At 34.9% G+C, this 144,179-nt stretch overlaps 8 protein-coding genes and 1 long non-coding RNA gene across 34 annotated transcripts in view; 5 read left to right on the top strand and 4 right to left on the bottom strand.

Moving 5' to 3' along the window:
- The window catches only part of LOC141668332 (DNA polymerase zeta catalytic subunit-like), a 20,955-nt gene extending 7,375 nt beyond the window's left edge, over window positions 1–13,580 (top strand). For all 3 annotated transcript variants that reach the window (XM_074475173.1, XM_074475174.1, XM_074475175.1), the window contains 12 exons: window positions 1–36; window positions 175–402; window positions 595–944; window positions 1,044–1,186; window positions 4,287–4,878; window positions 6,822–6,968; window positions 8,190–8,465; window positions 9,002–9,109; window positions 10,110–10,315; window positions 11,491–11,794; window positions 12,383–12,997; window positions 13,186–13,580. The exon at window positions 1–36 is cut by the window's left edge and continues 1,213 nt beyond it. In XM_074475173.1, coding sequence (XP_074331274.1) covers window positions 1–36; window positions 175–402; window positions 595–944; window positions 1,044–1,186; window positions 4,287–4,878; window positions 6,822–6,968; window positions 8,190–8,465; window positions 9,002–9,109; window positions 10,110–10,315; window positions 11,491–11,794; window positions 12,383–12,997; window positions 13,186–13,359 — 3,179 coding nt within the window. In that variant the 3' untranslated portion in view covers window positions 13,360–13,580. The remainder of the gene's footprint in view (window positions 37–174; window positions 403–594; window positions 945–1,043; window positions 1,187–4,286; window positions 4,879–6,821; window positions 6,969–8,189; window positions 8,466–9,001; window positions 9,110–10,109; window positions 10,316–11,490; window positions 11,795–12,382; window positions 12,998–13,185) is intronic.
- A 13,627-nt stretch (window positions 13,581–27,207) lies between these two features.
- LOC141668638 (uncharacterized) lies at window positions 27,208–31,057 on the top strand. Of its 6 annotated transcripts, none has more exons than XR_012553142.1 (3): window positions 27,208–28,833; window positions 30,330–30,468; window positions 30,817–31,057. XR_012553142.1 is itself a non-coding variant. In XM_074475597.1 (3 exons), the coding sequence occupies exons 1-2, from the start codon at window positions 27,302–27,304 to the stop codon at window positions 28,830–28,832; spliced, it is 930 nt and encodes a 309-aa protein (XP_074331698.1). In that variant the 5' UTR covers window positions 27,209–27,301; the 3' UTR covers window position 28,833; window positions 30,330–30,611. The 6 variants fall into 6 exon arrangements, 5 of the variants coding, with proteins under 5 accessions (XP_074331695.1, XP_074331696.1, XP_074331698.1 ...); XM_074475597.1 differs by lacking the exon at window positions 30,817–31,057 and having other exon boundaries at window positions 27,209–27,344; window positions 27,946–28,833; window positions 30,330–30,611; XM_074475599.1 differs by lacking the exon at window positions 30,817–31,057 and having other exon boundaries at window positions 27,215–27,344; window positions 28,051–28,833; window positions 30,330–30,611.
- Window positions 31,058–34,223: 3,166 nt separating this feature from the next.
- Window positions 34,224–37,577, top strand: LOC141668461 (uncharacterized). 4 transcript variants are annotated; one of them, XM_074475358.1, is made up of 4 exons: window positions 34,240–36,092; window positions 36,778–36,824; window positions 36,985–37,028; window positions 37,118–37,577. In XM_074475358.1, exons 1-2 carry the CDS (start codon window positions 34,424–34,426, stop codon window positions 36,798–36,800), a joined length of 1,692 nt encoding a protein of 563 aa, XP_074331459.1. In that variant the 5' UTR covers window positions 34,240–34,423; the 3' UTR covers window positions 36,801–36,824; window positions 36,985–37,028; window positions 37,118–37,577. The 4 variants fall into 4 exon arrangements, with proteins under 4 accessions (XP_074331461.1, XP_074331460.1, XP_074331459.1 ...); XM_074475361.1 differs by having other exon boundaries at window positions 34,252–34,484; window positions 34,928–36,092; window positions 36,778–37,028; XM_074475360.1 differs by having other exon boundaries at window positions 34,224–36,092; window positions 36,726–37,028.
- Window positions 37,578–37,580: 3 nt separating this feature from the next.
- LOC141668463 (WAT1-related protein At1g25270-like) lies at window positions 37,581–41,966 on the bottom strand. Its single transcript, XM_074475362.1, is given in 8 exon segments — window positions 37,581–38,245; window positions 38,353–38,504; window positions 38,847–38,858; window positions 38,860–39,006; window positions 39,274–39,526; window positions 39,652–39,768; window positions 41,028–41,090; window positions 41,543–41,966. Coding segments are annotated over 8 exon segments (1,254 nt in total). The 5' UTR covers window positions 41,749–41,966; the 3' UTR covers window positions 37,581–37,941.
- A 13,811-nt stretch (window positions 41,967–55,777) lies between these two features.
- LOC141666230 (uncharacterized) lies at window positions 55,778–56,161 on the top strand. Its single transcript, XM_074472224.1, has one exon. The coding sequence runs from the start codon at window positions 55,778–55,780 to the stop codon at window positions 56,159–56,161; it is 384 nt and encodes a 127-aa protein (XP_074328325.1).
- Window positions 56,162–57,023: 862 nt separating this feature from the next.
- Window positions 57,024–76,194, bottom strand: LOC141668327 (uncharacterized). Of its 7 annotated transcripts, XM_074475146.1 has the most exons (5): window positions 74,397–76,194; window positions 73,610–73,771; window positions 71,316–72,727; window positions 65,548–66,021; window positions 57,024–57,602 (listed from the first exon to the last, which is right to left on the bottom strand). In XM_074475146.1, exon 1 carries the CDS (start codon window positions 75,774–75,776, stop codon window positions 74,646–74,648), a length of 1,131 nt encoding a protein of 376 aa, XP_074331247.1. In that variant the 5' UTR covers window positions 75,777–76,194; the 3' UTR covers window positions 57,024–57,602; window positions 65,548–66,021; window positions 71,316–72,727; window positions 73,610–73,771; window positions 74,397–74,645. The 7 variants fall into 7 exon arrangements, with proteins under 7 accessions (XP_074331247.1, XP_074331252.1, XP_074331254.1 ...); XM_074475151.1 differs by lacking the exons at window positions 57,024–57,602; window positions 65,548–66,021 and having other exon boundaries at window positions 70,757–72,727; window positions 74,397–75,850; window positions 76,006–76,194; XM_074475153.1 differs by lacking the exons at window positions 57,024–57,602; window positions 65,548–66,021 and having other exon boundaries at window positions 70,757–72,727; window positions 74,397–75,557; window positions 76,006–76,194.
- A 1,849-nt stretch (window positions 76,195–78,043) lies between these two features.
- On the bottom strand, window positions 78,044–81,685 carry LOC141668321 (actin-7-like). Its single transcript, XM_074475138.1, has 5 exons — window positions 81,601–81,685; window positions 80,106–80,175; window positions 79,534–79,927; window positions 78,721–79,334; window positions 78,044–78,499 (listed from the first exon to the last, which is right to left on the bottom strand). The coding sequence occupies exons 2-5, from the start codon at window positions 80,163–80,165 to the stop codon at window positions 78,434–78,436; spliced, it is 1,134 nt and encodes a 377-aa protein (XP_074331239.1). The 5' UTR covers window positions 80,166–80,175; window positions 81,601–81,685; the 3' UTR covers window positions 78,044–78,433.
- Window positions 81,686–92,326: 10,641 nt separating this feature from the next.
- Window positions 92,327–96,390, top strand: LOC141667306 (vacuolar iron transporter homolog 1-like). Its single transcript, XM_074473734.1, has 3 exons — window positions 92,327–92,348; window positions 93,039–93,128; window positions 95,549–96,390. Exons 2-3 carry the CDS (start codon window positions 93,125–93,127, stop codon window positions 96,193–96,195), a joined length of 651 nt encoding a protein of 216 aa, XP_074329835.1. The 5' UTR covers window positions 92,327–92,348; window positions 93,039–93,124; the 3' UTR covers window positions 96,196–96,390.
- Window positions 96,391–97,710: 1,320 nt separating this feature from the next.
- LOC141668697 (uncharacterized) lies at window positions 97,711–117,296 on the bottom strand. Of its 10 annotated transcripts, none has more exons than XR_012553151.1 (9): window positions 117,203–117,296; window positions 116,775–116,916; window positions 115,704–115,927; window positions 115,452–115,579; window positions 115,257–115,386; window positions 104,475–104,600; window positions 104,288–104,406; window positions 99,437–99,523; window positions 97,711–98,615 (listed from the first exon to the last, which is right to left on the bottom strand). It is a non-coding gene; the product is annotated as an uncharacterized LOC141668697 (long non-coding RNA). The 10 variants fall into 10 exon arrangements; XR_012553155.1 differs by having other exon boundaries at window positions 99,437–99,514; XR_012553153.1 differs by lacking the exon at window positions 99,437–99,523.
- Window positions 117,297–144,179: the final 26,883 nt, after the last annotated feature.

Genomic DNA, 144,179 nt, shown 5'->3' with positions numbered 1-144,179 from the left:
ATATACATACGCGTTGTTCCAGCAGTGGGCAAAACGGTAGGAATACTTGTGTGATGTGTCTAGTCTGATATTTCGAACATGGCATTAACTGCTGACTCTTTCTGTCTTTTTGTCATGTTCAACATTCTCCCTCTGTGTATGTGTTTTATATATGTTTTCCTTCTTCATTTGCAGTCCCAGACAACGTTATAGACGCCGGCCCTTCATTCCTTATTCATGATTTCCCAGAAATAAAAGATCAGAACGCTAAATCTATAAAAGAAGATTTTAATCATCACCAAAAAGGAGACTTGGGCAATCCTGCTCACTTTCACAGTGATAGTTCTTCATACATTTTGACCCCTACAATTTTTCCTCCATCTGCAGATAGTGTTGATAGATGGCTGTCACAAGAGGACACAGGTTTTTCCTAGCATGATTAAATATGTAGCTTCTTGATCTTCATTTTTTTATTTCAGGTCAAACACTACAAATAGTCAAATACTAAAGATAAAACTTATATCTTACATTAGTAGAGCCTGAAAACATATATTGTAAATTTGTAGTGATTTCAAATAGAAATTTAAGTCTTGAAATTAGTTGGGTTGATTGCAGGTTCACTTGGCATTTCGATTGATTCACATGGTTCTCTAGCTGCTGCCCGTAGAGACCGTATGCTGGATTCTGGCTTGCTACCTCAAGATGATACCATCATAGCTCAAGTGAAACAGCAATTTGAAGGAAGCCATAATGCTGGACTGCGACCTTTACATTCTGACTCTTTGAAGATGTCAAAGAATGAGGTTACTACATTATTTATTAAGAAAGACACCTGTTTCTTAGAAGATACTTCTCAGATATCTGCACCTGATGGAAAATCAAAGTTAACTCCTTCAAGTCAAATTGGATTTCGGGATCCTGCAAGTGTCGGTGGCGGGCAGCAACTAACAGTGTTTAGTATTGAGGTACTAATCTCTCAGTGTTTACTGACCTTTTTGGTTTTTGAGTTCTAGATATTTCTCTCTCTCTATGGACCTCTGACTTCCTGCAATTATTATTGATAGGTGCAAGCACAATCCAAGGGAGACTCACAACCCGATCCTCGACTAGATGCCATTAATTTCATAGTACTAGTTATCTTTGAAGACGATGAGTTGATGACTGAGACTCATGTTCTTTTGCGCAGTGATACTGCACCTGCTCAAAGGTATGGCTTATTTATCTGTGTCTGTTGATCTTTGTGTACAAAATCTTTAATAGGTGCAGACTGATAAGAAAGTTGTATTATTTTTGTGCATTATTATACATAATTGTTCGTGAGTTAATGTCTTCTTGGTATCAACTTGAAACATGGGTTCTAGCTGTTCAAATGAATCTGTTCTTTTATGCTAAACTGGAGACCGCTGTCTGTTGTATGAAAAGTTGTTACCCAGGAGTATTATTTCAAGTCACAAATTAAATATTTTAGTTCAGACATCCTGATCCCGTAGTTCTAAGTCCACTTGCTACATACTTCATGACTATCTCTTTTTTCATGTCTCAATTTCTCCTGCGGATCTGAGTAATTACTTGGACTTGTTTATTATTCTGGCAATATTAAGGAGAAATTGTTAGGTTTAATCGGGGCAGATTCTGAAGCAGAATGCTTTCTTGGTAACTTTAGTACAACATCCTGATTATAGTTTAAGGTTGTAAATAGATCTATAGCACCCACAACTTTTTATAGTACGTACAAACATTTAATCAATGAGATTATATTCTGTTATTTGCAAAGTGGATATTATTTGCATTGATGAAAAAGTACATGCGAGTAAAAATACAAGCATAAATGTCTCTGCTTATATATGCTACCATGTACTTGATGATTATAGTATGATATGTTGTCATGTTACAATTATAAAGATACAAGACAGTTGTAATATTTATGGGAAGATGTAGCTTTTGTATAAGCATGTGTAGTGGTTGTGGTTGTATATACTACAACAGTATGAACCGAAGTATTTGTTTTTTTGTCTATATCATGAACTTATATTAGCAGCGCTGTGGCTGGAAACCCATTACCTTCTGTTGTAGAGAGAAATTTTATTTTGATATCTTTTCTGGTTGGCTGCAAGTAAACAATACTCTGATAATTAATTCTGTCCTTCTGTCTTCAGATATCTTTAATTAAAAATGTAAGAATTCTGAATGTGTGGATAAGATGAACGGATGTGAATTTTTAAATCAGCAATTTTATGAGTGCATACCGTAGCAAATACAGTCATCTGTGTTGGAAATATTTTGCCTAGAGAAATTATATGTTATGAAGTACGGATATGCCATACTGATGCAAATTAAAATTTTGGAGTTAATATGGATATCGTCTCTTACTTTTTTTGTAAAGCTTAAAATCTGCCTTTAGTATGCTACAGTTACATTAATGATTCTTATTTCCCTAGAGTATCTGAACCCTACACTACCTAGAACAATTTTACTGCAGCAATCTTTATAGGGATATTCCTAAAGATACCATTGTGATTATAACTTTTTCAGTTGCTACCATTTTTCCATAGTGTTGGCTTCTCCTGGTACCACTTGGAAAAGCTTATAATTGCAGATTAACATTAGAAAAAAATAGGGAAAAGAGACGGTTAGAGAATAGATAGTGAAAATTAGAAGATTGAAGATGAATATACTAGATTGTTGTTGCTCAAGGAGAGGAAGAATATCGAGCTAAATTTATCTTGATCTTTTTTAAAAAATATTTAATGACAATTAAGGAGTTTTTTACAGTGAGAGTCTAAGACTAACTAGTCCAAAATTCAGGTGCACCATAAATAAGTCAAAAATATGAGATGGTACCACCGGCAAAAGTCAATACCACAATGGTACTGTTGAGGGTATCCCATCTCTATAACAAGTTTAATTGTTTGAATTTGCCTTTTTGGAACTGTAACTTCTTTATGAAATGGATTTTTATAAAAATTAATTTAGCACAATTAAAAAACGTCTGATAACAATAATTTTAGATATCCACGAGTCAGGATACCAAGAGCAAGTACGGAAGTTAGGATTGCTAAGAAAAAGTGATTCCTGAATCCTGATGTCTGTTAATGTAAGTAGTTATAAAAATATGCATGGTTAGGGCTTAATGCTTAAAATTAGAGTTTTATAATAATATTAAAAATCCTTTTTCATAAGATATATCAAAATATCGTTTACATAATATTAAGTTTATATATTACCTAAATATAGGCAAACTTAGTATTGAAATTCTAGAAGTAAGGATGCAAAAATGTGTTATAAATATAATATGTACATGGAACATCATATTTAAAGTTTATGAAATATAAATGAGTTCTGATTAAATCAGTTTTTGAAAAGCATGTCGACAAACGATATTAGCTTCCTAAATAGGCAATTGGCAAGCCTGACTGCTTGAAAGTAAACTCTACCCTTTGGATTATATTTGTAAATAGAGTTATATCCTTACAAAATATATCCATCTGAAAATACTATTTTGAAGCCAAGTTTTTCAAACCTTCGTCTCCTTTGACTGTGTTATTGCAGTTCTGAAATATTTTTAAAAGGAAAATCAGTCTTTGATATGTCCGGACTAAGATTACCGGATCTATAGTTATGGTTTGTTCAGTTATAGTTTTACCTAGTGTTTACTCCTAATTAAGGAGGTTAAGTTTGAATGTGAAGCATGTAGGTGATAAAAGAAAGAACTAATATTGCATTGATGATGAAATAAATATTAAACGTACTCGACGACTGTTAATTTATTTGTCAGAGCTTTTTATATTTTCCCAGTAAATGAAGGTATTTATGAATTTTTTTTACTCACTGTTGGGACGTTTCTAACAAATTGGGGAACAAACCTTTATTGGATAACGAAGGAGCATAACTCAGTGCTCCAAATTAGAGCCAGTTTTCCTATTATATCCTCCTGCAGTCACATCTATGAAGTTGTACCATCTGTGTTCTTTCTAGTTTTTAATCCTTGGCCTGGAAGATATGACAAACAAAACTTATCCAATAATTTGTATAATACAAATACATTAACCACGTTTTATTTTATATAAAAGTGAGAGGAAAAGAAGAGGTGAATAATATTGTTTGTTGTGTTTTACTTGTGTTTTGAGAACTTTTAGATGTTATAGCGTACTTTGGGTTTCTAAATGTTTCGAAAAGTTTTCTTACTTCATGGTGCGGTCTGCTGTGCAATTACATCTTGGATACCTCTGTGCATTCAGTTCAGATGTTATACCTGTTTCCGAATAACTGAATTTTCTGTCCTTATCATGGTTTGCTTTCATCTGCAGAAATCTTGATGGAATATCTTCTTGCAAGATCTTGGTTTTCTCAGAAGAAAAGGAATTGGTTAATCATTTTATAAAGGTCATACATTCTTATGATCCGGATATAATAATGGGATGGGATATTCAGGGTGGTTCTCTTGGATATCTTGCTGAAAGGGCTGCACAGATTGGTATTGGTTTACTTAATAAAATTTCACGCACAGTTTCTCAAACCACCGAACTCGGTCAGGATTTAGATGTTCATGTGAAAAGTGTAATAACTGACGCACTTCTAGAGCCAAGTGTTGCTCATCCTTCGGTTCTTGATGATGCAATCATCGATGATGAGTGGGGTCGAACTCATGCAAGTGGTATCCATGTTAGCGGCAGAATTATCCTCAATTGTTGGCGGTTGGTCCGCAGTGAAGTTAAACTTAATATGTACACGGCTGAAGCTGTAGCTGAAGAAGTTTTGAGGCAAAAGATTCCATTTATCCCGTGCAAAGAATTGACAAAATGGTTTGCAAGTGGTCCTGGACGAGCAAGATACCGTTGTATCGAATATATCATAGATAAAGCAAAGCTAAATATTCAGATAACGACTCAACTCGATATGGTAAATCATTTAGATGGCTTGACCATTCTGTCTACTAATTTCTCCTTCAACCTCTATTTATAATTGTTTCTTATGATTCTTTTTTTGGTTTATTGAAAATCTTCCAACATCCAGATCTATCATTGGGCAAAGAATATATGTACAGAGTAGTTTATAATTGTAGAGTACAAGGTCATCAAAATTAAACGCAGACCAAAAAAAGTTAATGGTTCTAAAAGCATACTAAATGAAAATAGGAGATGTCCTGGAGTGTTAAGAGAAAGGCCCATGTATTGTCTTCTCTCACAATCGATGATACACAAATTATCATATTGTTATAGCACCTTGCCACCTTATTTTACGCGAGCCATTGTAATCCCTCTCCCCTTCCCCTCTCTCTCCCTCTCCCTTCCCCGTCTCTCTCCCTCCCGCCTTCTCTCTCTTCCTCCAGCCCTTTTCTTTTAGGCTCTTTGGTTGACTGAATTAGGTAAAGGTTTCATGTGTACCCCATCAGATCATTAAAAAAAATTTGTAGGGCTGTAACCGAACCGAACCAAGCTTTCTTATCGAACAAAAATTGTGTTCGAGCTCGTTAATGAACCGAGTCGCACTCGAGCTTTTATCAACCAAAAATGAGTCGAGCCGAACTCGAGCCCTTAATTAATAGTTTGTGAACACATTTATTTATTTTTTTTAAAAAATGGTTGAACCCACTTGCACTAACATATTCTCAGTTTCAACACAACTGAAACTCAAATTTTAATCTATAATCCTTAAATTATTCATGAATTAAATATTTGGGTGTAATTTTATACTTAAAATGTTAGGAATATTACTAAAAATCATAATATATTTATGTTTTTTTCAAGTTTTAATGAGCTAAGTTCGAGCTGAATCAATTGGAGCCGAGCTCGAGCCGCACATGCTAAAGCTCGATTCGAACTCGTTAAACTTAACGCACACATTTTCGAGTTCGAACTTCAGCCTGAGATTTTAACGAACCGAGCCGAACGGAGCCCTTATGAGCCGAGATCGAGCTTGCTCACGAACAGCTCAGTTCGTTTACAGCTCTAGATTTTTATCATTCTATGCCTATTTATCTTATTTTTTAGATAATTTCTTTAAAAATAAATTTAATACTTTTGCACACCAAGTTGTGTTTTGCAATATGCGTTCGCAAACATTAAAGTATCCTATTCTCCCTTCTGTTCTTGCTATTAGGTTTTGTAGAAATAGTTTAGAGAAATAAGGGCCACTTAAAAATATATGCCTATATATATGAGCTCTTTTGCTTCATTTTTCTTAGAAATTTATTTATCATATAGAGTAGCATGTCATATTCACACTTAGCTATGTTCTGTTATGTAGTGAAGTAAGTGATGTAGGGAAGGTTGTGTTCGTCTATTTGGACAACAGGACAAAATTCAGTGAAAACGGGGAAATTGCAGCAATCCTTGCTTAAGGAGTATGGCCCTCGCTTGGGTTATGTGATCGGAATTTTCTGTCTCCCACCCTCGCTTGGGGCATCTTATACGCACTCAAAGGGGGTTTGCTCAAAGATTTTAACCTCCAAATCAGCCCTTGCATTTAGCAAAAAGAAAAAAAGTCAATCCTTGCGTGGGGTCAAAACCTTGAGCCAAACATTCCTTGAGAGAGTGTAAGAGGTCCCGAGCGAGGTGGGGAAGCCAGAAATTTCTGTTCATATAACCCTGAGCGAGGGCATTGCTGCAATTTCTCCTTTTTCAGTCGCACTTATCTTGTTGTCCAAATTATCGAACAAAACCTGCTCTCCATCAGTAAGGATGTCCTAAAGATTCAGTTGTGAATTCAGGATACTGATCGGAGTTTGCCTTTGGTTATTTAAGATAACATATTTGTTCTTTACAACACTCAGCTTAGAAGTTACCATCAACAGATATGTGTTTTAAACTTATGCGGTGCCTTGATTTGTTTCCGCTTCACAGATTAATCGAACATCAGAACTTGCTCGTGTGTTTGGCATTGATTTCTTTTCAGTTCTCTCGCGAGGGTCACAATATCGTGTTGAATCTATGCTTTTGAGGTTGGCACATACACAGAATTATCTTGCAATTGCGCCTGGGAGCCAACAGGTTTCTGTTTTGTTTCTCTTCTGTGTAGTAGCTAGTACTGAATCACGTCATTTTACTTGCATTTTCATCATGTTATTGGCCTAACTGTTTTCTTTAGGCAACTTAATCCTTTGTTAGAGCATCTCCAATGGTGCAAAACCCTTAGCTAAATTATCTATGTGGAAACTACGTGGCATCTAGGTGGCAATATTTAGAGATTATGTAAAATTTGAAGCACTCCAACCATTTCCCGTAGCAAAAAATGTAGATAATCAAATGTGGTTGGTTATATTTGTCGAATCACTAAATCCCTTAGATATAATTTTGCTATCATGATTATACATAATACCATTGGAGTGTTTACCCTTCTCCTTAGGTAAAATTTTACATAATTATTACTTTATCATATTGTAGCTAACAGTTCTTGTAATTACCGTTGGAGATGCTCTTAGGTTCAATATTTCTGCTTTTGTATTATTGTAGTATGTTTCTGGGGATGTGCATGCTGTGGGATTTGATTTTTTCTAGTTGTATAATTTATCAATTTACTTTTCTCATTGAGGACGACAACCATATTATGGAAAGTGGTACCACCAACGACTTCTAATTTCAAGCAAGTGACTTGCATTTTGTTTTTTTCAACTTTTCATAATCAGAGTTCTCACATATCAGCTACTTAGCTGAAGTTGCAAAGACTCGGAGCTGATAATTATAAGTTGTATGAGCAATTTGAAATGACTTAACATGTAGTACTCTATTGATCTATCCTGGTTGGTCTCGCAGTAGTATCCATTAAAATATGTCGTCTTTTCAAAATTTTCCTTCCCTTATTTAAATGTTTCCTTGAGATTTTTTTTCTTTTGTAGTTTCAGTGGAAAGGACTTTCTGACAGTTATGTGGATCCTTCTAGAAAAGTTTTAATGAATTGCAGATATGCATGGCAAGCTTAGAATTTAGTATCGTATAATTCTTCCCTAAGTTTGTCGTGGATTTTGTTAAATAACCATTAGTAACGGGTCTGTAAGTAAGTTATCTTCTTTTTTTAATCATATACGGGGGTTTACATAGATTCACCTTTTCGGGTTATGTTTCTATGATTCCTTTGCCATAGATGTCAAATATTTTAGTCTCTATTTTACTGGTTATCTTTATCCGTACTTCACTATATTCTGCATTGCATTGAATTCCTAACCCCTCCTTGATGGTTCTTTTTCTGTTACTAACATAATGTTTACCAAGTAGGTAGCTTCTCAACCTGCAATGGAATGTCTTCCTCTTGTGATGGAGCCAGAATCAGGATTTTATGCAGACCCAGTCGTCGTGTTAGATTTTCAATCACTCTATCCATCAATGATAATAGCATACAACCTGTGCTTCTGCACATGCCTCGGAAAAGTTACACCTGCAAAGTCAAACACCCTTGGTGTGAGTTCATATTCACCAGATCCAAATGTTTTGCTGGATTTGAAAGATGAGATCTTACTTACCCCTAATGGTGTAATGTATGTTCCTTCGAAGGTGATAATTGTTTGTTAAAAGTAAATTTTGAATTATGCTTGTACAATAATTGAGGTTACCTGTATTTCTTGGCTTGTAGTAATACTCTAAATTCTTTTAATTGCATCTAGTTCATCGCACTTTTCTCATAGCTTTTTATCATACTATTTAATTAACTTAAGTTTAAGTGGGTATCTTATTGTTTAGGTTCTATCGATAGTTAAAATCTACTCGAGGATGTTTCAAATTTGTTGATTGCTTTTCATGTTTAGATTAGTTTTTTTCTTTTTTGGAATATTTTTTACATCAATTTCTATTATTCAGATGACATTTTTCTGTTTTTATGAGTAAACAACTAAACGAGAGTAAGAACTAAGAAGGCTTTATGACTTTAAGACATCTCCTTCGATGTCATGCATGTCGGGTTTTGTATACTTGCAACTTCTTATTTTTTGCTAGATCTAATTTTGATGTGCCCTTTTTTTTAATAGTTGTGTTTTAAATCCTTTTGGACATTTTGTTTGTCTGTATTATTAAGAGAGCATGCATTGGTGCAGGTCCGTAAAGGTGTACTGCCCCGTTTATTAGAAGAAATATTATCCACTAGAATTATGGTAAAACAGGCAATGAAAAAGTTGGCTCCTTCAGAGAGGGTTCGTAAGAGGGTAAGTCCTGGCTTCAGTTTAAAAATGATTCTCTTAACCAAGTACTGTGGTAAATTCTTCTATTCATCAAAATTGGTAATTGAAATTTACTGTTTCCCTACAGGTCTGTTGACTCACGGGAATCTAGTTTAAGCATAGAGTGTGAAGTATGTTATATTCTTAGGTTAAAAAATATCAACTTTCTATGAACCTATCTTGATTGAACACTGCAAGGTAGGATAATTTGTTGATAATTATTACCTCTAATCTTGAAGGCGCATCCCTTAGGTTTCAGTGTGAAATATTTTTAACTAAATAAGAGGAAAGAACGTTGGAAAAACTATGAAAAACAACTCTCTGTAGGCCTCGAAGATGAAACCAAGTTATACCTTGTGTGATTTATCTTAGTCATAAATCTTTGATGCTTGTTATATGGTTTTTATATGGCTTTTATATGGCTGTACCAACCTACTTGAAATTCGGTCAATGTAGAGCAGCCGTTAGTATCAATCCTCATTTTAGGAGAAATGAGTGTCTTGGAAACTTCTTGAAGCAAACCACTATACTTATATCCTTCAATACATGTATCGGTAAAACCTTGTTTTGGTGAAACAAGGGTTAAAGTGTCTTCTATTCTCATGAACTATGTGGATGTTGACCGGTTATCTTTATGTTTTTGCATGACTTGTCGCCGGTCTATGAAGATTATAACTTTAATGTCATGAATTATTAATACAGTGATAGGATTAGGCGTAAGAGAAGTGGTTTAACTTCTACATGGAGTTTCTTAAATATTATTAAGTTGATAGTAGAGGGCTTTCCCTCTTTGTCCAGTATGTGATATCAGTGAAATAGTACACAAGTAAATAAATTAATTAACGCAAAGCAATGAAATGAACTGACAACTGTGATGGTATTATAATAATAATATTGTTAAGTATGTTAAATTAACATGTACAAACCTGTAGTTATTGAGAAAGTCTGAGTCATTTAGGTGATGATTAATTTTCTTTTCCTTCAGATATTCAATGCTAGACAACTTGCCCTGAAGCTAATAGCAAATGTAACATATGGCTATACAGCGGCTGGGTTTAGTGGTCGCATGCCATGCGCAGAGCTTGCTGATAGTATTGTTCAATGCGGACGTAGAACTTTGGAAACTGCTATTTCATTTGTTAATGCACATGAGAAATGGAAAGCCAAGGTGCTATATGGTGATACAGATAGGTATGTGAAATATCATTATGTTTTGGCTTAATTATAATATAGCCCTTAAAGTAAAACATGGTGTACACATGTACCCTTAAACAAAAAAATTGTATATTTTTAACACTTAACTATAAGCTTTGTACACTTCAACCCTTTTGTTGAAATTTTTCCCAATATTACCCTTATGGTTTTATATTGTTTCCCCTTAAGTACGAGTTTTATGCACTTCAACCCTTTTATCATTTTTATATACTTGTTTTGATTCTTTCAATAAATGATTTAAATTTACTTAATAAATAAAAGTTACATAATATTATTTATCATATCAGTTACTTTATACAATGAAATTAGTTTAAATTATTTGACAAATAAAAATGACAATAAAAATAATTGACGAACAATGTTGCCCTTGAAGTATATGATTGCAGACAGAATGACTCTTAAGGGCCATATTGGAATAAAATTTTACAAAAGAGTTAAAATGAACAAATCTAATAGTTGAAGGGTTAAAATATACGATATTTTTGTTTAGGGGTTAATGTGTACGTCGTCTAATACTTTAAGGGTCAAGTTAATATTAAGCCTTATGTTTTATTAGTTACTGATATATTTTTTTACATCTGAGAATAGTTTCCCTAATGATTAGGGATCCCAACCAGTTATAATAACCTCTTTGGAGTGGTTACTAGATATTGCACATGTTAGGCAAAATAAAAAGAGAGAATAAGTTCCTCCGGTCATACTATTCTAGTATATGTCTTTTTTATTAGGATCCACTTATTTAATTTAAATCGATACCAATTTTTCCTTGAACTCGGTAGATATGTAATCTTATGTATGGTAAGGTTACTTTACCTAGTAAAGCACCTTCCCTGCTTTTTTTAGTGATAATCATTCTGTAGATGAGGATTACACGGTCTTTTTTTTTTCAAATTGTATTGACTATTGAATATCCTTTTCTATCTATTTCATTTTAAAAAATATAGACTAGATATTCAGCCTAGTTATTTTTCCAAGCATCTCCTAGTTACTAATAGTTAGTCTCCGTAATTACAGTGAAGCATCTGTCAGTTACAGTCAATAAGCATAGTTAATTAAGTGATACATAATGTAATCAACTAATCCAGTAACGGCCTTCACTTCTCTCAGTGCTTGTTATGGAGTATTCCTAGGCTAATATTGATTCCCTGCAGCTTGTTTGTGCTCCTTAAAGGACGCTCTGTGAAAGAAGCCCTTGAAATTGGGCAAGATATTGCATCTACAGTGACTGCAATGAATCCAAATCCAGTTACATTAAAATTGGAGAAAGTTTACCATCCTTGCTTCCTTCTTACTAAGAAGCGTTATGTGGGATACAGTTATGAGAGCTTTGACCAAGTCAAGCCAATATTTGATGCCAAAGGTATTGAGACAGTGCGCAGAGATACATGTGGCGCTGTTTCTAAGACAATGGAGCAGTCATTAAGATTGTTTTTTGAACATCAGGATCTTTTTAAGGTAAATCGTACCCTTTATTGTTCTATATATTAAATGGTTGAAAGTGCATAGTATCGGATTCGTGAGGAAAGATTTGAATCTTGTTACTTTTTAGGTCTGTATGGTATAGCTGCAGAAGTATGCTGAGGTTGCTTTGTGCACTGTGCCATGATTGTCTACTCTTAACCTTTCAGCCTAATCTAGAAGCAAGGGCTTACACCATTATTGTAAAACAAATCACTAAACTTGTACCCTGCACCTGTACATAAGAGAGTACATTTTAGATATCAGGAATCCTAAACTAAAATAATATTTCATTAATTATCTTCAGGAAGGTTAGCAAATTGAGCTACTGTACAGTTAACAGTATGTAGAACAGGCAGTTTGAAATGTTATTCTCAGTATGCTCTGTTCATGCATGCAAATGTTTCATGTACTGGATTAGTTTGAAGAGTTGAAAGGGTGATTAAATACTTGATATTTAAAAGTTAAATCTTCCATAAAAAATTAGTATAAATTAACCTGTAACTAAGTAACAAGGTTGCAATTTTTGATGTATGTAGGTAGTGACATCTACTTTTGTTCATTTTTTCCTTCTGCTAAACTCAGGTTAAAAAATACCTGCTGCGTCAGTGGAAACGGATTCTATCTGGAAGAGTCTCCCTTCAGGATTTTGTTTTCGCGAAGGAGGTACGATTGGGCACATATAGTTCTCGTACTTCCTCGCTCCCTCCGGCTGCAATTGTGGCCACTAAAGCAATGAAAAATGATCCTAGGGCAGAGCCGCGTTATGCAGAAAGAATACCTTATGTTGTGGTCCATGGTGAACCTGGGGCTCGTTTAGTTGATATGGTAGTAGACCCATTGGAACTCCTGGCAATTAATTCGCCTTTTAAATTGAATGATTTGTATTACATCAAAAAGCAAATAATCCCAGCTTTACAACGAGTATTTACACTAGTTGGAGTCGATTTGAACCAGTGGTTTCAAGAAATGCCCCGTCCAGAGCAGAAGGTGTTTGGTAAACATCAACTTAATGCTTTGAATCCCAACCGAACTAGAATTGACTCCTACTATCTCTCGAAGCATTGCATCCTTTGTGGTGAGTTGGTCCAGGCATCAACTTATATATGTGGTAAATGTTCTAAACACGAAGCTACTGTTGCAACAGTCATGGTAGGAAGAACCTCAAAACTTGAAAGAGAGATTCAACACCTTGCTGATGTAAGTTTTTGATGGATTTAAAATTTATGTTTCACTATCTCCATTCAATTTAAAAACTTCCCTGTCTTGTCAGTTTGGTTCTTGTTAACGAATGCTTTGAACACACAACTTTGTGATTTGGTAATTCTACTCTTTTTTGTACGGTTTAAACATCTAGTTATAAGTTGATAGTAATCCATCTGATGTAGATTTGCCGACATTGTGGAGGTGGAGATTGGATTATAGAAAGTGGCGTGAAATGTACCTCTCTTGCATGTTCCGTCTTTTTTGAGAGGAGAAAAGTCCAAAAAGAGTTGCAATCCCTTTCTGCTATTGCTACAGAAGCCAACTTCTATCCCAGGTGCATTGTGGAGTGGTTCTAACTATCAAGTATCTAAGATATTTGTCTGATCATTTTCCTAGTGTATAGCAGGCCTTACTATGTAGTATGTAAATGCAGTGCCTATAGAAGTAGCGAAGTTACTAGTTGTATGTAAATACTAAATGTATATCACAGGATTTTGTATAGTGTACATGGTAATGGAAAGATAAATTAATACTGTACTTTAAATAATATTTATTTAACATAAAGTAAATTCTATTGTGTTATGTCTTTCAATTGCCTAGTCCGTTGGTTAGTTTTTGTTTCAAATTTTTGAATATTGTTTTCTTTTGACAAATAACTTTTCTAAGAAATGAGTATCTCTTCTAAGAAATTCTCGGTACGAGCGAGGGTCCAACTCATGGGACAGAAGATAATTTTTAATCACTTCAGCTACTGCTCAAGTACTTGTGTCAAAAAAAAAATTATGTCAACGGATCAGCTATATTATCTTGAGTTCCAATGAACTCTATAGCAATAATCCTATCAGACACAGGACCTCTTATAGACTTCGGTCTAAGACCTCTTATAGACTTCGGTCTAAGACCTCTTATAGACTTCGGTCTAACTTGGATGTGTCTCTTTGTTTTAGTATTATACTTAACACTTTTGATCTTGTTGATAGTTATATGGCTATCACAATGAACAAAAATGACGGGAAGCGGCTTGCTTACTATAGATAACATTCTCATGAGTCCATGTAACCATTCAGCCTCCGTCCCTGTGGCATTAAATGCACACAATTCAGCCTTAAAAGTTGACCGAATAATCAAAGTATGTCTAGAAGACTTCTAGGACACTGTTCCACCCGTAAGGGTAAACACATATAAAGTCACTTCATTGGAACCAGATTTCTTAGCTATCCAACTTGCATCACGGTACCCCTCGAGTACCCCCGGAAATCTCCGGTAATGCAAGCTAAGGGAAATAGTTCCCTTGAGATATCTAAGAACTTTATCCAGTGCCTCCCAATGAGTCTTGTTTGGACACCTTGTATATCTAGCTCAATTAGACACATAATAAAAAATATCGGGTCTTGTAACATTAGCAAGATATTGCAAACTCCCAATAATCTGGGAATACCTTAACTGAGACACAGGAATTCCTGAACTATTCTTGACTATGGAAACTTTTGAATCATATGGCTTACTAGCGATTCTATAATTTGAATAACCATACTTCTCAAGTATAGATTTCTCTATATAATGAGACTGTGACAATGTTATTCCATCAGTTGACTGAGTCAACTTGATCCCAAGAATCACAATAACTTCACCCATATCCTTCATTTCAAAGTGCCTCTTCAAGAAACTCTTTGTCTCGTTAATAATCTCAATATTGGTTCCAAACAACAGAATATCATCTACATACAAGCACACAATCACACAGTAATTACCTCTAACCTTATAGTAGACACACTTGTCACTTTCATTAACTAAAAACTCAAAGTCTAACACATTTTCATCAAACTTTTTATGCCAGTCTATTAGTGCTTGTTTAAGACCATAGATGGACTTGACTAGTCTACATACTTTCCTCTCATGACCAGAAATAACAAATCCCTCAGGCTGATCCATATAAATCCCTTCTTCATGGTCACCATGAAGAAAAACTGTCTTTACATCCATTTGATGGATGATAAGACCATGTACGAAAGCCAATGCAATAAGTATTCTGATTGTTGTCATTCGGGCAACAGGAGAGTATGTATCAAAATAGTCAATGCCTTCCCTTTGCCTAAAGCCCTTAGCAACTAGCCTAGCTTTATACTTATTTATCGAGCCATCAGGGTTTAGCTTTCTCTTGAAGATCCATTTACGTCCAATAGTGGAACACCCAGGAGGGAGATCAACTAACTCTCATGTTCCGTTAGAAACAATTGAGTCAATTTCACTCTTCACAGCGCCTTTCCAATGGCTTGACTCCGAAGAATCCATGGCTTGACGGAAAGTTAAAGGCTCATCCTCGACATTTTAAGTGATAAAATCACTTCCAAAGTCCTTGACTACCTTTGCACGCTTACTCCTTCTAGGTTCCTCTAATTTATTAGGAGTAGAGCTACTACCAGGATCTGCCCCCACATTTGTCATTTTTCCCACATGATCAGGAATAGAACTCGATGTGTGAGTAGGATCATCTCAGAATTACCCAAAGGTATACCAGTTTTCATAGGGAACACTTCCTCAAAGAAAGTTGCATCACGAAACTCAACTATCGTATTCGCCACAATACCATCTATGTCAGATTTTAATACTAAAAATCTCATAGAAATAGTGGTTTCAAGATATCCCAGAAAGATACAATCAACAGTTTTCGGACCTAGTTTCTTTCTCTCGTGTTCAGGGACAAGCACCTCAGCAAGGCACCCCCACACACGAAGATAACTCAAACTTGTCTAAGCGTTCTCCATAATTCATAAGGTGTCTTGTCCATATATTTCAGAGGGACTCTATTCAGAATATGGCAAGCCGTATTCAGAGCCTCTCCCCACATGTACTTAGGCAACCCGAAATTAATTAGCATACTATTAATCATATATTTAAAAGTTTTGTTCTTTCGCTCTGCCACCCCATTAGACTCAGGTGTGTATGGTGGAGTAATCTCATGAACTATATCATTGCTTGCGCAAAATTCATTAAACAAAGTACTCGTATACTCACCACCTCTAACATACCTCAAACGTTTAAGTACTTTGCCAATTTATGTTTCAGCTTCATTTTTATACATAATGAATTTATCTGGTGCTTCATTTTATGTTTAAGCAAATAAACATAACAATATCTACTACAATCATCTATAAAAGTAATGAAATATCTACAGTGATCCTTAGTCAACATACCACCAAATTCACATATGTCTGAGTGAACTAAATCTAATAAGTCTGAATCCCAAACAACATTATGAAAAGGTTTCCTTGTTTGTTTTGCAGTTACACACACTTGACAGTTAGATTTCTTAACAATGACATGCTTTTGAATCAACTCTAAATTCATCATATTCTTTAGAGCACCAAAATTTAAATGACCAAGTCGTAAGTGCCATAAGTCAGATGATTCTACACAATTAACAAAAGATGCAACACTGTCATTAATAAAATCAGCCAAAACGGGTTCAACATTTATTAAAAATAAACCATCAGACAAGTAACCCTTGCCAAAAAATGTACCAGTATGCGTAGTAACTACTTTATTACATTTCAAAGAAAGTTCAAAGTCGTTCTTAACTAAACAACTTCCACTTATTATGCTTCTACGAATAGAGGGAACATGATGCACTCTAGTGAGAGAGAAACCGCCCAGAAGCAAACTTCAGGTCCACGTTTCCTATTCCAAGCACTTGTGCAGCACTAGCATTCCCCATCGTCACTGTCACTCCATGACTCTGTTGATAAGATATAAACAAACTAATATCAGCACAAATATGCACATTAGCTCCAGTATCAATCAACCACTCATGTGACAGATAAGTGAAAAGTAGTACGGGGTTGTAAGTAACATACCTGTCATCGGTTCCAGAGGAAACAACCTCACCAATGACCATGTTAGCTACAGGCCCACTCGTGGTTCCAAGTCCAAACACAGTATTTGCTTAAGCTACCACTCCAGCTTTCTTAGCTTTCTTACTTGGAAAGTCATTGCTCCAATGACCAACTTGTGTACAAAACCAACATGGTTTGTTTGCCTTTGGTTTTTTAGCCTTGTTCTTGTCAGGTTTAGTGTTAGCCTTCTTAGTGACTACCTTTCTTTTCTGTCCTACAGTCACTACATTCACCTTCGAGCTCCCTGATAAGTGGATTTTATATCTACTTGAAATGTTTCATTACAGGCTTAAGTTGGTATTTTGGACTCAAGTTATTGGTATGTTTGATGTGTTTTTGTGTTTTTGCATTACAGACATTAGTTAGATGAAGAAAGGAGCTTCTCAATGAAATATGCTGAAAAAAGGTCAGATTTTGAAGTCAAGACCATTCTCAAGTTGAAGAGCATCTTGATAGCTTCGTGTGGACTGTTGAATCATCGAATTCTGACGAACAGAACTCAACTCACAGCAAAAAATAAGAAAATGAAGTCAAGGATCAGAAGTGTGGCGCGCCCACGCAGGAAGCGGGGCGGCTGCGCTTGTGAGGCAGATCTACCGCGCGGGATGATGGAGCGCCCGCGCAGCTTCTCTGGGCCAGAATCCCGATTTGTGTTGAATTTTGAGAGTTTGCGAGCCTAGGTCGTCTAGAAGCCTATATATATCAATAATAATTCATTTTTATAACAAGGAGCCAAGGGAGAACATTGAGAAGACCTAGAGAGCACAAGACGGCTATGAAGAAGAAGACTTTTATATTCTTTAATATAGTTGATACTTTGATACTTGTTTTCGATTCGTCTTAAACCCTAGTACTCTTATATTGTTTATTATCATGTTTTCATTGGAACTCATGGTGACGATGAGTTCGATTATGAACTAATCGTTGTCATGGGGTTCTAGCGGAGTTATCTATGGATTTCAATAGTTAATTTTTTTATAATCTTTAGTGTGTGGTGATTTATGATTTCCCAGTTTGGTTGTGTTTATTCATCTTTGATGCGTAGCTAACATCTAAGATTGTTTGTTAATCTTTATTGAAGCGACAATGAATATAGAGGTTTAGAACTTTCCATGCTAGCATAGGTTTATGTATGAATTGACATGCATAATTCGTGGGTAATTTTAACCATCTTATTCACCCTATGTAATCAAGATAGATAACTTGCTCTTCAACCATTATATTTTCAAATCTTATAGACATATAGGGTCTAAGCATATTTGGTGTCTGCTATCTTCTATCTTAATTGTGGATGCTTAGTAGTAGGGTATATGTAATACCCCAGTCCCACATCGAGAAGATTTGAGACTTCTGTTTCAGTTAATAAGATAAAGTATTACTACTATGTGCACCAACAAATCATGATCTTTTGGGTATCTGTGGTGGGCTTGTTATTTACCCAAGTTGGCTGCATTTGGTGTGGCGCCCTCCAAACCCGGGTCAGAAGTTTGGGGTCCACACACACACACACCTTATTATAACCTTCTTATAACAATAATAAAGATAGTAATAATATGCAGTGACCTCACTTACCAACTACCACGGACCGCAACAGGTTAAAGTATGTCCACAAGCCACATACACACACTTATATTACAAACGTCCAAATCCCGACTATTCAAACTTAGAACTTAACATTAAACATTATTACAAACTTTTAAAAACTTAAACTATCTCAAAAGCTACCAGCTAGCTTAACTTGATCAACCTGGACCCCTAGCTCTCGCACTGGATTGGGGATCCTCGCTACCAATTGGATCCTTCTTAACTAGAAAAGAACATAAACAACTATCGCACAAATGAGCCAACTAGCTCAGCAAGTCACAATGACAAGACTGAGAATAATGATCATCAAGTGAAAAGGATTAAGTATCAAGTGAACAATGATTAATGACTTAGAATTGGATATTATATTTTTATTTTTTAAACCAAGGTTAGGATGCTGATCAGTCATGCACTAACCCCGAGCAAGGCACACAGCTCTGCTCTAATTACTGGATCCAAGGAACACATTGGCCTAACTTGACCACTAATCTGGTCTGACCACGAATCTGGTCCATAATTTTATAAAACAATCCAATTCTAACATAATAACATAATAAACAATGTAAAGCAATAAACAAAATCATAAGCAACATTGGATATTCAATAATGAAATAGTTGCAATCTTCACAAAGGATCAATATGTCAATTTCAAAGAATGGCTGTTAGGTAATGAAAGAATTGGATAACAAAGGAATCAAAGTTTCAAGGTTGCAAGGATTGGTCTTTCAAAGCATAAGGTACAATGATTTGAGTATGTAAGCAATTTGAGTCAGTGTTTGGCATTTAGTTTGTATGTATTTGTGGAGTAGTATCGTATATCTGTGATTCGTACTCAGGTATACAACAAGCAATGGTTCAGAAAGAATAAGGTTTACGGCTCAAAGATCAACTAACTGGAATCAAGGTTTAGGGTTCAGTGCTTCAAAGCACTTGCAATATGAAACAAGACTATTAATCAACTACAATATATCTCGAGAAAGTTCAGAACACTTTCCTGGCACTAGCTTGCTAAACTGCACTAATTTCCCATCACAACCGTCTTACTCCTCGACTATCTGCTTCTCTTTCCTAATCCTTGCCTCTTCTGCTCACATATTATAAGCATCTATCAACAATCAACTCGTACGATTCTATTCGGTATACATTTCTATTTACCCTTCGTTTTACCCAAATCCGATTAACGGACTGAAAGTTACGCTATAAATAAGTAAACACCGAACATATAGACCGACAGTTAAACAACAAGTCACATATAACACGTAACACGTCAAACAATCAATGATATATCATTTATAAAGGAGTCTTGGGTCATAAACAGGCTTTCAGGTATTTAATATGATTTTTAATACATTTTTCGGAATTAAAACGGGTCGTTGAATTAAAAATAATTTTTGGAATTAAAATAATAATTTTTGGGAATTTTCAGAAATTAAAAACGAATTTTTATAATTAAAATAAATAGAAAATATGATTTTTAAACAATTTTAAAACAGGGATCCTATTTCTGCAATTTCCAAAAACTTCAGGGACTAAACTTCACCATCTTCAGAAGTACAGGGACTAAACTGCAATTTTGTAGTTCAGTCGCTGGAAAATTACGGGGATGGCCGGAGAACACGTTCCCGGCATCCTCACCCCACCATCTACTGCAGATATGATCTACACAATACCAGGAACATAACCATGCCATCAAATCGTCCTAACAATCCCTGAGTTGGCCGGAATTTGGCCGAGAAGTTCGCCGTTTTCCGGCGAGCTCGACGTAACTTTAAAAACACAACTCCCTTCAAACCATGAATCGTCTGTTAACCAGCTATATACCAATCGATTGCAAATTTCATAAGGAAAACACAACCCACTATATTTCAACAGCTAATAACCCCTAGAACAAAAAGCCCTAATTTTCAATTAAGAACATTCATACGGGTTATAAACCCTAATTTTAAAATTCGAAGATTAAACTCAATTATGAACATGTTACTGAACTCCAAATCAGTCATATGACATATGAAAATCATCAGGAAAATAAGCTCTACAACATGCAATCATCAAATCATTCAAACAATCATCCGAACAAAAATTCATATTTTTAATCAAAATAATTCGAAAATAAATAAATATATAGAAAATAAACCTTTGATTCTGCAGTTCTGGAACTTGTATAATCTGATAGTACTCTTCAAACCCTTCGTTTTGGTTACTCAAGCTTTCCAAACGGATTTCAATAACACCTCTGAATTGCTGTTTGATTCTTGAAAATTTATATGAATATATAGATTTCCTCCGTAAAATTATATAATTAATGTTTGCAAATGATTTTCGGTATGAAATAAAATATGGTAAAGGCTATTTATAATTACAGAAAATTAGTATCCCGTTGGATCATTCCGGATACAAAATGGTACGTTTATTTATAAAAACAGATCCAAACGGTACCGGTTTTCGAAATAATTATCCAAATCAGTACAATTTGTACTACGGTCTAGGTCTCAGTGCCTGGTTACACGTATTACGAGGTGATAATTGTAATAGTTTAATAAAAACATCATGTTTATCAAAAATAAGAGTTTTATTGATTTACCGAAACGAATAATGTATCGAAAATATTGCGTCGGGACCCGCACAGGACAAACCGTACGCCGGATCGAAAAAGTCGAAACATGGAAAATGCTCAGAATATTGCAATTAGGTTGGGAAGGAGTTCTCAGAAGAGTTTCGGGTTATCAAAACGTAAAAACGGGTGACGTCGGTTGGTTCTCGATTATATAAAATAGTTTATAAATACTCGAAAAAAGATTTTATAAAATTCATAAATTTTCTATAAAATCATAAATCAACATAAAAATAAATAGGAAGATATGACAATTATCTATATTTTATTTTGGACATATAAAAATTAAAATACTCAATTAATATTATTTTTAAACATCCAAACACATATATCACTTAACAAATAATTTACAGAATAAATAGTGGACATGCATAATATTTATTTATTAGCAAAAATAATTACACGATATATCCCAGATATTACATTTGGGACAGTATGCTTTGGCTTATTTCGAACTCGGAATCGGGACTTGACCCGATTTTCGAAAAAGACTCGGAATTTGACCTGGGTTGTCACATATGGTATCCAGAGCAGGTTGTCCTTTGGAATGTGTTATGTATGGGACTAGTACATTCCCTAAGATTCGATCTTGTGGACCATAATTTGACCTTTGGTAGATCAAATTCTTTTTAAGGAGGGTAGTATGTAATATCCCGTAATTTTTTGAATTAGATTAATAATTGAATAATAGAATAAAAAGGATTAAAATTGGATAAGGACTAGGATTTAAAATTGAATTAGAGTTTTGGGCCTAAAATTTGGATCAGATTCTAGTATGGATAACTTGGTGGTTAAGAAATATGGTTTTGTATCGTTATAAATACACCAAATTCGTCTTCCTCGTTTTTAATATAAAAATTCGTAGGTCTTTTCTCAGTAAAAATCAGCAGTCTTGTAAATTTCATAGAAAATTCATAATAAGTCGGAATTAAGTGATTCTGGACTTTTCAGAAAGCTCTTTTCGTTTTCTACAACTTTTGTGGTTCGTGTTTTCCAAGAAAATATCGTTTAGATGGTCAAAAAGGCTATATTCAGATCTGGTCAGTTTTTGAGGTAAGTTTTCGATCGATCTTACTAGTATTTTCAAAATTGTGTATTATGCGTGTATATTTGATTATCAAAATATGGGCTAAGTGATGATATATTTGAAAGTGTTGTGTGTTATAGTATACGTATCGTTGTATATGTGTTGTGTCGAGACGATAATTTTGGATCTCTGATTTGTGTCCATGGTTTGTGAAAATATCGAATAAGAACTTAGGACCTGCAGTCACCGGATTGTAGTGACAGGTTTTTTGAAAATTTAAGACCAGTTATCACCGGGTTGTAGTGGTCAGTGGCATGAATTATGGATTTTGAATTATTGTTATTTATGTGCTATGTGTATTATATGTATCGAATAAGAATAAGAATAAGAATATGTATCGAAAGTGTTTATTTCAGTATATCGTATCGTATCGAATATCGTATTTTGTTATATGTGTTTATGTTACTTGGTCTGCTAGTTTGATCGATTGTTTTATTGTTGGGCTGTATAGCTCATTCTTACTATTTCAGGTTTCGTCGATTTCGAGTTGGATAACATTGGATTCGAGAACCATAGGTTTGGCGTAGATTGACTTTTGGACTTCTGTTAGCTGCGCTTTTGTAGTAGTCACCTCTGTAATAGAATTTTAGATTAATAATTATATTTTGTTTTAGTTTTCGATTTAGAATTAATAGTCCGGGATGTCACATATGGTATCAGAGCCGACTCTCAAAAACTTGATGCGTCAAGCTGCCGGAGGTGGGGATATAAAGGGTGGTAATATTATCCCACAATGGCAAGAGGTCCCAGTTATTTTACACACAAATCTGCAATCAAAATTTTAATATCTCGGCTATTAGGGTCGGATCCCATTTATTCCACAATCCTAAGCCTACATTGCACCTAACAACGAATTAGGTAAATTTTAATTTTATTTTAACACGGATCAATAATATATAAAGTTACCTTGATGATTCCAAAACCTAAAACTTGAGAGTATATAAACTTCGAACCTCTTAAATTATAAATCTTTCAATCAGATTATTCGGGTGGGTACGGATATTGTATCAACATTAGAACTCTTGTTAGCTTTCTACATGTTGGTTTCAAACTCTTTATCGAATAACTAAATAAAAATTAGTTAAATAAAACTAATTAAGTAAAATAAATTTATGGGTAATTTATGGCATACACCATAAATAGATTACTCTTTATAATAGATTGAATTTATGGCATACACCATCTCTAATAGATTGCCCTTTTCGTACAGCTTAACAAAGTCTTTAAATAAAATAATAATTATAAAAAATAAAAAATTAAGTAATTAAAAAAAGTAATTTATTAGTTGTTAGTGGTTATAATATTATTATATTATTTTATTAAATAAGCTTGTCTGTAATATTTGGAGAAGTTATTTTAATTGAGAGAAATAAAAATGGTAACTTGTTATATTTGAAAATGATTTTTATTTCTTTTTCTATTGTAATTCGATTACCAAGGCAAATAAAACTTTTAAGTAAAAGAAGGGTAATTCAATAAATTCAGCGTGAACCAAAAAATATATATCGTACCAAAACTTTCAATATTTCTGTCTTTTATATAATAGTAATAGATATTTGGAGAAGTTGTTTTAATTGAGAGAAATAAAAAAAGTGACGTGTTATAGTTGAAAACGATTTTATTTATTTTTCTATTATAATCCGATTACTAAGGCTAATAAAACATTTAAGTAAAAGAAGGGTAATTCAGTAAATTCAGCGTGTACCAAAAAACAGGTTCCGTACCAAAACTTTCAATGTTTCGTCTGTTATATAATAGTAATAGAAGTTGTATTAATTGAGAGAAATAAAAAGGTAACGTGTTATAGTTGAAAACGATTTTTATTATTTTTCTATTATAGTTCGATTACTAAGGCTAATAAAACTTTTAAGTAAAATAAGGGTAATTCAGTAAATTCAGCTTGTACCAAAAAACATGTACTGTACCAAAACTTTCAATATTTAGTCTTTTATATAATAGTAATAGATGGATGAGAGAAATAGAGATATGTAGCAGCAAGGGTTTTACGATTCTGTGTTTACGGTATTCGTCTTTTTATTCCATACTTTTGGTTTAGTATATATATGAATATATAACCCAAAACGTATCTGAATATATTACATTAATTAAAATAAATATTCAGACTTAAATTACATTGAATGAATATTTATTAATTGAGAGAAATAAAAAGGTAACGTGTTATAGTTGAAAACGATTTTTATTATTTTTCTATTATAGTTCGATTACTAAGGCTAATAAAACTTTTAAGTAAAATAAGGGTAATTCAGTAAATTCAGCTTGTACCAAAAAACAGGTACTGTACCAAAACTTTCAATGTTTCGTCTTTTATATAATAGTAATAGATAGATGAGTGAAATAAAGATATGTAGCAGCAAGGGTTTTACGATTCTGTGTTTACGGTATTCGTCTTTTTATTCCATACTTTTGGTTTAGTATATATATGAATATATAACCCAAAACGTATTTGAATATATTACATTAATTAAAATAAATATTTAGACTTAAATTGCATTGAATGAATATTTCCAGAAACGTAACAACCATCCCATCAGGATTTGCACTCAGCATTAACGGATAATGCACTCAGCAAATCCTGATCCAGTGGTGTCAGGACCAGTCTCGGCATCAACGGATAAACAATCCAGTGCATCAACGGATAATGTACATTGTCCATCCTAGGTTGCCTCGCGTACGCGAGATGCCGAGACATTCGCTCAAATCGCCCTTCGACCCGAGTCATAGCGTGGCGAGGCGGCGGCGCGCGTGTGTGCGCGTGAGACACACAATAATACCATGCACACCCACATGTCTTAGTAGTTGGTATACTACTCTTGCACATGGTACTATATAAAGTACTACACCCTTTATTACTTAATCAATGTGGGACAAATCCACACAACCCTTTTCAAACTACTAACTTCAACTCAATTTATTTATGGATTACAGTAAGAAAATAACTTTGATCCAAACATGAAAGTTTAAGTTCTCATTACACGGAACAACCTCTAACAATTAGTTTTAGGAAATTACACCAAGAACATGTCTAAAACATGCATCAAATTTTCCATTTTCTAACAATATAGTGCATGCTACCATCACCATACATTTTCAGTACATTAATTGCTTATATAGAACCCAATACACCAACCCCATATTATTCTCCAGAATATGGAATAACATCCATGTGAAAACCTTTTGCAGCCGCGCTAAATTTTGGTTCATTGCATTTTCTGGATCAAGAGTACAAAGCAGTGTAGATTTAAAAATCTTATCATGTAGAGTCTTACAATGATTTGCTATGAATTTCAGAAAGTATAAAATCTAAATAAAGATATAGACTTGATAGCCTGTGATTTACATATACACACAATAAGAGCAATATTTAAAATAAAGGTTATCTTTCCATTTGGGCTAAATGTTGCAGGAATAATTGACCTTGGAGCAAGCACTGAAGAGCAATATTTGGCTGATAAATGTTTTTTTTTTGACAAATATGGCTTATAACCTTACAAATGAGTTTCTGTTCACATAAATTCTCGGGGTGAGCGAGGATCGAACCCAGTATCTGGGACGACAGAGGATAAACTCTTAACCAATTGAGCTATCCAACCGTGCTAAAAAATGTAGCTGATAAATGTTGTAATACTCTGTTCTACCTTAAACTATGTAAATAAGAGCAATATTTACTTGTGCAATAGCATCCTTTTTAATCTTCAATTTAAGACTTTTGAGAGCCAAGGCTGCCACAAATTTACTTCCATCCAGTTTTCCGATATGTGTATTAAAACCAAATTTTCTTTATGTTATTTTGATCCTTTTCTTAATTTATTTTGGAGATTTGTTCCATTAATATTTTGGAAAGGATCATTCCTTGTACATTCTTTTCCCTATTTAATTTAATATACGAGACTTGACCTCATTTACCAAAAAAAAAACCTGGGGATGCTGCCCATGAACAAAATACAAACCAACCTTAAGTTTTCAAACAAAATCAAAATAATATTACTTGTAAATTAAGCTTAAAATGAATCAAAAGAATTATGAAAATCTTTGTTTGTGTCCGAATTAGTGTAAACTTCTGAAATCAACGTAAAAAGATATTTGTAAACAAAAATCATTCATTGTCGGTTTAGAGAAACACGAACCACAAACCTTTATCTGCCAAATGATATGATGGATGAATTATGTTTGTGCTTCTTACCCGATAAATGTGAATTCTCTTTCTCTAAATGATGAGTATTATTACTACCTCCGTCCCTCCCAAATGTTTACATTTGGGTGAGGCGCGGAGTTTAAGAAAAATGATAAAATAGTGGAGAAAAGTTAAAAAAGTGAGTAAAGTAGTGGGACCGATTAATATTATATGTATAAAGTGTGTATAGTGGAAAGAAGTAGTGGATGTAGTTATTTTAAAAATTATAAAAACCTTACTATTTTTACAAAGTTTTGAAATGTAAACAATTGGAAGGGACATCCAAAAAAGGAAAGTGTAAACAAATGGGAGGGACAGAGGGAGTACAATTCATGACTCTACAACAATAGTGTTCGAAGAACAAATGATCAAATCGCGAAAAGTCGGTAACCTATAAAAATTATAAAAACAAACATAAATTATAATGAATAATTCAATAACAAGAAGATGAGAGCATAATCGTGATTAGGGTTCATGAAGAAGAGGAAGACGTAATAGGAATTTGAATGATATAAGGATCTATAATTGATTGATATGATATATGAGATGTTTAATTTAGGTGAGTTTGAATTGGAAAAAATGTTAGTTAGCGTGAAAAGTGGATCTCTGATTTATATTTTTAATTTGTTTATATTTTTAAAATGTATAACATGCCTTAAATTTATTAAAACTGATTTTTTAATTACTTTAAAATAGCTAAACGCGTGACTCGTGACCAAATCTAAATTTGTATGACTGTTTTTTTTACGTACATTAAAAATATATAGAATTTTTTTTTGCCCAATAAAAATATATAGATTAGGTATGCCGAAATTTACAAATGCTCCATATTATCGAAGTCAAAGTCAAGGTTTTTATCAGTCCACTCTAACACTGACCGCAGAGAGAGAGAGAGAGAGAGATTGAGAGAGAGATTTGGAAGCGTAGAACAATGTTGTTGCTCAGTGTTTCCACAAGAGTACCACGAGTATTAGGTACCATCTGTTCTTGTTTTCAATTATTCTCTCATTCTTTTTTATCAATTAATCCTAGTGTTGTTCATTTTAGTGCTCTTAGTTATTCAAACCCTAATTACATTCCTCATTCCACTCGTATTCCCGAATCACATCTAGAATTACAGCAATTACTCTCTCTGAATAAATCTGGTTACAATAATGTCGATGATGCTCTGTTGTTGTTCCGTAAAATGCTCAAAATGAGACCTCTCCCTTGTGATTTTCACTTTAATCAGCTGCTCACTGCTCTCGTTAAAATGAAACAATGCGAAGTAGGTTTCTCTATCTTTAGGGATATGTGTACTCTAGGAATTCCAGTCGATAATTATTACCTTTAGTATTGCAATCAACTGTTGTTGTCACTCCAATCGACTCGACTATGCCTTTTCATTGCTTGCTGCCATCTTCAAGCGTGGTTTAATGCCTACTGTAATTACGTACAACACTCTAATTAGGGGGCTTCTTGCCCAACATAAGTCTGCCGAGGCTAGGCTTTTGTTCGAAAACCTTATCAAGTTTAGAGAAGTTCAACCTAATGTAGTAACTTTTACCACCATGATTGATGGCCTTTGTAAAACAGGTCATACTGATATGGCCCTCTGGTTGTTTAGATTCATGGAGAAGTGCAACTGCAAACCTAATATCGTGACTTCTAACACAGTCATTGATTCTTTTTGCGAGCAAGGTCTTGCGGATGATGCTTTGGACCTCCATTCTGAAATGATTGAGAATGGCATTTTACCAGATGTTTGGTCTTACAACACAATCATTCGGGTTCTATGCAGGCTTGATAGATGGGAAGATGTTAGTATGTTGCTTAAACAGATGATGGAGGACATAAACATTTCTCCAGATGTCCATACTTTTACTATACTGATCGATGCTTATTCAAAGTCTGGGAAGTTGGATGATGCAAAGCACATAATTGAGATAATGAGTGAAAGGGGTGTTTATCCTGATATAGTTACCTACAATACCCTCATGCAGGGATATTGTACACAAGGACAAACGGCCATAGCATTTGATCTTTACAGAAAGATATTATCCGAAGGTTTGAGTCCCACAATTGTAACACACAATATATTGGTACATGGGTTGTGTCAGATGGGTAAATCTATGGAAGCACTGACCATTTTGTATAAGATGCAAGATCAAGGCCATAGGCCGGATATTGTCACATATGAAACCTTGTTAGGTGGTCTCTGCAAGAACCGCTATGTTGATAAAGCATTGTCTCTCTTTCAAGCAATGGAATGCAATGGGTTACTTCCTGACAGTAAAACTTACAATATCGTTATTTGTGGATGTCTTTGTAATAGGAGGTATAATGAAGCATGTAAACTAGTAGACAAAATGGTTAATTGCGGCTTCTCAGCAAATGGATTCACACAATCTTTATTACATCTACTCTTATCAGAAGCACAGGATCCAACTGTCCTTGCAATACATCAGAAGTGCTTGCATTGAGGTATGTGACTTTTTACTGGTTCATTATATTTCTTGTCAACATACACTAAATGTCTAAATGTCATAATAAGATTGTTTATGCATCGAAACCATGTTCGACGAGATGACTACTCTGTCTTTGATTCATATAATGAATTTACATTTTTTAGCATTCACAATTATCAAGTCCTGGAAGATGTGATTGTTAAAACATTAGTAAAAGAACAATTGTATGTGGGGTTTCACATAAAAGAAATTTGTATACAGAATGCTTTAGCTAATCACTTTGGAATGCCTACTCTCCAATTGATTATTTAGATTTGATATTGAGACTATTCATTCTCTTAAAAAATGCTTTTTTCTTTTATGCGGATCTTGTTTGTTCTCGTGATACAGACTGTAGCTTTGAAGGCTTCTTGTTGTTTATGGATTGTTTTTTGTCTCTGTCCCCTCTTGTCTCACTTTCTTACAATACTAGATTAGTCCCCGGCCCGATGCCCGGTCAATCTCTAATTTATTTGAAATGAATGTGTTAGTTTAGTAAAAAATAAATTAATTAAATATTAAAGAAAATGTTATATATTAATATTTTTATAATATGGAAAAAAATTTCTTGTGTATGTTGAATAAAAGGTTATATAAAGAGTTTTTTACAAACTTTACTTCAAATTTTACAATATTGTGAATTAGTCAAAAGAATAAAAAAATGAGTGAGTAATTAGAATTAGAGAGGATGAAAAATGGGGAGGAGAGAGAATAAGTGGAGATTAATGAGTGAGAAATGGAGGGTGAGAATTAATGAAGAGAGAGAAGTAGAGTATATGAAAGAGAAGATTTTAAAACAATATAAAAAATGAGATTAAATGAGAAATTGACACATAAGCAAACATTACATCATCATTGAATAATAACATGACATGTCAGCAAGGATGACATCAGCTGTATTCTGTTTTAGTATAGCGTAGATTTACACCTAAACTTTGATTAAGCCTATCCTTTAGTGTTTGCTTTTAATATACCCTTTTTTGTAAGAATTTCTATTTTGGGGGAACTTTATTGTTGTTTCTTGTTCATAATTTTGCTAATTCTTATTTTTGGTTTAATACTCTCTTATGTTTCGAGTTAACGACACGAGTATGATAACATATGCACTTTTGTCCTGTCGAAGGTGCAGTGCAGTAGTTAACCTGCGTGTTTTCCCTTATCTTTTTAAATATAAACTGTTTCCTTCACTCAATACTATTTTTATGGTTGTCCTGAGCTAATCACGAGGAAAGTTATCCACAGTGCTAGTGCTTGTTCTGCTTGTGCAGCTCAGAACTTTGATGACTCCAGTTTCTGGAATAAGTACATATCTGTGTTAGTACACTAACTTATTTAGAGAAATCAAGTTTGAAAAAAATCTGTGCGCATGTGAAATTCTAGTTTCTGTATTCAGCACATCCTAGATATTTAAAATATTTTGTTTGAGCCTGTTGTCTATGTAGTACAATAAATTCTCTTCAGTTATTTTTTCAGGTTTCACAGCCCTGTATGAAAGTTTTTTAGCCAGAAGAGGATACTCTCTTGAAAGTTGAGGGGGCCATGCCAGAAATACTAAAAACCTTCCAGATATTGATGAACAACATTAATGCCAGCAATTCTGATCAAGAACGAGGTATTTGAAAACCACCAAATCAAAATGTATCTTGAATTATAAAAACACGATTATTGTGTTGTCAACATTTCAAACTTTAAAGTTTTATAATGTTTAGTATTAAATGATCATTAAAAATTTTGTCATTTAAATAACATGGTCTCATACTCCACGTGCCACAAGCCTCACAACACATAACAGAATATAACGCTGTGTTTTTGAGTTTTTTAAAATGAGAAAATTAAAATTAACATGGTAGAAATTGATCTGGATTTAGAGCATGTTTGGCTCAACTTAAAAATATTACTTACCAATTAAATACATCTTATTCCTTTAAGTAAAATGTTCAATTGTAACTCTTTTTTCCAGGGTCTTGTTGAGGATGCTCTGAATCTCCTTTCATTCATTTTTGCATAACTGAAACCCCATGTATACATGGGCGGACCCAATATAAAATTAAGGGTGGCCTTGGTCAGTGTAATGTATATAAATGGTATGTCTTATATTAAATGGCCCTTTCATTTGACTAGACTTTAGTTAAAAACAAGCTTTGCAACAAAATGTATTATGAATATCTCATTGATTGTCTAACTTTGTGTCGAAAATGAAATTGCTCATACTATCACTGTAGATTTGATTATAGATGATTTTTGAGATTTGAAAGAGGAAAGACCTTTATTTTTGATGTAGTACTTATGATAATATAATTATATACACTTTTGATAAAAAAAAATTTGCCTCCCCCTCATGTATTGAGTGCGTCCGCCCCTGCATATATACAAGTATTTTGAATTGTAAACAAGTTGATATTGTGTTCATATGATTTATATTAAATGTATTTTAATAATTGTTTTTTAAGTTATGATGATGTTTAATTTTAGTGATCTTTCCGCTTCATCATGTCATTTTCATAATGCGGCGGAAATAACACTTAGGGGCTGTTTGATAAATCTGAATTAGAAACACTGAATCATTAAATTATCTGAATATACTGAATGAATAAATTATCTGAATGAAAAGATTACTGAAAGAAAATTACTGTTTGATAACAATCATGTAAAAATAACTGAGTGATGATATATTTACTGTTTTACCCTCAAACTTGTTTATTCAATACTGATTGATGTGATCGGCGATTGAACTGAAAAAAATATAAATTCTAAATCTCTAGTTCAAATGTAGTATTACAAAAAATGTCATAAAATATCCAAAATGAATTTAATACAACGTGACACAGGTACTTAGGAAAAAAACTAGTAATGAAATCTACATTCTTTCTAATTGATTTGCGATTTGATCACGATGATTATTCATATATTGCACTCTTTGAGTCCCCCACTGTTGTCTACAGTGTTGTTCTCAATTCAACTAACCTTCATTTCTATTTTCCTCTCCTTCATCGTCTGAACTTGCTGCATTGTCATATTCAGCGAATAAAGTATCATCAATTTTCTCCATCCTAATAAAATTATGAACCGCAAAACAAGTTATAACTATATCTCTTTGTACGGAAAAAAGATAGGGAGTCATTTGTTTTAGAATCGGAAATCTTGATTTTAACACTCTATATGCCCGTTCAATAACATTTCTGAGTCGTGCATGATTAAACTTTTCTTGTCTTGTTAAAGGACAACGACCATTAAAATCTGCTGCCCAGTACCTTGTATTTCGAAATGGCGTCATAAGCCCTCTTGTGTTTGTATATGCAGCATCACATAAATAATGTTTATTTGTAATTGTAAGCAATAAGTTTAAATAATAATAATAATAATAATAATAATAATAATAATAATAATAATAATAATAATCCTTCTATTTTATAAGATTCCATCATCACAAACATTTATGTTGCATTATTGCTTCATGGTAAATGCTCGTTGATAAGAATTTCTGTATTACTTTTAAGAGCTGTCTTTTTATAAGGATAAAGCTAAGGGAATTAGCGATTCATGTTCCTCTTCTGGATATCTAATTCAATATAGCGTATAAATGCATCGAAAAGTCTGGTCCCATGATTTTTCAACTAAGCAAAGTTACCTTGATCTCTAGCCTCTTTAGTGGCAGAATCGATTTTTAAAGCATTTTATATAATATACGCCCTCCCTCTCCCTCTCGCTCTCATATAATATATAATAGTTAATATATAATAGTTGTACTTGAGTTCTGTTGTTTATGTGTTAATCAAAGTGTTGGTGTAAAAGCTCGTTCTAGTTTCCTACACATCTCATCAAATTAATTGATTTTCGGTACTGGGTATGGACATCTATCCTAAAACATACAAAAGCACCAAAATATTCTAATTCTTGAACAATCAAAGTGTTAATTAGCTAAACATACACGTACACAAACCCATATGTTAAACTTAACCAATTAATCTTTGCAGAGAATAGTATATGTACCTGAACAGAGGAGTGCAGCAGCCGCATAAACAAGAGAACAGGGAAGAATGAAAATACTGTTTACGGGTGTTTAAGGGTATATAATGGAAAAAACTCTATTCAGAGTCTCACTTACCGAATAAGTGAGGGGTTAGCTTGCTTAGCCAAAAAACATGTTTTGTTTTCAGCACGTTTGATAATCAATTAAAAAATAGAAACCGACCGAATAAGTAAAATAACCATTAATAGGCTATTAAGTGTTACTCCCTCCGTCCCATTGAGAAGTATACATTTGATTTGGACACGGAGGTTAAGAAAAAATGGAATGTTGAGAGAAAAAGTAAGAAAAGTGGGTAAAGTTGTGGGGTCAATCAATATTTAATGTATAAAGTTAGTGTAGTGGAAGAAAATAGTGAATATGAGTGGGTGTAGTTAATTTTTATATTATAAAATTTTTACTATTTTTGGTAAATTTTGAAATGTATAGAATTGAATGGGACACCCCAAAAAGGAAAGTGTAGAGAAATGAATGGGACAGAGCGAGTATTAAACAACCCATTAGTATCACAATTTGGTGAGAAAAATCTCACAAGTATGGAAAAATAACCCTTTATTTTTCAAAATCGCAGTTATACTTTACGTTTGTTTAAATAATTTTTTTTTAAAAAAAATAAATTAAAAACGCATGTTAAACTTGCATTAGTACCGGAAACACATTTCAAAAATGCGTGTATAAAGGATAAAGCATTATAAATATGTTGTAACTAAAAAGATTAACAAGCTTATTTGTAAGTCCCAAAAAGAAAAGGCACAGATTTTATAAATAAGCGATAAGGCATGTTTTATTGGATTTTTTTTTATAACGAGGGTTATTTTTCTGAATTGTAATTTTTTTGGATTATTTGCTTCGCATCTTGGAAATGCATGTAGAAAGGATAAACGCATTTTAATAAATATGCGTGGCTCAAAAACTTAGCAAGCCTATTTGTGAGGGCTAAAAATATAGCGTGAATTTTATAAAAAAAATGATAAATCATGTTTTTATTGCATTTTCCCTTTATAATTAGGACCGATTTTACCGAATTGTGATTTTTTTAAAGCATTTGCTCCAAAATTATGAGATTAAAAGTCATGACTCACCTAGAAATATTTTATCATCTAAATAACGAGATTAATATTTCACATCTCACGAGCCACAACACATCACACTAATAATGTGATATAGATTCATTCGTATAATAATAAATTACAGGTCGGTGCATCTTCAACAAACTCTTTAAATAAGCTCTTAATTGCAAAAATAAAAATTACTAACAATCGTTGAAACTCCAAGAAACTCTTAGAGATTCTTTAAAAAAATCTTAAGAGTGTCCTCTCTCTCCTCCCTCTTTTAAAAGCCAACCACTTACTTTTAAGTTATATTTTAGGTAACAGTTCAAATGCATAAATTTGTCTTTTCTATAGCAGAATTTCACAATTATATTTGGAAAACATTTTTTAGCATATACACAATGATGCAAGAAACATTTTATAGCGCAACCCAATAATTCTATCAGACCAAGAGGAGAGAGAGAGAGAGAGATTTGGGAGAGAGAAGAATGTCTCTGCTCAGTGTTTCCTCGAAATTACTCTCATCATTACCACGACCACGAGTATTAGGTACCATTTGTTCTTGTTTTCGATTATTATCTCATTCTTATTCATCCTCAATTGTTACTAGTACTAGTGTTCATTTCCATGCTTATAGTAGTATTAGCTCAAGCCCTAATTACATTCCTCATTCCACTCATGTTCCCGAATCACATTTAAAATTACAGCAATTACTAACTCAGAACAAATCTGGTTTCGATAATGTCGATGATGCTCTTTTATTGTTTCGTAAAATGCTCAAAATGCGACCTCTCCCTTGCGATTTTCACTTTAATCAGCTGCTTACTGCTCTCGTTAAAATGAAACAATGCGAAGTAGCTTTCTCTTTCTTTAGAGATATGTGTACTCTAAGCATTCCTATCAATATCTTTACCTTTAATATTGTCATTAACTGTTGTTGTCACTCCGATCGACTTGACTGTGCCTTCTCATTGCTTGCTGCCATCTTCAAGCGTGGTTTTGTGCCGGATGTTGTAACCTACAGCACTTTAATTAGGGGGCTCCTTTCCCAACATAAGTCTGTGGAGGCTAGGCTTTTGTTCGAAAACCTTATCAAGTTTCGAGAAGTTCAACCTAATGTGGTTACTTTTAGCATCATGATTGATGGCCTTTGTAAAACAGGTCATACTGATATGGCCCTCTGGTTGTTCAGATTCATGGAAAAATCTTACTGCAAACCTAATACCGTGACTTATAACACAGTCATTGATTCTTATTGCAAGCGTGGTCTTGTGGATCATGCTTTGACCCTCCATTCTGAAATGATGGACAAACGCATTTTCCCAGATGTTTGGACTTACAATAGTATCATTCAAGTCCTTTGTAACTTAAATAGATGGGAAGAGGTTAGTATGTTGCTTAAACAGATGATGGAGGACATGAAAATTACTCCAAGTGTTCATACTTTCAATATATTGGTCAATGCTTATTCCAAATCTGGGAAGTTGGATGATGCAGAGCACATAATTCAGATAATGAGTGAAAAGGGTGTATATCCTGATATTATCACCTACAATACTCTCATTCAGGCATATTGCAAACAAGGTGAAATGGATGCAGCGTTGGCTGTGCTCAGTACCATAAAAAGTAAGAAGATGATGCCCGACTGTTACACATATAACATTCTGTTGGATGCATGTTGCAGGGAGCTGAAACTAGAAAAAGCTTTGGATCTTTACAGAAAGATGGCATCCGAAGGTTTGAGTCCCCATGTTGTAACATACAACATATTGTTACACGGGCTATGTCAACGGGGAAGACCTGTGGAAGCACTGACCTTTTTCTTTAAGACACAAGATCAAGGCCTTATGCCAGATATTGTCACGTACCAAACCTTGTTAGGCGGTCTTTGCAAAAACCACTGTGTTGATAAAGCATTGTCTCTCTTTCAAGCAATGGAATGCAATGGATTAAATCCAGAGAACGACACTTACAATATCATTATTCGTGGATGCCTTCGGAGTAAGAAGTATAAGGAAGCTTGTAAACTCGTCGATAAAATGTTTGATTGTGGCTTCATAGCAGATGTGATTACAACCTCTTTACTGCAACATCTACTTTTATCAAAAGTACAGGATCCAACCATCCTTGCAATGCAACAGAAGTGCTTGCATTCAGGTATGTGACTTTTGTTAATAATTATTTTTCATTTGATGCTGGTAACTCCAGAAGAGATAATTGGTTCATGTTCTTTTTATTGTACCTAAAGTACGAACTGTGAAATGATTCTTGTCTCATCTGTTCTCGAGATACACACTGCAGTTTTAAAGGCTCCTATTCCGTAGTAATTGTCAATGTTAGATTGTTTTTCCTCTTAGTGTTATCCCACCAAAGTCACAATTATTGTATGCGTTGATCAATTTTAAACTATTAATACTATATTTTTATGTATTGTGCTCTGGTGTTTGAGTTATAATTGTTTAACCGACTGAACAGAAGTTATGAGAAAGTGAAATGTAATTTAATTAAATTAACCGCGGTGATCGGAGTTTAGTTGGTAGCTATAGTTATGAAATGTGCTATAATCGTACTGTTTCATAGTCAGGGTATCATTATACGTGTACTGTATGTAATTGAAGTATGTATTTATATACAGAGTGTGCATAATACACCCAGGTTGACGAAGTACTTTGTTTTAGCTATGACTTGTGGTCTTGTGTTTTAACTTTTGAGTTAGGATGTGTTGTTCCCTAATTGACTAAGCAGGACTTCGGATAAAGTAATTGCCAACTTTATTTGAATGAATTTCAGCGAATTGATATGACTTTGGAGTGCTGATCAGTATTACTGTTTTTGTATGCAGGAAATCGATTTACAAAAACATAGACGGGGACACTACTTCGTTTGTGGGTAAGAATGTGTATCTATGTTTTGCTGCGTCGCTAAGTATTAATGCCTTGTAACTGAATTTCATTGCCGCTATCAAAGTTGGTTGAAGGCTAGATGATGTGAGTATCTAATTATATAATCATAGACGCTTCCACTTTGTTACAATGTTTCTTTCTTTCAGTTTTTCTTTTTGGATAATGGAGGCCTATTGGTATATGCTCTTAGGTACGCTATCGATTGTTATTTCAAATGTTCTGTTGATTTTTTGTTCTCAGCTGGACCTTATTTTTTAATTTGTATGTTCAAATGTTCAGTTGATATGCAGCACAGCACTTGGGTCATTGGGTGACTACTCTACAGACCATAGTGATCCATGACATTCAATACAGATGTTGAAAACCTAGTGACATTCAATGCAGACATGGAAACTTAGTACCTTTTGCCTGATTGAGATTGATACACGAAACTTAGTTCCGCGAAACATCCCTTGGAGGATGGAATATCTATTTTAAGGCTCGTCTTCACTTTGGTTTTCTATTGAAATTGTAAGCTTCTGTGAGTGAAATACTACATCATGTTCAGAAGTGTTTCTAAAGCGCTTGTTGTCTATGTTAGTGCGATAAATTATTGTCAGTTCTTTCTTCGGGTATACCAGTAATGGAGTTTTAGGGCAGAAGAGGATCACCTCTGTGAAAGTTGAGGCCATACCAGTAGCTCAAAGCGCCTCTTTCTGATACTGAAATTATTAGATATATATTATAGTAATTTTATGAACGATTCGGAGAAAGAAGATTGTTCTGAACAATAACATCCTATAGTGCCACTTGCCATCACTACCAAAACTGCCCAAATGTCTTTGAGCAAATGGATCATGGCACAAATTAACTATCCTACTATTACTGTCAATCCTTTCTTCTTCTCGGATAGAGATTTTAGTTCTTCGGTTGCTGATTTGGCCGGTTTGATGGCTCTATACATTCCCCCTGCCTCCAACAGAAATCGAATAGCTTCTCTCCAAACGAACATATGAAGTGGATTGATCATACTAGCTCTACACCAGGGTGCTCCAAATCTTGAAATAAACAGAAAGTGCTTTTTAAAATACTTGAACAATGGCTTCGAAATCATTGTCTTTCAGTTAATTAGTATCTTCTTCCTTCGCTATCCCAATTTCATCTGATTCCTTGGGAGTAACCTCATTCATGTCATTGTTGTTTGTTGGAGAATGGATCGTAGAAGCCTCACTCGTGTTATTGTTGTCACGAACAGCATTCTTCTGGTTTTCTGATGCTCCTGATGACGAAATTATAACAATATCTATAGGCTTGGATGTATCTCCAGAGCTTACTTCAGGCATTAACTGCGCAATCCTCTTCATTTCCTTCCCTTTTCCCCAAAGCACAGCGTATAATCCACAAACTATTGTTATTGCTCCAAGCACACTGCAACAATGACATTGAAAGAAAATCAACATGTTTTCATCAAGAAAACCAATCAATTCTACCAACTGAAGTTCCTAATGAATGTATTTTCACAAGATTGCAGGTACCTTCCCAGATGTAAATGCTCATTGAGTACCAATGATCCAGCTATAGCCACAAGTACAAGCATCAGAGGGTTAAAAACAGATACAAATAGAGGGCCTCTCATGCGTATACACCATGCAACAAATGTAAACATCATCCCGGAAGCCAACATTCCCTGCACATACGCCAAAGAGTTACTTAGCAAATACATACTCGTGATTCTAGTATTACAGATCAGAAGTAACATGTATTAACAGAATGCTGGTTTACAAATTACAGCAATCAAGGTGTTGTAATAACTCGTCTGCTACTCGTACCATACTGGTCCTGAATTTGCTAAATTAGTAGAAACTACTTGTACTGGATTTTGCACAACTACTAGCAGATTAGCAGTTTCTTGATTGGTGTAAGTCATGATTTGTATTGGTTGATTTGCATAACCACATATTAGAGATTGAAATTCCTGCAAAATGTACTCTATTGATCACAGATCACAGTACTTATAAACATAAGTTACCGCATAAGCAACAAGTGAGGAGTCTGATGTTCCATCCTAACTTCCACAGACTCCAGTCCCTCTCCATGCATAGGGCAAATATCGTGCCTTGAATTGCTCCCATTGTAGCCATCAGGGCTGTGCTGGAGTACGGACAAGGGTAATGTTCCACCATCTTTGCCTGCCCCATGAGTGTAATCAAAGAGATGATTCAGTAGAGAAAATAACATAAAGAGAGTAATTCTAAATACATTTTCATGTCGAGAAAAGGTAATGCTACATGTCCCAAATTGGATCACCAACCCAAATTCATTAATAATGACCCCCCATTGAAACAGCAGCATATAACTGAAAGGCAGATTACACATCCAACCATAAATATGTTACCCCCTATAATTTAAGCTCTATCCTGCATTTCTATGTACAATCAAAGAAGAGTCAATTGTACCTGGATAATCAACCAAAGGGCATAGCATATACAACTTCCTAGAGCAAAACAAGCACCCAGAATCCTATTCGGGTGTGTTCCTGGAACGTGTCCGCCATGTTCATGTCCATGATCGAGAAGGTTAACATGTGTATTCCAGAAATTGACATCGGGGCCTTTGTAGAACGTGAGAACCATTGCCCCAGTGATACCCAGTAATGTTCCCATCACCTTTGCTTTTCCTGATGCTTTATCCCAATTTAACTTCTCCAGCCTATGTACACCATGCATAACATCACAACCAACTCTATTATAAACCAATTATAAAATATCATTCTCATTACATTAGGAGAGCCAACAAACTGTATCGAGAAATTAATATGACACTTTGCAAAGTACCTGAAGCAGATAGCTAGGACAAAGGTAATGGCAGGAATCAGATTTGTAGTTGCAGAAGCAAACGTCGCTGATGTTAAGACCAAGCACTGCACGTACAAGTTTTGAGCCAGTGATCCTCTGCAATTTACATACAGATTTAGGGTGAATTTGACTGTAATTAGTCGCTTTAAAGCAATAAATATAAGCAATCAAATTCAAAAAAAAAGTGAAATTTTTGATGATCTACTTGTTATGGAAACTGAAAAATTCCTTATGACACTAGCTGCAGATATTAAATTACAGTCTAATTGTGTTGGCAAGTCTTTATTTCTTTCAGATGATAATACATAACAAAATTCAATCTACATCTATGTGTGTAGTAGTATGTAATAAGTCTCACACTCGCATCAGCAGAACGTCGTTTTCCAAATTATCCCTTACAATGTCACACTCTATTTTGAGAAATTAGAGAAGGAGAGTTAGCCAATAGAACAAAACCAAAAAAACCACAAAAACCATTGGTTTCTCTGCCCTTTGCACTTTCCATTCCACAGGGACGGGGGCAGACTTGCAGAGGACGGGTCCAAGGCGCCCTCCAGCAACGACTGTAAACAATATTGATTTCAGAGTTCAGACTTTGGTCTGTGGACTCTACGTTGTTCTGTAGTTGGGAGAAATGTGTCTAGTTCATCTTTGTGTATTCATGGATATGTGTTATGTTGTTCTGTAGTTGTGAGAAATTTGCCTAGTTCATCTTTGTGTATCCACGGATATGTGTTATAACTTCCAGGAACTCAAATCCAAACTCGCATAATTACAGGTACATGGACATAACACAAGGAACTAGAGAAATTCAAAAGCAGGGACTAAAGACACTAACAGGGACTTCACATAATAACAAGCACAGACCAAATTCACCAATGGAGTATTAGTCCTTTTAAACCGAAAATATAAAAGTGTTTAAGTCTAAATTTTCTTTTTGTAATCAATTTGTATATTAGTTTATGTACACAATCATGAAGAGATATATATAGAATGAGCTGTAAATGTTAGCTTGGAAGGTAAAAAATAGATATATATACTATTAGCATCACGTAAAGCGAAATTTTGGAAAATTCTGATACAGTACACGGCTATTATATGAAAAATCCTCTTTTTCACACTTTTAAAAATACAGTTAGCTAGGTAGCTCTCAATTCTCATAATTATCTCTTTAAAAGTACAGCTGGGGCTCTAACTAATTTTCATTTTCCGTGCTTCCTTCAGCTTCCACACTTAACCAAATCTTTTTTTGCTAAGTAAACTCACACACATGGGGATTGAACCCTTGACCTTCTTCAAAAGAGGCAAGAACTCAACCACCGGATCAACCCTTTGTTAAAGTAAGAAAAACGTACCCTAAAAGCCCGCAAAAGAATCCTTGTAGAATCACCATCCATGTCAATTTTGGTCTCTTGTTCCTGTCACAGAAATGTAAATTTGGTTACAAAACTGTGTGTGGGTTGTGGCAGAATTAGAAGGGCTAAAAAATCAATTACACTGGGTAAGGAAAATTATTTGTTTTTGTAGGTATGAGTGACTTCCAAAAATTAACTGAAGATATTTATAACCTAGTCTTGAAAAGAGAGAGAGGGAGAGAGAGAGAGAGAGATGAGAGAGAGAGAGAGACCATGGTGCAGAACAGAGGGAGTGGGAGGGGGAGGGAGGGCGAGAGAGAGAGGGAGAGAGAGAGGGAAGGAGGGAGAGAGAGAGAGGGAAGGAGGGAGAGAGAGAGGGAGAGAAATGAAACCTTTCAACAAAGAGTGCAGAGAGGGAGGGGGAGGGGGAGATAGAGAGAGAGGGAGAGATGAAACCTTTCAACAAAGAGTGCAGAGAGGGAGGGAGAGAGAGGGGAGAGAGAGAGAGATGAAACCTTTCAACAAAGAGTGCAATAGGAACAATGAAAGTAGCAGCAAAAATGAAACGATAAGCAACCAATATCCTCAAGTTCATTCCATCATTTGAAGCCAATTTATACAACACATTCACTCCAGCAAAAGCAGTTTGAACAATCACCATTAATATCGTTGGCTTGAACCCATGTATTACATTGCATACTTTCTCCATTTTCACTTCCATCTTACCTTTCAAAATCTCTCTCTCTCTCTCTCTATGTTTTCTTTGCCTTAACACAATAAAACAAATGTATAATTCTCTGAAAAAGGATTAAACAAGCAAGAAGAACAAGAAATCGACTTCTCACTTGTGTGTATATTAGCAGGTGAATGAAAAAGAAAGAGAAAGAAATAAATGTATATATAGGAAGAGAAGGCAGGGAGAGAGAACGAGTCAGTTGGAAAATGTTCCTCAAAATTAGAGAAAAAAAGTTATGCATGGTTGTTTAAATGTCTAGGACTTCGCTTCATTTAACTGCACCACCTACATAATTTCATCTGTCATCGAATATTATTCATTTTTCAATTTCTTTTAATAAAGTACTTCTAAAACCTTGGCAAAAAAGTACTTTTAAAACATTAAGGGGTTGTTTGGTTCGTCACGTTCTGTAATCAGATTTGGGTTCCAGAAATTTCAACCGCGTTTGGTTCATAAAAATAAAATTTTCATACCCAGTTCATAAACCCCCATGGTATGGTTTTTCATACCGATTCCGTAAACCCCTGGTCTTTTGGTTCAATATGTGGTATCATGTTGCAATCAGCAATCAGGTTAGAGGAGTACGGGGATCAGGTATCATATCCAATATCATGTGTTTGGTCGAGTGTTGTAATAAATATTTCTAATTTCAAATATGTTAAGTCAATCATTTTAATTAAATTAAATATATTAATTTTAATATTATTTTAATATTTTTTAGGTTCATAGATTTCGTTAGTACTAAACATCTATATTTAATTGCTTAAATAAAAATTGATACACATACCACTCTCTCATACATCACGTGGCGAACCAAACGATGCCTAATAGTTAGACCTGGCAATTCGTTCGTGTCGTATACTTTCGTGTCGTGTATTTTCGTGTTTCGTGTACTCGAAGGCCAAACACAAAACCGACATGTTTAGTGTTCGTGTACATTCGTGTTCGTGTACTTTCGTTTCGTGTCGTTTCGTGTCGTGTATGTCGTGTTAATTGAATATTAATATATATTAAATTTAATATTAATATAAATTAAAATATAACATTTTTAGGTAAAAAAATTATAAAATATATGAAAATTATATATTTAGATCTCATATCTATACAATATAATGAAATCAAATAATATTTTAAAAATAAATATGCATACATTTATTATAATTCTACATATATTCATAAAAAATATTAAAATTTAATTATAACATTTATTTATATCGTATACTTCGTGTCGTGTCGTGTACTTGAAGGTTAAACACAAAACCGACACTAAATCTCGATCGTGTACTTTCGCGTTCGTGTATTTTCGTGTCGTGTACTAAAAATGCAAATACAAACACTAAATTTTCGTGTCGTTTCGTGTCGTGTAAGTCGTGTCGTGTCCAAAATTGCCGGGTCTGCTAATAGTGATCATCATAATTAAAAAAGATATAAGTGTATGAAATAAGTTAGAACAAACGTAGTGCAATGACCCCTCTGAATAACAAATTTTTTATTATTTTTTATCGTAAGTAAACCGCAGCCGCTACTTTAAATGTTTATTCATGTTTATAAAACTAAAGTCAAACTACTCTTACAATTACAATTTTTATAAATAATTTTTTTCGGCAAAACAATATTGTTTCTAACGCGTCTGTTACAAAAATCTCTAACAGTATTAATAAAAATAGTTGGCTACAATAATATAAATATAATTATGTAAAATTTGCTAAATATATAGTTACTATAATTCTAAATTTGTGTGTACAATTTTGCAGTTATGTAAATATTTGATCAATTTAACAAATATCAACAGTTTAATTATAATTTTGCTTACTGATGTATGATTGAAACTTGATCTTCCTAAATTATCTATATTATACTATTATAAGTAAAATATTGAATAATTTGGTTGGTTGGTTCACACCTTCCTAAAAAGTTTGTTAACACCTTCCAAAATAAAGTTTAAACAATTATAATTTAGTTAAAAAAATAAACCATGTATCTAATATAACTACATACTCTTATAAATTATTATCCAACTTAATTTCTAATCACACTCAACTTCTATCTTACCTCTTTTATAGGGAACCAAACACTTTCAAGATTAATTTTAGTAATTTAAATTATAATATAACAAAATAATTAATAAATCAAGAAAAAATTACCACTTTCATATAGGCACTGCATCCGCACAGTAAAACGGAGGCCGTAGAACAAGGACTTATTAAGATTTTAACTATTTAAATTATAAGCAAACTACGAGATAATTTGGTTAGTTGGTTCACACCTTCCGTAAAAAGTCAGTTAATACCTTCCAAAACAAAGTTTAAACAATTATAATTTAATTAAAAAAATAAACCATGTATCTAATATAACTATATACTCTTATTAATTATTATCCAACTTAATTTCTAATCACACGCGACTTCTATTTTACCTCTTTTATAGGAACCAAACACTTTAAGATTAATTTTAGTAATTAAAATAATAATATAACAAAATAATTAATAAAAAAATCAATATTATTAAAAACAATACAAAATCATTCAAATACACCACTCTATTCAAGACTAGAAAGACTTATTAAGATTTTAACTATTTAAATTTTGAATTCTTTAATAATATATAATACATATAAAATAATATGTAAATATTTTAACTTCATTAATCTCAATAATACATACTTATTATTTTTCTTAAATTATTTTGATATAAAATAATAAACTTACAAATATTATAATTAGTAGTGCAGTCGCACGAGTTATAGGTTAGTATAAATTATGTGTAATATGCCATCTAAATTTTTTTGCCAAGAGTTCTGTCATTGTAGATGCTACTCCAAGGGCATAATGTGTATATCCCTTCATTTTCAAAAATTAGTGCATATTAATAACTTTAATATTGACAAAAATTTATTTGTATTAACATTCATCGTGTTAATTTAATATATAATATGTCGGAAAGAATTGATCTTGGAATATGAGAGGGAGAGGTATGCGAGGCTGAGAGGTATTGATCTTCTATCAACTATGTATCATTATCTTTATTTTTTGATAAACGATTTGATGCGGACATTTAAATTATTATTTTTTTTGTCAAAAAATAAAACAGATTTTCTTAATAATTTGAAGGAGAATTTAATCGGCACAAACCCGCATCATCCAATTAGGTTAAAAAAACAAATAAAGCTTAATAATTAATTATTTTATTTCCGGATTACTTAACAAGAATACAAATATTATGAAAATTAAAAATGAAGGTAATAGTTTTTCGGGCAATCCAACATGCCTCCCCCGAAAACAGTAGTTTCACAACTGAACCTCACATTAATTCCATTGATAGTGCAATGTTCAGAGGTGAGCATATGCGATTTTTACTACCGTTCAGAGCGCAACTCAGCTATCTACATATTGTACACCAACTATATACTTCTTGCCGAAAGTGTTGTTAATGCGAGATATACAGATCTCCCGGTGCACCACAACCACCACATCGCACAAATCGAGACTTATCGCATAATGCGAAACAATCAAACGCACAAATAATAACTTAACTAAACAAAACGAAAAAGACCCAAAATTCAAAAATCTCATAATAACACCAAACTTTAAAATGTTGTTTAGACCAGATATTTTGAATCTAAAAACTGAATTCTAATATAAAATCTGAACTCTTACCTTGGTAGATATGAAAAACTAAAGTAAAGAATTCTAAAGAACTTTTCGAATTTTGTGAAATAAATCTCGATTTTATCGAGGATAAAGTAAACAAAAAGAGTATGGGATGGAAATGAATACAAAGCGTGGAAAAGAAGAGAGGTCGGTTACGGTCGTGGGTGGCTGACTCTCATGCGAGAGACGATTAGGTTAAAAGAATTGAGTTAAAATGAGTTGAATTGTAAAGTTTTTTTTTAATTGTAATTTTTGTATTAAAGACACACTTGAGGAAATATTTTTAATTTTCGAAAATTGAATTATTATTTTTTATATTATATATGGACAAAACGCCTTAAATGTGGATGTAAAATGGTGAAATAGCTTATATTTAAAAGAGTAAATTACATTTGTACTTTATACCAATTTTCAAAATTATGATCGAATTTTCAAATTCTTAAAAAAGTGGCCAACTTTTCTTTCCGTCTTTCAAAAAAATGGCTGTCGTCAACAACTGATAAGTCTTAGACGTTAACTAATATATTTAAAACGTAAATTACATAATCATGACCGCATTTTACACTCATTTTTAAAATAGTGGCTAAATTTTTAAAATTTTAAAATAATGACATATTGTTATTGTGGGAAAAGTTTCAAAGAGTTCTTTTATATTGATCCTAATACTAGTCATCGATTAACAAATTACTATTATTTTATGGTTATAAGTTTTTTCAATATGTGGATGCTTTTTTCTATATTTTGGCTAAATTTTTTATTCGTGTTCTTGTATGAGGAGGTTGAAAAAATATAAAAGTCGGGCACTTTATTAAATTAGAAGAAGTGACAAAAATGATGGTTATTTGAGTTGTGTTTGTACCTATTTGTTTAGCGATATCATATGTTTTTAATGACAATAAGGGTGTAAATACGAGTAGCAATTTGTCGAAATCATTATTTTAAAAGACGAAAAAAATTCAACAATTTATAAATGTTTAACCACTATTCTGAAAATAAGTGTGAAGAACGGTTATATATCATTCTGTAATTTACGCTTTAAATATATTATTTAATGGTGAATACTTAAAGATAGTTAACGTCAACCATTTTTTTTAAGGCGAAAAGAAAAGTTGACCACTATTTTGATAATTGAAAAATTTGGCTACTATTTTGAAAATCGGTATATAATGCGTCCACCCCTCTATAATTTACTCTTTAATAATTTCAAAAAAATCTGAGAATTTTAATTTACGTATAAAATAGTAGCAGTAAGTAAAAATGAATACTTTTATTGTTATTAAAATGCGTGCAATAGAAGTCAGGGAGAGCAGTAAATGAGATTGAAAATTGTACTAGGGTATTAATTACTCCCTCCGTCCCAAAATGATGTTCCTATATTGACTTTCCGTACTGTTCAGTAAGCGATTGACTACTAATTTACGTCTAATCTATAATATCAAATATAGTCATGAGTGATCTCGTTGGATTCGTATTTATCAGTACTTTATAATATAGTGAAATTTTTATATTTAATACTAATACGAATTTAAAGATATTAACGATCAAAAGTGTGTATAGGCAAATGTGTCCAACACAAAGAGTAAACGTTTTTAGAGACGGAGAGAGTAATTTACTGATTTAGGCTTTTGAAATGTGTTTTGTTGTCCCGAGTATTAGGCCAGACCTGGTTATGGGATGCAGCTATGGGTACACACGTGGAAGCTTTAAGGTTTGATATTTAGATACGTGTAATTCTCAGAGAATTTAGCTACATCACTGCACTAAATTTTTTGAATTTTTGGTCAACTGCTAATCAAGTCGTTTCATGAATAGGTGGCGGAAATATGTATATATAGTAAAACCTCGATAAATTAATACACCTGTGATCATGAAAAATTATTAATTTATTAATATATTAATAATTTATTAATTTATTGAGATATATTATTTAAAATTTTATAACATATACAATTCTTAGAATAATAATTTATTTTCATCTATTAAATACTTAAAATAACATTAGGAAATATTTATGAATTTATGTAAATTGTTGGATGATGAACAAATGATTAATAGTGTTGGCAAATAAGAAGAAGATAAAGTTGGTGAATATGATAGTACACAGGTTGGAGTCAGTCTCAAAGATGTTTTAAAGCAACAATTATATTACATAATTTTCTCTTGCAATATGAACATAATATGTCAGAACTCCGTAATACATTAAGAAAGATTCAAGATAAAGTAAAAGTCGACATCAAATTTTAAAAAGAAGCAGGTTACAATTGAGTTTTACTATAAAAGTGCATCCTATAATTTTGATGTAATATCCAATTATTCATTTATATATTATATGGGACTTATATGTATTAAAAAAAATATTATCTTATAAATTTAGCGAATTATTAATTTAGTATGAAGGGTCCGGCTCAATGTTATAAGAAATTATTAATTTAACGAGTATTAATTTATCGAGGTTTTACTGTAAATGTGTACTATTGTTATTTTTGAAATAAGTATTTTTTTTAAAAGCAATTAACCTTTAACTTTTAATTTTTTATAATCAAATTCTTATATTTTATAAATAAATAAATAAATAAATATATTAGAACTTTTTTGAAAAATAAAGTTATTTATTACTCATTAAAGACTTGTCAAACCGCCCCGAAATCTTAGCAATGATTTGTAATAGTTTAGTTCAAATCGAGTCGAGTTTGTGTTTATCAACTGAGTCCGAGTTTTTTTTATCGAGGCGATCCCAATAATTATGGTGTCCAAAATTTATATTCGAACTTGAATCGTTATTGTATAAGTTGAGTTTGAGATTTTATGAGGTTTTGAATTTATCGAGTTTTTTAACAATTTTTTCGAGTTTTATAATGTTCTTAAATTTTCGAAGTCTTATCTAGTTTTCGAGCTAATCAGGTTCTTATTTAGTTTTCAAGCTTATTAGTTTCTTATAGAATTTTCAATTTTTACTTCAATTATTTTCATAGAAAATATTTGATTTTATTATTCACATTTCTAGCTTAGCACAAAATTACCTTCTTTTTATTCAAATGACAATTAACTTTTGGAATAATGTACAAATTAATAATAATACTCAACTTTTACGATCAGTTTAATGATCTTGAAAATAAACTTTTAATCATATATTCATATATATTTTAAACATTGAATATTTTCTTATTCATAAATTATCTATCTTAATTAATGTACGATGACAATAACAATAATAAAATATGAACATTTTTTTACCATAAACAAATATTATTTTTATTTTTACAAAATAGGCACAAATACACCAAGAGTTATTAATAATTTTTTAAAATTCTATTTGTAATTTAATATCAAAAATACAATATTACCTTTCTATCATTATATATATAATTGTACAAAGTACATGGATGTAAAATTATAAATCGAACAATTATTTAATTGATGAATAATCGATCAATATTTAATTGAAATAGTACTCGAGATATTACTTATATTTTAATATAAGAAAAATGTCATACTTTCTTTTTTCAAAAAAAAAACTCGGTTACACTCTATTGAGTCTAAAAATACGTTCAAACTCGAGCTCATCTGCAGGTAAGTGCAATTACAAATAATTAACATAATTATTGATAGGGTATAAGAGACCCGACTAGGATTCAGCCTGGACCCAAACGATACCAGGCACGATCGATGGACCGATACCCCCTCTCCCAAAACAATCAAATGGAGAGGCCAGGCTCGGGCCCATCCCATGACCCGGATCCGGATTCAACCCGGGACCCGGACCACCTGCCTTCCCGGATCAGGGTCTAGGCTAAAACCTACCATGAGGGGGGTCCAAGCAAACACATGCACATCCCGCAACCCGCCAAGGAAGGGTACGTGGGCACGTGACTGTGACAAATATCAACAACCAACACATCAGACAAGCACGGCGCGTGTCAGAAGGCCGTTAGGACACTCTGGAGGTGGTCCTCCCCTGGACACGTGTAAGCAATCCACCCAAGACAGGCGTCCTCTGCTCCCAAGATCCAACGGCCCTGATTTAGAGGTAACAACCCCTAAACCCTACCTTTGGGCTATATATATCCCCAAGGCTGAAGGGTTTAGGGGTTAGAAAAATATTCACACTCTTGCACACTCACTCTCTCTCTCATATCCATACACACACAACAACCTTTCCATTACATATATACATCTTCATCTTCTCCAAAACCATGTTCTTATTCTTACACCGGAGGCGTCGTGGGAGCCAAACCCCCCTTCTGGTGTTGTTTTGCAGGCGCCCAACCGGTAGCTACACCTCATTTATACCCAGAAGGTCCAGGAACGGCGTCGGACGGAGCCGCCCGCTCACCGGAGTTATCATTTGGCGCTAGAAGGAGGGGCCTCCATCCTTGGGTCTCGGTGCCCCTGTAGTCATCTTCATCAGCAAACTCTTAAGAGAGTCCACTTTTAAGCCTGTAAGAACACAAACAACCATACCCTTTCTTGAATATGAATGTTCATTTTAGCCACGTTTGTGTGAGCTCATTGCATTAGGCCACGTTTGTGTGAGCCCGCTCTTGTTTGTTAAATTTTGGTTGTTTAGGGTTTGATAATCTTGATAGTCTTGAAGCCTGGGGTTTAATAGTCTTGATAATTTTAAAACCCAGAACTGTTTTTGCTTGCATATTTTCTTTTGTGTTCTAGAGTCTGCTGTTCTTGTTTAGTATTATTGTTAGCAAAGCCCATAAAGTTTGTTTGCTGTTATTCTGGAATTTTTTTTTGTAATCTTCAAAAAAGCAACCTCAGATCCACATTTGTAGCCTCAAATCTTGGTCAGTTGTTTGTACAATTGTGGTAATGGCAAGAGCAGGAAAAAGTACGGCTGGTAGGCCCTCCGCCAGTACCCAGGTCCAGGATCAGGACCACTCTCAAGCTCATGAACCTGGGGGAGATCGAGAGACCCTCTGGGAGCAATAACTTGACACAACACACCCCGGTCTTGGAAAGGCTTAGTGACACCCCGGGATGCCAGAAATGTCATAGAGCTCAATCAGTACAAGTACACCAATGTTCCAGATGCAGAGGAGCACATGGCTAACTTAACAAGCCATGAACTTGCTGAAGCAATCAGGCTCCACAGAGATGAACAAGCCCGACTCCAGATAGAATATGAGCAAGATGAAGAGCAAGAAGAGTCCTGGGGATTCTCAGCAATCCGGAGAGATCTGTCTTCGACCGAATTGGGGCTAAGGCAAAAAAAGTCAGAAAGAACCTAGTAAGAAGTAGACAGAAGCAACCAGAAAGAAAAAGTTAAAAGAAATCAGAGAACAGATAAGAAAGGAAGAAGAGGCAAAGCTGGAGCAAAAAATTCAGAAAAGGATGCAGCTGGAGGAGGAGAGGCTCCTAGCTAAAACAAAAGGCAAAAGAACTCGGAGGGACCCTACCCCCGAGCTCATTTTTGACGACGAAGAGGGGGGCCATAAGGATCTTAAAGACATGATTTATGAGCTCCAGAGAAAACTGGAGAAAGATTCCGGGTTGGAAGTTGGGGAGACCCTAACGCCCTTCAGCCACTCCCTAGAAGCCATCCCTCGACAGAAAAATCTCAAGCATTACAACTTCGACTCTTTCGATGGATTGGGGGATCCGGAAGAGCACCTCAACTACTTCGAACAGATATCTCAGATATATTATTACAACGACTTAACCAAATCCAGATTCTTCACCTCGACCCTCAAAGGGGGGGCTCAAAGATGGTTCAGCAGGATCCCATCAAGAAGCATTCACTCCTGGAAAGAATTCAGAGGAGCCTTCCTTAGAAGATTTAGAGCCAATAAGACATATGAAATGCACATGTGTCACCTGGAAACAATCCGCCAGTATGATAATGAAGCACTCTCAACTTATATGCGGAGATTCCAGGAAGCCATCAACAAAGTCTCGAATCTTGATGAAAGGGAGGCTCTAAGCATATTTTGAAGGAACCTGGATCCAGAACACAATGAGAGGTACATTGTAGAGTTGATAAACAAAGAGCCACAAAGTCTGGCCGCTGCCTACTCTATTGCAGCCCGGTTCATAAAAGAAACAGACGTTCTCCAGGCGATGAGAATGACCCGGAATGGAGGATCCAGGAACAAATCTTATGATGACCGACCGAAAGGGGGTTACCATCAGGAGAAAAAGTTCAAACAAAGCAACCAAACCCAGCAGACAAATGTTGTACAAAACACTCCAATATTTCAAAGATTGGGTCCTAAGACAGAATCCAAAAGCGATCCCGGTCCACCTAGGCAAGCAAGAGAGCCTAGGCAAGAGCCAGAATGGACACCACTAAACAGGACCCGGGAAGAAATACTGAAGGAGATCAAGGGAAAGCCATTCTATTATCCTCCAAAGCCAATACAGACTCCTTCGGAGAGCAGGCCTTACAACAGACAGTGCGACTATCATGAAACCCATGGACACAAAACTGAAAACTGTCTCTCTCTCAAATACTTCATTGAAGATCAATTTAAGAAAGGCAACCTGAATCAGTACATCTCCCGGGAGACAAATCAGAGAGAAGAAAGGCAAAGAAAAGGTAAGAATGTAGTAAATGTGGTCCTAGGAGGGTCGCACTCTCCCCCTACGAGCCCGGGCCCAGGAGATGAAGTGTTCTCCGTCCAATCCTACCCGGAGATGATGATCTAATTCAGCAGTAAGGATTATGAAGGGGTCAACCCGAATCACAATGAAGCCTTGGTGGTAACACTTAATATTTTTAACAACGAAGTAAGAAGGATGCTGATAGATAATGGATCTTCAGTAAACATACTCTTCAAGCATACTGTGGACAGGATGAAGCTTGGGAGCGTACGCTCCAATGAATGCCAAGAGGACCCTCTGTATGGGTTCGGGAACAACTTGGTCCCGATCCAAGGAACCTTATACTTGCCAGTGATATTTGGATCGGCCCCAAATCAAGTTACCCATGTGATAAAGTTCTACGTGATCAATACTCCATCTTCCTACAACGGCATAATCGGGCGCTCGGTCCTGACCAGGATCCAAGCAATAACCTCCATATCATACTTGAAAATCAAATTCCCAACTCCAACCGGGGTAGGAGAAATCAAGGGAGACTATGAGGTAGCTGAAAGATGTTATAGCCAGGCTCTGGTAATGGCTGAAACTCATCAAGACAACAAGAGAAAGGACGTGGTACTCCGGAAATAGCAAAGTATTAAGAAATATCGCCCCCACTCAAGGGATGATGCGAGAAAAGAAGTTCAGATCATAGAGTCCCTCTCAGATCCAAAAGCAAACAAACCAAGCTCAGAAGAGCAAAAAAGCAACCAATTCACAGAAGAGATTGAATTGAGCCTAGGCCTTGACCAAACCAACCCTACTGTGCAAGCAACCAACCCTGAAACAATTGAAGTAGGGGAAAGCAACCAAAAAGAGGTGACAACCCAGGGTCAAATCTATATGAAGATGAATACAGAGGCCCGGATCCAGCAGTTGGTATCAAATATGGATCAATCCAAGATAGAGGCCGCCGTAGAAACGGAAACAATTCTGATCAATGCAAGCGATCCTTCTAAGAAGATAAAGATAGGGTCCGGGCTCGAGACTAATTTCAGAAAAGACCCTGGTATCACTACTCCTAGGGTACTCTGATATATTTTATTGGACCCCAAGAGACATGCCCGGGTTGGATGAATCCATAGCAATGCACAGATTGGACGCCAACCCTAGAGAGGAAGCTAGTCAAGCAAAAGAGAAGAATTTTTGCCCCAGAAAGGCAGAAAGCAATAAATGAGGAAATTGAGAAACTACTCAAAGCAGGGATAATATGCGAAGTCAAGTACCCAGAATGGTTGGCAAATATTGTGATGGTGAAAAAAGTAAACGGGAAATGGAGAATGTGTATCGACTAAACAGACTTGAACAGTGCATGCCCCAAAGACCCCTACCCACTGCCTGAATATCGATTAGTTGATCGACGCAACATCCGGGCACGTAATGCTAAGTTTTATGGACGCCTACTCAGGGTATAACCAGATAAAGATGAATCCCAAGGATATCCTAAAGACGGCCTTCATCACCCACAGGGCGGTCTATGTCTATGTGATGCTGCCTTTCGGATTGACTAATGCGGGAACAATATATCAAAGAGCAATGAATAAAATCTTCAAAGACCAAATTGGAAGGAACCTAGAATCATATGTCGACAACATGATTGCAAAGTCTACAAGCATCCCCGGGCACATAGCAGACCTGAGAGAATGCTTCGATAACTTGAGAAATACTCACTCAGGCTCAATCCAGAAAAGTGCACATTCGGAGTAGGGGCAGGGAAATTCCTTGGATTCATGATAAGCAACCGAGGAATTGAAGCCAACCCAGAAAAGATAAAGGCAATCCAGGAAATGAAACCTCCCAGAACACAAAGAGATGTGCAGAAGCTAGCAGGGTCATTGGCCGCACTCAGAAGATTCATCTCAAAGTTAGCCGAGAGATGCCTACCCTTCTTTGACTTGTTAAAGGGAGCAGCCAACAAGAGAGAAGTTAATTGGAGCCCAGAATGCCAATGCGCATTTGAAGAAATCAAAAGGTACCTTTATCAACCCCCTGTGTTAACAAAAGCCCAACCTGGGGAGCCCCTATCCCTTTACCTATCAGCAGGGGCCCTGGCAGTTGGAGCAGCCTTGATCAGGGAAGAGAATGGCAAACAGCAACCAGTTTATTATGTGAGCCAAATGCTAAAAGATGCGGAGACCCGATACCCGAGGCTAGAAAAGTTTGCTTTCGCCTTGGTCACAGCATCCAGAAATCTCAGACACTACTTCCAGGGAAAGGAGATACGGGTTGTAACTAACCAACCCTTAAGGAAAATAATACACAAGCCAGACATCTCAGGAAGATTGGTAAATTGGGCAGTTGAGCTGAGTCAGTTCAACTTGAGTTTCATTCCAAGAACCGCAATCAAAGCCCAGGACTCTAGCTGATTTCATCATAGAATGTAATTTCCCGGAAGAAGAGCCTGTGCCCATGAGCATTGACCCTGAAAGAGACACTGATAAAGACATAGGAGCCTGGGCTCTCAAAGTTGATGGTTCTTCAACAAATGAAAGATCAGGAGTCGGCCTCATCCTAAAGAGCCCAGAAGGATTCACAATCCAAACAGCAATCTCCTTCGGCTTCTCAGCAACAAACAACTAGGCAGAGTACGAGGCCTTGATTGCAGGGTTGAAGCTAGCAAAAATACTCAGGATCCAGGATCTCAAAATCTACAGCGACTCCCAGATCGTGGTAAAGCAAACAAACGGTGAGTACATAGCCAAGGATCAAGTCCTAGCCAAGTACCAGGCTCTGGTCCAAAGCTACCTCGCCTTGATACCAAAAACCCAAGTCATCCAAATCTGCAGAGAGGAGAATTCAGAAGTTGATACACTATCTAAACTTGTTCAAAATTAATCAGACCTGGAGTGCTCCGTCTACTTCGAAAAATTGAAGAAACCAAGCATAGAAGCTGAAGAGGTCATGGAAATAGACAACAGTCTGAATTAGATGACTCCATTTATTAACTATCTGGAGAAGGGAGAGCTCCCGGAAGATAAAGGGAAGGCTCAAAGGTTAAAAGCCAAAGCTTCAAAATTCTTCATCGAAGAGGGTATACTCTATCGCCGGACCTTCTCCTCCCCAATCCTGAAGTGCATAGGCCCAGGAGAGGCACAGTACTGTCTTATGAAAGTTCATGAAGGAATATGCGGGGATCATATGTCTGCAAAAGTCCTAGCTCACAAAATCATAAGACAAGGGTACTACTGGCCTATTATCCACCAGGATGCAATAGACTTTGTGAAAAAGTGCAAGGAATGTCAGTTATTCAGCAATAGTCACCCGGATGAGCCCAAGTCCTACCCTCCTCAGTCTTGTCACCAATCCCATTTGCCGTATGGGGAATTGATATCATGGGACCCTTCCCCAGGGCCAGAGGAGACCTCAGGTACTTACTAGTCTCAATTGCTTACATGACAAAATGGGTAGAAGGCAAAGGTCATGAGAACAATAAACCAACAAGATTGCATCAAATTCATGGACAATATCATGATGAGGTTCGGATCCCGAGAGTACAGGTCTCAGACAATGGGCCACAGTTCGTTGGTTCAGAATTCGAATCCTACCTTCAAGAACGGGGCATCCGGCATAAGAAATCATCTGTAGCCTACCCTCAAGGGAATGGCCAAGTTGAAGTAACCAATCGAATACTTCTAAGGGGGATAGAGAAGAGGCTCAGGGAAAGCAAAACCAAATGGCCAGAAGAATTGCCTAATGTACTCTGGGCATACAGAACAAGCCCCCGAACAAGCACAGGAGAAACCTCCTTCAAACTGGCCTATGGAGCTGAAGCTATGCTACCAATTGAAGTAGGATCCCCCTCCCATCGAGCAATCAATTTTGATGAGATAGCGAATGAGGAGGGGCTCGGAACAAATATTGAGCTAATTGACGAAGTTCGAGACCAGGCGGTGGCAAGAATGGAAAAGTATAAGGAGAAAACAAAAGAGTACTTCAGCAAGAAGTCCCGGGTCAAAAACTTTCAAGTTGGAGACTTGGTCCTTCGAGACACGGAAGCTTCAGATCCCGCCAAGACTGGGAAGCTAATGCCAAGATGGGAAGGCCCATACAAAGTCAAGGAAGTTCTAAGGCCAGGAACATACAAGCTCATGAACATGGATGAGTCTGAGATACCAAATACATGGCATGGACTCAGGCTCAGAAAATTTTACCAGTAGTAAGAAGCAACCAAAAGCAACCAGAACTTGTAGCCTATGGCAAGCAACCAACCTATGATCCCATATTTTGTATGAAGAAAATTTCAAGTCAATGAAAAGAATTTTCCTTCCTTAGAAAGTTATTACTTTTAAATTACTAGTAAACAAAGCAAAAAACAATCCGGATATAGTCTCATAACCGGATTCAAAGCAAAAAATAAAAGCAGCCACTATTCGCTTAGAAAATTTAAGTAATAGAGCAATCATCAACCCGGGTGGGTATCACGCCCGGATTGAAAGCAAATTCAAAAGCAAAAATCAACCCGGATAAGCATTTGAATCCAGGTTAAAAATAACCATTATGTACTCATATTTTCTAAGTACATAAAGCAATTAAGCAAACATCAAACCGGGTTGGTATCATACTCGGACTAAAAGCGAATTTGAAAGCAAAAACCAACCCGGATAAGCATTCGAATCCGGATTGGAAACAACCATTATGTACTCAGTTTATAAGTACATAAGGCAAACAAGAATACATCAACCCGCGTGGGTATCACACCCGGATAGAAAGTAATTTCAAAATCAAATATAAAAAATGATAAGCATTCGAACCCGGATTGATATACTACAGCAAAAACAAAGTCAACCCGGATAAGGCTTCATACCCGGAACAACCCGGATATAAACCCAATCCGGGTTGGGGGCCTCAGCCACAGCCCGGATCAATAGCATTTGTGCAAGGATCCGGACATCTCGTAAAAATAAAAACTGCAGATGGAAATAAAAGCAAATATTTTTTGATTGAAGAAAAGGTCAAAGCAACGACAGTAAAATTAAAAGCAGAATCCGGATTGCCATCAATCCGGAACAAGTTCAAACATTATAAACAACCCAAGTTGAATTACGAAAATCACAATTCCTAGTAAAGTAAAATTACAGGGCTGGGCCCGAGAAGCCTATCAATGCTGGTCCGAGTCTAAAGGAAGCTGGGGGTGGGACCGTCATAGGGTTCCGGTTCCCCCTGACCCTGCTCAACTGCAGCCTTCGCAGCAAGGAACTCCTGGATGAAGCTCTCCCAGGATGCCAAGGGGTCAGTCTTGATGTGACGTTCAGCAACGACCCAGGATCGGCGGACCTCGGGCACCCCGGCCTGGGCAACCTCGAAGTCATAAACATCACTGGCCTTGAATTCGACAATTATAGCCTCCTAGTTCAAGTTATCCTTGGCAGCGAGTTCGGCTTTGAGCCTCTCTACTTTTTTGGCAAGCTCCTCAGCCCGGTCTTCAAACTCCTTCAGTTTCTCGTTTAATCCGGATTCCACCACCCGGAATCCCTCCCGGGCTTCCTCCAGCTCTCCCTGCAGAGTATCCGCTCGTATCTTCTCAATATTGGTCCGGTTATTGGCCTCCCGGACCTCCGTAAATGCAACATCTGAGCAGATAGATATGGCACTCCCGACCTGAAAAAAGACAAAAATAAACTAAGTACAGAACTAAATGGGGGGCACTGAAAGGAATATGTCCTAAGTCCAATCATGTATGAGGATTTAGGAATAACTTTTATGTAATCTGTTTTGATTTCATTGATATTAATAAAAGACTTGTTTTGTTTTTATTACGGTCTTTATCTATTTAAGTGTTTAAATAAGATATACCATAATTTAGAGTAAAGCTTTTTATGGATTATGATGAGATCATAATAGTGAGACCTAAAAAGATGATAACTCTAAACTTAAATAGTTCCTGGTCATAGGATTACTAACTGGTAATTAATAATCCGCAAAGATCGGTACATACTATGCTTGCTTCATTATGAAGGATGTCTGTTCTCATAGACATTTGTGTGGTGACACTATAGCTAGTATGTAGGTGCTTATTATAGAATAAGTTCACTGAACATGACTCGCACAGCTGAACAACTGATGGAGTTCAATCACGTGTCAGCAGTTGTTCACATAGTGATAGTTGTACAAGTATCCTTAGACATGAGGTCATCATAGTCATCTTGTGTACACTGAACTATGCTTTGGTTTAGTTCTTAGTCTCCAGGGATAATTATTAGGGCTCTTCTGGGTATAGGAATTTGTACACGAAGATAGTGTATGATCAATAAAGGATCTACCCCTTCCAGTGAAGGAAGCGAATGTTCAAGGCTGATCCACTTATGCTAGTTCAGGAATCTCTGGCCAGAGTGAATGAAATTAGAAAGGAGTTTCTAATTTGCATAGAACTACGCATAGTAAATGGTAAGCAAAGTGATTGAATTAGATAGGCTTGACACGAGATTCATGCCTTGTATTTAATCGGGACATTGTAGGGTAGAAGGAGTTTATTATACGGTAATTATTCACTGACAGGTTCTTGGTATTCTAAGCAGTGAATTCATATTATCCGGATAGTCGCGATATATTGAGAAGCATCACTCACGATGTAGAATAAATATGATTAATTAATTAATCATATTTAATAAATTAGAGAATTTATATAAATAATGATAAAATAGTTTTATTATTATTTATTTCTACTACCGGCTTAATATTGAACCTACAGGGTCACACCATAAAAAGAGAATGATTTATTGGTGGAGGAATTAATTAATAATGGCTAATAATTATTTATTTGTGAAATAAATAATTATTTGACAAATTTAATAATTGATTAAATGAGATTTAATTGATTATAAATTAATTAAGAAAAGTTCTTAATATTATTAATTAAGGATTTAATTTTTGGAAATTAAATCAAGAGAGAGAATTATTTCTAAAGTGTTTAGAAAAAGGATTAATGATTAAAAGGTGTTTTAATTATTAATGAGAATAATAAATGGGATAATAATAATAATATTTATGGGAAAATTTCAGCTGAAAATTTTGCCTATAAATACACTATTATAGACCCTAGTTTTATTCCAACCTCGAAACCCGAAAACCCAAAAAGTTTGGAAAACCCAATTCTCTCCACCTCCTTCCTCCTCCTTAACATCGTTTTCTTGGTGGATACCGGTGGAGTGCTTCACACTTGAGGAGCAACTGCTAAGGATCTCTGATCGTTGTCTCCGAATTATTTTTAAAGGTTAGATTCGATCCCTCGAATTTTTATTCACGATTTATATGCTTTTATTTGGATTTTGTATGTGTAAAAGTATTTTGCCATGACCCCGCTGCGTTAAAAATCCAACAATGGTATCAGAGTATAGGTTGTATGCATATAGATCTGTGGTAAAAATTTCAGAATTTTATGTGCTTGTATGAATTAATTATGATTTTTACAAGTTATATTATGGATTAATTTTGTCTGATGAGAAATCGTTTCTCATAATAATTTTGAATATTGATCTGGGTTCTACAAGTGTTGTAGATCGTCTGGGTATTTTTTTCATAATTTTATGATGTATAGATTTTTTATTATGAAGTTTTGAAGTTCTTATAATTAAATTCGTAATTAAATAATTCATATATTCATATATATATAAATTGTAAATATATATATGTTTGAATTGCTTGTCTGTATATATCTGTCATCTGCATGTTTAGTAATCTGCTGTTGAAACTATGATGCACGGACAGAGGTACAGAGAATAGTCAGGCACGCTGATCGAGTAAGAAAGCAACGGCGGTTGAAAAAAAATATATGGGTGTAACGCATTCTGTGAATGCGTTACACACCTGTGGCGCATTCAAGGAATGCGTTACACCCTTTAATGGCTTAAAAGGGGTGTAACGCATCACCGGAATGCGTTACAGGGCTTGTAACGCGTTCTTGTAATGCGTTACAGTCCGTCTGTTGATTTTAAAATTGATTTTCTGGGAGTTTCGTAACTCCGTTTTAGGCGTGCAATATACCGTTGGATTCGTTTTTTCGAGACGGATCTAATGGAGTGATCAATTTTAGTTTATATAAAAGTTTTAAACTGTTTATATTTCCATGAAGTGTTTTAAAGCTGTTTTTTGACTGTTTTAATTGCTTTTAAATGCTTCATGTGATACATAGAGATGTATAATGCTTAGACTAATGTGCTAGATGATGTAACATGCCTACCTTGATGTTTATTCATGTTTATATATGTGATATATGCTTAGTTTATCATGCGATGATAGATTTAGGTGAACTTAAATGAACATAAGGCGTTTGTTAGACAACCTAGTATAGTGAAATTGTTTCATAACCTTAAGAACAATATTATAAATACAATCATGAGATTCTTGTGTTTGTGAAACACGTAATTGAATATGAATTTTCGATATGAGAGAAAGGATGATTCTGTCAACAACAGATTTCTATCTGTAAGAAAGGGTTATTAAGTGACGCCTCTTGACAATGCTCCACCCGATCTGGGAATCATCTGATTATTGATTATTGATTTAAAATATTTAATTTAAAAGGAAGAATCTCTTTATAATATGATTATGATTGTAACGTAATATAATCCCTCTAAAATTAAATAATATCAAGTAGTAATTGGCCAATAACACAACGGGCTTGTGTCGGTCATAGCCTCTCAACATGATAGAAAAGTAGTTCTTATTTTTGAATCATTGTCGGTTCGTGCTACAGCCGAGGGCTTTGATTTCGAAATAAGAAATACTTGTCTATTACATAGAGATGTGTACATTGAATAAGAATTTAAAGGTCGGTATGTGCTATACCGTGGGCCTTTGGGGACTGATTCAACTGTACGGAATGTTGGGTTAGACTTGACTTAGAATATTGAGTTTGTCGTGCTACAGCCGAGACTCAATTATTCAAGAGGCTAAAGTTTGATTAGGGAATAACATGAGATGTAATTGACAAGAGTTGTCTGCCTATTGAACATTACATGGCGGTTCGTGCTACAGCCGGGGTCGTGTAATGGAATGTAGGATCCCTATTCCCACTAGCATTATGAATGCTTAATTTTTCACGTAGGGGGTTGAATAAATTAGGAAAACTAGTGGGAGCCACATATGAATAAAGACCCGATTCATATAGTGTTTTAAAATGAAATTGAATATTTGCTAAGTGTTGTTATGTGTTTATCATTTACAGATTTACTTTGTACGTTATGTCTTCTGCACTATCACTCAGGAGCATACTAGATTCTCACAAATTGACTGGTCCTAATTATGCTGACTGGCTTCGAAACTTGAGAATTATTCTCAGGATTGAAAAGCTGGAATACATGATTGACTCACCTAAGCCTACTGAACCTGCTAGTGATATACATAATGATGAACATGTTGTGTATCATAAGTGGATAAATGATGCAAATGTTGCTCAATGCATCATGCTAGCTTCCATGAACATTGAGCTACAGAAGCAACATGAGCATATGGATGCTCACACTATCCTCATGCATCTATAAGAGTTGTATGATGTGGCAGGGAGGACAGCTCGATATGAGATATCGAAGGAGCTGTTCGGTTGTAGGATGTCTGAGGGATCATCTGTGAATGACCATGTACTTAAGATGATCAATTTGATTGAACGTCTTGGACAACTTGGTTTTGCCATGGATGGGGAGCTGAGCCAAGACTTGGTCTTGCAATCGCTTCCGAGTTCGTTCTCGCAGTTTGTTGTGAACTTTCACATGAATAAGTTGGATGTCAGCCTGCCTGAACTCCATAACATGTTGAAGACTGCGGAATCGAATTTTCCCCCTAAGAAGAGTTCTGTTCTTCTAATTGGTGAAGGTTTCAATCCTAAGAAAAGGAAGAGGAACTCTTCCAAGAAGAAGAAAGTAGGTGAGAAAATACCGGTTCCACCAAAAGCTGAAGACCCCAAGAGCAAAGTTGTTTGCTTTCACTGTAACAAGGTGGGGCACTGGAAGAGGAACTGCAAGGTTTACCTTGCAGAATTGAAGAAGAAGAAGGGTAGTGAGACTACCGCTTCTGATTCAGGTATGTTCATGATAGAAGTGAATATATCATTTCTACTTGGGTATTAGATACCGCCTGTGGTTCTCATATCTGCAATTTGTTGCAGGGACCAAGGAGAAGTAGGACTCTTGAGGAAGAGGAGGTGATTCTACTGATGGAAATGGAGCAAGAGTTGCTGCTGTAGATGTAGAATCGTTTCATTTGATAGGCCTACGGGCAAGACTATTGTTTGAAATAATTGTTATTTTGTTCCCTCGATTGTGAGGAATATTATTCCCATGTTAGACTTGGGTGGATTTTTCATTTATTATTGAGAATAATGAATGTTCTATTCTTAGAGATAATATTCTTTATAGATGTGGTACTTTAAATAATAGTCTGTATGTATGTGACATAATTTATTTCAGATTGAACAAACTAATAAAAGAAAAGGGATGATGAAAATCTCACTTTATAGTGGCACTGCAGTCTCCATTTAGTGGACATGGAGAGAGGGCTGCAGATTTGCTAGGAATGGTACACACAGTTGTATGTGGACCAATGTCTACGCAAGCCATGGGTGGATTTTCATACTTCATTACTTTCATAGATGATAGATCTAGATTCGGATATGTGTTTGATGAACCACAAGTCTGAAGCCTTTGAAAAGTTTAAAGAGTATAAGTATGAAGTGGAGAAACAACCAAACATAGTATTATAACTCTTCGATCAGATCGAGGTGGTGAATACTTTAATGGAGTGTTTCTAGATTATCTCAAAGTAAATGGTATAGTCTCCCAGTGGACTCCTCCAGATTAGTATCTGAAAGGAGAAATCGAACTTTGTTAGACATAGTTCGGTCCATGATGAGCTATGCAAATCTTCCAGTATTCCTATGGGGTTATGCATTGGAAACCTCAGCATATTTACTGAATAAGGTGCTTTCCAAATCTGTTCCTCAAACTCCGTATGAGATATGGAAAGAAAGGAAACCGAGTCTTAAACACGTTAAGATTTGGGGATGTCCAGCTTATTTCAAGAAAGTTGACCCAGATAAGCTGGAATATCGATCCGTAAAATGTAGTTTTGTGGGATATCCTAAAGAGACTATAGGGTATTACTTTTACACCGATCATCGGGTGTTTGTCTCCAGACATGCTACCTTCTTGGAAAAGGAGTTTATCCTTGAAGGAAACAGTGGGAGCAAAATTGGACTTGATGAAGTTCAAGAAGCACAAAGTACTACGGATCAAGTGGAAACACCTGTTCTGACTGAACAACCTTTTGTGGAACAGCCCATTCATAGATCAGGGAGAGTGTCTCGCTAACCTGAGAGGTATTATGGCCTTGTCATTGAGAATGACAATGAGTTGTCGATCATTGATGATGACGACCCTATGACCTATAATGAGGCTATGAGTAGTGTTGACTCAGAGAAATGGCATAGTGCCATGAAATCCGGAATGGAATCTATGTATACGGTATACAAAAGATAGATTATAGCAGATGGCCAGGTGGAGACCTTTAAGGCCAGGCTTTTGGCAAAAGGATTCAAACAAAGGCAATGGATTGACTTTGATGAAACCTTTTACCTGTAGCCCTGTTAAAATCGGTTCAGATTTTGCTTGCGATTGCTGCTTACTACGACTATGAGATCTGGCATATAGCCAGATGGTTTTCTTTCCAAGAGAAATGAAAACCTAGTGTGTAAGCTACTGCGAACCATATGTGGTTTAAAGCAGGCTTCTCGAAAGATGGAACATTCGTTTTGATGAGACAATCAAAGAGTTTGATTTTATCAAAAACGTAGATGAACCATGCGTCTACAAAAGGGTTAGTGGGAGCGCGGTAACATTTCTTGTATTGTATTGAATTAGAGTTGACACACATAACAACATAGCAGACCCACTCACAAAGCTACTTTATGAAAGTCACTTTGATCATCATAATGACAGGATGGGTATTAGATACCAGAGTGATTGGCTTTAGTACAAGTGGGAGATTGAAAGGAATATGTCCTAAGTCCAATCATGTATGAGGATTTAGGAATAACTTTTATGTAATTTGTTTTGATTTCATTGATATTAATAAAAGACTTGTTTTGTTTTTATTACGGGTTTTATCTATTTAAGTGTTTAAATAAGATATACCATAGTTTAGAGTAAAGCTTTTTATGGATTATGATGAGATCATAATAGTGAGACCTAAAAAGATGATAACTCTAAACTTAAATAGTTCCTGGTCATAGGATTACTAACTGGTAATTAATAATCCGCAAAGATCGGTACATACTATGCTTGCTTCATTATGAAGGATGTCTGTTCTCATAGACATTTGTGTGGTGACACTATAGCTAGTATGTAGGTGCTTATTATAGAATAAGTTCACTGAACATGACTCGCACAGCTGAACAACTGATGGAGTTCACTCACGTGTCAGCAGTTATTCACATAGTGATAGTTGTACAAGTATCCTTAGACTTGAGGTCATCATAGTCATCTTGTGTACACTGAACTATGCTTTGGTTTAGTTCTTAGTCTCCAGGGACAATTATTAGGGATCTTCTGGGTATAGGAATTTGTACACGAATATAGTGTATGATCAATAAAGGATCTACCCCTTCCAGTGAAGGAAGCGAATGTTCAAGGCTGATCCACTTATGCTAGTTCAGGAATCTCTGGTCAGAGTAAATGAAATTAGAAAGGAGTTTATAATTTGCATAGAACTACGCATAGTAAATGGTAAGCAAAGTGATTGAATTAGATAGGCTTGACACGAGATCCATGCCTTGTATTTAATCGGGACATTGTAGGGTAGAAGGAGTTTATTGTACGGTAACTATTCACTGACAGGTTCTTGTATTATTATTTATTTCTACTACCGGCTTAATATTGAACCTACAGGGTCACACCATAAAAAGAGAATGATTTATTGGTGGAGGAATTAATTAATAATGGCTAATAATTATTTATTTGTGAAATAAATAATTATTTGGCAAATTTAATAATTGATTAAATGAGATTTAATTGATTATAAATTAATTAAGAAAAGTTCTTAATATTATTAATTAAGGATTTAATTTTTGGAAATTAAATCAAGAGAGAGAATTATTTCTAAAGTGTTTAGAAAAAGGATTAATGATTAAAAGGTGTTTTAATTATTAATGAGAATAATAAATGGGATAATAATAATAATATTTATGGGAAAATTTCAGCTGAAAATTTTGCCTATAAATACACTATTATAGACCCTAATTTTATTCCAACCTCGAAACCCGAAAACCCAAAAAGTTTGGAAAACCCAATTCTCTCCACCTCCTTCCTCCTCCTTAACATCGTTTTCTTGGTGGATACCGGTGGAGTGCTTCACACTTGACGAGCAACTGCTAAGGATCTCTGATCGTTGTCTTCGAATTATTTTTAAAGGTTAGATTCGATCCCTCGAATTTTTATTCACGATTTATATGCTTTTATTTGGATTTTGTATGTGTAAAAGTGTTTTGCCATGACCCCGCTGCGTTAAAAATCCAACAGGCACAACCCGGAACCAAAAGCATGGAAATTTTAAATACCTGCCCTCATTGCCCGGTGACCCTCTTCAAGGCAACCGCCATGCTGTATCCCTCAACCTCCTCATAGTCATCTTGGGAAGGGATACTAGACATGAACCCGACTAGGTCAACCAGGGTCTTTGTCCCTATTTTGATAGGACCCCCATCCGGGCCCTTCCCATCCGAGTCGCAAACGACCCGGTCAGCGACAACAGCTTTCCCGCGGGGAGGCCTCCCCGGGGCGGACTTCCTTTTCTTTGAAGGAGGGTCCTCAGAAATCTCCTGGACATCCGGGTCCTCGTTCAAGGCCGCGTCGCCCGGACTGGGCACGTTCCGGGGGGGGAAGACTCGGCACCACCCTCGGCATCCGCAGATCCGGATCCGGTCCCAGGGGCCCCTTTTGTTATCTTATAGGCCAAGCCTAGAGAGTTAAAAGTTGCTGCATAAGTTGAAGAAGACATTATCGCTTGAATGAAGGATTGTAATGCGGCAAACCTGCAAAAGGGGGGAAGAGAACTATCAGGACAGGATAAATATACTGGACAAAGCAACCAAAACCGGAAAGAAAATACTACAGCAAAACCCGGGTCAAGGGACAACAAAGAAAGATGTACTATGATCCGGATCATGGGAAAACATTTTATTCAAACAGGTTACAAGTAAAAAAGCAAACTAAACGATGATCCGGATCATCGGGCAAAACAAGGGACCCGGGTCAAAGGCCAACATTCTATCCAAGCTAGTTACAAAAAAAAAAAAAAAAAGGAACCGTAATCCGGATCGTTAAGCAGGGTGAAGGATCCGGATCACGTGCAGCATAGATTAAAGAAAAACTTACACCCAAGTTGGAAAAGCAATTTATGATTCATAAAAGTATCCCGGGTTGGCTAGAACCCGAGACTACCAAAGAACTTCCTCATTTGATCTACCGCCTCCCCTTCTAAGATCTACGGATTGAATTTTGTGTTAACTTCCCCAGTTATAAAATAAGGGAGAAAATTCTAAGTCAAAGCCTTTTAGCATAAGGATCTCCCCGTTCCAGTGCTTCAAAGAGGTCTGGTGCATGACTGGTTTAGACCTACCCGGACCAAAGCCACATTCTGCTGCCCGGAACCTAAGCTCATAAAATGGTATCTGGCTTGATCGGGAAAGATAGAAAATCTGATGGAACAATTTGAAAGTGGGTAGGAAACCGGCCTTGTTGTAGCAAGCTATGAACCAGGTCATAGACTTAATGCCGTTTGGGGTTATTTGCATTGGGGATATTTTAAAGACGTACTTGCACAAATGTTTGATAAAAATATGGCAGCGATGGCTCCACCCGGATCTTAAGTGCTCCAGCCAAACCGGAACGAAGCCATATGAGGTCGGTGGAAAATCCTCTCATGAGGTTCCGGCCACCTCCACGCAATATCAGGAGTTAACTGAAATGCGGCCCGGATTGCTTTGTCCAATGTCTACCGGGTCAGCCTCCGCATAAAAATCCTTCAGTTGGTAATGCTCTCGGCTAATCCCGAATGAAGCAAAAACATCTTCTAGGGCACCCTGATTATACACTCCCGGGTGGCCATCCTCATGCCTCTCATACCTGACCCAGGGCATAGTAAATGCTATTATCGAACTCGTCAGGTTTCCTCACAAAGTAGTATTTAATGTTCGACCAATGGCCTTCTGGTGTAAAGATAACCGAGTTCTCCGGAAGCCTCTTGAACCGGAAGCTCGTAATTGTTCCCACAGATCCGGACCCTTTCCTCACCATCTCGCCCCGGATCTGTTCTCTACCAGATGAATTCAGATCACTCTCTTCGTCAGAAAAGTTGGGGTAGCAGTTATAGACTTTCCTAGCCCGCTCCTTGGTCCGGACCATATACCTATTAAAATGAAGGTCAGTTAGCCTGGGCCTTACAGATTTTATTCAGTTTTACTAAGCGGTCCGGATCAGGTACTTTATGTTAGTTTTACCATAACCTAATGATCCGAACCACCAATGCAAGTCCAACCCGGAAAAACATCAACGATCCGGATCATGTTAACTACAATCCAAAAAACCAAACCACCATGGACCCGGATCTTGATGGAAAATGCCCAGATCCGGATCCATAGCAACCAAAAACTTAAAACCACACCCATGTACCCGGATCCTCATGGCAAACACCCAGACCCGGATCCAGAGCAACCAAACACAAATTACAAATCCTAAGGCATGCAATTCTACCCAAATATACTAAACCGGATCCGGATCTGATACCCCCTACCCGGGTCCAAAGCAAAAACCCTAACCCACAAACAGTTATTTTGAGAATCAAAGAGCAAAACACACACACTTTTCATATACATACATACATTTTCTTCCAAGAACACGAAGAACAGCCCCAAAAAACCCAAAAAAATCAAACAAAAAACCAATACAAATCAACAAAAATCGAGCCTAAAATACAGAAAAACATACAGATCTGCAAACACATAAACGAAAACATACAAACTCTCTACAAAAATGAACCAAAAACACATAAATCTACCGACTACTTCGAAGCATGCGAAAAATCGAAAAGAAAAGGCAAGAATAGAAAAGCTTACAGATTGGGCGGAGATGAAGACAACAAAAGACAAAACGGCGATGAAGAATTGAGCAGCACCCCAAACCTTCGAAGGTAAAAACCGAAAAATTTGAGAGAGAAAAGAAGAAGAGCAAGAGACTGTTCAGATTCTATGAGAATAGAAAAGAAATAAAAAAGGGGGGTTTCAGCTTTTATAGAGGCGGGGAGGAGAACTACCCCTGCCACATGGCAGGGTCCTATTGGGTCCAGAAGCAGTTACAAAAAAAATATATATATGTGTAATTACACACATATAAATGCAAATTAAACCCCATCATCATTAGGGTCCGATTTTCAAGGAAATAACTGTCGAAATTCAAAAATATTGGGGGGGAACTGAAAAACGTTACAAATTCCTCCTGGCCACCCGAATCAAGGGGTCCTACCCGGATCATTGCAAACAACATACAGTTTTCGGATCAGAAATTACTCGAAGTCATTCCGGATCTCTCTCAACTTTAACAGATCCGGATCAGGAAACAGGAAAAAGGCAGCGCTTTTCCCAACCACATTCTTCCACCTTAATCCGGATTGGTATCTACAACACCAGATCCGGATTGGGGTCAACCAGGAGCAGAAATTTTTCTGAGGCAACTATTCTACCTTAATCCGGATTGGTATCTACAATACCAGATCCGGATTGGGGGGCAACCAGGAGCAGAAATTTTTCTAAAGCAGCAACTACTCTACCTTAATCTGGATTGGCAGCTACTACACCAGATCCGGATTGGGGGGCAACCAGGAGCAGAATTTTTCTCCTAAGACAACTATGTAATTCTACTCTACTCCCTCATACAGAAAATCTGCATAAGGGAGTGGGGGCAAATGATAGGGTATAAGAGACCCGACTAGGATTCAGCCCGGACCCAAAGGATACTAGGCTCGATCGATGGGCCGAGACCCCCCTCTCCCAAAATAATCAAATGGAGAGGTCAGGCCCGGGCCCATCCCATGACCCGGATCCGGATCCAACCCGGGACCCGGACCACCTGCCTTCCCGGATCCGGGTCTAGGCTAAGACCACCATGAGGGGGGTCCCAACAAACACATGCACATCCCGCAACCCGCCAAGGAAGGGTATGTGGGCACGTGACTGTGACAGCTATCAACAACCAACACACCAGACAAGCACGACGCGTGTCAGAAGGCCATTAGGACACTATGGAGGTGGTCCTCCCTTGGACACGTGTAAGCAATCCACCCAAACCAGACATCCTCTGCTCCCAAGATCCAACGGCCCTGATTTAGAGGTAACAACCCATAAACCCTACCTTTGGGCTATATATACCCCCAAGGCTGAAGGGTTTAGGGGTTTGAAAAATATTCACACTCTTGCACACTCACTCTCTCTCTCATATCCATACACACACAGCAACCTTTCTATTACATATATACATCTTCATCTTCTCAAAAACTCTATTCTTATTCTTACACCGGAGGCGCCGTAGGAGTCAAACCCCCCTTTCGGTGTTGTTTTGCAGGCGCTCAACCGGCAGCTACACCTCATTTATACCCAGAAGGAACTCACCGGAGTTATCAATTATTGATCAGTATTGTCAATTAAAATAATTGACACTAATGCATTACAAATCTCACTCAAATCGAATCTTAAAATTAAAGTGCAAGTTCTGTTGAATAGATAGCAGAAAAATGTGCTTGTACGTGTGATAGCAGAGGTCATACAAGATAGAGGAGTTTTAACTGGAGTTTTACCTTTTGCTGTTTAATCTCGATGAGAGCTCGGGGCTATTGAATGCTTACTTGCCGGAGATCTTGGTCAGCGATAGCACGTCTACGACAGTGAGTGGGGTGATCATGCACATGTTGTACCTCCTTTTATAAGTGCGAGAACAGGAAAAAAATGTGGCATCGAGTTATGTATTTTGTTCAGAGATCGTTCATGTTTCTTGTTTTTGGTCGAAAAGTTGCTGTATGAAAACTAAACAATACTGCTACTTAATCACTTTACAACTAATCAGGTTTTGCTTGTATAGTATTGCTAATGGAAAAAAAAGGAGATTCCGAATTTAGGTTTGTTGAAACCTTGTCTTCCACAGCTTTAGGTTTTTTTTTATTATCGTAGATAACCCGCAGGCGCACTGGATAAAACCTACGGGTTCACTGCAATAGCTTGCAAACCACGTGAATTCAAGGTAAACCGCATTTTTTACTTGTGTTGTTGATGAGGAACAGTGAGAGACTTGCAATAACATTTGGCATCACTGGCACCCCTAATACGACAGGCTTCTGTTGTCATTCGCTAGCATTGTTTGGAGTAAAAGTGGGGAAACATGCGGTGAAAGGAGGAGGAATTGCACCGACTGGTAGTGGTGAAAGGATGAATTAATGTTGTACTGTTAGAATAATATAAGATCCTGGAAAGGGTCATTATTCTCTAACACCGTGATGTTTTAGAGTAACTAGTTCCTTGACATGGTATCAGGAGCTCTCTTCGACCCACAAATGGGCTTTCGAGTGAGGGGGAGTGTTAGAATAATATAAAATCCTGGAAAGGGTCATTGTCTAACATCTTGAGATTTTAGAGTAACCGGTTTCTTGACATGTAGTACAGTCTTGAATGACAATGGGATTACCGGACCGAATTTAAACTCGAGAGTCTTGAATGAAAGTGGACATGCTTTTGATATAACTAGAAGCAGGGAGATGAAGATGATGCCATTTGGAATAGTAGTTCAAATAGAATGCTTGCTGATGATATCTCATATATCTGTATGGTTCACTGTCCCTACTTACAAATATTTCTCCTATTTGAGACCTTGTGCTGTTATTACAAGACAGTGATACAAATAAACATCAACAATAAAAACACGCGCAATTTTATTCTTTCCAACGGAATGGTGATCTGAATCTCCAACAGGGTGCATCAAGAAACAAAGATTCTTTGAAATCAACTGTATTAAGAGGCTTTAAAATAGTGACAAAAAGGGAAAGCAAGCGTTAAAACGGATATTTCATTCTCGAAGGAATGAAATGCAGAAGGCTTGCATCTCATTGTAATTGTTTTATGGACCTTCCACAATCAAACATTTTGTCAGCTTTATGATCATGTGCTATTATGCTAAGCGCATTCATAGGTTACCAGGCTTCGAATTCTGTCGAGAAGAAGCAGCTACTAGCTACTACTTAGAGGTATGCAACTAAAACTCAGACACAGATTAGTATACCACTTACAAGTCTCTCCTTTGAACCATAGGCAAGTGGTGAAGCCTGCACACTGTCATTCCATAACAGATCCCTTAGAGAAGAGAGTAAATGTTGATCCTACCTGGAAAAAAACAAGAGCAACTACTTCTGGGTGCGAATTTCATCTCCTTCAGAGCAACATCACAGTTTATTCGCAACCACCATGTGTAATATGCTGTCAACTAAAAGAAAAAGAATATTACTAAAGATTGCAGGAACATAGTATAAAACACGATAATTTATAAACACTAGACTGCCTGTTCTGCTAAATAAAACACAAAACACTAAAGCTTCAGACCCCTTCTGGCATTTTTTTATGTATAGAGAACAACAAAATTAAGAAGCCAGATGATAAGATGATGATTATACTGGGAACTAAGTTACTTAAAACATTACTGCAATTCTCAATGCTAAATATTTGATACAACAAAAAGTATAAACATGAGATCCATGTAACAAGCTTAGACGCCCTAAATACACCAATTACACCACGTAAAGAAACACTACAACATTGCCGAGCAAAAACCAGGCACAATCAAGGTGGTAAACATGTACAATTTACGCAATACCTTACAACCAAATTGCAGCTTGAATCAAAGTTGTAGAGATAATTTTCTGCCAAAATGCAGTTACCCAGATCAAGTGCAGGAGCATAGCTGTACTGGAACTAATATTTCAAATGCATAAACAGATATTTCAAAACTTGAATTCAGTCTAATGGGTTATTGTACTAACATTTTATTTTTTATTTTTTTTGACAAATATGGCTTATAGCCTTACAAATGAGTATATGTTCTACAAAATTCTAGGGATGAACAAGGATCGAACCCGGTACCTGGGACGAGTGAGGATAAACATTTATATTTGTTAATATTCTAACATTAATCTGAACAAGGTCTGATGGTTTTCAGTAAAGTTCTAAAGCTCAGGCTGTCAATATCATTCAAGAAACATACAAATCTAAAGATTTGGATTCATCAAAGTTCTGATCTGGACAAGCACCGTGGATAACTTTACTCGTGATTAGCTAAGAACAACCATTAAAATAGTACAAAGTGCAGAAAACAGTATATATATCTCTGAGCAAATTAACAAAAAGAATGTCTCATTTGTAAAAAAAAAATTGTCAGGATTCTTTTTAATTAATTGTTGATCTTCTGCACTGCATCCTTTTTAAACTGTATCGCGTCTGACATACCTCGTTCTTGATCAGGCATTGCTGGAATTAATATTATCAATATCCGGAAGGTTTTTCAGTGTCAGAATACCCTTTTTGATGGTGCTTCATCACCGACAAAGCCATCCTCTTGGCTCATTCAAAGCATGACACCTGTGAGTTGAGGTCCGCCTACAATATTAAAGAACACGGCCCTTGGAGCATCATCACCGGCAAGTCAGGCCTAAATTTATCCCACAAGAGCAAGGGTAAACTTTGATTTTCTAGGAAAATGATGTCTTTCATAAGGACGGTATATATGCAAATATAATGCACTTAGTAGCTTCAAAATTATAACATTTGGTCGCAAAATCTAAGTAGCAAAGATAAAGTAATCACCACCGTAATGATAAACAATGCTGTGTTCAATAGGGATTCACCCTTTAATTGTGCTCATCGCCAACAAAGGCAATAACTATTTCCTACAACTAAACATTTATAAATTAATAATTTCGATATTTGTAAAAGTGAAATTAATTAGTTCATCAAGGTTAAAAAATACATTGTCTATATTATAGACTGGGATTGTAAAAAGCATATTAAAAATATTAATCTGTCGAGATTCTACTCTAGTAATATATTTTACCATCTTAGCTTGTGATATAATACTTCTTAAAATTCACTTGAATCTTTCTTTTTATATTTTCTTGAGTAACACCAAATTAAAACTTGTCTAGGACTATTGAACTATTTCATTTAAACTTCTCACATATTTGTTTTGGTTAACTAATTCTCCAGGATAACATGTTCAAAAGTCTAAAAAACCTAATAGAAATGTTTCTGCTACCTGAATCCGATATGCGAGACTATTCTACTGAGCAGGATTAAGTTTCTGCTATCTATCAAAATCAAGCATATGGTACTAGATTTTCCATGTCTGAATTCAGATCGATAGATTTTCAACATCTGTATTGAATGTCAAGTGAAATGATAGCACTCCACAAAAGAAACAATCGAGATGACAAGATATCAAGTTCATAAGATTTTGCATTTCCAATTCAAAGCTTCAAACACTAAGCATGTTTTTGGTGATGATGGCGTACATTAAATAAATATTTGTGCATACATAGTTTTAGTTGGTGATCTTTTGCATCCTTGTCATACTGTTTTGCCACCAGCATTAATGTCATTATCAATATCAGGAGGAGTCACTTTAAGCATTGCTCAACTTTCAGAGTGGTTATTTATCCTCTTTTGGCTAAAAATGTTCCATACAGGGCTGTGAAACCTGAAGAAAGAATTGACGAAAATTTATTGTACTAACATGGACAACAGGCTTGAGCAACAATTTTCAAAAAAATACAGGAACTGCTGAATACAGTAACTAGTTTTTCAAATGCATGCACAGATACTCTAAAACTTCATAAGTACAAGAAATCAATTCTCATCTATTTAATATGTAGAACTAGAAGGGCAGACACGCTTATCATGCTTGTGTCGCTAACGTGAAACAAAGGGGAGTATAAAACCAAAATAAAATGATATAGCAAAATTATGACCAGTACGTACAGCAATCGAGACTAAAGCATTCCAACAATATAAACCAAAGCATTCTGTATACAAATTGTTTTAATGTGAAACCCCACATGCAAATGTTCTTTTACTAAGTTGTGTCTCTAAACTAATGTTAACAACATCTTCCAGGAATGTCTTTATACATTCTGTATAATTGTGACTGTTAAAAATGTGAGTTAATTATATAAGAATCCAAGACAGGGTCGTGGAACTGAGATTCGATGCAGAAACAATCTTTTTACGACATATACTGTACATTGATAAGAAAGATAATGAACCAGTATCATGTTTGGAGTTGCAAGTGCTGAAAAAGAGATATATACTAACAATCCACATACCTCAATGCAAGCACTTCTGATGCATTGCAAGTAGAGTCGGATCCTTTCCTTTTGATAAGAGCAGATGTTGCAATAAAGATTTTGTGAATCCATCTGCTGAGAAGCCGCAATCACCCATTTTGTCTACTAGTTTATATGCTTCATAATACTTCTTATTCCGAAGACAGCCACGAATAATGATATTGTAAGTTTTACTGTCAGGAATTAATCCATTCCATTGCTTGAAAGAGAGACAATGCTTTATCAACACTAGTGGTTTTTGCAAAGACCACCTAACAAGGTTTGGTACGTGACAATATCTGGCATATGGCCTTGATCTTGTGTCTTATAGAAAAAGGTCAGTGCTTCCACAGGTCTGCCCAGTTGACATAGCCCGTGTAACAATATGTTGTGTGTTACAACATTGGGACTCAAACCTTCGGATGCCATCTTTCTGTAAAGATCCAAAGCTTTTTCTAGTTTCAGCTCCCTGCAATATGCATCCAACAGAATGTTATATGTGTAACAGTTGGGCATCATCTTCTTACTTTTTATGGTACTGAGCACAGCCAATGCTCCATCCATTTTGCCTTGAAAACAATATGCCTGCATAAGAGTAGTGTATGTGACTATATTAGGATATTCACCCTTTTCACTCATCATCTGAATTACGTGCTCTGCATCATCCAACTTCCCAGACTTGGAATAAGCATTAACCAGTATAGTAAAAGTATGAACATTTGGAAAAATGTTCATTTCGCCCCTCATCTGTTTAAGAAACAAAGCAACCTCTTCCCATCTATTTAAGTTACAAAGGACTTGAATGATACTATTGTAAGTCCAAACATCTGGGAAAATGCGTTTGTCCATCATTTCAGAATGGAGGGTCAAAGCATGATCCACAAGACCATGCTTGCAATAAGAATCAATGACTGTGTTATAAGTCACGGTATTAGGTTTGCAGTAAGATTTTTCCATGAATCTGAACAACCAGAGGGCCATATCAGTATGACCTGTTTTACAAAGGCCATCAATCATGATGCTAAAAGTAACCACATTAGGTTGAACTTCTCGAAACTTGATAAGGTTTTCGAACAAAAGCCTAGCCTCCACAGACTTATGTTGGGAAAGGAGCCCCCTAATTAAAGTGCTGTAGGTTACAACATCCGGCACAAAACCACGCTTGAAGATGGCAGCAAGCAATGAGAAGGCACAGTCAAGTCGATCGGAGTGACAACAACAGTTAATGACAATATTAAAGGTAACGATATTGATAGGAATGCTTAGAGTACACATATCTCTAAAGAAAGAGAAAGCTACTTCATATTGTTTCATCTTAATAAGTGCGGTTAGCAGTTGAGTAAAGTGAAAATCACTAGGGAGAGGTCGCATTTTGAGCATTTTACGGAACAATAAAAGAGCATCAATGCATCATCGAGTTTATCGAAACCAGATTTGTTGAGAGTTAGTAATTGCTGTAATTTTAAATATGATTCAGGGATACGAGTGGAATGAGGAATGTAATTAGGGCTTGAATTAATAATATTAGTATGAGAACGAAAATGAATAACCCTAATTGATGATGAGGAGTAAGTTAGTAATTTCAAACAATAACAAGAATACACAGTACCTGGTGATGGTAAAAGAGAGAATACGAATCTTGAGGAAAAAACACTTATTAAAGACATCGTTGTTTTCCTCTCCAAAATCTCTCTCCCCCGTCTCTCTCTCTCCCTCTCCTCCTTCTCTCTCTCACTCTCTCTCTCTCTCTCCGGGTTCTCTCTCTGGGTACTGATATAAGACTCAACAATACGGGGAATTCCGGTAGTTGAAAGGTAGATGGTAAATAGTATCTATTTCGGTCATTTTCATTTTGTATAATTTTAATCTTTCTTATATTAAATAATTTCATAATACTATATATTATTTCTCTAAAATTATATATTACTCAATTTAATACATTTTTATAGATATTAACTGAATTCTGTGGTGACCCAAAATGTTATTTTGGGATAAAAATAGTCTCAAATGACATTTTTGAAAAAAATGACTCAAAATGTGACGCTAAATAATGTTTTGGGTCATTTTTTTCAAAAGTGACATTTTAGACTGTTTTTTTATCCCGAAAATGACATTTTGGTGACATAGATACACATTTTAATATATAGTATTATATAGCGTTTTGGCAAAAAACACAAAACGCTATATCTTGTAGCATTAATCTCTTTTTTTTGAAATGTACAAAATGTGACACTAAGTAGTGTTTTGGCACCAAACACTATATTATGTAGCGTTTTGACATCAAGACACTATTTAATCTAGCGTTTTGTACATGTTTTTTTAGTTTTAAAAAAAAACTCAAATAAAAAATTATTAAACCCTAAAATAATAAAAAAAAATATTTTAAATTATTTCCAAACCCCAAAAAGAGATTGTTGAACTGTAAAATGTTAAAAATTATTTAATTAAATACACCCTTAAATTTAAAATTTATTTAATTTAAAGTTGAAATTTTTGGTTCACAGGGTAAAAATATCCAAAACCCTAGATTATATTAGGGATTAGACCCTAGTGTTTACAGGCGTCGTAAATCATAAATCCTAAACCCTAAATTAGTATAACATTTTTTAATTTTTTTTTAATATTTCTAAAATCCGAAAGGGGATTGGTAAATTCTAAAATGTTAAAAATTGTTAAATATGCTATACTCTTAAAATTAAAACAAAATTAAATAAAAAAAATATCAAAAACTTAATATTAAGTGATTTTCATTAAACAATACATCAAAATAAGTTCATGATAACCAAAAAGACAAAATTCATGAAAAACGTTACATAAATTAACGTCTCGCAACTAAAAACTTACAAAAATATAACAAAACGTTAGATCGTGTAGCATTTTTGTATATTTTTTAAATGCTACACGCTATAACATGATTAAATAACATTTTAGATTATAATTTTCAGAACTGATATTTTGGACTATTTTGTACCCTGATATTTTAGTCCATTTCTTATGAACTTGTTATCTGTTCAACTCGCACGTTTGTTACTTGAATGTTTTAAATGTATAATATTTAAATTACTCCCCCCTTCCGATAAATTCTTAACATTTGAATTTGACACGTATTTTAAGACTCTTATTTACTATAGTTACTTAAATTAGTTTAATTTTTTTCATTTGAATAAAAAATAAATGTTCAAATTTTTAATTAAAAAAGAAATTTTATTAAAATAAATTATGTAACTATATTATATTAGAGTCTTAAAATACGTGTCTCCATTTTAAATGTTAAGAAACAAGTCGAAACGAACTTAGTAAAATTTAACAATCCCTCCGGAACTACATTACCACGCAATAAAATTGAATTATAAAGAGATTACAACTCTCAAACTATAGACTGATATATAGATCATATAAAATATAAATAGGCAAATTAAGCCCGGTGTTTTTCCCTCTTAAAAAACTTTTGAATACAAGAACATTATATATATAGTGAAAGCTCGAGAAACGTTTCAATATCAGATCCTTCGATACATGCTATCTTGATTCGAATATCACTACAATGATATTTTTGTAAAGTAAAATAACACAATGCAGGTAGAATTAGCCTGAAATGCATGTAAGGCGCAACTCAAGTATTGAAGTTAAAACGGACACTTGCAAAATACTCGAAAACATTAACACGGTCACTATTGTCATCTCAAAATTACATAAAACCGACTCTTGTATATCACATTACTCGTAACAATACTTGTATCAACAAGAAAACAATCCAAGGGAAGAAACAGAAAAAAAAAATTGAAACTTGCAATTTCCTCCTAAATAAAATGTCTAAATAGTATCATATTCAAGTAATTATAATCGACTAACAAGCAACCAAAATACTACCCAAGACCAACCCCTAAGGCGCCACGGGAAAAGAATTTCAAAGTATGTGATCAACAATCTTCCTTTTCTGTGGCTGACCAAAGTTTCAAAAATAGATATGATAGACTTGCATATGGTATAGAACTTGGCGAAAAAGACACCTCATATGCAACCACGCTCTATACAGCTCAGAAGCATTTTCGATGAACGATTGATGGACCTGATTCGTCATATTCGCCCTTGGAGATCCACATCTGATAAATTTTAAAACTCATCAGCAATGCAGCTTAGAAAAATATTTGTACTCCCTTTTTGAGTATGTCAAATGCATGTAAGCTTTAACTTTACCAACATTATTGCTAGACCCTCTAAATAGTTTTTTAGTCAATTTTTTTTGTCTACAAAATCCAATTAAACAGTTTTCATGGAAACCAATGGATGTGCCAACGGAGATGAACACAGAAAAGACCATTACCTGCTGGAAAGTGCTGAGAGAAGCGAGGATCGATCCTCCAATCCAGACACTGTACTTTCTTTCCGGAGGTGCCACCACCTTGATCTTCATGCTACTAGGAGCAAGAGCAGTGATTTCTTTGCTCATACGATCAGCAATACCAGGAAACATTGTTGACCCACCACTAAGGACAATATTACCATAAAGATCCTTTCTGATATCTACGTCACACTTCATAATGGAATTATATGTAGTTTCATGGATTCCGGCAGACTCCATTCCAATCATAGATGGCTGGAAGAGAACTTCTGGACAGCGAAACCTCTCAGCTCCGATGGTAATAACCTGCCCATCAGGCAGTTCATAGTTTTTCTCAACAGCAGAGCTGCTCTTGGCAGTCTCCAACTCTTGCTCATAATCGAGAGCAACATAGGCAAGTTTCTCCTTCATATCACGAACAATTTCCCGCTCGGCAGTGGTAGTGAACATATAACCTCTTTCTGTAAGAATCTTCATCAAGCCATCTGTAAGATCACGACCAGCAAGGTCCAATCGAAGAATTGCATGTGGAAGTGCATAGCCTTCATAAATTGGCACAGTGTGGCTTACACCATCACCAGAGTCCAAAACAATACCTATGTAAACAAAACTTATTTAGTAAAAAGGGCGAAGAAAAAACAGAAAAAACAATCAAACACACATGTAGCAGAGATATTTTTTGCACGCATAATAATGATAGATATATTCTGCACACATAAGTTCTAAAAAAGCTTCATGTCATTAATCAATTGACAAGACAGTTATCAAGAGACTTCAACAGGACATAGCTCAAACCTGTTGTACGACCACTGGCATAAAGAGACAGCACGGCCTGGATAGCAACATACATGGCAGGTACATTGAAGGTCTCAAACATGATCTGGGTCATCTTTTCCCTATTTGCCTTTGGGTTCAGAGGTGCTTCTGTAAGTAATACTGGGTGCTCTTCAGGGGCTACACGCAGCTCATTATAGAAAGTATGATGCCATATTTTCTCCATGTCATCCCAATTGCTAACAATGCCATGTTCAATCGGGTATTTCAAGGTCAGGATACCCCTTTTTGATTGTGCTTCATCACCAACATAGGCATCTTTTTGGCCCATTCCAACCATCACACCAGTGTGACGAGGTCTGCCAACAATACTGGGGAACACAGCCCTTGGAGCATCATCTCCAGCAAATCCAGCCTGCATTTATCCCACAAAAACAAGAGTTAATTAAATCCCCGTAGCTGCTTTGAAAACTAATTACACTTGGTGGCCAAATTTAAGGTGACAAAAAATATTAATCTCCGCAATAAATTAAAGAAGGAAAGAAAATTATTTAACAAACCAAATATACATCTAGAAGAGTTCATCTACTGACCTTAACCATTCCAGTTCCATTATCACACACAAGAGGTTGAATATCTTCACCGTCAGCCATTGTTTATAACCTTGCAAGACGAAGGTGTTCAATTTAGAATTCCAAGGTACCTTTATAAACATATACAAAATATGTTCACAGATTTATATTGAACTTGTATAAAGATTTAACATAGATATTGGTCGGAGCCTCTTGTCCTGCAAGTGCAGGGGTGTTCTCATTACTCCATGTACACTTTGGCAACCTATACTTTACTGTAGTACTGAATCAAATTTTACTTTTAAAGTCACGTTAATTCGGATAATGTATCAAATTGAATCATAGACCATTGTAAGGTTTTATTACTTACCTTTTCACACATAAATCATCATAAAGTGAAAAAACTTGCAGATATTTATCCTATTGTAAAGATTTTGCTACTATAAAGTTTAATTATCATAAATACATAAGACTAATCATACAAGCATTGTGCATCATATTTGAAAAGCTTTAATCCTTTTAAGAAGACATAGTCAAATTTACGCCAGGTAGTAGGTTAAAAAAATGCTAGCTAGAGACCTTGGTAAACAAAGTTACACAACTGAGTTAATCTCAGCCACCAAGCTTGCCAGCTAAAACCTGGAGTTTGATTTATGATTTAACTCAATCTCCATTGTCCCGACCCTGTAATCAACTACAAGTTTGATCTTCCCAATTAACGTTCCAAATCTAGAGTACTTCAAATCACTTTCTTATATCAATGTGAAACCTTTCTTCTAATATTTAACATTTGCAAGACCAACCCTGCCTGCTTATTAACCTCAATCACTATCATTCCTCCCCAATTTTTCCGTAAATGCCCCATTAGAGCTTACAGGTCTAGAATTAAAAAATCTTATATCTTATAAAACACGTGCTTATGTAGAACCCTCTCACATGATTTAATTACGACAGCAAAACTACATTAGCACACATTCTCTAACAGCCTAATGTAGACTTTATTTTGCTAATCAGGTAACAGCAACAAAAAATAAATATCAAAATCAATCAAAAGTAAATAATTTAATCCCATGCTCAAACGCGGTTTCTCACCTTCTATTGAGCTTTTAAAAATCACCATTTTCTTAAAATCTCTCACCACTTTACACAAAACACAGTTCAGAGAACAACAATACCCAACAGATCCACATCTCTTCCTCTCTCTCTCTCTCTCTCTCTCTCTCTCTCTCTCTCTCTCTCTCTTTCCCCGCCCTCTCTCACACTCTCTCCCTTTACCTCTCTCCCTCTCCCTCTCTCTTTCTCCCTCTCTCACTCTCTCACTTTCTCTCTCTCTCTCCCCCTCTCTCTCTTTCTCTCTCTCCCTCTCCATCTCTCTCTCTGTCTCTCTCACACAAATCAAAGACAAACTACATAAAACTAAATTCCACAAATCAAGAACACTTCAACAACATAACAAACTACACCAAAGATTCAAACTTTACAGAATGAAATTAAAGAATACAAGTTAAAAACATACCTGTATTAAAAGCAAAGAGAAAATAAATGATTCTTCAACACAAAGCCCACTTTTAACAAAAGAAATAAAACAAGGGTTTATATAAATACCCAAAAAAGTACCCAAATGAAATTCAAATTCAAATGAAATGAAACTCAAATATAAGTACTTGTTTGGTAACACATAAAAAGGGTAAGTACAGATAGACCAATAAGCTGTTTACTCTTCCTTGAATTTTTAACGAGGCTCAATATTTTTGCATATATTTCAGTCTCCGGAAAAATGTCCTTAAATACGTAATAAAAATTAAATGGGGGCGAAATTTTTTTGTTAAAAAACAAGCGAATAGGGTTGCTCACCTAGTAGCTAGATTATCCTGTTTCATAAATTGTCAAAACGTGGTAATGCTTCCTTTAGATGTTTTGTTGGAAACTCTTGTGTATGGGTACACATGGGTCGAATTGGCTGGGTTAAAACTATTTTAGCAACCTGACCCAATTAATCGGTTTGAAAATTTACAACCCGACCCATAAAAAATAAAAATGCAACCCAATCCTACCCTTTATTCATCGGTTTGGTTCGGTTTTGGTTCGGTTGAACGGTTTGTTAAAAGTTATTCAAAATAAATAGTTGATAATAAATATATTTATGATATGAGACTACTTGTGGAAACATACGAATTCATAAACTGGATCATGTTATGTGTTATTCGAGAACTTTTTTTAGATATCTTTCGAGATACATAGCATTACTCTACGATAAACTCTTGGGATTTATTTGTAGTAAAATATGTTTTATACACAAAAAATTACAAAGGATCTCTAATTGTGTATGAAAAATAAATTATATAATTAACTATAATTGATATGTAACAAATTTAGTTTGAAACTGAACAACATATATTATTACAAGAAGTATAGAATAGAGATATACATAGTATATATTTAGATGAATAAATTAAAAATTCGGGTTGGGTTGGGTTGGTTAAAAATAACTTAAAACCCATACCCAACCCATTAAAGTCGGGTTGACATATTTTTAACCCAACCTAATATCGGGTTATAACGGTTCGGTTTAATCGACCGAAAATAGGGTTGGGTTGGGTCGGTTTGATCGATTTTGTCAACCTTGTGTGCACCCCTAATCTTGTGTATGATGTTTTTTATTAATGGAATGTGTTTTTGATTCAAAAAAAATTAAATAAGTATGTAATATAAATTAATAGCTAAATTTGATAATATTTACAAATTCTTCTTTACCAAAATACTATTCCCGTATTTATACGAGAAATTACGATCACAACATATCCTGCTCAAATACAAATATAAATTCTTTTTAATTCTTTTTTTATTTTTATTATAAATCTATTGTTATCATATATTTATATGTATATTTTAAAATTAATATTACGATATGATTAGATTAATAAAATTTTAAAAATATTTATATATTAACAGGAACTCGTACATCGTACGAAATTTAAGATATTTTAGTAAAAACTTAAGTATCATGTAAAAAGGAACGGAAGGAGTAAATGAACAAATACGAGAGAAGCCAAACGAGGGTTATCTTATAAGGCAAACATTAAAGAAAAAGGAGTTGAAAAGAATGTTAGTTTGGTGAAGTAGTGGAATACATCTAAAAGGAAAAAAGTTAAAGCCGTCCAAGAGAAAAAATGAGAGAATCTAGAGGAAGAGGGTGTGGTCTATTTTTGAATAATAATTTCGGTGACTACTTTTTATTTTGCAATAAGGGAGGGACGGCTGATTTGAGCTGGCCGTGACAATGTCACCATGTTTGGTCTTGCTTTAGTGCCCACCATGTTTTTTGGGTTATAGTTTTTTTTGATTAGTTGTAAATAAGGTTTTGTATTTCGGAAACTGATAATCGGCTTATATCCGACTTGAAAATATGATATATGTCTCATATTCGATTTTATAAACGATCCAAATCTGGGGGGAAATTAAGCTCAAATAAAATATGATCCCGATCTGAGCACTCATATACCCGCTCAGATTATGTCTCGTATTATTTTTCATGAAATGATACTACCCGAATATTCAAATATGATTCATTACTCATTTTCGATTGGACCCCATATTTATAATATATTTTCAACTCATTATATTTATAAGTTAAATCATTTTATATTTCTTTTTATCACATAAGTTTTAATTTCCTATAAAGTAAGACTTTTATGGTTATTATTTTTATTGTATTATATTAATTTTATACCAATAATCATTTGAATAGTTAAAATAAAAATGATACTTAATGTTAGTGGATCATATTTGACTCGTATATGGTGGATCATAAACTATCATGTTAGAAAATGAAAATACGATATCGGCTCATATTTGGTTTGGATCTGGTCCTCAAATACCCGGGATTAGTCTGTATCTGAATAATATGATCATGGACCTAAATCTGGACACAATAAAAGTAAAACGATACGATACTTGAGCACGGGGGTGTCCGGTTCTACCTGGATCATTTTACAGCCCTAGAGTCATATAAAATATTGGTCATTTGAATTATATTATAATAATCGGAATGAGGTATAATTTGGTATGCCTTTTTTGATTAGTTTGGTTATCCCCATTTATGACTGTTGACGAAGGAATTTGGTAGCAACAAAATTTGAGGTTCGTAGCCGGAAATAAAATATGTGACGGTGGTTCTTTGTCGTAAAACGTGAACAGTAATCGTCGGATTTTATGAATAGTGTTTGGTGTTTGTGATTATTGGTTGCTGAGATTGCTTAGGGTTAATGATGACTCTTTTGCGCTCTCGCTTCTGACCCCTTATAATTTTCCTACGTATCCCTATTTATAGGGAATCAAGACAACGGAGTTCTTGGGGAACAAGAAACCTAATGGGCTTAGATCTCTTGTCCCGAGGCCCAGTAGGAAACCTACTGGAAACCGTCTTATACTAGCTTTAGAAATGTCCGCCGATGAGGCACAACCACAAAGGCCTAATGCTCGTCCACGACTTCGAGACTTCACGGATCAGGCATCTCCCTGGTCAAGGATAACCCTCCGCTACCAGCTGTTTCTCTAGTCCGTGGACGCAGGTATAGTCATGGTTCACCCCAAATGTTCGACGCATCCTTGTCCCCCGGATAAGGAGCCCCTGCCAGATTGCAGGACAAGTGATCCCAAGTTTTTGGGTGCAAAGTGCAGGATACTCCGAAGTCTCCCAACGAGGACACCCGTTGACTACAGAGACAGAGCTCCCAAAGCACATACCAGAGTTTACCCCACATCCCCAATGAGGACACTCATTGACTACAGGATGAGGCCTTCCATCCATGCATACCCTTGGAGGTCTCTGACCACGGACACTGCCTTCCTGTGGTTGCATTACAGGAAGGAGTTCTTCAATAGAGTATCTGCAAGCAAATAGGTTAGTAATAATAATATTCTTCTTTCTTGAATCATCCATATAATCTGTCCAAGCAACCATGTTGAAATTCCATCTTAGCCATCTCTTCTACCTAGGGCGCGCCCTAAGACCTTCCATATGTGATGAATTAATTCAGGGAATTACCCAAACTCCCTTCTTCATGTAACAATAGGGCGCGCCACCTTCAACAATGAGGGCGCGCCTTAAGCATCTGTATGATGTTTTAACTATCAATTTTTTTATAAACACAGGGCGCACCTTCCCTGGAACAATGGGCGCGCCTATTTCCTTTACAGTAAGGAATTCTGCCTTATCTTCTCCTTGATTTTAGCAGTTATGTACTAATCTTGTCCACTTGACCCGCGTTTGACCCAAATAACATTTATACCAAGTTTTGGGCATAACAACTACCCCCAAATTCCATATGCGATTGAAAATAGGATCGGAATTTCTTGCCTTTATCAAAATTTATATAAACTTATCAATATTATCTTACAGGGCGCACCTTTAACTGGGTATGCCTTTAGAACACATTATTTCATCTTTATCCAAAATTCATATAACTGTGATTATCAAAGAGGGCGTGCCTGTACAAGGGCGCGTCCTTTGGCTTTCAATTGGTTCAAAAACGGTTCCCCTTCATTCTCGGGAATCGTGATCGACATGATTGATTTGATTTGATATGATTGACAGCTATCCTACGTTTACTTCAGCTATAAATACAAGTAACCTTTCAATTTTTACTTTTTACTTTACTCTCTCCCCCTTTTCACTTTACCCTTTCCTACAAAATTACCAACGCAGGAGGGATCGATTTTGCTCGGAATCATCCTTTTTCTTCATCATTTCCTTAATTTTTTCCAGTCAATCTCTTCGTCAAACAAAAAGGTACGAGATATACTCATTCCTTTCAGATTTCATTTGGTAGACTAGATGCAATGGTAATGTAATTGTTCATCTTCCTCTTTTTTTATGTGTTCTTCATAAATCTTGTATATATATGTGTGTATATCGTGTATATATTGTGTGTATGTCAGTTTAGATCCACAATTTCAGGGTTTTAAATTCAAATTTGTGTTTATGGAATTGCAACAGTTATCATAGAATAGCTAACGCCTGATTTAGACATAGGGTGCACCCTTTTGAGGGATGAATAACCATAGGAAGCTTTATCTCACGTTAAGGCGCGTTATATTTTGTTTTCGATATCCTCTATTTATTTCGAGTAAACCATGGCATTTCATTTAGGCTCGCCATCTTATCACTTCCCTTTATTTTCGACCCTTACCGTGCTAACTAGGATGCACCTATATTTTGTAGGGCGCGCCTTCTTCTTTTTATTATTTACTTTTGCTATTCATTCTCCCTTATTTTTCTCTTTGGACGCGCCCTCAACAACTTTTTCCTTTTATTTTGACAGCTGGAAGACGGGGGCGCGTCTTCTCCCTTTCATCCCTTCAAGGAATTTCTCTCAAATATTGGATATATTCTCCTCCAAATACCTACTTCGAACCTTAGCCTCCAAACACTCACCATACCCCCCGAGTTCTTACATCGAGTGGCGCGCCTTATTTAAGATTCCAAGGAAAGGAAACTTATGGCAGACTCTCTGAATAGTTCTTTTATGGATAACGTTCCTTTAGCTCAGAGAAAAGGAAAAAAGAAACTGATTCCCAAAGACAGATCACCACTTGTATTAGACGACAACCTTAATGATTGGCTAGAAGAACTGAATGCTGATAGATACAAAGGCACTGAGATATGTATCAATGTTGGGGCAGGACCGTCCAAGGTTTCCTATAGATCAATTTCTACAAGCCTTTCTCCTCAACAATCACAGGGCGCGCCTACTTCCCCTAACTCTGAGGGCGTGCCTGATGAAGATTCTCCTGAACTTAAAGAAGAAGCGAACTTCTTTGACGAGGACACCTACGAATTCTCAAATTCTACTGAACCTTTTCCCGTTCCTTTTGAGCACTGGGAAGTTTCCGATAGCGAGGTAGATTTTGACTGGAGTAAATATGAACCATGCACTGAAGCAGTGAAGGAACGCTTTAGGAAAGAACAAGGCAAGCTGTTCAGCGTTTGATTGTCTTCATCATGTTAGATGAACAGCTAGAGTAGCTGATGGACTTCTATGATATGGAAGGTATATGAGCACCCCCTATGAGCATGATGCTCCCTCACATTTTTAACTATGGAAGAAATTTCAGAATTCCTAGAATGGTCACAAGCCCAAAGTTAGTTTCCTTAGGAGTGGGCGCGCCACTCCATCTTTATCTAAAGGAAATGATCGAATTATATGATCTGGCACCCCTTCAATTACCCCCCATCTACAAACTTATATTATTATTTATACACTACTAAAACTCTCAGGTTCGAACCCCATCAACAACAAATATTTATATTATTATTTATACACTACCCAATATTCAAGTTCGAATTCCCGCCAACAACTTATATTTATATTATTATTTATAAATATATTAATAAGATAATGATCCAAAAAAATTATTATAATTTTAATTAACATAAAAATAATAATGAAGACTCGTGTATCGCACGGGTTGTAAGGTTAGTAGATATTAAGACTCAGAATTAGTCACATGTCTTTTCGGTAGAAGGCCCAATTTAAAATGTTGATTATTAATTAATCGATAAATTGATTAACTGAAACAAAGTTGGATATATTAATTATTAAACAATGATATTGATAATAGTGTTTGTGAGTTTGTGTGGATATGTTTTTTTCGGGAGTTAAGTGTAGATATTAAACAGTGTAGACTAACATAAAAGTCCGTGCGAGATACGGGTCTGTATATATCGAAATATTATCTTGAACCAACTTGTATCTATAAAAAAATAATTTTTGAATATTATAAATAATAATTTTAATTTATTTTATATTCACATAGCAATTACGTAATAATAAAATAATATATTTTTACAAATTTGATTACATCTCTTAAATTTAAATAAATAAAAATGGGATGACATAAACTTCATCACTGAATTATCTTACTTCTCTTTTCTTTTCATACATACTGTTAAAGTTGGATTAGATGACTTAAGTGGTGAGAATTTATTTTTTGTAGTAGTGTTCGACTCTCACTCATTCTGTGAATTTTGAAATTAGATACTTATCGTAAGGGATATAAGCTTAATTACTAAAAAAACCAAAACTATATTTTTATAACAAAAATATTTGAAGTTTGTTTGTAGAAATATGCATCGTGTCACTTTGGGGTCGGAAAGTGCTATCACCGTCCCCGAACGGGGATTCTTTTCCTCTCCGCTCCCTGCCCGAACGGGGATTCTTTTCCTCTCCGCTCCCTGCCCGAACGAGAATTCCCGCGAGATCCGGGAAAATAATTAATAATAATAATTTTATATTTTTCAATAAGTTTTAATGATTAAAAATAATATACTAATTCATATTATATAAAAACATTAATAACATCTCAATTTTTAAACATTAGATTATATTTAAATTGATTTATAATATAAAGAAATGACAAATTAAAAATCTAAACTATACTATTATAAGCGAAACATAATTTCGTTTGGTTGGTTGGTTTACACCTTCCAAAAAAATATTTGTTAATACCTTCCAAAATTTAAGACCCAGTATTTAAATTATTTATTGAAAAAACTAATTATGTATTCAACGCGTACACAAACTCTATTAAAAATCCAGTATACTACTTGAATCATAAGTCATGATGCCCCACCCTCAAACAACACCTCGGGCATATAATAGATTTATTTGGACTGGTTTATAGTATATTTACCGAAAGGCATGTTTATTTTAAAGTCAATGTACTATTCTAATTATTTAAATATATTTTAGTATTTTAAATTTTGATATAACAAAATTAATTACAAATTAAGGAAAATCTATATCAAATCATCCATATACACCAATATACCATGTCAAGCGACCTATAGCGGCATGAGAACTTTTTAACATTTTAACTATCTAAAATTAGAACCCATAAGTAACATAATATATAAATATTAACTTTATTAATTTCAATAATACGTTTTTATTATATTTTTTATTATTAATTTACTTTTATATATTTAAAAATAATAAGATTATAAATGTTATAATCATTTCGTGCATCGCACGGGTTATATGCTAGTATTTTTTATATTACATTATAAAAAAATTGATCAAGAAAATTAAAGATTATTTTAAAAATATAATAAGATTTTAAATCATATATATGTACTAGACCCGACAATTTTGGACATGACACGACTTACACGACACGAAACGACACGAAAAGTTAGTTTTTGTGTTTGCATTTTTATTACACGACACGAAAGTACACGAACACGAAAGTATACGGTCGAGATTTAATGTCGGTTTTGTATTTAGACTTCGAGTACACTACACGACACGACACGAAGTAATCGACATAAATAAATATTATAATTAAATTTAATATTTTTTATAAATATATGTAGAATTATAATAAATGTATGCAAATTTATTTTTAAAATATTATTTGATTTCATTGTATTGTATAGAATTGAGATCTAAATATATATTTTTCATATATTTTATAATTTTTTTACCTAAAAATTTTATATTTTGATTTATATTAATATTAAATTTGATATATATTAATATTCAATTAACACGACACGAAACGAAAGTACACGAACACGAATGTACACGAACGCTAAACATGTCGGTTTTATGTTTGGCATTCAAGTACACGAAACACGAAAATACACTATACGAAAGTATGCGACATGAACAAATTGTTAGGTCTAATATGTAGACACACATACACACAGACATAACGGAGAGATACTAATCTTATACTCCGCCCCGATCCCCAAAATTTTTATATAACTTTTTTCATTCCCCGCTCCTAAGAATTTCCTGAATTCCGACCTGAATAGGGCGGGGATCGTATCTAGATTAGTCAGGGTGAGATTAATGCACATCCCTATTTATTTGGTTGATACTAAAAAAATAAAGAATTAAAAAAATGAGCATATTCATTACTGATTCGTGTAACACCTCCATCGTTAACACTTAGGTCGATTAAGTGGATTTTTTTATATGTGAGGTGATTAAAGCAATATTGAACCAATATGATAATTTAATTATTTAAGAGTATTACAAAATTTTACTGACTCACCTCATTATTTAATCTATATATGCCCGATTTCGTAAAAACTAACGATTTTTACCTTCGTAATGAATTATGATTATTATTTCTTTTGTTATTTAGAAGATGTATACAATAATGATAAGAATAAAAGTAAGATATTTTGTTTTGGATGGTTTTATCTTTAAAACAATATAATATGCAATTTTTATTTTATACATATCTATACTAATAAATTAGTTTTAAAAGTTAACTTTTAATATATTTGATTTTTGATCTGAGTATTCATTCGAAGTACTCCAAAATTAAACTGAATACTTTTGACTTTGGTCAAACTTAATTAAATTGAATTATTATTTTTTAAAAATAAATCTAAATTAAGTACAAAGAAATATTTAATAATAATAAAAAATATAAATAATAACAATTTACAAAATAATATATGTGTGTGTGTGTTTTTACTTAAATAACAAGTGATGGCAATTTATAATAAAACTGCAAAAACTAATGTAAAAAAACAGAGTCACGTAAATAATATAAATCAACATCAAAATTTGATGTTATAAAAAAAAGAATTTGATAAGAAAAAGAGAATGTGTCTTACGTGATAATCTCAAAATTAAAAAAAAAAATGTGTAGCACGTTAGTAGTAACATGAAATTTGTAATTCAGAGGTGTGGAGTTTAATTTCTATTCGGTACATTAATATTACTTAATTTTATCAAAAATTGTCTAAAAATGGCATTTTTATATTTTTCGGGCACTTTTTGCATAGACTAATGTCGAACTAGATTATTTATTTTCATAAAAGTAAACACTAAACTTTTTATATGCACATATCACATGTTTAATTTCTCCCAACCAATTTATAATTTATATTTTGCAGTTCTTATTCACATACCCAACTTAAAAAGGGAAAAAATGACAAAAATACCTCTCAAATACACATTTATAAGTTGGGTATCACTAATACGCATTTAACAAATGGGTAATTTGTGTAAAAAATATTTTAAAAAAAAAATATATATATAAAGGGGATACGCATTTCGGAAATTCGTATCACCCTTTCACTTTTGGTGATACACATTTCAGAAATGCGTGTCTTGTGTTTTGTTTTTGTTTTTTTATTTATTTTTTACTTTTTTATCTAATACTCATTTCTCAAATGCGTATTAGAGTTACCCATTTTACAAATAAATATTAGATGTGTATTTTTGGTCATATACTTGAAAAAGTGGTATTCTTGTTATAATTTTTTTAAAAAGGGTATTTTTGGGCATTGCCCGTTAAGGAGTGAACGGAAGCTAGCTCCAAAAGCAAGTATTCTTTCGTCTCCTCAAATATAATATTAATATTTTTTAAGGTACGAAGATTAATAAGGATAAAGAGTTAATGTTTGAATAGGGTATGGAAATGGGAAAATAATGAAAAGATAAAATAGGTAAACTATTGAAACCTATCAAATTAATAATGAAAACATGTTTTTTTTTTAAAATTTAATAATTGAAATAAATATTTTAAAAAGCTTGAAGCACTTAAATAACTTCCAAGCCCAATATAACTTTGAGCAAACTGAGGGGACCCACTACACCCATCCAGAGACCTCCAAAGCCTGGAAAAGAACTCTGTCCTCTGCTGATTATTTATTTCTTTGTAGCTTCAACTAATAGTCTTTTGATTTTTCTTGAAATCTTTATTACTAATCTGTTAAACCTATGAGTTTTAGGATATTGAATTTGGATTATGCATATAGTAATGGTTAATGATCTACAATAATAATCAGTTATAACATAACATAAAACTACATTGATTTCAACATACGGGAATCAAAATTAGTCGGGTTAAGACAGTTTTTTAGTGATTAATTGAAATATTAGTCGCATATATTTAAAAAATATATAATATTTAATTTATTAAGCTTAACACGTTAGTTTAATAAATTATGCAGTGATTAATCGGATTCTGAAAATAGAATCGACGAAACTTTTTATAACGATAATCAAGTGATTAATCTCTAAAATCGACGACTATAGTGAGTAAATAAAGACAAAATATAAAAAGAAGTACCTTCCAAACTCAAATTTGTATGTCACAACAATCTTTATGTCAGGACTTGTAACCTTTAGTAATTTGTATATGACAATCTGGTAGTTCTTAATGTTTTGTTTGTTGCATGTATGCAGGTAATTTACAGTTGTTGTGATTTTGAAGTGATACCTTCCCATAACATATGTGAGTTTAATTTTATTGGATTTTATGTAGTTAAGGTAAATTTGAAGCTATGTTCTATGAAAGTGTATAAGAACTCAGCAAATATTTTTTGTTGATGATTTTAAAGAATAGGCATGACCTTCATATGTTAAAAGGATACTCTGCAGCTGAAAATCTGTAGCAACTCTGTTGGCTTCTGTCCAGTGCCACTCTGTTGATTCATTTGTTTTACATTAAAACACTGCAGCATGTCTGATAACTTGTTTATCGACATACCTAATGCAGGGAATACCTTATGACAAGATAAATTTGTAATAAGTTTTGCTATAAGATCCTCTGTTGAGGGCAGACGAGGAATAATGTATGATCCAAACTTATTTTGCTTAAGAGAAATACATTTTGGTGCATGCGTAGACATTGATGTATAGAACCCAAACGCAAAATAGAACTTCCCCTGATACTAGTCTTCTGATTACGAACATCTGAACAACTTTTAACCAGGCACAAGCTAAATGCATATGAATTTCCTTAAGATACTCACATCTTTAAGCACAAGTGTAGGTGTAGTTTGGCATGCCTCTTCTCATACTGTTACCTGTTTGGAGTGCAGCTATAGATAGAAGTATATATCCCCCCCTTCCCCAGGGCTAACAGTTACGGATAAATTTGTTAATTGCGGTCAATAATATCAGGTGTTTGATCTTTCAACAGGGATGTGTTGACAGAATCAAAGGGGAGGAAACTGGCCTGAACCACTGCACTGGACGATATTTTGATTCTTGGCATTATATCGATAAATGTGTATGTGTATCTTCTTTATCGTTTCATTCATTTCCTTCCCACATTTCAAATTGTTACTGTGTTGCTAGATTTAGAGCTAATCAAACAAATTAACAAGGCTATTTGCAAAACTGAAGTGATTAGATATATCATTTGATGCATCATTTTCTGCACTTCTGCCTTCTCAAAGTACATGTTTTTTTAGCAACAAATTAGCAAGGCTTCTAAAGTAGTTCATTCTACATGACTATTTTGTTCAACTGAAGAAACACCAAGTCATGATAAGAACTACGAGATTTGGTTTACTGATCATCAGGTAATTCCGGTTTCTGTGAGTTATCATTCCCTGTCGTTGCCCACTGCACCAAGTGCGATTTGCCTGACCAGATTGTTAAGTAACCAGTCAAACCAGTCACACTAAAACCCCTCCTCAATCGTACAATACTTTTTGCTATGATTGCTAGCAACAAATACAACCAATACCCGAGTCCATCCCTAAACCAAGCTCTGATACCATGTTAAGTAACCAATCACACTAAAACCTTAAGGTGGTAGAGGAAGATCCGAACAACATCTTATACTCTTTAAAATATATAAGAGTTAACCATGTCAAACTAGCCCTCAAATGTCTTTACTTTTGCCCTTTTTTTGTCAGAATTTAGTTTCTTCTATGTAGCTTTGAAGTTAGGATGTTAACTAAAGAGAAATAGCATACCAACATGCCTGGCAAGTGATAGTTCTATAAAGATAAATTTATAGTTCTAGAAAGATAAATTTATGATAGAAACATGTAGTGTGAATGTTGAAAAATTAGTAAGAAGGCTAGTTCCTCTTAAATGGGCTGCATCCACGTAGAATGAGAAATAATGATCAAGTTTTTATTAAAACTCTGAAAACTTGGCTAACAAATTGAATTTACTGCCTAATAGACACCAACACGATATTAACATCCTTGTTTGGAAATAATAATACAACTTTGTAATCATCTTCACGCATTTGTATTCCAAACGTGAAAAATTAAATCTAACTTCTGTGACTATATTATCAAAATTATAATACATATTTATTAATTTAATGACAATTATAACTTATTAAGTCTTTAAAGATTGCTACATTGTGATTGTGATTGTTTACAATCACTATCATGTACTAAATTTAATATTTAATTCAAATAAACAATATCATATGCCTCAATTACTTTTCTATTATTACCATTTTGGTGAGTCGTAACAAATTGAAATGACATTATCCATCCCGATAAATTTTCTCACTTTTCACTACTGACTTTTTAAAGTAATATGAGAAATCTTTTAAGTCTATGGTTTAAAAAAGGTTTTAACTCTTTAAAATTAGTACAATTTGGCAAGTTTTACCATCACTATGTGTATCCTAAATTTGATTATGAGCTCAAATACCCAATAATGATACTACTGTTAGTATAAGACAATAAAGAGATAGTATAATCCAGTAACTATCCCACCTATCACATTTGTCTTAACACATTAAAATGGCATATTTTCGAATCTGGTAAGTGTTCTCACTTTTAAATCACACAAATCTAAAACAAGTTCTCTACAACAAATGTAAAGCACATTTCCGGGGAGCTTCTTTATGACAATCTTAATTTTTAGGTGACGAGAGGTTATTAAAGATAAATGTACGTTTGAATACGGTTGGATAACTTAAATGATTGAGAGTTTATTTTTTGTTATTTCTGGATTCGATACTCGCTCATCCCGAGAATTTATAGAACAGATACTCATTTGTAAGATTATAAATCATATTTGTCAAAAAAGAAAGATGTCCGATCCTCCCCCACCCCCAAAAATTTATGAGAACAAATTCTCATTTATAAAAATATAAGCAATATTTGTCAAAAAAGATGAATGTCAGTTTTAATAATATATTTTGGGATCAAGTAAATATTGGTAAGCTACATTGTTTTAGAACATGGTTAGTAGTACATTAATTGTAAATTTTCCATTTCCCAAACTACTAAAACAATCACATAGATTGCACTTTGTTTTGTTCTCAAAACAAATTTCCTCCAAAAAATTACCATGTTTCTCGAAAAAAACCATATGCAAACACATTTGTTTGTCTTAGCTTAATCTCTAAGCACTCAAGATATGTGACTACCCAGTTGATGCCTAATGGTTCTTTAAACAGGGATCCAGTGATGCAAATATTGGCCCTCACACATAATTTTACTGTAAAGAAGTGTAAACACATAATAAATATTCCATGTTCTTCAGAAACAAGACAGCACTTGGCACAAAAAGCACCATGGCAATCAACATTTCTGCCACAGGAGACGCACTGACAAGTCCTTATAAATATGGCGTGTGCCCTCCACATTCCACCCCATCTCTCTCTCTCTGAGCTACATTTCTTCTCAATAAAATCCCTCTAATTCTTCGTTATCGTCGTTGCCATGGCAGTTGCACTCAAACTTCATGACAGTCCCAGAAAAGATTTTGATAAACAAGCCACAGAAACATCTGAAGAAGACGAGGCGTTTGATTACTCAAAGAGATCACAGTGGCTTAGAGCCGGTGTGCTGGGAGCAAACGATGGCTTGCTCTCGACAGCATCCTTAATTATGGGAGTTGGAGCTGTGAAAACAGACCAGAAAACCATGATCCTTAGCGGAATTGCAGGACTAGTTGCAGGAGCTTGTAGCATGGCTATTGGAGAATTCGTGTCAGTCTACTCTCAATACGACACAGAAATGGAACAACTAAACAGGGAAGCTTTGTACAGAAATGAAAGTCATAAATCCGAGTTAGAGGCCAAGAAAAAGAAACTACCAAGCCCTTTAAAGGCCGCGGTGGTCTCAGCCTTAACGTTTGCAGTAGGGGCACTGGTGCCCCTACTTTCCGCGGCCTTTGTGAAGAATTATCATGTGAGACTGGTATTTGTGACAGGTGCAGTAAGCTTTGCATTGACAGGGTTTGGAGGGTTAAGTGCCATGCTAGGAAAAGCACCAGTAATGAAGTCTATATTGAGAGTCTTGGTTGGAGGATGGTTAGCCATGGGGATCACTTTCGGATTAACCAAATTAGCAGGCTCTACTGTTTCATTTTAGGATGCACAAAATTTTCCTTTTCTTGGTAAACTAGTTAAAGTTCATTAGCTATAACTTTCTTCCTATCTCGAATAATATTGTCTGTGGATCAGTTTAGTGCCCATTTGCCTGCAACTTATAAGTTGCTCGGAAGTGCAATACATTATACATCAATTGTTTAACTTATAAGTTATTTATATAAGTTACTTTCTCTGAGATTTCAAGAACATGTTTGGTACACAAATGATGATGTTACGATTCAAATATTATGAACTCTCTTATAATCTTTCACCTCTAGGTATCCAAATAAGATAATAAATATAAAGCATATTTTAACTTTCTTATAATCTTTTACTTCCTTGGCAAATAAACTTGGGGGCGTTGGGATGCACCGTAGGAGTGGGAATAGAAATCGGGAATAAGAATGAAGGGTAAGAGAATGAGAATGAAATGAAAATCCAAGAGATATGGTGTGTTTAATTTACCCATCAAGAGGGAATCTCATCCCCTGAATTAGTAATCCAAATACTATTACTCGGTTTAAGGTTCCGATTCCCGTTAACCAGACACATTAACCATCAACCAAACATCCCTGCATATTGTGATTTGTGAGGAGTTTAGTACTCATATTGCCTTTACAAAAAGGACGACGAAAAAGTACTTATATAATATATTTATTCTAAAGGAAGAAAAACTTACTTTTTGCTGAAGTAAGTTTAAGTTAATCTTTTTTTTTAATTTAGTTAAAAAAATTGATTTTAGAATACATTGTAAAATCTGAATGGTATATTCCCAAAGATTTTAAAATCTTAATTAAATATCATCAACTTAAAAAAATCTAATTATTTCAAAATTACCCCGGATTTAATATGATTTTTAAAATCTAATCCAGTATACCTAGATTTTCGAAATCCAGTTTTTTATTAATCTCAACCGAATATACCAGGAGAAATTGGTTACAGTATTGAACTTTAAAGAAGCCTATTCAATTTCTACCAAGCCACATTAATGAATACTTTCACAAATTTAATGAATACTTTCACATTAATAGGATTTTGAATGGAATTAATTTTATATATTCTGTAATTTTTTTTAGATTTTAGTAACTTATTTAAAGTCTGAACTTGAATATCATTTTATGAATTCTGGATTGATTATATTTTAAATTTAATATTAACTCTAATTTTATTGGTGTTATTACACACCCAAATTTTAGTAAATTTTTTAAATTCAAAATGAATAGAATACACCACAAAGTTATGATATTCAAAAAAATTATATATCAATCAACATACCCGGCAGCAATGTCTTGAAAGTAAGATATACGCTCCTATTCCGAAGAGAGGGAGACAATTTACGTGAAGATCTTCGACTTAGTGTAATAAATATATAGTTCGGCATTTTATGTAAAAATTTAATGTACCCTGTAAATTTTCCCCTAATCCCTCCATCTAGTTTTTATGTTTGACAACACATTTTGGTTGGGATAAACGATGAAATAAAAGTGGACATAATGAACTGAAATTTGAATTATACCATGAGTAAATGTCCAGTATTCTAATTCATTCATAATTTCCTCCACTCAATTCCAAACAATATTAACAAGACCTCAAATTCATCATTCCTCACATCACAGAAAATTTACACTTCATCACTACAAAATTACACTTACAAAACTCTTACCTCCAACTCCAACCTTCTTTCTTTTCATTAAATTTCGTTCATACCATTTCATTCCACAAAACCAAGCACAACAAAAGGAGGTGGAGAACTGGAGAAATGCACTAAACATTTCACAAATATCTGCTAGTGTAATACCTCAATTTTACTAATGCATGTGTTTTTTTTAGGCAAGACACATGGGGTTCGAAATAGACTCAACTTGTCTCTTTCTGCTAATCCCCTTCTGTGTTTACATGTTCTTTGTGAAGACAGAACATATTCCATTGATATGTTTAAGGAAGGATCAACACTGAGGACGGTACCAACTAAGGAACTTACAGAACCTGTCTAATACTATCAGAATCATATGCTTAGAACAGTCACATAGTAGTCTGCATACATGTGACGTCCTAAGAAACCTGAAAGAACACCGTTTTGGCATATGATCATAAATTGAAACATATTCCAGTCCCAAGTGCAAAATAAAGACAGTACAAGTACATGAATCGAACATGTGCTAGTGTTATATCGAATCATCTTTGAGGACATACAACCATCATACTTCCTTAGCTAGCTCATCTTCATTTCAAAGAGTTTCCAAGAATTTATCCAGCTTCTCAACAGTGATGTTCCCATGGCAAGCAAGCTGCCACTTGTGTATGAATTAATCCATTTTTACTCTACTCTTGTTATTTGGACAACAGACGCATCAGGTACTAAACAAATCTCTGGCCTGGGACACTGACACTTCCCATAGGTTTTCTGAAAACTTTTGCTGCCTATCATCATCAAACGCGAGAGAACAAGGACTTAAACTCGTAAAATTTCATAAACATGCACTTGGGCATTGTGAAGAATAACTCTTTGAACATGATATCACTTAAATGTTCTACGCAAATTATGGATTCCAGATACTAAATTTTTTCTTCACCATGAGTTTTAAACTTTTATTGATTGATAGGTTTGCACAGAGTAGTGATTAGGATGCAATCTGTAAATAAAATGTCAATCAATGTGGACCAAAATCTTAAATTTGTAAGAAAAACAGAAAGCTGGAACGTTGTTTTAGGGATGGGAAATTTTCGACGGTAGTTTTTAAAAAAGCTGATAAATATATTAGTTTCCCTCCTCTGGCTTGGGCGTCTCTGGCTTGGGCATCTTTTAAGTAAACAATAACTTCAGAAAAAATTCCTCTTATTACCCGAAACTTTATATCCGATCAATAAACAAAAAAAATATTTGGGGAATGCTTGAACCGTGGAGAATTAAATTGTATGCTGCACCAGTAAATACATTCAGCAACATGAGGATATTAACATGGAGACAATGATGATGACAGAAACATTATAAACAAGTTCCACATAAGTAACTTACGAAATATATATATATATTTCCAAACAAGAACTCTACATTCGAGAAAAGGCATCATGATACCAAAAAGTGCTCCATCGGCACATGTGAAGTATTGACTCATGAGGGTCATCACATAGCTTTTTATGGTAAAAAGTTTAATGACGCCAAGAGAAGATACAACCTATAAGAGAGTTTCATGTATAGTTTATAGTTCAGGCGCATAAAAATTTCCAGAATTATTTGTTACCTAAGGAGCTCGTGCTCTACTTCGATTACGAAGCGTTCCAGTATATTAGCCACCAGAGAAGCTTTTTTCCCGAAAGGTCTGTAAAAACTGTTTGGTAGATATCAAAATGAGCTTTTGTAGAAAGCGCTTTTGGCTAAAAAGCTTGGTTTAAAGAAAGCAGATCCCCGTGCTTTTAAAAAAAGCTGTTTTTGCAGGAAGCAGCTACTGATTTCAACATTAAACCTTAAAAAAAATTAATTTTGTTTCATATTATACCCCAAAATACACACATATCAAATATATTATCAAACAGTTATATGATTTTTTCACAACTAAACTCAGCAGAACAATTTTTAAAAGCAATCACAAAACAAACCTTAATTATCGAGACATTAATTTGTTTGAGTTTTTCCAGGAGTATACTTTTGTGCGTAAGCATTGCAAAGGTAGCGAGAACAAAGTCGTTGATGCACTTAGTACATTCTCCTTAACACTTTGAGCGTAGATGTTGTAAGATTTGCGCATAGGGTTCAGAATTATCTTTCATGTTGAGATTTTGGAGAAATACATGTTAGTTTTGAGGATCCTAATTCTCCACCTTCGAGAGACTATCGCATTGCATTCATGAAGGGTACTCGTTTCGAGGAGTTCACTCATGTATTCCTGGTTAGTCTTTGAAGAATCATCTAGTGAGAGAATTACAAGGGGCTAACTAGTCACTTTGGCGGTTTTAAGATTATTTTTATTGTTGGGGGTAGGTTTTATTGGTCTAACTTGAAGAGAAATGTTGCTTGTATAATTGCAGGATGTCGTACTTGTCATACTCAAGAAAATGGATTATAAACTCAAAATACAGGATTATAAACTGATCTTTCAGTTCCTCATGTTTCTTGGGAGGACCTTAAGGGTCATTTAACAAATATGAACAAAAATATCTAAATGATTAAAATATTCGAATTCTGAATGAATAATACTGAGATACCATAAAGAATTAACTTAAGCACTGGAAATTAAAAGTTTGATGCAAATGTTCATCATAGTGTGATTGCTTTACAGCTTACTTCCCGGTGCTTGGAAGAAACTGCATGCTATGAGGACGAGTCAATTTCGAATTAATAAGAGAGTTGGTACTAATGATTGTGAGTTTGATCTTTCTTGTGGAATGGCCATTGGTCCTATGTTTTATCTGGAAGTGTTTACTTGTTTTTATGAAACAAACTGATATTTATTCTTCTTCTACACTTTCTTCACCTGATTTATCCTTACCTTCAACCCGACTACTACCCCAGCTCACCATTGTTAGTGTTCAGGATAGGTTTTGAAGGCCTAGCTTGAAGAAGGATGTTGCTTGTATAGTTTCAAGTAGTCGAACTTGTTAGATGTAGAATAAATGATTATGCACTCATTTTCCGATTCCCCATGCTTCTAGGGAGGACCTTAGCGTGGAATACATATTAGGGTTTGCTAGGATACGTAATGGGCGTGATTCAATTTTCTTTGAAATTGATCTTATAATCCTGCACATAGTGCTTCTATATTCTTTTAAAGGTAGTTACCATACATGATGTCCCATTGAATATAACTTCTGATATAGATGACTTGATTGATTAAGTGCTCTTTAGAAGAACATGTGTTAAGTTGAGATAGGGTTTTACCTACACCTAAGTTTGCGTATAATAGGTGTTATGCCCAAATTTGTGTTAAGTTGTTTGTCACGCATTTTGAGACTCCTATATAGTATAGTTACATAAATTATTTTTTTAAAAAAATGATTTTGAATAAAACTTCAATGTTTAAATTTTTATTGAGAAAAAGGAAATTTAAAAATAAGTTATTGACTATACTTTATATAAGCCTTAATATGTGTGTCGAGCAGTGAAAAAAATGTAAAGTAATGAGAGGAACGAAGGTAATATATAATTGATGAGATTTGGACCATTAACTTTATTAGTATATTTATAAATAATAATATTAATATTTGTTGTTGGCGAGATTCGAACTTGAAACTTTAATAATATATAAATAATAATATAAATATTTGCTGTTGGCGAGTTTCGAACCTGGGAGTTTGAGTAGTGTAAGATAATAATATAAATATTTGTTGTTAGCTATAAATAATATATAAATATTTGTTATTGACGGGATTCGAACCTGAGAGTTTTAGTAGTGTAAAATAATATTAATATTTGTTGTTGGCGGGATTCGAACCTAGAAATTTGATCTAACGGCCCTGATCAGTTGATTAAAAAGATCCAACGGTTATAAATGAGCCTTCTTCATTAACCTGTTAGATTTTACATCTCGATATGTTTGCCGAACATGATACTTATATTATCCACGCTTTGGTTATATTCTTTTTATTTAAGAATAACATTGATTTATTCTTGAATATAGTATGTTCCACGCAAATTATTGCTTTCAGTTTTTCTCGTGCATCAATCATTTCTCACAAATATAATAAAAAGATATGACACACACCAACTAATAAGCTAACCACTAACCATCCATACGGCGAAGAGAGGCGGGGAAAGAATGGGAAATCGTCCTTTGTTGGCGAAACGAAGGGCTAAATAGCGCCAGTGATTCTCTGAACCGGTCTGGATTTCCAACGCCTCAGGAAACTGGTCGAGATAGATGACAGCACCCTTTTCTCCTCTTCCTTACCGAGAGGGCAATCTTCTCTTATGGCCTCACCTCCCGCCCGGCCCGGAAATCGAGAACTCTAGTTTGTAAATGGGTTAAAAAATAAAATCTCGTAGATTCTTTCTTTCCTCCCACGGTATTTTTCATGTGGGACCCTGGCCCCATGACCCCACCATATATTCCTTCCCTATACTCTCCTTTATAAGAGATATCTCAAATTTATGGTATGTTATGTTTATCTTATTTTGAATCTGTTGTTAGGTAAGTACAAACCATTGTACAATTACAGTTGTATATACATGTATGTGGACTGCTTCAATTCTAAATTTTTATACAATTGTTTTTGTTGTTTCTAAGATTATAGCAGAAATGTCGGAAACTCAATCGCATTGCGCTAACCCGACCTCTTTTGTGGCAAAGACTTATGAAATCGTCGACAATCCTGACAATAAAGATCTGGTTTCGTGGACTGCAGATGGTACTACCAGCTTTATTCGACAGTTGAACACCTACGTAAGCCTTCTCGAATCTCAGTTATGTATATATAATATGTATAATTTTCTCTTGAAATGAGAATTAAAAAAAGGAAAGAAAAAAGGCCGTGAATCGCAATAGAAATCGTAAAATATTTGTTTTCAATATCTATTGATGTAAATTGAATAATATGTATATTAAATAATTTGCAGGGATTCAAGAAGTTGCCAAATTTTAATGAATGGCAGCATGATTTGTTTAAGCTAGGAGAAAAACATCTGCTTGTTGAGATACAACCACAACAGAAAAGATCATCTGCGGCGAGCCTTGATGCCTCGATCCAAGTTGTAACATCCACAAACACAGAAGACCGGGTGGTCATGTCCTCACCAAGAAATGCACTAGTCAACACAATGTCCGATTCAGAAATGTTGAAAGAGATTAAGCGTCTTAGAAAAGAGAATGTTGCACACGAACAAGAGAATGTTGCAATCAAACAAGAGAATGTCACCCTCAAACAAAAGGTTCATGAGCTTCGAAGCAAGGTCCAAAATGTGTTTGGTTTCAATGATGAAGAGGATTTAACTGATAAGGAACCGGCGATTGCTTTTGCAGTGGAGTCTAGAGGCAATGATGATGCAAAAGAAAGTTCCCCAACTCGCATGGAAATTGATTTGAACCATGCGTGGGTCGGTGAGCCGGTGGATGTAGCGCGTGCATCGGATATTAACCCAATAGGGGGGTTGGACTTGAAATTGTAAAAGATTTAGATTTTTGTGGGCCAATTTTTGTGCAATTCATTTGGACTTTTTTGTTCAATGGTGTTTTTTTACTTTTTTAAATTTATTTATTTGATGTGATAGAATGTATGCTTCTGCCTAGGAAATATATGAATGGCTCACTTATCGGTTTAACATGTTTGTTCTATCTACATAATAGTACAGCATCTTATGATTATTAGAAAGTAATGTTCTCCAACTTCCTAGAGAACAATTGTGTTTCGCAGTCTTTTTTATTAGCGTTTGGATGTAAGACAAACACACAAACCAAATGTTGGTTCACGAGGAACTAATTAAAAAAATGTATGTCTGTATTAATATTAGTCTAGGCAAAGGATGTAGCAATTTGCAAGTTCTAACACAAGATTGAATAAAACTATAATGATATGGTCAATATCTAAAAGTTCCTTAAAATTGTATCTGAACGTAATATAACATCTTTTTTACAATTAAATACATGCACACCTGCCTTTTACTACCCATCCCTAACTCTAGTCAGGAAATGTGTTTAAAAAAACGCACTTGGCATGTTTCTTGAATTCCTCATACTTGTTGTAGGCTCCTGTTCACCATCCCCCTTCATATTTTTATCCCTATCCCATGTTCTTTCTCATTTAGTTTGCAAAAAGATCATTGTTCATCTCATATTCTCATCTTCCAAGTAATTATGTTTATCTTACTAGAATTTTACACACCAGACTTTTGTGTATATACATTTATATATCGACTCGACTGCTTACTCCGGTTTGTGCATCTTGAATAAATAATAATTAGTTCAAAAAAAAATTCCTCATTAGCTAAATATTGTGATATAACTGATAAATTCATGCTGACTAATTAACACATTTAGCAAAATGAGGATATAAACATGAGACAATGATCAACCTATAACGACAGAAACATTATAAAGGTGTTCCATATAAGAATAATATATTTATGGAGTAGATATATGTCTTCAATATAAGTAAAAACTCACGTTTCACAAAAGGCATTACGAGACCAAAAAGTGCCCCATCACGGTGGATATAACACCGTTTTCCTCTAGGGTCTTTATAACAGGATCAAGATCATCTGCAGGACCTTTTACAGTTGTTCCTGCAGAATATAGTAGTTCAGCATGACATCACACACTTAAAAGTTATACAAAGTGAAAGCTAAGTTACCAGTGTTGACATTGATAATTGCTGGTTTGTCCTTGCCACAGAGAAGTTTAGCTTTGGAATCTTTAAATTCAATCTCTCCTGAGGTCAAGGTGTTGACCTTTTCGTATTCCATTCTATACAATCCTGCTGATCATATGAACATGGAATAATGTGTCATATGATACACCATTTCCCAATAAAACAACCAGAGTCAAAGTACTGTTGAAAAAACTTAGAGATAAAAGACACCTACATTTTTTTTTGCAGAGAACTTGTACTGCTATTTTACTTTATTTATTTTCCTCTTCTAAAACTCAAGGTAAACTATTATATAGGCTTTACAAACATATTAAAACTAACTATTACTAAAACTAACCACTACTAATTAATGGGTAAATTACATGTCCATAATTTACTCCATAACTCCACTACCCCACTACTAATGGGTAAATTACATGTCCATAATTTACTCCATAACTCCACTACCCCACTACTAAACAATTCTAAAATAATATTTTTCTCTAATAATTAATCTATTGCTAAATATCTAATAATTAAATAAACAAATAATTAATAACTAAATTTAAGATTATTCCAACAAGTACATCTACTCTCACCATCACTTTGTACACACATATACACTATTTAAAATATAAGTAAAACACACACATTGACGATTTATAGAAGATAAAGACGCTGGTGGCCGGATATGGCAGTTAGCAGCCGGAAATGGCATGCAGTGACTGCTCTTTCAGATCCATTAACCCTTCTTTTATTTACGATCTTTGCCATTCCCACACCCCCTCTCCCTCACCCCGCTGCATTTGACTCGACAAAGACGGGGACACGTCAGGTGGCGAATCCTGTACGTATTTAGCCGCACCCTGCCGCACTCCCGCACCCGTACGTAAGTGCCGCACCCCTGCTTTCCAGATAAAAAAATATTTCAGAGGTGCAACAGAAAAAAATTGACCTGACTAATGTACCATGCATGTTGCCTTTCTGTGCCACAATTCATGATGTAAACCAGTATTCATTCTTCTCGCTTCCATCAAGCAAGCAAACCAATCCAATACACCAACTTCAAACTGTCTAAAATAGACAATGTAATATCATTCCATTATAGAGTCTCCGAGGTTGTTAGAGCAAGTCCAGTAGTGATGTTAAAATAGTTATACCTATTGCTATAATTTGAAATCAAAAAGTGATTTTTGGTGTTAAAATAGAACTCATGGTCTAATGGTATGGTCTAATGGTAGATGCAAAATAACACAAAAAAATATCCAAATTAGTTATATTCTAATTAACTCATCTTAAAGTACACAACTACATTTGTTACTATTACTACTGTTAACAGATATGACTCTTGAAGCTGACAATCAGGAGCTGATATTTCTGTGCTGTAATCAAGGAACATCAATGTCTGTTTATGCTAATTATTAGGCACCAATCTGTTAGCATATTTGATTGTAACAGTAAATCATGATTTGCTGCATTGATGTTACTGCATAGCAGTATAAATAAGTCCTTGTTGATCAATAAAAAGATATCTTCGACTTTACAAAGTTTATGTTGCTCTTAAACTTTCTCTTATATACTAGTCTGTAGTTTTGCTTAATGTCCAAGATATGGGTATCATAGCTCCAGTCTTAAGGGACTTGTGAGATGTAAGAAAGCCCTCAAACACACATCATAAATACACACCTCTTAACACACAGACACACAAACAAACAAAAAATACAAAAACCTCTGATTCAGAATGGATTCAGAACATGTATTCACCAGCAACACATGTTTTGATGGTGAAAACTTTTATATTTGGACAGCTAGAATGGAAGCATACCTAGAGGCAAATGATTTATGGGAACCAGTTGAAGAGTATTATGAACTTCCTCCCATGCCTAATCCAACCATGGCTTAGATTAGGTATCATAAGGAAAGGAAGACAAAAAAGTCTAAGGCAAGAGCTAACTTGTTTGATGCTTTCTCATTAGATATATATTCACAAGGATTATGACCATGAAGTCGGCATTTGAAATCTGGAATTTTTTCAAAGCTAGTACAAAGGAGATAAACGAATGAAAGGAATGCAAGTGCTGAATCTGGTCAGGGAATTTGAGATGCAAAGAACGAAAGAAACTGAAACAATTAAGTATATTCTGATAGACTTCTTGGAATTGCTAACAAAGTTAAACTCCTTGGAACTGATTTTCCAGATTCTATAATTGTTCAAAAGATACTAGTTACACTTCATGAAAAGTTTGAAATTACGATTTCAGCGCTGGAAAACTCCAAAGTTCTGTCAAGCATTACCTTGGCAGAATTGTTAAATGCACTGAAGGCACAAAAACAAAGAAGAGTTATGAGGAAAGACGGATCGGTGGAAGACACCTATCAAGTTAAATCACAGAGCAACAATGCAGAACGAGGCAGAAAATGGCAACACAAAAACAAGTCTGGAGAATCTGAAAGTAAAAAAACAAATAGTGGTTGAAGAACGGTTGTTTGTAGTATTGTGTTTTTCCACCAACAGCTCCGCAGAAAGTTGGTTTATAGATAGTGGTTGTACAAACCACATGACAAATGATCGTGAAATCGTTAGAGATCTTGATGAGGCTGTTGTTTCTAAAGTTAGAGTTGGAAATGGTGCATACGTCGCAGCAAAAAGGCAAAGTAATAGTAGAAATCCATTGCCATACATGTACAAAATTTATTTCTAATGTCTTGTATGTTCCTGAAATCAATCTAAGTCTTTTGAGTGTCTCTCAGTTGATAGAAAAAGGCTACAAATCTTGTTTTGAAAACAACCATTGTGTCATTAAAGATTCAAGGGGTGTAGATATTTTTAAAGTTCAAATGAAAGGCAAAATTTTTGCCTTGGATTTGATGAAAGAAGAGCAGGCTGCCATACACAAAGAAGCCGATAACACAATGTTGTGGCATAAAAGATTGGGGCACTTCCATCATGCTGCTATACTTTTCATGAAAAAGAATGATATGGTGATAGGGCTGTCTGCATAAGAGGAGCCACTAAATTGCGTTGCTTATCAGTATGGAAAGCAAAATAGGTTCCTTTCCAACAAAGAAAAAATAATGATTGGAAGGCCAAGGAGAAGTTACAGTTGGTACATACTGATGTAGCACGACCAATGAGCACACCATCATTAAATGGAAGTAAGTACTGCCTTGTGTTTATTGATGATTACTCAAGAATGTACTGGATTTATTTTATGAAACAGAAATCTGAAGTTTCTGAAATTTTTGGTGCTTTTAAAACTTTGGTTGAGACTCAAAGCAAGAGCAAAATCATGATAATCAAATCAGATACGGAACTCAATATACTTACGAAAAATTTAACAAGTTTGTAGAAATGCAGGCACTGAGCATCAGCTAACAACACCTTACACTCCTCAACAGAATGGTGTTGTGGAAAGAAAAAATCGGACAATTATGGAGATGGCGAGGTGTTTACTTCATGACAAAGGTGCCAAAGAAATTTTGGGCCGAGGCTACAAATAGATTTGTTTTCTCAATATTGAACAGATTGCCAACAAAAGCTTCAAGTATGGTGACTCCGTTTGAAGTGTGGTATGAACACAAACCCGAGATGAATAATTTGAAAACATTTGGATGTCTATGTTTCTCTCATATCCCTCAATTTAAGATACAAGTTGGATAACAAATCAGAATCAACAATTTTTATAGGCTACACCTCAAATGCCTAAATGCCTATAGGATCTACCAACTGCAAAACAATAAGATTGTAATCAGCAGAGACGTTCATTTCATTGAGGCTGACAAATGAATTGGGAAAAAGATGAGCAAAGTCTGATCCAAAAGAAAAATGATGACACTAATGACGAACCTGTTAGAGGAACCAGGCCACTCTCCGCGATTTATCAAAGGTGCAATGTCGCTTTATTGGAACCAGCAGGGTATGAAAAAGCTGCAAATGATCAAAAGTGGATAGTTGCAATGAAGGAGGATCTTAAAATGATCTAAAAAATCAGACATGGGGGTTGGTGGACAGGCCTAGATACAAGAAAGCTGTAGGAGTCCTGTGGATTTATAAAAGCAAATTCAATCTTGATGGTTCTGTAAACAAGTACAGGGCAAGACTTGTTGTCAAGGGGTATATTCAGATATACGGAGTAATTTTTGCTGAAACTTTAGCACCGGTTACGAGGATGGAAACTATAAGGATGTTGTTGGCTCTTGTTGCACAAAATGGTTGGCTCTTGTTGCACAAAATGGCTGGAGAGTAGACCAAATGGACGTCAAATTAGCATTTTTGAATGGTTTTCTGGAGGAGGAAATTCTTGTTGAAAAACCTGAAGGGTTTATTTGTCGAGTACAAGAGGATAAGATATATTGGCTAATAAAAGCTTTGTATTGCTGTACACAAATGCCAAGGACCTGGTACAGCAGGATTGATACTCATTTGTTAAACTTAGGCTTTACTAAAAAGGTAAAGCCACACTTTATGTCAAAAAAGCTGATAACGAAATTCTCGTTATGTCATTTAGGGTTCTCAATGTGGCGGGTTCGGGACGGGGATCGACATCCCCGTACCCGCCCCACATAAAAAGAGTTTTCCCCATACCCGCCCAGTATCCCCGCGAGGATTTATCATGTATCCCCATCCCCGCCCCCACGTGGCAAAACTTAGTCCCCACCACGCCTATCGTCTCGTTTAATAATTAAGATTTTTTTTTAAAAAATAAATAAATATTATATTTATAACATATTATACAAAATTAAATTAAATGTATAGATAATTTTTAACACACCATGCAATATTTTTATATTACATAAAGAACTAAAATAAATTATTTATAGTTTATTATATATTATATATATATATTTTACTACATGACATAAAATATTATATTTAATTATAAAAATATATATTATAATATATTCGGGGCGGTCGGGTTTTTCCCGCGGCCGCGGGGATTATAAAAAATGCCATACCCACCCTATATTAAAACGGGGTAAAATTTTGATCCCCGCCGAGCGGAGCAGCCCCAACGGAGTCGGGTTGGGGCGGCTTCCCCATTTTTCCCGCCCCGTTGAGAAGTCTGGCGTCATGATACATTGATGATTTACTTGTAACAGGTAGCGGTTTGAACCAGATTGTCAAGTTTAAAAAAGAAAAAAAGGACAAATGACATTTTTTCTTGACATGGAAGTGCAACAAAATATTAATGAGATATTCATATGTCTAAAGAAATGCGCCAAGGAAATTCCTGTGACGTTTCACATGGAGGATTCCAAGGCTACTTCAACCCCAATGAATGACAAAGAAAAGTTTTGCGAAAATGATGGCGCTCCTAAAGTGGATGAACGACTCTACATAAGCTTAATTAGATGCTTGATGTATCTAACCACAACCAGGCCGGATAATATGAATGTTGTATGTATCCTCTCAAGATATATGCATTGTTCTATGACAAAACCAAGCATTTCAAGATTAAGTTTTATTTTCTAAGAGATTTCCAGAAGGAAGGAGAAGTGAAACTAATTCACTGAGAAGCTCAAAGTGCTCACTTCCACGAATAGATATGAGTTCTTAAGGCTTAAGCTTGGTGTTTACAACTCCAGAGTCAAGGAGGAGTGTTAACAGATATGACTCTTGAAGCTGACAACCAGGAGCCGGTATCTCTGTGTTGTAATCAAGGAACATGAATGTCTTCTTAGGCACCAATCTGTTAGCATATTTTATTATAACAGTAAAGCTTAATTTGTTGCAATGATGTTGCTGCATAGCAGTATAAATAAGTCCTTGTCAATCAATAAAAGATATCTCCGCCTTTACAAAGTTTATGTTTCTCTTATACACTAGTCTGTAGTTTTGTTTAATGTCCAACAACTACTTTATTAATGGAGTTTGGTACTTGCATGCTTAGGTGGCAGTTATATCAACAACTATACTTGGTTCTATATTTAGCACCAACTATAGCATTTTGCTATTTTGCATGTAAGTTTAGCATCCATTAGAGTTGGTTATTTTGCTTGGGTGCTATATTATAACAAAAGCACCCACTTTAGCATCACCACTGGACTTGCTCCTGAAATCATTTCCTGCGCCCACGTGTAGCGGTGGAGAAGTTTTGTGATTGTCCCAACCCACCATAATCAAAAACTAAGTTACATGGGTAACCTATTGCAATACAAAAAGGATGCAACCACGAAAAGGATAATCTGCTAAAGTACTTATGCGAGACAAGTATACTACATTATTATAACATGGTAGTTAGGCTTGTTAGTTCAAATCCAACGTGCTATAAATTTAAAATGATGTAAAGATGATTTAGCAGTAAGTTCATAAAATCACTAGAAATGATTGACTGGCTGTTTATTTATACACGAGAGGTAGAAATACACTTTTAAGTGTCAAATGAATCCTACATGAATTACTTGTAATATGTTATGAGGACTGTAGAAACCCCTTAATACTCCAATCGGTGGTGGACAATGATGAAATTGGGAAAGAATGCAAACAAATGTTACAACGGATCATCCGACCGAGTAAATCTCCCTTCTCTTCTCCGGCCCTTTTAGTGAAGAAACAAGATGGCACATAGCGTTTTTCTATGGACGATCGTGAGCTTAATTGTAGCACCGTTAAGGATAAATTATCCATACCAACAGTAAGTCATTAGATGAACTTTATGAAACGCGGTACTTCACAAAGTTGGATTTACGGGCAGTTTTTTTATCAGGGCGGCACCAGCAGATATAAAAATATCTTTTAGAACTCATCACAGGCACTTTGAGTTTCTAGTCATGCCTTTCGGCCGTACAAATGAATCTTCAACTTTTCACAGTACGATGAATGGAGTTTTCGGGTCCCGGTTACAAAAGTTTATATTGGTCTTCTTGACGATAAATTATATATAGTAAAATATGGGTTAAACATATGCATCACATAGGAATAGTGTTTGAACTCTTACGTACTAACTTGTTTCTGAAGAAGTCTAAATGTGATTTTGGCGAGTAATTAGTAATTTCCCTTGGATATGTCATCCGTGTTGAGGTTGATACTAAAAAAATTAAGGCAATTACTGAGAGGCCGACTATGCAATAATCTAAATCTTTTACAAGTTCAAGTTCAACCCCCTTGTTGGGTTAACACCTGATGCACACGCTGCATTCACCGGCTCACCAACCCACACGTGGTTCAAATTAATTCCCATACGAGCTGGGGCATTTTCATCTGCATCATCATTATCGCTAGACTTGAACACAAAAGTAATCTCCGGTTCATTTTCAGCTAATCCTATCAAATACATTTTGGACCATGCTTTTAAGCTCACAAATCTATTGTTTAAGTGTGACATTCTCTTGTTTGAATGCAACATTCTCTTGTTTGAGTGTGGCTTTCTCTTTTAGAAGCCGCTTGATATAGTTCAAAATCTGTCAATCGGACGTTGTATTGAGTGGTGCATTTCTTGGTGACGACATGACCGCCTGGTTTTCTGTGTTTGCGGATGTCGCAACTTGTACAACCGATGCAGTAAGGCGGCTCGCTGCAGATGATCTTCTGCGTTGTATCTCCAGAAATATATGTTTTTGACCTCTCTTAAATAAATAAATAAATCGTGCTACCATTCTTCAAAATTTGGCAACTTCTTGAATCCCGGATAATTATTCGATACACAGATATTGAAACCAAAGATTTTGCGACTTCTGTTTTGTGGTGCACAACCTTTTTTCTTACCTATTTTTAATTTTCACTAAAAGAGAAACTTATACATATTATATACAAATGTGAGATCCGAGATTACTTACATAATTATTCAGCTGTAAAATAAAGTTGGCAAAATTGTTGTGTTTGAAACATTTAGGAAGTAAATCCATAGCAAAAACGTCAGTATCCTTAACAATAAATGTATCACCATTTGCGGTCCACGAAACTAGATCATTGTTGCCTGGATTGTAGACGATTTCATAAATCTTTGCCAAAAAAGTGGCTGGGTTAGCGCAATGTGATTGAGCCTCCCACTATAATCCTAGAAATAACAAAAATAATTTTTTTTTAAATCAAAATGAAGTACTCCAGATACACATATATACAATTGCAAGCGTACAATAATTTATACCTAACACACAATAGACACAGAAAAACAACCTTTACATTACAATTAAAAAAATAAGATAAACACATAATAACTTAAATCTGAGATACTAATAAAGGAGAGTATTGAAAAAATACGGCAGGGTGAATTTTGTGTCTACGAGAAAGAAAAGATGCAATATAAGATTGAGTCGTGGGCCATGGTCCTACATGAAAAATATTATGGGAGGAAAGAAAGAGGCTGTGAATTTCTATTTTTAAACCCGTTTATAAAATGGAGATATGGATGGTTAGCTTAATAGTTGGTGAGTGTCAAATTTTATAGATATATTTTTTGTAATGATTGATGTAGAATAATGAACAAAAGCAATAATAAACACACAGAATATACGATATTCAAAAAATCAATTAATATTATTCTTAAATAAAAAGAATATTAGCTTGTTAATATTCATAAACACTAATGAAAGGATGGAACAAGCTAATATTCTTTTTATTTAATAATATCATTATTTGATTATTCTTGAATGTCATATATTCTATGCGCTTATTATTGTTTGCGCTTATTGTACTACATCAATCAATACACAAATATATATATATATATATAAAAAATATAATACTCACCAACTAAAAAACTAACCATCCAAATCTTTAGTTTGTAAATAGGTAAAAAAAATTGAAACTCACAGCTTCTTTCTTTCCTCTCACGATATTTTTCATGTAAGACCCTGGCCCACAACCCCACCTTATATTCCATCCCTTCTTTGTCATTGACACAAAATTTACCCTCCCCCATTTTCAATGCTCTTCCGTATAGTATTTCATGTTTATCTTATTACCATTATAATCAAAAGGTCGTTTGTTCTCTATCTATTGTTAGGTTTAAATTAGTATACCATTTCTGTTTTTTTTTTCTAAAATTGTTTTGTTGATTTTAGGATAAACTCCATCACATCGCGCTAACCCAACCCCTTTTTCGCAAAGATTTATAAAATCATCGACAATCCTGACAACAAAGATCTAGTAGTGGACTGCAACCGATGCTACTTTTATTGTTAAGGATAGTAACATATTTGCTAGAGATTTGCTTCCAAATACATAAAACATAACAATTATGTTCGACAGCTGAATGAATAACTACGTAAGCGTTCTCGAGGTTCACCTATGTATATATAATATGTATAAGTTTCTCTTTTAATGAGAATTAAGAAAAGGAAAGAAAAAAAAGGTTGTGCAACACAAATCAGAAGTCTGCAAATTTTGTGGTTTCAATATCTATTAATATATATTAAATAATTTTGAGGGATTCAAGAAGTTGTCGGATTTTTAAAAATGGCAGCATGATTTATTTAAGCGAGGTGAAAAACATTTGCTTGAGAGGTACAACGCAAAAGATCATCTGCAGCGAGCCATCTGAGCCGGGACATCCGCAAACATGGAAGACCCTGTGGTCATGTCCTCATCAAGAAATGCACCACTCAACATAACGTCCAATTCAGAGATTTTGAAAGAGATCAAACAGCTTAAGAAAATAGAATCCAGCACTCAAACAGGAGAATGTTGCATTCAAACAAGAGAATGCCGCACTCAAACAAGAGATTCTTGAGCTCAAAGGCAATTCTTGAGCTCAAAAGCAGGGTCTAAATTGTGTTTGATTTCAAAGAGGATTTAGGTGAATGAATCAGCGATTGCTTTTGGGGTGGAGTCTAGAGGCCACGATGATGCAGAAGAAGTGTCCTAACTCACATGGAAATTGATTTGAACCACGAGGGGTTTACAACGTGTGCTTTGGATTTTAACCCAACAGTGGGGTTGGACTTGAAATTGTAAAAGATTTAGATCTTTGTAGGTCATTTTTGTGGAATTGATTTTGATTTTTTGTGCACTGGCATTTCTTTTCCTTTATTTTATTTATTTGATGTGATAGAATGTATGCTTATGACTATGGAATATATGGAATATATGGATGGCTCACTTATCATTTTAGCATGTAGTATAGTACCCCATATTATGATTACATTAGAAAGTAATGTTCTCTAACTTCCTAAAGAACAATTGCCTATGCCGGTCTTTCTTAAAAATTGTATCCAAGTATAATATAACATATTTCTTACAATTAAATACATTCACACATCACACCTCCGTCTTTTTAAAGTAATGACCTAACCTTAACAACACATCCCTAACTCTAGTTTGGAAATGCATTTAAAAAAGACGGACGTGACTTGTTTCTTGCAACCCTCATACTTGTTGTATTGTAGGACCCTGGCCACCAAACCCCTCCGTATTTTCATCTCTATCCCTTGTTCTTTCTCGTTAAATTTGCACAAGATTATTGTTTATCTTATTTATCTCATTTTCTCAGCTTCCAGGTATTCATGTTTATCGACTCTCATCGAATTTAAATATTTATATATATATTTATATTTTTGTTTTCCTTAGTGGTAACTTTAAAAAAATTACTCTCCTTAGTTGAAACTTTATATCAGATCAATAAAGAGGAAAGCTATTCAAGTAATGCTTGGAGAATTATATGTTCTGATATAGCTGAAAGTTGATACATATTTAAATTCATGTTGCACCAATAAACACATTGAACAGCATGATGATATTAACATGTAGACAATGATCAACCTATAACAACAGAAACATTATAAAGGTGTTCCATATAAGCATTTTACGAAGTAGAAATATATGTTTTCAAAACAAGTAAAACTCACATGTTTGACAAAAGGCATCATGAGACTAAAAGGGCCCCATCACAGTGGATATAAAACTGGTCATGGTTAAAACCGTTTTCCTCTAAGGTCTTTATAATAAGATCATCGACAACACCTTTTACAGTTTTTCCTGCAGAATGTAGTAAATCAGCATGATGCTACACATGGAAAATATACATGGAGAAAGGTGTGTACCAATTTTCACATTGACAATTGCTGGGGTTTGTCCTTTTGACAAAGAAATTTGGATTTTAAATCTTTGCAATCAATCTCTGCGGAGGTCAAGTTGTCGACCTTTTCAAATTCCATTCGGTACATCCGTGCTGCTTTGAACATAGAATAATGCATACAAGATTCCATCAGTAAACACTTCCCTCCTGTAGATTTAACTAGCTAGAATTTCTGAAGATTAATGTTTGGAACAACTGCAAGAGGAAAACTACTGACCCGACTAATATACCATGCATATTGCCTTCTGTGCCACAATTCTTGATGTAACTCTGTATTCAATCTTCTTCAATACATTAAGCGAGCAAACCAATCCAAGACACCAACTTCAAATGTCTGGAATGGACACCGTAATTTCTTTTTTTTTTCTTCAAGGTTGTCAATGGAGAAGTGCTGCAATTGTCCCAATGCACAGTACTCAAAATTTATGGCATATGGGTAACCTGTTGCAAGTACAAAAATGATGCGACCACGAGAAGGATAACTGACTACAGTTATTATTAGGGACAACTAAAATGTATGCATATAACACAATAGTTAAGTTTGTCAGTTCAAATCCAAAGTGCTACAAATTTAAAATAGAGCAGAAAAATAATCTAGCAGTAAATTCGTATAATCACTAGAAATGATTGACTGGCTGTATATCAATACACGAGACATAGAAAAACAGTTTAAAGACTCAAATGAATCCTACCGGAATGTACCGCCCTATATTGTCAATTGTTTGAGTACAGGAGAAACCGCTTAATACTCCAAAAACATAAATGACATAGTTAATGGAAGATATCAAAGTTGCGCTAGTTTTTGATTACTTTTATTGCATAAATGCATATTTACTCCTTTTCAACAGAGAGGGCCTCATTTCAATTTAAAAGGCCAATAGACAAATTTTCTATATATCCAATATATCAAATATCTACATAAACATTCATCTATTCTAGGAAGTATTTTTAAAAATCTTAAATCTCCTATAAAATAGTAGTCCTTAATAATATTAAACAAATAACATAAAATCCAAGAATGCAGTATACTTAACGTCAAGGACTTTCACAGTCTAAAACGATTTAGGGGTCACGGTTAACCAAAATGTACTTAATATTTAAGAACAAAAAATCAAGCATAAAAAACATTCATTTAATGTAAAACATACAAGGTCGATATCCATTCATTCTGTTTCTTAAATTCTAACAGTCTGGCATCGAGATTGTGTGCGAGCAATAACCAACACATTAAACATTGCACAATCCAATCTAAACAACATTACACAATTCGTTAGTTACTAAAAATTACCCAAAATGATGCTTTCTCCTCTCAAATAAAGACACACATATCTCGCCAATCATATAAGCCTTCCTCCTCTTCGGAAACCTCATCATCGACATCGGGTCCTTCTCCTTCTTAATTTCCCCATTTCCCTCAACTTTTAAGGCCACTGTATCAAAATCAAATCTTTATCATAATCAAAATCTAATTATAGCCATTAAATCAAAATCAACATTTCAAGATTGAGCTTAAGTGCAATAACATCAACACTTCTAGCAATTACTAATCAATAAAAAGATAGTGTATCTATATTATAATCAAAATTTAAAGCATACCCACATGAATATACAGCCTAATTAGTATGCTAGGATCATAAAGATTTAATCTTGACAAAAATAAAATTGCAACATTTCTTGATTAACAAAAAAAAGGTGTGATTTGGGGTTTAGTAATACCTTAAATGTGGTAAATTAGCAATATAGCATGCAGTTCATGAGGAGCTTAGGAAAGGAGCGTGGCTAAGGGCTATGCGGGGCACTGTCCTCAAATATATTACGGCACATTTTTTACGAGATAAAGTTTGTATTTAAATGAGAATTACATATTTTCTGTGTATTTATATTAAAAATTCTTTATATTAAATTAGTGATTAGTGTGGAATGTGATAAAAAGGTTAAGCTAAAACAAATATCCAAATAAATAAAAAAATTTAGATAATTAATTTACTTAAAATTATATCCATTTTTATGTATATATTATTAAAAAAATAAGTCAATTTAAGTATAAATGAAAATAAAAGGTTTATGAAAATTTGACAAATTTACATATAAATTAGATTTAATATGATTATTTTTTTTGTTTATCAATGTTATGTCTTATATTTTATTATAACATAATGTACTAAAAATTCACATGTATAACTTATTTTTTTAATTTTAAAAAATACATCATAATATATTAAAGTTCATATGTATAGCCTATTTTAGTACCAAAATCCACGTTTTGGTATCATATTATAGAAATGGCTATAGTCATTTTACATTTAGTATTGGACTTACTCTTAAAGATGTTAATGATATCCCCTGCCTAAAATTGAATTTGAAGAAAAACTCGAAAAACTTGATCTTTCTAGATAACAAACTGGCCATTATGCCTTAAAATACCTTAATTTATTAAAATTTGGCCCGATATAGAATTCAAAATAATATTAAATTGAGTTGAGATTTTTAAAATTTGAATAGGGAAAATAATTTAATATGTACTCAAACTATTGGTACCTTGTTGTTTTAATCTTTAAACTAAATATTTTACATATGATTAAACTTTTAATTTTTTATAGACCGAGTCCCTCCATTAAAAAGATTTTAACGGCAAGTCTTACTTACGTGACGTTTAATTTTTTACACCTCATCAGCTGACTTGTACAGATTAAAAAAATAGTAAAATCAGAAAGATAACTAAATTCTGGAAAATTATTTCTTAATTATTTTTCGTATACTTCAGCCTTCTAAAAACCAAATCGAACTTTGAAGGTTATTTAAGAACCAAATCAAAGCCTTCAATCTCCTCCATCACCATTTGCTATTCAAATTTAGTTGGGTTAAGTTTTTAATTGGGATAATTAATGCGTACGTCTTAAACTGGGTCATTTTTGGTTAAAGTCCTTAAACTTTAAAAAGCCAGTTTTTGCGTATTTTAATTTTCCAAAATTTTGATTGGAATCCATGCGTCAGAATTTGACTAATTTCTGTTAGTCAATTAGGATTTTTCAACTTGTTAAATTTGGGGTGTCTGATTCGTTGATGAAATGGAGGATATAGAAAGTTTCGGGATGTCAACTCGAACATATCTATCTAGGTTTTAATAGCGTAGCATGACCGAAATGGTGATCGTAAACCATGACCAATTTCTGGTCGGCAATGTCAAAACTACCATTTCAGCCACCGTCCGCAATCAAAATCTACATAGATCTCTTCGATTTGACCTCCTGAAATTTTTGACACCCGCAATTTTATCAGTCCATCAACGAATAAAAAACCCCCAAATTCAAAAAACTGAAGAACCATAATTAACTAACAGACGTTAATCAAAATTAAATGGAAGGATGCAAATTAAAATTTTAAAATATTTAGGAATTGCAATGTATTAATATATAAATCAGGGACCTAGACTATAAAAGGCATATACTTGAGTGACTTTGAATTATTTTTTCATTTTTAATTCGACATAATTAAGGTTTGATTTCACTTAATCATTTATGTGTTTTGATGTTGTAAATAGATAGATTGTGTAATTTATAAATTATTCATATCTGCTTCATGATTTTTGATGTAGAATCGTGTTCACCGGATTTTGGTTTTCACCGTCAAGTTTTTTATTTTTTCTGGTCAATTAAATGATGTTATGTTAGTGTTAAATCAGTTAATTAGTTTTATATGATGATATAGCATCTTATTGGTGGTTATGTGTTGAGTTTCGTTGGATTTTATATTGGTTTTGATAACGGGGGTAATTTATCGCCGGATTTAAGTTTATATTTTACCGAAATCCATGAAAATTTTTGTGCAGGCTCTAATCAATATTTATGTAAAAGTTTTAACCACGTCACTTGCGAACTAACCATTCTGCCATATAAGCAAGATTTTGACGACCGTTAAATTCTTTTTTCTGTTGGGACTTGATCAACAAAAATTTAAAATTTTAATGTCATATGGCAAAATTTTAGTTATGAAACTGAAATAATAAAATATCAATAGTTTAAGGAAGTATTAATTTATTTTTTCTATTAGAATTTTAAAAACCACAACTCAAATTTATATTTTTTTGAATTTTGTATCGAGATTCGGGCCAATACTTACTATATTTTCAAATCTCTTGAAAATAGGTAGGAAAAAATAAACATCCCATACAATGGATCAAGGGACTAGGAGAGAACGTGTTAGGAAATGAATTACACACAGAGGGAGGTGAATGTGTTTTAGTGTTTTTATGCTTTTCTTGAACTATTTTGGTTTTGAACAAAGTAAACCAAATCTTGTAGTAAGATGTGTTATAAAAGAAATTAAACATGCAGCTATAAATAACACAAATCTTTCAAAACTCACTTAATTTTATATTAAAATTAAGAATGTTTTGCTTCAAAATTTATAGGCTATTTGTTGTTAAAGAGCTTAGTTTCAATCTTGAGAGAATACAAGAATTCCTGATCTAAATTGTTACAACCTAACAAAGGACCAGTGTTAACTTTATATTTTAGTTAACTGCTGGTGTACACAGTGTACAATAAGAGATACTATTCACTTTAGTAAATTATCACTAATCATTTCCATTTTAGTAAAAGTATATCTTCCATTTCTGGCTTAGCATATCTTTGCATACTGTGTTAACTTTGATCTTCCTTTGTCAGTTAATATTCACCCTTGATCTTGCACACTCTTCAAGCTGCTTTTTGTAGACTTGTCAATCCAACTGGTTGGATTGTTTGTTGATTGTTAATCTTGGATATTGAACTGATCTGCAATTTGTACTTTGAGATTTTACCTCGAGATCTCCAGTTAGGCATATAAAGATCTTGACATCTCGATAAGTATAATGACTTATCGAGATCTCTAATACTCTATAGATGATTTGACTTGTAGAGGTCTCTGAGTTCTCTATAAGAAAAATTGGCTTATCGAGATCTCTAATCTTCATATCTTCACTTTGACTTATCGATATCACTCAGTTCTCTAGTGACTTATTGACTTGTCGATAACTTAGAGTTCTCTATTCAATTTTGACTTATCGATAACTAAGAGTTCTCTAATGAATGTTTACTTGTCGATAACTCTGAGTTCTCTAGTGAAGAATTGACTTGTCGATATCTCCAATCTTCATGTCTTCAATTTGACTTGTCGATATCTCTGAGTTCTCTAGTAGCTTTCCTGAGTTCTCTATAAGTCATTCTGGAGTTCTCGAATGACTTCTCTATAACACTAAATCTGTGACTTGTAGAAATCTTGACTTAGAACATTTTTCCCAAAATAGATTTATTCAACTCCAAGCTTTTTCATAATTCTTTTGAGGCATGATCTTCTTGATCTTCTTCCAGATAGAATTCTTAGGCTTGACACTGTTTACAGAAAAAAACTCCAGTCTGTTCCTTTGACATTTTTGCAAACTTTAAATGTTACAAGTACAAAATGCAAACTAAGATTACAATACAACTTACTTAGGGTTGTCAATTTGACTTAGTCTTGTTAAAGTACATGCATATCTTGCACAACAATCTCCCCCAATTTGTGAGAAGGTTTCTTAACACAAATTCATACATGTTAACAAGACTAACCCCAAGTTAAACTGGAAAATAAGACTAATACATAAAATTGACATAATTACAGCTTTTATACATTAGAAGATTTACAGAGTCTAAATGATTACAAGCATCAGGTAAAAACTGTTTTTGCTTCTGTTTCTTCCCTAATGAGATCCTTTAAGGATACAAGAATTTCAAGTTCTTCTACAATAGGTGTCCCACTTAGAGTTTCTACTAGTTTGATCATGTCTGCCTTTGGATAACCACTATCTAGTAAATCAATTCTAAATCTTGAGAATTTGCCAGCTTTGATTTTTAGAAACTTTCCATCTTTTGAAATTATGCTCATTCCTTTAGCCTTGAGTTCTTCTGATCTTTTCATGAACATTTCAATCTCTTCATCATACTTTCTTTTTCATTCCTCATATTTAGCCTCATTTCTTTTTCTTCTTTCTTCCCTTTCAATCAACCACTCAGTCAAAACTGATCTCCATGCTCTTGTAGCAGTATCCTTGTCTTTTAGCAAGCTTATCACTCTCTTGATTTTTGTGGGAGAGAGAGAATCCATCAAAGCACAACCAAGGAAGGTAAAGGACCCATGTGCATAATAAATTCTGACTTCCTTTAAAGATACAACCCAGTCTCTAACTATTTCCTCAACTAGTTTTTGAAAATAATCTTCATCTGAGATGCACCAATTCAAGGGTAGAAAGTAATTTTGCTTGAAATAATTTCAGAGAGCCCTTTCAGTGACTTCTACTTTTTCTGTAGGCTTGACTTTTCTAGGTTTCCTCCCAACAATCTTGTTATTGATTTTGAGTGAAGGCTTGTCTAAAGGTAAGATAGTGATTTTCTTGAGATAGGTTTGGTTTGAGGTGATTGGTGTTTTAAGAAAGGTGTTTGCAATTTGTTTGTACAGAAACTTTGGCTTAGAGGTTATAGGTGGTTTGATGTTTGAGATTTTTGGCTTAGAAGATTGAGCTTGAGTTGTTTGGATTTTCAGGGTTGGTTGATGTGGTTCTGAGCCATCATGATTCTGATTGCTTCTCCTCTCACTCCCTCTCTTCTTCTCATTATTCTTCTTCTCTCCACCCTTGCTTCCAACTGCCCTACTGGATTGACTTGGATTTGAGCCGGAAGGTTTTTGATCATCTTTCTTCTTCTCATCATCATCCAAATTATCTTTGTTGATTTGAGTTTTGGGCAAGTTGACTTCAGCATCCCTTAGATATCTCCCCAACAGCTTAATCATCTCTTCATCTTCAAAAGTCTTATTTTTCTTTACCTTTAAGGCAGTTTCCAGAGTCATGATTAGCTTCTTGTTGGCCATGACATATTGTTTAGGGATTTGGAAGTGTTTGAAGTGTTTGGTGGTAGGACTGATGTATGCTATTCCCTTGCTTGGCTATAGGTATGCTTCTGGAAAAGCAGCCACTTGAGCATTTTTCAGTTCAGCTAGCAATTGAGTGTCTTCATGGATCACAACTCTGACTTTATTTATCAGAATATCCAACTCAAATGCCCTCCTTGAGATAAGATAATTGAGGGACACCTGCATACATTTATCTACCCCAAAGTCATTTATATTGACCACTATCCTCTTCTCCTGAAAATTGTCTTTAGTCACCAAAATCACCCTTAATGAATTTATTGTCCCGTCCAAAGCCTTTTTGTAGGTGAAGAGGTTATTATTGAGAAAATCCCTTAGAGCCTTGAGCAATTCATCAAATTCCCTGCTCAGACTTGGTCCTTCAGCAGCCCTAATAAGTCTCTCCATATCAATATCTACTTCTTGACTTAAGCTCTTTTCAGCACCTTGGACATGTTGAGTAGATGATCTTGATTTTGCTAGCCTAGTCTCTATCCCCCCCTTAGTCTTGTTGGCAGGCATGAGAAGGGGAGTAGGAATTTCAGGCCTTATCTATTCAGGAAGTGATGGTAGAGGGATGTTGAGCTTCCCCGTGATGGCTCCCAAAGCAACAGAGTTTTGCATTTGGAGATGCTTATGAGAGTCCACCAGGGTCTTGATGTCTGTATGTTGACTCTTGACTAGAGAAGTCAAAGCCTGAACTTGAGCATTAAAAGATGCATTGGAGGTTTCCAGAGAAGCTACATGTGTCTTGAGTGCTTGAAGGTCTTGTGGAGAGGAGCTTGGAGTAGAGAGAGCAGTAGATAGTCCAAATGTAGCTTGCACATGTTTCTGAATTTCATCCATGACCAAAGGAGAAAGAGTGTATCTTGCAGTGTGCATTTGATCCAACTTCCACCTTGTGTCATTGGATTTAGTGATGTGATCTTGAACTACCTTGTGCAAGGCTACAAAAGAGTCTTTCAGCTGATTTACACTCTTATCAATCCCAATGAGATCATACCTTGACATTTGTTCTGAGAAGGTTTTGAATTGGTTTTTGATCTCAGTTTGAGAAGGGATGATTTGATCCATCTTTTCCCTGACCATTTTCATAATCTTGTCTTGATGTCCATTCAGTGTGATTTGAAGTGCTTTTCCAAAGTTGTGGAAAAATTTGATTTGATCTTTATAGACCTCATTGATGGCATCATATACCTCTTGTGGAGTCAGAGATCTGACATTGCTTCCTAGAATTATGATGTATTCTTCCCTGAACTTAGCTAACACAACATCCATTTTAATTGTGAATTCATTGTCCAACCAAACATCACAGTTAGCATCCTGGCCAGCTTCATCAACAATTTTTGCTTGATTATCATCAACATCATCCTGGTAGGTGAGCATGATAGCTTGGTAGTCCTGATTTGACATGTTGGATGTGAGTAGCTGTTGTGAGATTTGTGCAAGGCATCCAAGTTGATCAACTCTGAGATCTTCAATTGTTGAAGGTTGATTTTCAGTATCTTGGAGCCATTGGGAGATGATGTGTGACTGAGATGTAGAGGATTGTGAATCGGAACCACATGTGACTGAAGTCATAGTTTTACTCACAGATTGCTCTGTGGTTTTGACAAGTTGTTGTTCCTCACATGAAGTAGGAACCTCCAATTGAATTGGAGGGGATTTGACTGGGTTACTATCATGTACAACAGTCTCAAACCCTTGTGCTTCTTGCAGAGCACTGTCACTTGAATGTGATAAACTTGCCTCCCCATAGCAGGATCATTGGCAATTGTACTCCTAGCATCTACTGCCAAAGCAATTTGATCGGGTTTTCAGTTCTAATTCATTTGAAATCAGTCCAGCAACGCAATAACACTAACAATAACAACAAACAGTACTGAATTTGTCGATTCCGACGATCTGCAGCTCAACGTCGGTAGACAATCCGGCGAACTCAGATTTTGCGCAAACCAACACCAAATTTAACGAATGATATACCAAATTAAAACTAAGAATCGTACTAACGTAATTACATGCTCATAATCATCAAATCAGTCAAGAACAATCCATACAAGTCGAAATTAAAACAGTAAAAAAAACCCAATAAGTCGACCTCGACCTATATTGTCCTGAACACAAACACATAATTTTAACTCATAAAACGATTATAATTCACTTAGTAAAGCTCTATATAACAATAAATTGAACTGATAACCAATAAATCAAAAGCCCCAATTCGAATACAAACCCTAGAAAATCGAAATTAACAATTACCAATTGTTAGGTGATTTTGATGGTGAAATCAGATGGCACAAATCGAGAGCTTCGATTTGGGTACTCATACTTGTGATTTGGAAATCAATAACACCTATAAGTTATTGATTGATCCTCAAGAACATGAAGAACACATATTAGAGGATTTTATGATTTTTCTGAAAAAAATAAAATAAAAACTGATTTTTAATAATAGTTATTAATAAATGAAAAGCTATTTGTTAGTCCCTAACAATGCAGCAAGAATTACAGAAGGGGGTTGAATTTAATTCTTGTAAACTTTTCTTTTTCTTGAACTGTAAAATGTTCTAACTCAAACTATATATATAAGTGTTTTGATTTGCAAGGTGCGGAATAACAAGTTAAGTAAATAAAAAACACAAAGTAATAAAAACACAAGCTTTTAAAACTTTCTGGTGGATTTGAAAGTATCCACCATAAATATATATATATATATATATATATATATATATATATATATATATATATCGATTGAAGAACTCTGTGAAGAACAAATTATCTCACAGCTGCTTTACAAGTGAACAAACAAACTACAGAGAAATTCTTAACAGTTACAGCCTTTTCTATTTCTCTTCTAAAAGTGCTTGCTTAGTTATTTGTTTCACTAGCTACACGTTTATAAATCACCAAGTTTACATGGTAATAAGACAGGATAATAAAACAAAAACTATCAAGTCAAACTCCATGCTGCTTCACTACTGTATTCCAGCATCTTTGAAAATCTTCTTAGCTTGCATGGAAATGGTAATGCTTCTTTGTTCTTCATTTTCTATTAAACAGGCTCCCACATTCCTTTTGTAAACACCCAACGCATGAGACTGTCTTGTCACTGTCAACAGATGTTTGAATTGATCATCTGTCGGGTACATGCTTGTCATCCGTCGGGTTACCTTGTTGATCATCCGTCGGGTAGCTTTGTTGATCATCCATCGGGTAGCTTTGTTGATCATCCGTCGGGTAGCTATTTGACACTTGACTTCATTTCACTTATGCATAATTACAAGACATCTTATATTTATAATTAATCAGCCTATTCTGCATATCTAATAATAGTCAACATGACTTATATGCTACTACAGGATCTATACAAAGTTGTTCACAGAAATGTGTTACAATACTTATTGTTATATAAGCTACTCACTCGATGGATGTCAAATCATCATCCGTCGGGACTATATCGAGTCATCCGTCGGGACTATATTTGATCATCCGTCGAGTGCTACATTTTTTACTAAGTTAAATCTACTAAGGTGTTTTGTTAATATAATCATCAAGTTCACAACATATTCCCAACAATCTCCCCTAATTTATGTCTACTAGAATTGTAGCCATAAATTAAGAGAAACTTGATGATAACAAAACACCCTAAAAATACTGATTTAAAAGATAGTGGATAAAACTAAAAAGTGCTGCATAATTTACTGAAAAATTTACAAGACAAAATATACAAAGATTTGCTCACAAACATTTTCAAGGTGCTCCTCTAGTCTGAGCAAATTGATCTATTTCCTTGATTGTCTGGATTTTTTCCCAAGCCTCCTGTTGTTTTCTTCTATTTGATTTTGGAGCTGTCTATGGAATTCAAGTTCATCAGATTCTGAAAGATCTAGCATTCCTTGTATTTCCAGAAGAGTCTCATTGCTAGAGATGCTCAACTAGTCCTCTAATCTGAAGAATCTTCTAACTCCCTTATCATCCATGAATTCCATCAGCTAGTAGGGCCTTAGATGCACTCTACTCCCTGTGTAAGGAATAGTTAAAGTCTTTGGGAGTGCATCTTTGGCTCTAATACTCCTCAGTTCTTCAATCTTCTTTAGAACTAATCTTCTAGATGTCACATTGAATCCAAAGTTCTTTTTGAAGGATGAATAAACTTTTATCAGTACAGATTGGCTCTCCTGAAGAATCCTGTGAAGTGGCCATGTTATCTCTTTTCCTCCCTTGTACTTGAATATTATCCTTTCAGGTAGATTCCTGTAAGCATCAATCCCTCTAACTTCTTTCAGTTCATCTAGATAGAGGTTTAGATCAGAGAATTCCTTGATGTCACAGATGTACATGATATCTCCCTTGTTGACCATAGTTTGAGCTTTGGTAAGGGACTTGGATCTGAGAGTTGAGGGCTTCACTTTCTTGACTGCTCTGGTCTTCATCTTTTTTGGCTTCATGAAATGAGGTAGATTGAGTTCAGGAATTGGTAGACTAGCCCAGTCTAATGGCTCATCCTTTGGAATGATAGGTTAACTATGGAAACTTTTGGATGGATCTATCTTGAATTCTTCATGTGCCACAGAGGGCATGGATGTTTGAGTTATTGTAGAAGTAGACTTTTTGGGAAACTGATCTTTCAATCCTTCTTCATCAAAGTTCACTTTTCTCTTGAAGTGAAGTTTGTATCTAAACCTTCTTTTCTGCTGTGATTCTTCTTGCATTTTCAGATCCTTAGATCCAGTGGTTTCAGATGATTGTTCAGGAATTTGTTGTGTGGGTTTCATAGCTTGTAACTTGGCCAAGATAGCAGCTTGCTCTTTCTTTTGTTTGAGCTTTTTAGCATTTAGAGCAGCTTGCTTCTTTTCTTGCTTCAATCTTGCCTTTTCTTCCTTTTTTGCTTCAGCAAATTGAGGGTGTCCAGCCACCACACAAATTTCCTTACCATTTCTGAAAACTTTGGCAATTCTCCTTTTCAATACTGAATCAGCTGGATCCTTGTAGAATGCAATAGATCTTGACAACAATTTCTTCTCATCAGGCTTTGGTGTCCTATACACTGTGTCCAAAGGGTTCTTGAGTGAAGACTTTGGGTAGTTCACCTTTGGCTTCATAATTAGATCTGCCTTTGGGGATTTGATGCAGGATGTTTGGCCTTTTTCCAGATAGTTCATGCTCATATCATTCACATAAATTTGTCTGACTTGAGAGTGATGAATGACTGATTTTTCTGGCTTCTTTGCTAGACCAAACTTCTTTTGAATATCCTCATCAATTTTCTCCCAGTTTATTGGACTAAACTGCTTCTTCTCAGCTGCTCTCAAAGTGGCTGCTGCTTCATTTATCAGATCAATGCTATCTTTGGTTGGTGGCTTTGTGAGAGTAATTGTTGGCACAATTGCTTTACTCACTTGAATGTTAAGCACCTTTTGCTCCCCCTCACTCCTAGAACTCTCTTTCTCCCCCTTTTTATTATCATCAAGCTGAGTAGAGGAGGAAGTCTGTGCAGCCACCAGTTTCTGAAGCAAGTCTGTTTGTTATGCTTGGTGGTGATGGATTGTTGTAAGAGAAGCTTCCATAACAACCATTCTTTTATCCAAGGAATCCACCTTGGTTGCAAGATCATAATTTTTCCTGAGCTGTCTTTTGATGTCTATCATTGTTGTCTCTGGAAGTCTAGCTTCCAACTTGTCAGACATGTCTTTCTTAAGTTGATCAACTTCATATTTGATGAGAGAGACATTTTGAATTTGTTGGTAGTCTGATATTTACTGTAGTTGGAGAGATGCAAGATGTGCTTGTAGAAGCTTCTTGGTGCTAGCATTTGTGGATGATTGAAGTGCAGACTGTGTTTGGCTGATAAGTTGGATGAGTGTTGTCTTAAAATAGTGTTCATCACACTGCTTTGAAAATGCCCAAAATGGCATGCCTGACCTTGAACTAGGGCCTACTTCTCCCCTAATGTACAATGGCTCTTCTTCACTATCTCCACCCTCACCTCCAAAGAATTCTTCTGAACCACCGGTCTAATAATCAACATCACCAGTTGTTGAAGGCAAAGCTGTGATGACATCCTTAGCTCTTTGCATGGACTGTGTGGTGTGCACCAAGTTTAACATCCTTTCTGCATTGTCATTGCCCTGTCCAGCTAGAAGTTGATATGCTGGAATAGGATGAGTAAATGCCTCAGCATCTAAGGAGGTAGAATCTATAACAGCTTGAGTTTGCTGAGATAGTCCCTCCCTGTCTGCATCCTGGATATTGATTGACTCACTTACAATGACATCCACCCTTATGTCTCCTATACCTGCATTTCTCTCATTATCTCTCTTTTCTTGCATCAAGGTCTCACCTTGGATCCCCACCCTCACACCCTCACCTTCACCATCTAAGGCGGGACTCCTCACACTCACTTTTGCCAGTCCTGAAGAAATGGACTGCATTGGATCACTCTTTTCCTCTCCTTTTTCCTGGGAGCAACCCAGACTCTCACTCAAGTCACTACCTTCCCTCAATCCTAATAGTGATTGCACAATTACTAAGTCATATGCACTTGTAACTATAGTTGAACTTTGGAGTTGTGCAGAGACACCCGACGGATGAGAAATATCCATCGGGGTAGTAATTTGACTATGCGACGGATGACTGTTGTTAGGCACATCCGTCGGGATACAATCACTACTCGACGGATGAACAATATCCATCGAGTGAGTAGAAATAAATGAGTGTGGAATGGAGACTATTGTAGACTCTGTGCAGATTGATGAAAATTTTGGCACAGATGTCTCAACAGTCTCAGAAAGAAATGGCAAGTGAGCCAACAAATCATCTAGAAGATGATACTCACTTGCATGGATTTTTGGGTTCTCCAACAGAGTTAAAGATGGATAATTTGGAAGTTATGTGTTTATCATGTCAACATCCAATGAGTATGTGGGAGAATTTGGTGTATCAGGTGCTTCAATAATAAGAGATTTTGGTTGTGACTCCATATTTATTGGAGCCACATCAACCTGACTTTGAGAAGGTGCAATGACTGTGTCTTTAGTACCAGTTTGCACAGTGTGTGATCCCTGTGCATCCCCAAGGGTTTTGGGTTTCTTCTTTCTGATATAAGTTTGGGGTGAGCTTGTGTCCCTTACCCTTTTGGCCTGTGCTCTTGGCTGAGAGCTTTGTTCAATAGTCACATCCTTTTGAGAGGATGCAACTAGTAATGAGCTTGAATCCTTTTTAAGCACTACAGTTTGTTGAGAAACTGCAGTGTGGCTAGGCTGGGAAACAGTCACCTCTCCAACCTTATTCTTAGGGCTTCTTTGATTTTCACCCTATCCCTCACCTTTCTTGTCCACCTTCACACTCCCCTCTTTAGGTTTGGTGGATTTTACAACTGATTTCTTTTGAGAGAAATCAGAGGAGGCTTTCTTTGTCTTTGTTTTTGAAACTTTGGTTTTGGTAGCTTGGGCAGGCATCTGTCTGGCCATTGACACAGATGCCACTGCTACACTAGAAGGCAAAGAAATGTTTGAGGTTGGAAGAGTAGAGACAGTTTAAATTACCTCACTTACCTGAGGTGCCTCAATTACTGGAAAGTAGAATAGTGGCACCCCTTTGTGGTGATCTGCTCTATTGAGATCTGTAAAAATTCTTCTTTCTTGAACCCAACAATATAACTTGTTGGTTGGGTTCTCAATCACAATGTTCTCAGAGAGGTGGTTAGCAAGCATCATGAAAAATCTAGCATAATACACACTCTTACCCCTCTTATTGAGCTCCCCTAACTTAAACCCCAACTCAAACAAGACTAGATCACTAAAGTTAAAGTATTTATCAGTTACTAGCATGTAAAGCATGTTGAGCATGAAGATATTAACATAATCAAAATTGCTAATTTTGCCAGAAAATACTTTAGTAACTACATCACACAAATAACTCCATTCTTTCCTAAGACCCAATCTCCTAATTTCACTTAATTTCGAGATGGTGAGTGCATAATCCATGGAGTTTAACATGTTAACAATATCAGTGTCTGTGTGTGGAGTAGTGACAGTATTATCAGGAATCTTAAAGCATGCTTTTACAATATCACTATTAACACATAATTCCTTACCTTTAATAGTGAAAGTGATGGTCTTGTCAGTTGAGTTGTACACTGCAGTTGTCCACATTTCCTCCACAACCTCACAGTAGATAGTGGGAGACTCTAGCATGGCATATTTGAGCTTACAGCCTTGCACAAAATCCATCATTTTGTGGTAGTCGCCAGATTGTTGAATCCCCTTGTTCACTAGAGCCGTGAAATTGTTCTTCTCATAGATAAAGCCAGTTTGAGACATGATTTTCACTACAAGTGCCATTGTTAGAGGTTTGGAATTTACAGAGAGAAAATTTGCTTCTGAGAAGAAAGAAATTAGAGCAATTGAATCTTGAGAATGATAAAAGAAATGAATAAAAGTGAAATTGCTTTTATACTATCTCATAAAATAATTGTCAAAAATAATAAAATAAAATAAAGTGACCAATACAAATTTCCCAAAATAGCCGTTTAAAAATAAACTGTAAAAATTCCATCACTTATCCGTCGTGTAATGCTTACAAACTATAAGTATACTCGATGGATAATGTTCAGAGAATTAACGGCTAGGATTGAGACACTTTGACGGATAAGGATAAATCAGTTATCCGCCGAGTTATAAAATATTCCAGAAAAATAATTGATTTTATTAGCAAATTGTATTCCGACTGATGATCGAACTCGATGGATAATGATCATCCGTCGGGATGTAAATTTTGACTTAGCCAAAATTTCATCCAAAACTGAAAAATTAATTAAATTTCTAGCTGCATCTCAACTTGCAAAATATCTGAAAAGATTCAAGAATAATTAAGCATACCTAACTCACTTACCAACCTTGAAAAGGTGGATTCATCCAGTGGCTTGGTAAATATATCTGCAAGCTGTTTTTCACTTGGAACAAAATGTAGTTCCACAGTACCATTCATTACATGTTCCCTTATGAAGTGGTACTTGATGTCTATGTGCTTTGTTCTTGAATGCTGTACTGGATTCTCAGTGATGGAAATTGCACTTGTTTTATCACAGAAAATGGGAATTCTTTCCACTTGCATACCATAGTCTAGCAATTGGTTTTTCATCCAAAAAATCTGTGCACAACAACTCCCAGTAGCAATATATTCAGCTTCTGCTGTAGAAGTAGAAACTGAATTTTGTTTTTTACTGAACCAGGACACAAGCCTGTTTCCTAGAAATTGACAAGTTCCGGTTGTACTTTTTCTATCAATTCTACAACCTGCATAATCTGCATCTGAATAACCAGTTAGATCAAAACCAGAATCTCTAGGGTACCAAATGCCAAGTTTTGGTGTACCTTTGAGATATCTGAAAATTCTCTTAATAGCAATTAAATGAGATTCTCTAGGATCAGCCTGAAATCTAGCACAAAGACATGTAGCAAACATTATATCTGGCCTACTAGTTGTTAAGTATAGAAGTGAGCCAACCATGTCTCTATAACTTGAAATATCCACAGACTTTTCAGTAGTGTTTAATTCAAGTTTAGTTGCAGTGGCCATGGGAGTTTTTGCAGATGTAACACCCCCAGATTCGGGGTCAGGGATCCGGGTCAGTCACGGTCTTTCCTTCCACAATTATCACTTAACTTAATTAATAATAAATAACCTCATGTTGTGACCCCACACTAACACACACCACAACACGTCATAGTCTCAGAGATGAAATTGAAATAAGTACAAGTCCTTGAATCCACAATTAAAAGTTATTACAACCCAAAATAATTACTTGATAAGTTTACAGTTAATTGCCATTATCTGCCACAAGTTATAATTATACATAATTGATTCTCAAAAGTAGAATGTCTGATCTACATATAGATCTACCTCTGCAGCTATAGCAGCTACGATCTCAACGGGAAGGCGCGTGGCGCTTCCCACGCTCTTGCGCTGGGTCTGCTTGAGCCTGGCCATCTTTCCTAACTGTTGTTGTGTGATGAAGAAATGAAGCAAGAGTGAGCATTACAGCTCGCAAGATAATATATAGTGTAATCAATAATGCAAGTATCTAAATAGATAACTTACTAAAAACCTTTATCAAGTGTAAGATAATTACTTATTGGATATAAGCTTAAAGGAAGATGAAGTTACCAAATACTTCACTATACTTATATCATTTTAGAAAACCACTTGAACTACCACTGTTCAAATTATAATCAGTTTTCAACAGTTCATCACATAGATGAAACTACAGACAAGATTTGAATAGATTAAATCTTTGAAGTATTATTGAAGGAAATGAAGTTATGATATACTTCATTAAGTTCCGATATATATATATCCACATATATATCTTCTTTATACAGTCCCTGAAAACCTCTGTCATGTAAAGTATGAACAGAGTTTGTAACATCCAATGAATTTTTGGAAAGGGAAAAGAATTGTGGCATAAACCCGATATCTTACTGATCAGGCAAAGATACCAATAAGTAACCTTTTCTACTAGTAGATGGACGAATTCCCCACTGGTCATCACCCTGGTCGTAATAGGACCTTATGCTGGACTACTACTCAGCCACTTACGCATTTGATGGACTCCCACTGAGCCACTTACACTTTCATGGACGCCCACTGAGCCCATGTTGCTTATGCCGACTCAATAGATGGACTTACTTCCCGAACGTTGGGTAAGTAATCAATTAATTTATCAAAACAGCAACCTCGTTGCGAATGTAAAATACACCACTGAGTCGGATCCCCCAGGTTTTGAGCGAATATTTAAATCCCCTTTAAAAGGAAGATCTTAAATATAAAAATGAGTTTTGGGATCCGCTCTAACTTTTAAAAATTATTTTGAAGACTCGAAAACACTTTAAAGAGTGTTTGGAATACTGCTGATTTAATAAAGTAAATCAGTCCCGATATATTAGAAAATATCTGAATATTATTATTTAAATAATATTCCCATAATGATAATCCTTATAAAAATAATTGAAGTAGAAGTTGTAAAACTTATAATTGAAACGAGTATTAAATAACCAAAGATATACTTATACGAAAGTACTATCTTTATTTGAATAATCAAAGATAAGTTTGATTATCGACACCTTATTCTTTAATAAAATAAAGAATATATCTCAACAAATAATCGGAGTCATAGATCCTCAAATGAATATTCAAATGAATATTCATTAAATAATATAAACTGAGTCATAAGCCCTCGAATGAATATTCAAAATAATATTCATTAAATAAATATTCATTAAATAGAATAAACAGAGTCATAAGTCCTCGAATGAATATTCAAAGTAATATTCATTAAATAAAATAAAGTTATCAAATAAACCTTATTCGATTAATAGTTTTTAAAACTGTTCATATATATATATATATATATATATTATACTCGGGAGCCTCGCCTCCCGGTTTTTGAAAAAGTTCACCTTTGGGTCCCCTATACTAAGGATATACGCAACTACTGTTTATCTCTAGCATAGGTATTATGCAACTATAAGCATTAGAATCAACAGATATATATCAAGATTACGAAACAGACATGCATATATACCATATCACATGCTCCAATATATCGCAAGATTTGCTAATTAACCATCATGCATCTATCACAAGATAATGCATATACATATGTATACATCACAACAACAGTATAACGGGTAGAAAACTTGCCTGAGCGACTGGGGATTATTAATGGCTTGGGACGAGTCTGGTAACCTATAAACAACATATAAGTTGGAATTAAACCAAAGTCACTTGTAAATCTATACTTTAACCAATTTAGACTCTAACGCTCGCTTTACGCTTAATGATTCTCTTAAGTCGCTCGAGTACCCTCGGCTCCACCATTTTTAATAAATTAACCATTACGAGTTTTAAGGCGATTCTTTCACGAGTGTCTTACCAACTGCCTAACACACTTAACATAATTGTTTCATACACTAATTAACCCTTTTTAGGTCTTTAACCTATGTTTCAAAGTAAGGCGAGTGGTAATGTTTCGTTCGCGAAACGTCGTTACTTAAAACGGCCGTTTCTCCTAAACCGTACATCGGAATCAAACAAACCACATATCAAAACGAAGCTCGTAACATGAACTATCTAAACATGGCAATGGTCAAAACCTAGAAGGGAGTTCTCGGGTCCTAATGTTATGAACAAAAGCAGTCTAAAGTAAATCGGACATTACGACGGCTATGTTTACGCGATTTCCCAATTTTATACCATTCCAATTCAACCACCAATCAATCCCAATTCATTCATACAACCAACATCCATCCAAAACACACTACAACAGTCCCAACACCTCAAGTTCTTCCAATTTATGTTATTCTCATCATGAATTTAAACTATACTTAATTCCTTTAACAAATCAACAAGATTAAACATTCATTTCACTACCACTCCAACCCAAACTCTAAACAAACAAGCTTCATGCTTCACATATACTATATCAATCATAACCATTCCTAAATACTCAAAACTAAAGCTAGGGTTTGGAGTTTATACCTTCTTGAAGCTTCTTAACACAACACAAGAGCTTTGAATGCCTAAAGAACCTTGATCCTTGCTTGTATAACCTTAAACTTTCATAAAATTCAAGAAAACTAAAGTTATTTTTTTGAAAGTTACTATTCACCATCTTCTTCCTTGAATTATTGGAAGAGATTGTGAAGGAATTTGAAGCTTAAACTCATGGGATAGCTATATCTATGCATAAGGAGTACTAGATAATTAACTTACCAATTAAGGAAGCTTGGAACTTGAACTTTGAAAATCTTCTTCTTGAAATGGAGAAAAGGCCGAGAGCAAGGTTCTTGGTGAAGAGAAATAAAATTTTTGTTTTGATGAAATGATTTGTTTTGGCTTGGTGGATGTAGTTTTGTTTGGATTTTTGGTTAATTACCTTATTAACCTTGTCTTTGTGTGGTTATAAACCAACCACACCTCCTCCCTCCCTATGTCATGCTTACATCACCTTATTGTGTCATCATCTCTTACTTGCCCTCTCCTTATTGGTTGGATGACCTCATCATCCCTAACCTCCTTGATTAACTTCCTAATTGTTTGTCTAATGACCGCTGATCTGTTATACGGTTCGCTTAACTTTCGTTTTCATTTATCGTTTGAGGGATCATACCCGGGATCTTATTACTTGGGTTTCCTTAAACTTTCTCAATACATTATAGTCCTTTTATGATCCTCTCTTATAATACTTTTATTTAAATCCTTTTTATCCTATTACCTTATACTCAATTCTTTCCGTATCTAGTAGATTTCCGGGAAAAATCAAAGTGTTCGGAATTGGATTCTGACGATCTTTACATACACTTATATACCATATAGAGTACTAATAAAATCTCAGAATATCCATAACAGAACCCCTACATAGTGTGGCACGAAAAGTTTTCTCATTCAGCAAAAACACTATTCATAAGGGTTACAAAAAGTTCAAAATTTTGGGGGTTATTACAGCAGATGTGCAATCCATTAGTTCAAACTTCTTTAAAAGATCATAAATGTATTTAGTTTGACTAATGAATATTCCATCACTAACTTGCTTAACTTGCAAACCAAGAAAGTAAGCTAGTTCTCCCATCATGCTCATTTCATACTTACTTTGCATCAATTTAGCAAACTTTTTGCAAAGTTTTTCATCTGTAGAGCCAAAAATAATGTCATCTACATAAATTTGAACAAGTATGCTAGAACCATTAACATTTCTAAAGAATAAAGTTTTTTCTACAGTACCTCTAGTGAAGTGATTCTTTAAAAGAAACTTTGACAAAGTGTCATATCAGGCTCTAGGTGCTTGCTTCAATCCATAGAGTACTTTCAAAAGATAGTATACATGATCAAGTAGATTTGGATCTTCAAAACCAGGAGGCTGACTAACATAGACTTCCTTCTCCAAATCTCCATTTAGAAAAGCACTCTTGACATCCATTTGATAGACCTTGAAATTGGCATGGGCTGCATAGGCTAAGAAGATTCTGATGGCTTCAAGTCTTGCAACGGGAGCAAAGGTTTCATCAAAATCTATTCCTTCTTATTGACAATAGCCCTTAGCAACCAATCTAGCTTTGTTCCTAACTACTATGCCTCCATCTTATTTCTGAATACCCATTCGGTGTCTATTGAATTCTTTCCTTTAGGATTGGGTACCAGCTTCCAAACATTGTTCCTTTCAAATTGGTTTAGCTCCTCCTGCATAGCTAAAATCCAATCAGGATCCAAAAAAGCTTCTTCTATCTTCTTTGGTTCTTCCTTAGATAGGAAACTGCTATATAGACATTATTCTTTAGTTGCTCTCCTTGTTTGAACTCTATAAGATACATCACCAATGATGAGCTCAAAGGGGTGATCCTTTGTCCACTTTCTTTGTTGAGGTAGATTAGCTCTAGATGAAGAGGCCTCATTGTTGTCTTGATGTGTGATTGAGTTTTGACTGTTAGAAACTCCCCCTGAGTTTGTGAATCTATGATTTGAGAAAGGGGAACTTTCTATGAGTGATCTATTCTGACTTTCAGCTTCTTTTGATGACCCGACATATGGTGTATTTTGAGTTCCAATGGATGAAACTGACTGTCTCCCGATGGATGATGCAGATTGTCTGTCGACAGATGAAGCATTCTGTAACTCGACGGATGTTGAGTTATTAGCTTCATTGATTGTAGATTTTTTTGCACTATCCTTATTAGTAGTTTCTTGATCACTTTCATCATCATTGTCATCACTAACCATCTCCACATTGTCGAATTTGAGGCTCTCATGGTAATCTCCATCTTGTAGTCTTTCAATCTTTTTATCATCAAACACAACATGTATTGATTCCATAACAATGTTGGTTATCAGATTGTAGACTCTGTATGCTTTACCAACAGCATATCCAACAAAAATTCCTTCATCTACCTTAGCATCAAAGTTCCCATTTTGATCAATTTGATTTCTCAAGATATAACATTTGCAGCCAAAGACATGAAGAAAATTTAGAGTTGGCTTCTTGTTCTTGAACAATTGGTAGGGAGTCATGCATTTTGCTTGATTAACCAAAGAAATATTCTGAGTATAGCATGCAGTATTTACAGCTTCAGCCCAGAAGTATGTTGGTAACTTTGATTCTTCAAGCATTGTCCTTGCAGCTTCAATACGTGATTTGTTCTTTCTTTCTACTACTCCATATTTTTGTGGAGTTCTTGCTGCTGAAAACTCATGCATAATCCCATTCTCTTCATAAAATGCTCTCATGACAGAATTCTTGAACTCAATTCCATTGTCACTCCTGATCATTCTTACTTTGAAATCAGGATGATTGTTGACTTGCCTTATGTGATTGATGATGATTTCACTAGCCTCATCTTTATACTTAAGGAAATATGTCCAAGAGAACTTTGAGAAATCATCTACAATAACTAGGCAAAATCTTTTCCTTGAGATGGACAACACATTGACTGGTCCAAACAAATCCATGTGTAGTAGTTGCAAAGGTTCTTCAATTGTTGAATCAAGCTTCTTTCTGAATGATGCTTTGATTTGCTTTCCCTTTTGGCAAGCATCACACAGTCCATACTTAGAAAACTCCACTTGAGGAATACCTCTAACCAGTTCTTTCTTTACAAGCTCATTCATGGTCTTGAAGTTTAGATGGGATAGCTTCTTGTGCCATAGCCAACTTTCATCTTGACTTGTTTTACTGAGAAGACAAGTAACAGATTCTGCATTTGATGAGTTGAAGTCAGCTAGGTACACATTTCCTTTTCTCACTCCAGTGAGAACCACTTTGTTGCTCCTCTTGTTTGTCACAACACAGGCTTCTGTATTAAAGGTTACTGAATTGCCTTTATCATAAAGTTGGCTGATACTCAACAAATTGTGCTTGAGACCATCCACTAAGGCAACCTCCTCAATGATAACATTGTCTTTTGAAATCAAGCCATATCCCACAGTATAACCCTTGCTGTCATCTCCAAAAGTAATACTTGGGCCAGCTCTTTCCTTAAACTCTGTGAGCAGGGTAGAATCTCCAGTCATGTGTCTTGAACAACCACTATCCAAGTACCACAAATTCTTTCTGTTTCCCTGCACACATTAAAATCAAATCAAGTTAATTTTGGTACCCAAGTTTCCTTGGGTCCTGCCTTGTTAGCTTTCTTCTTTTATTTCTTAGGTTTGATCTTATTTGACTTGGGGATATCAGATTCATCCTTAGTCATCTGAGTTGGACCTTTGAAACCATTCATTAAAACAGAATTATCATGCACATTTTGATTAACAGAAAATGGCATGCTATTTGCAAATATGTTATTCTAGTAGGGCATGTTAAATGGCATTTGAGGCATACTAAATGCAGCATAATAAGGATTAGGTGCAAATGGCATATTAGCAAATTGTGCATTTATATTCTGTGTAGATATAACATTCAAAGGCATAGAAGGCATAGCACTCATGTTGGGAAAATAAGGTGGTACATTTATGGAAGTAGGCATGGCAAGTTTGCAATTAACAGATAGATGATTAACACTACCACACTTAACACAGATTTTTTTAGGAGCATACTTGTCAGGTGTGTAGTTATGTTTGTTAATCCATACTTTCCCATTTCTATTATTTTTCTTTTTAGCCTCTGTTTTAACCTCAATCTTTTCTAGTTTGTCATTCAATTTCTTGATGGACAGATGAACAACATTCACTTTCTTCTCCTTCTTCGCTTGACTAGATTCTCCTGAAATAAAGTTTTTGGAAACCGATCCATATTTTTCATTTAACTTGGCAAGTTTGGCTTTACTCACAGGTTTGCTTACAGCCGGCGGATGAGGATTTATGTCACTCGATGGATAACCTTTTTGATTATCCGACAGATGACTTTCATCATCCGTCGAGTCTACATCTGTTAGCAATCCTTCAACCAAATTGGACTCCAGCTTCTCTTTATTCTTTTTCCAGGCTGCATCACAGAAAGACTCAATACCTTGAACTTTGGTGATTTGAGCATGGACATCTCTAGATGATTTCCATACCTTAATCACCTCCTGTTCTTGTTCAAGCTGCTTCTTCAAAATTTCTTTTTTCTTCAAGAACTCAGTTAATTCCTCCTTAGCAATCTTACATTCTATTCTCAATTTTTCAAATTCAATAAACTGAGACTCTAGCACATTATTCCTCTCACTTAAAAATAAATTGTTTTTTTTTTATTTTAGCATTTTCCTTAGTGAGGGACTTAAGTGTAACACGAAAATGATATAATTCTGTAGACATGTCATTTATTGCATCATTACACTCAGCTTTAGATAAATATGCAAGGTTAGTGGTTATTACCTGATTACTTAAAGAACTTGTCTCTGTTTCATCAGACTTGGCCATTAGGGCTAGATTGACATAGCTAACATCTTCATCCTCATCCAGACCATCTGCTGCTCATTCACTTTTTTGTGTAATAAAAGCCCTCTCCTTTTGTTTGAGCAACTCAAAATACTTCTGTTTATAATCCACATGCTCAAACTTTTTCTTGCTGGAATCTGACTTTCTACACTCACTGGCAAAGTGCCCTGCCAAGCCATATTTGAAACACTTGAATTTTGATTTATCCACCCTGTTTCTATTTGTCTTAGCTAATCCAAAGTTCTTCTTGAACTTGAGCTTGGAAAATCTTCTGGAAAGAAATGCAAGATGTTCATCAATATCATCCATATCATCTTGGCTCAAAGAATCTTCATTTTCTGCTACCAGCCCCTTGCCCTTATTTTCACAGACCTTTGAAGGAGACTCAACAGCTTCTATCTTCATCTCCTTCTCTTTCTCTAACTCAGCAACCAGTGCAATGGACCCTCCTTTCTTTCTCCCTTTCTCCATTCTTTCATCTTGCTCTATTTCAAGCTCATAAGTCTTTAGAATGCCATACAGTCTCTCTAGTGTAAACACCTTGTATTCTTGTGAATTTCTCAAGGAGACTGTCATTGGTTTCCATTCTTTTGGAAGGGATCTCAGGAATTTGAGGTTAGAGTCTTCGGTTTGGTAGACTCTTCCATGCAGCTTCAGAGCATTTAGTAGCTTTTGAAATCTACTAAAGATATCAGTGAGAGTTTCACCTTCTTCACAGTGGAAATGCTCATTTTGCTGAATTAGTAACCGCATCTTATTTTCTCTAACTTGTTCAGTGCCATCACAAATTATTTGAATGGTGTCCCAAACCTCCTTGGCTGTCTTGCAATTGATGATGTTGTCAAACATGTCACCATCAACTCCATTGAATAAGATATTCATGGCCTTCTTGTCCTTCCTGACTTGTTCAATATCAGAATCTGACCATTCATGCCTTGGCTTGGGAACTGATGGTTCATTTCCAGTTGCAGCTCTCATTGGTACATGAGGGCCTCTCTCTATGCAATCCACATAGGCTTCATCTTGAGAAAGTAAATGAAGATGCATCTTTACCTTCCAGTGATGGTAATTATCTTTGTCCAGAAAAGGAATCTTGACTCCAACATCCTTCTTGTTCATCTTGCTGTTTGTTATGATCTTTAAACTCTTTGTGCTTCAAGAGCTTGCTCTGATACCAATTGTTAGTCCCTAACAATGCAGCAATAATTACAGAAGGGGGGGGGGTTGAATGTAATTCTTGTAAACTTTTCTTTTTCTTGAACTGTAAAATGTTCTAACTCAAACTATATATATAAGTGTTTTGATTTGCAAGGTGCGGAATAACAAGTTAAGTAAATAAAAAACACAAAGTAATAAAAACACAAGCTTTTAAAACTTTCTGGTGGATTTGAAAGTTCCACCAGATATATATATATATATATATATATATATCGATTGAAGAACTCTGTGAAGAACAAATTATCTCACAGCTGCTTTACAAGTGAACAAACAAACTACATAGAAATTCTTAACAGTTACAACCTTTTCTATTTCTCTTCTAAAAGTGCTTGCTTAGTTATTTGTTTCATTAGCTACACTTGGTTTATATATCACCAAGTTTACATGGTAATAAGACAGGATAATAAAACAAAAACTATCAAGTCAAACTCTGTAATATCTAGGATATACCGTGTAATTATTTTTGCTAATTTAATAATTATTATGTGTGTGTTCAGTATCTATTCAGTGAGTTAATTGTTAAATGTTATCTGTACTTGGATATTCAAAAATAATATTAATTGAGTATTTTAATTTTTATATGTCCTAAATGAAACATAGATAATTGTCATATCTTCCTAATTATTTTTATGTTGATTTATGGATTTATAAGGATCATATGAAATTTATAAAATCTTTTTCCGAGTATTTAAAATCTATTTTATAAAAACGGGAACCAACTGACGGCAACCGTTGTTACATTTTTGGGACCCGAAACTCTTCCGAGAACTCCTTCCTAACCTAATTATAATATTCCGAGCATATTCCATGTTTCGACTTTTTCGATCCGGCGTACGGTTGTTCTGCGCGGGTTCCGGCGCAACATTTTCGATACAATATTCATTTCGGTAAATCAATAAAACCCGTATTTTCGATAAACGGGAGCTTTTTATTAAACTATCCCAATTATCACTTCGTAGTACGTGTAACCAGGCGCTGAGACCAAGACCGCAGTACAAATTGTACTGATTTGGATAATTATCCCGAAAACTGATACCGTTTGGATCAGTTTTTATAAATAAACGTACCGTTTTATATCCGGAATGATCCAACGAGATACTAATTTTCCGTAATTATAAATAGCCTTTTACCGTATTTTATTTCGTATCAAAATCATTTGCAGATAGTTAATTTTATAATTTTCAGAGAAAAACCCTAATTACATAAACTGTTTAAAGAATTAAATAGCAAAACGAAGGCGTTACCAATCTCTGTTTTCAAAGCTTGAGTAACCAAAACGAAGGATTTGAAGTGTTCTATCAGATTTTGAGCTTTGTTTCACTGCAGAATCAAAGGTTTATTTTCTGGAAATTTATTTATGTTCGAATTAAATTTATTAAAAATATGAATTTTTGTTCGGATGATTGTTTATATGATTTGATGACTGCATGTTGTAGATCTTGTTTTCCTGATGATTTTGATATATTATACGTCTGATTTGGAGTTCAATAACATGTTCAAATCTGAGTTTGATTTTCGAATTTTAAAATTAGGGTTTATAACCCGTATGAATGTTCTTAATTGAAATTTGGGGGTTTCTTATTCTGGAATAGATTGATGTTGTGATATAGTGGATTGTGTTCTCTATGAAATTTGCGATCTAGTCGTATAAGTTTTATGAATCACCGAGGTCTGTAGAGAAGGGAGTTGTCTTTTGAAATTTTCCTAAGTTCGCCGGAAACTGGAAAACTTCACGGCCAAATTCCGGCCAACTCAGGGATGATTAGAATGATTTGTTGGTATGGTTAAGTTCCTGGTGAATTATAGATGTGATCTGGAGGTGTTGGTGGGGTGAGGACGCCGGGAACGTGTTCTCCGGCCACCACTGTATTTTTCGGCGACGGGGCTGGAAAATTACAGTTTAGTACCTATAATTTTGAAAACGATGCAGTTTGGTCCCTAAAGTTTCCAGACTTTGCAAATTTAGGATTCCTGTTTTAAAAATGTTTAAAAATCATATTTCCTATTTATTTTATTATAAAAATTCATTTTTAATTTCTGAAAATTCTAAAAATTAGTATTTTAATTCCGAAAATTATTTTTAATTCAAAAATAAATCTGAATTAATTAGTTAATTAATTTTAGTTAATTTTTAATTGATTAATTAGTCAATTAATTCGAAAATTAATTGATTAATTGATTTAATTAATTATTAATTGATTTTAGTTAATTATTTAATTAGATTTAATTATTTAAAAATGATTTAAAAATTTCAAAAAATAGTTTCGAGCTTTAAAATATTATTCTAAATTATTTCCAAGGCTCGATAATTATTATAAAATTGTTTCGGAGCCAGAATTGGCCAACCGAACCCTGTTTATTAACCCGAAATTGATCCAACGACCCGTTTTAATTCCGAAAAATGTTTTAAAAATCATTTTAAATACCCGAAAGCCTATTTATGACCCGAGACTTCTTTATAAATAATATATCATTGATTACGTGATGTATTATGTGCTATATGTGACTTGTTGATTGATTATCAGTCTATATATTCGGTGTTTACTTGATTATTGCATAACTTTCAATCTGTTAATCGGATTTGGGTAAAACGAAGGGTATATAGAAGTATGTGTTGAATAAAACTCTATGAGTCGATTATTGATAGATGTTTATGATATGTGAGCAGAAGAGGCAAGGCGTAGGAAAGGGAAACAGGTAGTTGAGGAGTCAGACGATTGTGATTGGAAGCGAGTGTAGAATTGTTATTCCTAGTGAACTAACAATGAGATTTATAGAAGGGGGGTTGAATGTAAATCTCAGAACTTTTTCAAGTTTTGATCAGTTTCAAAGGCTGTGTGTTTAAGATAAACAAGTGTGTGAATTGCTTTAAGCTAATACAGACAGATATATATTCAAGCACAAAAGTACAGAACACAACAGACCTTAAAAACTTTTCTGGTGGATTTGTTGTTCCACCAGAGATGGTATTTCAGAAAATCTGTGATTCAAGAAGTTGATCACAGCTGCATCCTAGTACAAACTAGATAATTTTTCTCAAGATTTTTCTAAACAGCTCTGGAAAAAATTCTCTTCTAATTACTAGCTGCTACTTGGTTTATATAACACCAAGTTTACAAGTGAAGACAAAGATAAAAAGTAC

This window comes from Apium graveolens, chromosome 6 (assembly GCF_009905375.1).
Source record: "Apium graveolens cultivar Ventura chromosome 6, ASM990537v1, whole genome shotgun sequence".
Taxonomy (NCBI): domain Eukaryota; kingdom Viridiplantae; phylum Streptophyta; class Magnoliopsida; order Apiales; family Apiaceae; genus Apium; species Apium graveolens.
Note: the sequence above shows the minus strand (reverse complement) of the source record. Positions and strands in the feature narration are given on the sequence as shown.

What these genes read in the sequence shown, in the direction of transcription:
- LOC141668638 (XM_074475594.1), top strand. Translation starts at nt 27,786, where the DNA reads ATGCCTACTGTAATTACGTACAACACTCTAATTAGGGGGCTTCTTGCC.
- LOC141668461 (XM_074475358.1), top strand. Translation starts at nt 34,424, where the DNA reads ATGTCTCTGCTCAGTGTTTCCTCGAAATTACTCTCATCATTACCACGA. An exon ending in ACAGAAGTGCTTGCATTCAG is followed by an intron (nt 36,093 to 36,777) that starts GTATGTGACTTT and finishes TTTTGTATGCAG; the next exon opens with GAAATCGATTTACAAAAACA.
- LOC141666230 (XM_074472224.1), top strand. Translation starts at nt 55,778, where the DNA reads ATGCTACCAATTGAAGTAGGATCCCCCTCCCATCGAGCAATCAATTTT.
- LOC141668327 (XM_074475146.1), bottom strand. Translation starts at nt 75,776, where the DNA reads ATGCTCAAAATGCGACCTCTCCCTAGTGATTTTCACTTTACTCAACTG.
- LOC141668321 (XM_074475138.1), bottom strand. Translation starts at nt 80,165, where the DNA reads ATGGCTGACGGTGAAGATATTCAACCTCTTGTGTGTGATAATGGAACT. An exon ending in ATGGAACTGGAATGGTTAAG is followed by an intron (nt 79,928 to 80,105) that starts GTCAGTAGATGA and finishes GGATAAATGCAG; the next exon opens with GCTGGATTTGCTGGAGATGA. An exon ending in CTCTCAGCACTTTCCAGCAG is followed by an intron (nt 78,500 to 78,720) that starts GTAATGGTCTTT and finishes AAAATTTATCAG; the next exon opens with ATGTGGATCTCCAAGGGCGA.